The 144,179-nt window shown below is 51.0% G+C and overlaps 1 protein-coding gene, 1 long non-coding RNA gene and 2 pseudogenes across 2 annotated transcripts; all 4 read right to left on the reverse strand.

Moving 5' to 3' along the window:
* Positions 1-13,445: 13,445 nt before the first annotated feature.
* Positions 13,446-70,338, reverse strand: BIN1 (bridging integrator 1). Its single transcript, XM_014482491.2, is given in 17 exon segments — positions 13,446-14,082; positions 15,642-15,743; positions 15,965-16,075; positions 16,295-16,363; positions 17,122-17,229; positions 21,885-22,013; positions 23,234-23,259; positions 23,262-23,380; positions 26,390-26,472; positions 27,854-27,929; positions 28,104-28,189; positions 32,677-32,784; positions 33,672-33,767; positions 34,455-34,549; positions 34,766-34,820; positions 40,512-40,592; positions 69,955-70,338. Coding segments are annotated over 17 exon segments (1,536 nt in total). The 5' UTR covers positions 70,039-70,338; the 3' UTR covers positions 13,446-13,974.
* Positions 44,753-53,060, reverse strand: LOC138984698 (uncharacterized). Its single transcript, XR_011461967.1, has 2 exons — positions 50,625-53,060; positions 44,753-47,412 (listed from the first exon to the last, which is right to left on the reverse strand). It is a non-coding gene; the product is annotated as an uncharacterized lncRNA (long non-coding RNA).
* Positions 70,339-74,607: 4,269 nt separating the features above from the next.
* LOC138990433 (histone H2A type 1-B-like) lies at positions 74,608-76,578 on the reverse strand (annotated as a pseudogene).
* Positions 76,579-85,576: 8,998 nt separating this feature from the next.
* LOC102276700 (large ribosomal subunit protein eL6 pseudogene) lies at positions 85,577-86,461 on the reverse strand (annotated as a pseudogene).
* Positions 86,462-144,179: the final 57,718 nt, after the last annotated feature.

Raw genomic sequence — 144,179 nt, forward strand, 5'->3', positions numbered from 1 at the left:
AAATCTGCCTGCAATGTAGGAGACTCCGATTCGATTCCTGGGTCAGGAAGATCCCCTGGAGAAGGGGTAGGCTACCCGCCCCAGTACTCTTGGACTCCTCTGGTGGCTCAGTCAGTAAAGAATCTGCCTGCAATGCAGGAGCCCTGGGCTCGATCTCTGGGTTGGGAAGATCCCCTAGAGGAGGACACTGCACGGAGCACACTTATACCGAGGTCGTGGTCTCCAGACAGCATTTACTAGGGGTACTGACCAATTACAGGTCCAGGACTCAACATGTAAAAAGTGAGACTGAGTCATCTTGTAACGGAAAACAAGGGAAAAACTAAAAAATAGAACTACCGTATGATCCAGCAACCCCACTCCTGGGCCTATACCTGGAGAAAACTCTAATTTGAATAGATGCATGCACCCTAGTGTTCATAGCAGCAGTACTCACAATAGCCAAGACACAGAAGCAACTTAAATGGCCATCAATAGATGAATGGATAAAGAAGATGTGGTACATATATATAATGGAATATTACTCAGCCATAAAATAGAATGAAAAATGCCATTTGCAGCAATAAGGATGGGACTAGAGATGATCACACTAAGTGAAATAAATCAGAAAGAGAAGGACAAATATCATATGCTATCACTTACATGTGGAATCTTATAAATGATACAAATGAACTTATTAAGAAAACACAAATAGACTCACAGACATAGAAAAGAAACATGGCCATCAAAGGGGACAGGGGTTGGGGGAGATAAATTAGGCATTTGGGATTAGCAGATGCCAGCTACTATATATAAAACAAACAAGATCCTACTGTATACCACAGGAAACTATATTTAATATCTTTGTAATAAACTACTGTGCTGTTCAGTCGTTCAGTCGTGTCCAACTCTTTGCGATCCCATGGACTGCAGCACGCCAGGCTTCGCTGTCCTTCACTGTCTCCTGGAGCTTGCTCAAACTCATGCCCATTGAGTCGGTGATGCCATTCAACCATCTCATCCCTGTCGTCCCCTTCTCTGTCTGCCTTCAACCTTTCCCAGCATTAGAGTCTTTTCCAATGAATTGGCTCTTCGCATCAGGGGGCCAAAGTATCAGAGCTTCAGCTTCAGCATCAGTCCTTCTAAAATGAATATTCAGGGTTGATTTCTTAAGATTGATTGGTTTAATCTCCTTGCAGTCCAAGGGACTCTCAAGAGTCTTCTCCAACACCACAGTTCAAGAGCATCAGTTCTTCGGTGCTCAGCTTTATGGTCCAACTCTCACACTCATACATGACCACTGGAAAAAACATAGCTTGGACTATACTGACTGTTGCTGGCAAAGTAACATCTAGGCTTTTTAATATGCTGTCTAGGTTTTTATAGCTTTTCTTCCAAGGAGCAAGTGTCTTTTAATTTCATGGCTGTAGTCACCATCTGCAGTGATTTTGGAGCCCAAGATAATAAAGTCTGTCACTGTTTCCATTGTTTCTCCATCTATCTGCCAGGAAGTGATGGGACCAGAGGCCATAATCTTCATTTTCTGAATGTTGAGTTTTAAGCCAACTTTTTCACTCTCTTCTTTCACCTTCATCAAGAGGCTTTTTAGTTCCTCTTTGGTTTCTGCCATAAGGGTGGTGTCATCTGTGCATCTGAGGTTATTGATATTTCTCCCAGCAATCTTGATTCCAGCTTGTGCTTCATCCAGCCTGGCATTTCGCATGATGCACTCTGCATATAAGTTAAACAAGCAGGGTAACAACATACAGACTGATGTACTCCTTTCCCAATTTGGAACTAGTTCCTTGTTCCATGTCCAGTTCTAACTGTTGCTTCTTGACCTGCTTACAGGTTTCACAGGAGGCAGGTAAGATAGTTTGGTATTCCCATCTCTTTAAGAATTTTCCAGTTTGTTGTGATCCACATAGTTAAAATTTTTAGCATAGGCAGTGAGGCAGAAGTAGTTGTTTTTCTGGAATTCTCTTGCTTTTTCTATGATCCAGTGAATATTGGCAATTTGATCTCTGGTTCCTCTACCTTTTCTAAATCCAGCTTGAACATTTGGTAGTTCATGGTTCATATACTATTGAAACCTAGCTTGGAGAATTTTGAGCACTACTCTGCTAGTGTGTGAAATGAGTACAATTGTATGGTAGTTTGAACATTCTTTGGCATTGCCTTTCTTCGGGACTGGAATAAAAACTGACCTTTTCCAGTCCTGTGGCCATTGCTGAGTTTTCCAAATTTGCTGGTGTATTGAGTGCAGCACTTCCACAGCATCATCTTTCAGGATTTGAAAGAGCTCAACTGGAATTCCATCACCTCCACTAGCTTTGCTCTTAATGATGCTTTCAAGGCCTACTTGACTTCACACTCCAGGATGTCTGGCTCTAAGTGAGTGATCACACCATCGTGGTTATCTGGGTCATGAAGATCTTTTTTGTATAGTTCTTCTGTGTATTGTTGCCACTTCTTAATATCTTCTGCTTCTGTTAGGCCCATACCATTTCTGTCCTTTATTGTGCCCATCTTTGCATGAAATGTTCCCTTGGTATGTCTAATTTTCTTAAAGAGATGTCTAGGCTTTCCCATTCTACTGTTTTCCTCTATTTCTTTGCATTGTTCATTTAGAAAGGTTTTCTTATCTCTCCTTGCTATTCTTTGGAACTCTGCATTCAGATGGGTATATCTTTCCTTTTCTCCTTTGTCTTTTGCTTTTCTTTTCTCAGCTATTTGTAAGACCTCCTCAACAACCATTTTGCCTTTTTGCACTTTTTTTCCTTGGGGATGGTTTTGATCACCGCCTCCTGTACAATGTTGCAAACCTCTGTCCATAGAACTTCAAGGACTCTGTTTATCAGATCCAATCCCTTGAATCTATTTGGCACTTTCATTGTATAATTGTAAGGGATTTGATTTAGGTGATACCTGAATGGGCTAGTATATTTCCCTACTTTCTTCAATTTAAGTCTCAGTTTTGCAATAAGGAGTTCATGATCTGAGCCACAGTCAGCTTCCAGTGCTGACTGTATTCTCCATCTTCGGCTGCAAAGAACATAATCAATCTGATTTTGGTATTGACTGTCTGGTGATTTCCATGTGTAGAGTTGTCTCTTGTGTTGTTGGAAGAGGGTGTTTGCTATATCCAGTGTGTTCTCTAAACGAAACTCTTTAGCCTTTACCCTGCTTCATTTTGTACTCCAAGGCCAAACTTGTGCATTACTCCAGGTATCTCTTGACTTCCTACTTCTGCATTCAAGTCCCCTGTGATGAAAAGGACATCTTTCTTGGGTGTTAGTTCTAGACGGTCTTGTAGGTCATCACAGAACCATTCAGCTTCAGCTTCTTCAGCATTAGTGGTTGGGGCATAGGGTTGGATTTCTGTTATACTGAATGGCTTGCCTTGGAAACGAATCGAGATCATTCTGTCATTTTTGAGATTGCATCCAAGTACTTAATTTTGGATGCTTTTGTTGACTATGAGGGCTAGTCCATTTCCTCTAAGGGATTCTTGTCCACAGTAGTAGATATAATGGTCATCTGAATTAAATTCACCCAATCCAGTCTATTCTAGTTCACTGATTCCTAAAATGTCGATGTTCACTCTTGCCATCTGCTGTTCAACCACTTCCAATTTGCCTTGATTCATGGACGCAACATTCCAGGTTCCTATGCAATATTGTTCCTTACCGCATTGGACTTTACCTTCACCACCAGACACATCCACAACTGGGTGTTGTTTCTGCTTTGGCTCAGCCCCTTCATTCTTTCTGGAGCTATTTCTCTGCTCTTCTCGAATAACATATTGGGCACCTACTGACCTGGTGAGTTCATCTTTCAGTGTCCTAACTTTTTGCCTTTTCATACTGTTCATGGGGTTCTCAAGGCAAGAACACTGAAGTGGTTTGCCATTCCCTTCTCCAGTGGATCATGTTTTGTCAGAACTCTCCACCATGACCCATCCGACTTGTGTGGCCCTACACGGCATGGCTCATAGTTTCACTGAGTTAGACAAGGCTGTGGTCCATGTGACTAACCAAACTAACCACAGTTTGGTTAGTTTCCTGTGGTTTTAGAATACGACTCAGTCATAAAAAAGAATGAAATAATGCAACTTGTAGCAACAAGGATGGAGCTAGACAGGAAGTAAGTCAGGAGAAAGACAAATATGATATCCCTTATACATGGAATCTGAAATACAATGCAGTAAACTTATCTGTGAAACGGAAACAGACTCATAGACACAGAGAACAGACTGGTGGTTGCCAAGGGGGAGAGGTATGGGGAGGGATGAGTTAGAGGTTTGGGGTTAGCAGATGCAAACAGTTATACATAGAATGGACAAAGAACAAGGTCCTATGGTAGAGCACAGGGAACTATACTCAATATCCTGTGATAAACCACAGTGGCAAAATAATACAAAAAAGCATGGATGAACATATACCTGATCACTCTGCTGTACAACAGCAATTAGCACAACATTATAAATCAACTATACTTCAATGAAAAAAAAAATCCAGGCTGAGACTCATTGTGAAGACTTCCCACGGAAGCTAATTCCAGGGCCTTGGTGATGGCACAGGACAAACTTACGGAGGCCTGTAAATTAACAAACTTTCTTATTGCGCCTACATAAATAATCAGGTCAACCTGAATGAGGCCATAGTTTTGTGATCAAGGGGAGTTGGGGTTGATGATTATGGTCCTGGAGGAGAAGATAAGACTGTTTAAAAAATTGCCAGAAACTTTATTGCACAAATAAATACTTACTGATGGAATTATGGGTGTCACCCAGGGGGTTGTCTGATTATAAGGGGTGCATGCCCGTGACTAACCGTGGCTGCTGTTCTGGGGAGATTGAGTTAGCTTGTACAGGACAAACAGAGATACATGTGATTCCTGGTCCCAGGGCACGAGAATTTTGTCCAGGAGAGACTGAATCTCTGTGAATCTAGTGCCCACTGAAGCTACCTGGTAGCATCTCACCAGTTCCTTATTAACTGATTACATAAACTGTGTTGCTTTTTATTTGTCTGATATGCAAATATATATGTATATATGATTTTACCTCTTAAAAAATATTCTATAGAATATAGAAGTGTTATAACACTTCTTATTTCATGCAACAACCCTGCCAATTAAGGACTGTCATCGCTATTTCACAGGAAACAATCTGAGGCTCAAGGCAATGTCCTTCCATCAAGGCCACAGGCTTGGAGTCCGGAGCCAGGCTGGGAGCAGCCTGGCACCAGCTTGTGGGGGCCTGAAGGCCACCCAAACATCTGCCTTGTCAATGCCCTGGGCCCCTGCCCCTTCTGGAACCACCCTTTCCTTTGCTCCCAAGTGGAATGGCCCTCTGTTCCTTCCTACCTATTTTGAACATTTCAGACCCTGCCTCATCTTCACAGGGCTGAGGACTTGAGGGGAGACGGCCCTTTCCTCCAAGCTCTGTTCTCGGGACCTCCTGCTCCTGGATTTCCTCAAAGCAGACTTGACACACAAAAGGTTCAGAAGGAAAGGCAGGATTTTCAGCCCAGCGCACAGAACTAGAAGGGCTTCCAAGCTGGCTCAGTGCTAAAGAATCCGCCTGCCAATGCAGGAGACAAAGGAGATGTGGGTTTGATCCCTGGATCAGGAAGACCCCCTAAAGGAGGAAATGTCAACCCACTCCAGTATTCTTGCCTGGAAAATTCCATGGACCGAGGAGCCTGGCATGCTGCAGTCCGTTGGGGTGGCAAAGAGCAGACACGACTGAGCACACACACACAGAATTAGAAACTAATTGAATGCTAGTTTTCAGTGTATCACAGATGCAGGATTCGCTGCCAAGAATGTTCTTGCCGCTGGTTCTTGGGCCTGACTTCCCTCCGTCCTCGGGCCCCTCTCCCTGCAGACCCCTCCCCGCCTCTCTCCACCATCCCCTCCTGAAGGCTTGCCCCCCCATCCTCCTCCCCCACAGCAGAGGGAAAGCACTTCCTTGTGCAGAACAATTCACCTCTTTGTTTCTTTCCTTCAGCCTGTGAGTGAGGGGAGAAACCATGGTTAGACCCAAGCAAACCAAACATGATCTAAAGATGCTTTTTCCAACAAAGGACCTTTTTCCTCATTCAGAGGAATTTTTTGCTTTCTCTTAGTTTAATCATTTCCAACTGCTAACTGTAGACAAATTTTCTGATGGAAATTGTTTTCTTCCTATCACACAAAAACTGCAATTCCCCAAAAGAGGATAATCTTCCAACACAGAAAACTTCCACTCATGTTTCTGTGGTCTGAACATGCTCCCTGAGAGGAAATCCCAGAACATGCTGAACAAGTGTAGTCTTTTGTTGGAATAAGGACACATACACCAAATACACTCTTTTTTTTTCATTGCAGTATGGTTGATCCACAATGTGTGTTAGTTTCTACTGTATAGCAGTGGTTCATTATACATACATACATTCTTTTTTATATTATTTTCCTTCCTGTTTTATCTATATTTTTATATTTTATATCTATATTTTATATCTATATAGATATTTTATATCTATATTTTTATATCTATATTTTATCTATATTCAGAATACTGAATATAGTTCCCTGTGCTCCACAGTAGGACCTTGTTGTTGATCTTTTCTATATATCAGAGCTTGCATCTGCTAATCCCAAACTCCCAATCCATCCTTCCTCCCCCTCCCCCTTGGCAAAACCACAAATCTGTTCTCCGCATCCGTGAGTCTGATTCTGCAAAACACACTATTTTCAAAGATAAATGTTCACTTGGATGAACTGTTGGCTGAAAAAATTATGGACACACATCTTAAAATTCAATCTTTGCCTTAGGATCTCATGAGCTCTCAAGAAATCCTTGTGAACAAAATAGAGAAAGATTAGCAGATGAAGGGGGGTGTCAAAGAGGAGAAGCCAGCCTTTCGGAGGAGACCATCTGAGGAGCGTGGAGCTCTACAGGCAGCTGGCTTTGTTTTTGCTGTTGGTCATCTGCTAAGTTGGTCTGACTTTCTGTGACATCATGGACTGCAGCATACCAGACTTCCCTGTCCTTCACCAACTTCCGGAGCTCACTCAAACTCATGTCCATTGAGTAGGTGATGCCATCCAACCATCTCATCCTCTATCGTCCCCTTCTCCTCCTGCCTTCAATCTTTCCCAGCATTCAGGGTCTTTTCCAATGAGTCAGTTCTTTATATCAGGTGGCCAAAGTATTGGAGCTTCAGCTTCAGCATCAGTCCTTCCAATGAATATTCAGGGTTGATTTCCTTTAGGATTGACTGGTGGGGTTCAGAAATTTTATCACAACCTCCTGACTTAAATATGGAGGAGCTGGCTTCAAAGCCTCTAAGCAGAGGAGAGGAGGTCCCGTGAAGGTTCTGAGCAGATCGGAAGTTGCTTCCATCGCCCTGTCTGTCTATCGTCCTGGGTGCCAGGCATCACTCATGTTAGGACACAGGCTGACATGGACAGAAGTCAGCCACGGCAGGATCAGAGTCCACCAAGAGCTGAGACATCTCAGATGTGGTGACCAAGGCCACGAGGGAAATGTGGCCAAGAGAATCACCAGTCTGCTCTGGAGTTTTAAAAACCACAGATCAAAACAGGCAAAAATGAAACAGGTGGCCGGGCTAGGGGGGTGAGAGTATGACTCATTTATTCCAGGTTTACTAAACAATGAGCTGTGGCTTCTGCAATAGAAGATGTGGCAGTTGCTTGGCAGGCACTGAGCGGAGAGTGGGGAAGCCCAGCACTCTGAACGCCCCAGCCTAGACCTCGAGGCGAAGCCTCGGGCAGAGAAGCGGACAGTTCCACCCCCTACACATGGTGCAAGCGCCAAGGGCCCTGACGGACAGACGGGCAGGTGGGGTGGGGGCCGAAGCTCAGAGGAGGCAGTCAGCACCTAGGACTAGACACTCAGATGCTACAGGCTCAGCGTCGGTGGAGGGGGGTGGGAGAGCACATCTCTGCAGGGCACTGGGGCACAGCAGCGTGGAGCGGAGTTAACAGCCAGAGAGGCCAGGCACTTTGCCTGTGTTCCAGGGACAGCAAATTCAAAGCAGGGAGCTGAAGAAGATGGGGTGGAGAGATGGTCAGGAATCAGACCCTAAGGGACTGGGTGAGGGATTGGGTTTGTGGGAAAAATGGAGACCACCAGGGACTTTAAACAGGAGAGTGATTTGACCAGAAACGAACTCCTGAAAAATCGCACTGGCAGCCCTGGTCTGCTTCAGGCATCAACTAGAGACAGCAAGGTGGGCCAGGATGCTACCTGTCACGTTCCTGCAGGAGGAGGTGGCAGGCCTGAACTGGGGGCAGGGTAGGGAGGAAAGGGGTTTAGAGCTGTTTAAGAGGCCTGCAGGGGACCTGGTGACAGACACAGGAGCACCAAGCCACCAGAACCATCCTGGTAACAGAAGCCCCACCAACGCAATGGGCTTGCTTCATTACAAGCAAGGAGAGAGGCAAGGGTCCTTCTCTAATTTTTCTTTTTTTTTTTTCGGGTGTGCCTGTAGCCTGCAGGACCCTAGTTCCCTGACCAGGGATTGAGCCCGGTAAGATTGCCAAGTTCTAACCACTGGCCCACCAGGGAATTCCCAAGGGCCCTTCTCTTAAGAAGGCTTTGACTTTGGAGAGAAAAGATGCCCTCCCTCATCTCGTTGGCCAAAAGTATGTTGAAAGGCCACCCATAGCTGTAAGGCTGAGTGACTTCAGGGGAGTTAACTGGTACCCTGAACACAATCAGAGTTCAGTTGGGGAGGAAGAGCAGCTGAGTATCGGGTGAGGACCCTGCAATGTCTGGGATTGGACCGGCCCGGTTTAGAGATGCATAGCCATCGGGAAGGTGGGCAGTTAGACATCCGCACCTGAAGCTTGGGTACGGACACTGGCCTGAAGCCACAGAGTTGGGTTTGCCAGCTCACAGTGAAGGATGACCTGTAAGTTTCCCATCCCATTCTGCCCTGTAGACCCACTAGAGTAAGAATGGGGCATCCTATCAGGCTTCCAAAGGAGTAATTCCACTGCCTTGGCTCTCGGATGGTCTCTGTGTGTGAACCTTGACCCACCACGGGCTTATCACCTCCTCGTGGGAAGAGCTGGACCTTCTTCCTGGTCACCCCGGCAGTTCACACAAGGCAAGGCACAGGGATGTGAGTTGACAGAGCCTTTGCCCACCCTGAGATTCCAAGGCCTGGCATCCATATCTGCCCAGGGTGAGCTGACCTTGGCTGTCTGGGTACCAGAGAGGTCTCTTCCCCACTTCTCCCCACCAGCAGTCAGGATGCTCATCTGTAATCAGGGGTGTCCAGGAAGGCTCCTGTCCAGGAAGGGTGTCCTGGCTCACTGTTAGTTACCCTTGTCAGTTATACTGAGAAGGGCCTTCCTTCCCAGAGCCAGGCCTGGACAGGCAGCAGTGGCCCGCCTGTGCTCTCAGGCAGGCCCACAGCGGTGGCTCCCCAGACCCCCAGGGATGCAAGGGCAGGCCAGGCCAGGCCAGGCTCTCTTGCCTGCTCTTTCCATCGTCTCTGGCCTCACTGGCCACAAACGTTCTTTTTTTTTTTTTTAACTGGAGTAAAATTGTTTTACAATGTTGCATTAGTTTCTGCTGCACAAGGAAGTGAATTGGCCAGATGTATACACATACCGGCTCCCTCTAGCTCCTCCCTCCCCTTCATCCCCCTCATCTAGGTCATCCCAGAGCACCAAGCTGTGCTACACACCAGCTTCCCACTGTCTGTTTTACAGATAGCAGTGTATATATATGGAGAAGGCAATGGCACCCCACTCCAGTACTCTTGCCATGGACGGAGGAACCTGGTAGGCTGCAGTCCATGGGGTCGCTAAGAGTCAGACACGACTGAGCAACTTCACTTTCATTTTTCACTTTCATGCATTGGAGAAGGAAATGGCAACCCACTCCAGTGTTCTTGCCTGGAGAATCCCAGGGATGGGGGAGCCTGGTGGGCTGCCGTCTGTGGGGTCACACAGAGTGGGACACAACTGAAGTGACTTAGCAGCAGCAGCAGTGTATATACGTCAATCCTAATCCCTCAATCAGAGAAGGCAATGGCACCCCACTCCAGTGTTCTTGCCTGGAGAATCCCAGGGATGGGGGAGCCTGGTGGGCTGCCGTCTATGGGGTCACACAGAGTTGGACACGACTGAAGTGACTTAGCACAATCCCTCAATTCACCTCACCCCCTCTTCCCCCCACCACAAGTCCACAGGCCCACTCTCTACATCTGCGTCTCTATTTCTGCCCTGCTAATAGGGACCTAATTAAATTTAAGAGCTTCTGCACAGCAGAGGAAACCATAAACAAGACAAAAAGACAACCCTCAGAATGGGAGAAAATATTTGCAAATAAAGCAACTGACAAAGGATTAGTCTCTAAAATATACAAACAGCTCATGCAGCTCAATATCAAAACAATAAATATCCCCATCAAAAAAAAAAAAAATGGGCATAAGACCTAAACAGACATTTCTTCTTACAGGAAGGCATTTCCCAACTCCTCAGCATCCCATTCCCACAACACCTCCTCATCCCCCTCCACTGGATGCTATGGTTGGACCGCCCCGCCCAAGGGCTCTCCCCTCTCCCAAGTGCCCTCTTCTTGTCCCTGGCCCATCTCCACACCCCTGCCCCTCAGTCTGGCCTCTCTCCTGAGCTCCAGGCCCCTCCAATCCCACTGATCTGACCACCAGACTCACCCACGCTTCCGACTGCTTCCGTCTGAAGTGGGCCTCGGGTGCCTCAGCTCCCAGGGACCTCCAGCAAAGATGCCCCCTCCCATGTGAAGCCAGGTGGTGCAGACCCCCAGCCTCAAGTCTCCAAATGGCTGGCAAAGGTCACAGTATGCACTGTTTCCAGTGGCAGGACAGACAGGTCCTATCTCTGGGGCTGCAGGGGAGGGTCAGGTGAACATTACTCCTTGAATACGAACAGCCTTTCATGGGTTGTGTTTGCCAGTCACATGCTGACCTCATTGAGATCAGCCCGAGATAGACTGGATGGGGTGAATAAAAGCCAGGATCTCGCAAGTGTCAACTACTCTCTCTCTCTCTCTCTCACACACACACACACACATTCACACACACAGACACATTCACACAGTCACAGATTCACACACATATTCACAACACTCACACACACTTACACATTCATACACACACACACACACATTCACATTCACACACACATTCACACGCACACACCTGTGGTCTCCATCCAGGCACGTTTCCTGGGTCTCATGGGAAGCCACCACAGAGCGCACAGTCAGGGCTTTGAGCTCCCAAAATCCATCCCTCTTCTTGGAAGCTATATCCAGATTTTTTATTCGAGTGTCCTGTCTCCCCTAGCCCAGCCCCACTTCCATGTCCAGGCCATGGAAGTGGTCCACCCCAGAGGTCCCACCCCTGGTTCAGCACTGGGGACCTGACCCAGTTCAGGCCAATGAGACAAAGGAGATTTGCTGGGGGCTTCAGGGAAGGAAGTTCCCCCAAGAGCATCTCAGAGGGCCTGAGCTGCAGCCCAAGTGCCCAGCCACCTCGGACACTGAAGACAGCCAGTCGAGGCTTGCTGAGCCAACGAACCCGAAGTTCGGTCACAACATCCCTGCATAGTGAGAGCCTGGTGTTAGTGGTGGGGGAGGCTAGAGGTGTGAATACTTAAAAGTTCCAGAGGCAGGGCCAAGGCTCTGCAGGCCAGTGGAACCAAGGGGAGTAAGTCCAGCGTGGTTACCAAATCCAGCCAAGAATGAAGAGAAGGGGGCCAGCAGGCTGGACAGCGTCCAAGTCACTGTGGAAGGCCTGGGAGCTGGCTGGAGGGAAGTGTGGCTAGGAGGCCCTGAGATGGACCAGGGGCATCTGTGGCCTTGAGAATGGGGAGAGAACTCCAACAAGTGTGACCTGCCCACCTCTTAGCTCTCTTGGACTGACACACACCTGGAGATGTACCAGCTCCCACACTCGGTGCAGCTCAGACCTCTAGCCTGCTGGTTACTCAGTTGGGTAGGATCACCACACCAGGTCCTACCCCTGGAGCTCTCTCTGTAGAGCCGGCTCCCACCCCCCTCCCACAAGATGCTCCCTGCAAGCCCCACCTGTGACAGAGCAGGGCTCTCCCGGCGTAGTACCCCACCAGCTGATACATCTTTGAATCTCATCTTGTAAGAAACCTAATGTGAATATTTGCTACTGAATAAAAATTCCTCATCATGACATGAAAGTGAAGACTCTCATGTTGGCACCTTGGAGGCAGATCCCCCACATACCCTGGGGCACGGCGCCCCAGGTTTGGAAGCTCAGTGGAGATTGCTAGGTCTGGGCTTCAAGCTTGATTCCACCACCAATGAGCTGTGTGGCTTTGGGCAAGAAAATTAACCTGTCAACGTGGAAAGAAGGAAGGAAAGGAGGGAGGGAGGGAGGGAAGGAAAAGCTAAGTTTTCTAACAGGGACACCTAGAAATGAGCTCCCCACGCCCCCTTTCCTAACTGCTCTGCTCACAGGAATCCTGGCTGTCAGAGCCAACACTGTCAGCCACAGGACAAGGCAGAGCTCCAGCAGTAACAATGCTGCCACCTGAAACAAAGCTCAGGATAAATAAAACCAAGACTCTGACAGGCATCCCCCTTCACCTGCTTTTCCCACAGAACAGATTTATGCAGACATAAATCCCTGCCACTGGAAGCCCAGGCTGGCCCCCGGGCCCAAGAGCACAGCTCCATGACCCCCAGAAAGGACGCAGGCCGCTGCTGTGTGTGCAGCCCAGGCACCCCGATGGCGCTGGGGACCCGGGCTGCATGCTGGGAAGGGAGGCAGGTGGGGAGACAGGGAAGCTCGCCCATCATGCCCAGGCCTTCTTGCGCCTGGGGGCCAACTGTCCAGGTTTATCCCCGCCCCTCCTTGGGCCTGATGCCACATCTGTGAAATGCAGTCCTGGGACTGCCTCCTGAGTTCTCCCTGTTAAATAATGTTACTGAGGACAGCACCCAACAGCCTCCTTGGCACCCTTATCTGCCCTTCCTGTCACCTGGTCCCCATGCCCTGCACCCCAGCCAACCACCAGCGAAAACATCAGTGAATGGGGCTGAAGCCCAGGGGAACTCAAAAGGAAGTGGAGGTCACACGCCGGTGGGGGGTTGTCCAAGACATAGGGCCTGCCGGGTGGGCCGTCCCAGGACAAAAGCACAGATAACCACAGCTCCACTGCATGGCAGGCGGAAAGTGAAAGTTGCTCAGTCGTGTCCGACTCTTTGCGACCCCATGGACTATATAGTCCATGGAATTCTCTAGGCCAGAATACTGGAGTGGGCAGCCTTTCCCTTCTCCAGAGGATCTTCCCAACCCAGCGATCAAACCCAGGTCTCCTGCACTGCAGGCGGATTCTTTACCAGATGAGCCACAAGGTAAGCCCACGTGGCAGACGGAAATGGAGGGGAAAGAAAATAAACACACACGTTCTGAGCGCGTCTGTCAGCTTTTGTTGGTTTCGTTTTGTTTTGAACACTAAGATTTATTTTCAAACAGCACACAGACTCCTGCGGGGCTGGGCCAGGCCAGGCTAGGCTGGTGACTGGGCCCGAAGTCTCTGGAGACCCTGGACCCCACCCACGGCGGCTGCCAGGAAAGGAGAGCCTGGCCCAGGCGGCACGGCCCAAGCTTCAGGCAAGCGTGGTGGCTCGGTGGCCCCCAGGCCCCGTCCCGTGGCCGGCGGCGGTGACACCAGTGGGCGAGGGTGGGGGAGGCGGCCGGGAGCTCAACTAGGGAACACAGCAGCTTTAGGAACACTGGCGACTCTGTCGGACTCGCCGAAACCAGGCTCTTTGGAAAACAACCTCATCTTTGGGAGAACACCTCCTGGCTTAGGTCTCTCCTCTCAATTTCCCTTTTACTTCTCAAAAGTTTAAAAACAAAAACAAAAACAAAAAAGAAAGAAAGAAACACACATTTTTCGGGAGAAGGTGCTGTTCTTCACGCGCCCAGAGCTCCGCCAGCTGCACTCTCACTGTACTCGCTCGGTAAAGTTCTCAGGGAAGACGCCCCGGCATTTCTCCAGCTCCTTGTGCTGGTTCCAGTCACTCTCCTTCACGCCCATGAGCCAGCCTTCATCCTAAGGGGAAGTGAGCAAGGTTGCAGGGGGAGGAGGGCATTCACACCTACGGGCTGGGCCCTCCTTCTGCAGGCTGTTTCTCCTAGGCTGTCAGACTTAAAAGACTCAAACTGACACCTCCTACCCCAGGAGCCATCCCGGCCTTCAGCAGGCAGATTTAACTCTTTGTTGTTTGGTGAGTCCTCCTCACTGCAGAAAGACAGCTTGACTGCCGCACTGGTCCAAACGCCTCTAAACAACTCCCTCAGTCCCCACCACAGAGCTCCTCACTGGCTGGTGCCCACAGAGGACATCACCAAGGAGCATATCAGCTGTCCTTCCGGCCTTCTACAAACAATGCACTGACCACTTAAAAACTTCTAGAGTGACCTGAGGTGTTCCACCAAGCCCTCCAAGCTGAACCTGACCTTTGCTTTAATATTGACCCCTCACAGGGATCATCCATTCAAGCCCTGACAAGCCTTGACCCTGGGCCTGCGGTGACCACACACCCTGCCTGAAGCCAAGGCCATTGCTGCCCCTGCAGCTGGGCCATCCCTGGGACCTACCCACATGATTTCCTGCCTTGTCTGACACCCTATGTGGGTCCTACGTGAGCCGTGTCTACCATCACAGACGGCTCCCGCTGTGTGCTAGGGGACCAAGACTCTGCTCCTGAGAACCCCACCCAGCCCAGGGCTGGCCCATCAGGGAGATCAGCGGAGACCTGGGGCTTTAGGAGAAGTAACTAATTCAGCACCAGGCCCAGGAAAGCCTTCTTATTCAAACCTCCCAGCCCACGGTGGGCTCAAAAAGTACCTAGTAGCCTCAAGTTCCAGCCCAGGACGCCCCAGCCAGACTGGCCTCAATCCACACCCGGCCCTCCTCCCCGACTCAGTCACTCTGATAATTAGATCACACAGACGTGTTGACGACTAAAAGCTTAGGAATCCCGCCAGGTCTGCTCCGCACCATCGCTGCCACCTGGATATTCACATGGGCACCCGCACGGCACCATCAATGCCCCACAATCAAGGGCTCCTGCTGAGGGACCCACTCTGAGGACATTCACTAACAAAGCAAGGCCGCAGCAGAAGCGTCTGGGATGCTTCGGAGTGAGGACCAGCTGGGGACAGGGCTGGAGACTCAGGGGTCTCTCCCTGTGGGCAGGGACGTGTGCGGTCCTTGTAGACAGGGCAGGGCCAGCCTGGGGGGTGGCACCCAGGACCAGTGGGAGGCTGTAGAGCAGGCTGGGGGGTGGGGGAGGCCCATGGAGAGGCAGCCAGGGGTCCTGTCCTGGATGAGAGAGACCGCGGAGGGGCAGGGAAGGGAGAAGATGACGAAGGAACTGAGATGCAGAGAGCCCAGGGGAAGGCAGACCGAGCCTGAGGAGAGGAGGAAGCAGGAAGCAGGAAGTGAGAGACTGAGGTGGGAAGAAGAGTGAACAGCCAAGGGGAGCCCTGAGGGCCGCAGGGATGGAAGGGAAGGAAATGCTCGGTGGTGGGCAGAGGCCACGGATTGGCAGGCGGGGCTCTGCTGCCCCCTGCTGGCCGCCGTGCCTCCCACAGAGCCGGCCTCACCTGCTCCTCCGGGTTCTGGAAGGGGATCACCAGCACCACATCCCCAGCCTTGAGCTGCAGCTCATCCGTGTCAGTGGCCGTGTAGTCGTGCTGGGCCTGCACCTGCAGAGGGTGGGGGAGAGCTGACACCCCCTCCCTCAGCGACCTTTGCCCCCCCTGCAGTCCCATGGGCACCGGGAGCAAGTGAACGCAGCAGGAACTGGGCTGGGACACCACCTCACACCTGGGGAGCGGGGGGTCGGGGGGGAGAGGCGTGGGGTGGGCATGGGCCACCCCCATAGCCCAGGGCCCAAGGAGATCGTAGGTCAGCAGGCCAGACTCACCTTGAACATGAACCCCGGGGGCAGGTCCAGACGTCCTGCCCCACTGCCGCTCTCCACCGTGCCATTCACTGTTGCCGAGAAGGTCTCCACGACCACCGCGGGCAGAGAGCTCTGGCGGGGGAGGAGAGTAGGTCAGTGACGCGGGGAGGGGGTCCCGGAGGGCGGGCCGCGCCGGCAGAGGAGGGGGGGTGTCTGTGCCTGACGCCAGGCCAGCGGGCCTCCAGGTTCCTCGACAGGAACTGTGACCTGGACCAGCACAGAGCAAGACACGGGCTAGGGAGCCGCGAGTGGCGGGGAGGAATCACAGGGCCTGGGTCCCTGGCATCTTACGGAGGCTGCTTCACTTGCGGTCGTCTCCCCAGGCTCCTGGGCTCCAGCCGCCTCCGAGGCCTCCGCTGGCTGCAACATAAATGCCACGTGGGGTCAGACGCAAGACAGGGTGTGCCGGCCAGAACAAGGAGACGTTGCAGAGGGCCAGCGCCTCTGTCCAGTGCAGGGAGCCCCGGAAGGAAAGGCCCTGGGCGTGGGGAGCAGCTGGAGAAGGCGCTGGCAGGCACACAGACCCCGACCCCAAAGTGAGGAGCTGCTGAGAAGCCCAGCACAGGCCCCTGGGCCCCCCTCACAGGCTCTGCCTTCTAAGCCCAAACCCTGGTCGAGCCTCGGCTTCCTTCTTCCCACCTGCTCAGCCCCATTGGCCCCTCACAGGTGGCTCCCACGGTGAGGGCCCAGGCAGGGCACCGCGGACGCTGCTTGGCTGCAGTCGGGCCGAGCTGGGTCTGCCCTGAGACTCAGCCACGTCTGAGCTCTGGGAGCAATCACTCAACCCTCCTGGCCCCCAGGAGGCAATGTCTAGGTTAGGCTGAAGATTCAAGGAGAATTCTAGAAAGTGCCCACTGTAAACCAGGAGGTCATCTCAACACACCTCCCTCCCACCGCGGGGGCCCTGAGCTGGGAGGCTGGTGCTGGCCAGCAGACGAGGGCTGAGCGGATCTGGCCCCTCCGGCACGAGTGACAGACAAGCCCTGTGCAGGGGCCTCCTGGCTAAAGGCTCACCCTCAGTCCCACCGTGACCCCTCCTGTGCCCCTTCCTCCGGCCTCTTCCTCCATGCTACACCCCCAAGAGGCAGGGAGGGTGGGGGCGCTGACAGGGCACTTACTTGGGCAGGCCCCGGCTCGGCCGTCTGGCTGGGCCAGGCCACAGCAAAGGTGCCCTCGGCAGCGCTGGGCTCCCCGGAAGGCAAGCTGCCGGCTGGACTCTCTGTGGGCTAGTGACGGGCCAGCGCGGGGAACGGGGAGGGAGGGCCGGGGCGGCAGGGGGAGGTGTCGGGCGGGGCAGGAGACAAGAGAAGAAGGTGGTGAGCCGCCAGCATGGGCCAGCTGAGTGCCCAGAGGGCAGGGAGGTGTGGATGCCGCAGTAGCGCAGCTCCTGCCAGGGAAGCGGCGCTGCCCGCCGCGCCAGACTTCCTCGGGCCTCCTCCGGTGGAGCTTCGCAAGCCCCAGGCCTGGGCTGCCCGCCTTCACGCCAGCCCCTCCTGCTCCTGCAGGAGCTCCATCGCCGGCTGCGGGGCGTCCCCTGCCCCCCGAGTCTCCGTCCCTGAGCCCCCAGGTGACGGCGGCTCCCGGTCCAGCCTCAGGCCGCTTGTCCTGCTCCTCGAGTCGCCACCCCTCTCTCCTGTGTCCCACCAGCTCGCTAGTCCCACTGCCCTAAGGGGCCTCTGCTGACAGAAAACCCCTCCACCCCGAGGTCCCCCTGCTCCCCAGACCTGGGCCCAGTACAGGGACACCCCATCCACCCTGGGGACCAGCCGGTCACTGTCTAGGGCCATTCACAGCCCCTGAAAACTGGGCTGCACCCTGGGGAACTCTTCAGAGGCTGAACTGAGGAGCCCTGTCCCAAAGGGCCTGGCTGAAGGCGCAGGGTCCCTAACAGCGGGAGGCGCGGCCGTGCGTGCCCGTACACCTGTGAACGGTGCGGCACGCGGTGGGCGGGGCCGCACACACAGCACAGCGGCTCCCCTGCGGGGCGGGCACAGCGCCAGCACAGCTTACCTCCCAGAGGTCCCATGGAATCGACTGAGCGCAGAGAGGGGAGAAGGACAGTTAGCACGGAGGTTAGAGACAGGCAGGCAAACAGTCCCCAGGCCCACCCCAGGCCCACCCCAGGGCCCTCGAGCCCAATAGGTGTGGGACAGAGCAGAACTAGGCTCTGAGGCCTCCAGAGGACCGAGTCCTGGACACCTTCAGGAGACCGAGACCACAGGCCAGGGCACACCCACATCCAGGGCTGCCACCGGGAGAGGAACGGGGTGCTCAGATGGATGGACTATGTGAGCTGCCAGTCAGGTATGCAGCTGACCTCCTGAGGGGTCTCTCATTGACCTGTGGTCAGGACCAAGGGAAGTGACAAGAGTGGGGACCAGGGCTCCAGGGGAAGGCAGGTGAGTGGGAGGAGAGCCAGGGACCCCAAAACCCCCAAAGGAGGTTGGTGGGCAGACATGAACCCAGGCCCCGGTGCCCAGAGGCCAGTGGGCCCGTGGGCGGTGGTGGGCTCACACCAACCTGACCAGAGGGCGTGGGCGCCTTCACAGGGCTTGCCACAGGCGGGAGGGGGTCAAAGTCCAGGTCCAGCAGACTGGCCTGCTCCGAGAAAGGCCCCGGGGCCTCAAACTTGGCAGCAGTGGCAGAGAGGAAGGCGGTTAGTGACGGGCAGCAAGCGCTCAGCCAGGACGCGCACAGCAGGCTCCTCTCCCAGGCATACCCACTGACACAAGGGAGGCCCGTCCCACACACCTGGCACCGGCCCCACCCTCACAAGGACACACCTGGGGCCAGCTCAGCCCTCAGCCGGGCAGCCACCCCCAGACCAATGCCCAGCCTCCAACGCTCTCCGTCCCACGGGCCGAGAAGATGTCCCAGTGTGCGCGCCCAACAACTCCCCTGATCTCGTGTTCCTTCCAGCAGCGGCCCAGCCACGGTGCGGCCTGGACAAGACCACACAGCGACAAGACCACGCAGCCCCTCTGGCTCAGAGGAGCCCTGCACAGGCACGGGCTGTCCCAGATGGACAGGTGGTCCCTCAGTGACCCCCACCCCCAGCCAGTTCAGGGCCGACCGAGCCAGCACACCGTGCCCGGGAGCCCCATCGTAAACACAGGGGTCCCCAACATTGGAGCACCCGTGTTCACAGTGCAGGGCCCTCTCCAGTCACCCCACGGTCCCTTCAGCGGGGCTGAGCGCAGCCCAGGGATGTGCATGGAGCAGGCACGGCCCCCAGGAGACCGCAGCGCAGTGGCACTGCCACTGTGAGAAGCCAGCTGCTTAGTAAGCGGGGCCATACGACCACGGAAGACATCTTCCCAGAGCCGGCCCCGGTCCAGTGGACACACCGCCTCCCTACGAGGATGGCTTGCTCAACTGCATCCTCGTCTCATACCAGGGGCTTACCCCGGGACCAGGAGTACTCTGCCTGCCCTGCCTTGGCCCAGGGTGCGGTCCTTAAAGCAGAGCTGAAAGGGCCACAGCCCCACAAGCCCAGGGCAGCCAGCTCCCTCCCTACCCCCTTGATGGTGCCCAGAACTGATGGGACTTGCCCTCCAGCCCAAGGCACCAGAGATCCTCCATTCAGAAGGGCCCAAGACCTGGGAGAAGGCAATGGCACCCCACTCCAGTACTCTTGCCTGGAAAATCCCATGGACCGAGGAGCCTGGCAGGCTGCAGTCCATGGGGTCGCTAAGAGTCGGACACGACTGAGCGACTTCACTTTCACTTTTCTCTCTCACGCATTGAAGGAAATGGCAACCCACTCCAGTGTTCTTGCCTGGAGAATCCCAGGGGTGGGGGAGCCTGGTAGGCTGCCGTCTATGGGGTCGCACAGAGTCGGACACGACTGAAGCGACTTAGCAGCAGCAGCAAGACCATGGGCAGGGCACTCCTGGAGGGCCTTCCCAGCTGAGCTGTGGCCTGTCCAGGGAGGCCAAGACCAGGGTCCTGAGAAGGACTGGAGTTGCCAATCCACAGCTCAGGGGACAAGGGGCTGAGCTCAGAGACGTCACACCAAGCGGACTCACTCCCGCCCCACGGTCACCCCCAGCCACAAGGCTCTCCTTTAGGTCAAGCCCTGTCCAGTGAGCCCGGAAGGAAGGTCACCGCTGTCTCTCTAGCATCAGTCCAAGACACTGTGGAGGCTGAGCTCTGGGTGCCCTCCGGCCAGGGACAGGTAGCATTTCTCTCCCCAGGGTCGCCCCACAGCCCACCCTCGCTCAGAAGTCAGCCAAGCCCAGACAGAAGCCCCTCAGATTCCGAGTGGACAGGGTCACCAGGCTGAAGGCAGGCTGCATCTTCTCTGCCCCACCTCCCAGCATTTCAGCCTTCCCCACGCAGGCTGGGAGCCTTCCCCTGAGCATAGGGACACAGGCTACTCAGCCCTGGCCAGCAGAGCAGCCTAGTCAGCACAGCATCATGGATGGACCAGTCCACCCCACCCCAGGCAACAGAACCCATGGGGGCACTGCCCACCCCACCAGGCAGGGCCTCAGCTCCCAGGAGTGGGCAGAGAGACAGCAGGAGAGGCATGCAGGGACCGGGGGCAGGGCAGACCGCCTGGCTGCAGCTGAGGCCCACAGTTCCTAGCCGGTTCAGTGGGAACAACCCCTCCCAGAGAGGACTGAACACTGAGCCGGGCCAGTGGGTCAGCGGCTGGCTGCATTCTCTGTGTAGCATCTACCAGCCCTTACGTGCCCGAGGCGGAGGCAGGCTCCAGGCAGCGAGCACCCCAGCTGCAATCCGCCCGGAGGTCGTGGTTTCCCCAAGACCCCAGGAGCACCTTGAGCCAGTCTCAGCCGTACTCTGCAGAGGGGCTCCCGCCCTGGTCCCCAAGCCGAAGCACCACCCGCCTGCCCCCAGCCATCTGTATTGAAAGTTCCAAGCTTAATCCAAAGTCCTCCTGTGGGGGCTTGAAGCCCACTCGGCCACGGCCCCTTGTAGCAGGAAACGCTGTCCTGTGCTCCCAACTGCCTCTTCGGCCACATGCACACCCTCCAGTCCTCCCCTCCCCTCCAGGCCTCTGAGCTTGTGCAGAGGAAGACCCCTGGCAGGGCAAGCCCACAGGAGCACTGCGACTCGGGGCCCAGCGCAGGTTGGGACTGGCTGGCCTACACAAAAGGTGAGCCCGGCACAGACAGGGAGGCCTGGAAGCCAGGCTTGGAGAGGTCGGCATACTGTGGCCTCTGTGAGCTGATCTGACTGCGGGCAGCCCGCCTCTTCTGCCACCAAAGCGACCTTCCCTGCTCCGCCCTCCCTTCGTCCTTCTGGGAACGGGCGTTGCACGCCTCTGAGGGCGGGTACAGCAGCCTCTCTGCTCTGTGACCCGGCCACTGCCGCACCTCCGTGTGGTGACGGCAATTCTAGAAGCTGGAGTCTTGGTGCCTTGGAGGGCTCCCGAACCGGTCCGGTGGCCTCCTCACCTGACACTGAACTCCTGCCCCTCCTGAGCCTGCCTCCCGCCACTCCCAGCCTATATACAAGCTGCCGCCTCTGGCTACAGCTTGCGTCTGCTCACAGCCACTTGGCAAACTTCACCTGCTCCAGGAAGTCTTCCCTGATTGGCCCAATTCCTCTGAGCCGCCCAGCCCTCTGGGCCACAATGTCAACGGACTCTGGAGGCCACTGTTGAGTCAGCCATCTCTATGAGGACCATTTCCCCTTGTCCCTCCATTTGGCCACATGCTCAGAGAGAAATGAAGAATGATGGGCGGGGGAGTGGACGGATGTGCGAGAAGGAGGCTCAGAACCAATCCCTGCAGTCAGCCTCCTGGGTCCTGAGGCACAGGCACAGGGCATGGGATGGAGGGGAAGGCCATGCACGCCCCGAAAGAGCAAGAGAAGGCGGAGAGAGAGCTGGGCCGCGGTGGCCGCGGCTGACCTGGGAAGGGGTGGTCACGCTGATCTCAGGGACAAACGTGTCGTCAAACAAGCTGAGGATCTGCTCCTGCTTGACCTCCTTGGACGGGGTGTGTTTGGGAGGCGGAGGGACTGGTGGGCCTTTCCGAAGCTGGGGGTCGGCGGCAGGTGAGGGGGCCGCGTGGAAAGGCGCAGCAGAGCGCGGGGGTGGGGGGGACAGAGACAAAGCCATGGTTAGTCACCGCCCAGCCACGGCCCCACCAGCAACCAAGGAACACAGGCAGGGAAAGCCATCACCCCCAAGACACCGACCCGGAGACCACAAGGGCCCCTGGGAGCGGCCGAGGCCCGGCGGTCAGGAGCCCTGCAGAGAGAGGTGGGTCAGAGGGCAAGGGAGTGAGACAGGAGAAAGGGAGAGAGCAAGACAGAAAAGAAGGCAAGACGGGCCTGCCGGGCTGTCAGGGGCCACGTCGGAGGGTCCGGCTCCTGCTGCCCTTGGTGGGGAAGCTGAGGAGAGAAACAGGAGCTGAGAGAGAGCCAGCACCCAGGCCCCCTGCCCCTCTGCCCAGCCTCCTGCCCCCGCCCCCGGAGGAGCTGCAGTCCAGACTCTGGAGGCCACCATGCAGCCAGGGCCCCGCCGAGGGCCACACATCTGCCCACCAAGCCTGGGTTTCCTCACTTGTCAAGTTGAGGCGATAAGAGTATCCACCTCACAGGCTGGTGTGAGGACAATGAATGAAAATACAGAAAGGCTGGCGCAGGGTGCGGCCCAGAGTAAGTGTCCGAGTGTGGGCTCTCATCACCCTCTCAGCATCGCTCTCCTAATCAGCTGTGAAGCGGGCCTGCAACCGGCAGAGCTGCAGCCGGGAGCCCAGTGGCTGGTTGTGGGGGCGGGGGGGGGTCGGTCAGCCCATCAGGGTTCAGATGGGGCTGCACAGTGGACCCCACTCCTCCTTTCTCCCTTTCTGGCTCCTGGGGATGCTGCAGAAACCTGGAAGAAACTGGGTTGGGGGGAGGGCCCTCACCGAGCCCCTCCTCTTGCCGGCCCTTTCAGGGTCCTGGGTGCCCTCCACCCCCACAAGAAAGGAGGTGAGGCAGAGGGAGAGGCGGCCACCTTGGCAGACCCAGATGCTCTGGGGGCTGAGGGCCCTGGAGCCTGTGTCTCCGCAAGAAAGAAAGATGGAGAGAGTTCAGCAGCCCGGAGGCCAGGGAAAGGGAAGAAGGGGTGCCGCAGCAGGGTGGGGGCACCAGACTGTCACAGATGCCCTGGGAGGGGCCGAGCCCACAGGGACAGGGGACTGGAAGGAGCCGGGACGACGGCAGAGCAGGAAGAAGCAAGGGAGGGGACAGGCCACCAAGACAGGCACCTACCTGAGACGGGGACTTGGGGAGGGTGGCCCCGGGGTGGCGCCGCCAGCCGGCTCGGGCTCATGGTTGACTCTGATCTCGGGGGTGGCAGCAGGGGAGCCATCAGGCGGCGGTGAGGGGCTCTTGTTCCCTTTCGCAGGCACGTTGTCACTGCAGAGAGAGAGGAGGGAGAGAGAGCCCGATGGAGGGAGGCTGAGGTGTCCAAGAGGGAGAGAGGAAACGTGTGTGTGTGTGACAGGCTGTGTGCACGCACCAATGCCCTGGGGACCTGTGTATGGAAATGTGCATGCACATGTGTGTGTGTCCATGTAGATCCTGGGAGACTCAGGGTGCTTGTGTGTCCACAGACTCACTGTGAAAATATGACACCCATGTGTGCATGAGTGCATGTCCCCACACATTTATGTGTGAATGTGCATAAGAACAGGTGGAAATGAGGCCACACAGGCATGAGCACTGGGAACACGCAGGTATCTGCAGCAGGGCCTGCCCTGGACACAGTGACAACCCCACCCCAGCTGGAGGAGCAGGGAGGGTCCCTGGGAGGCATCACCAGGCGGGATCCCCAGCCTCGTGCAGGGGCGCTGAGCCCACAGCAGGAGAAAGCCAAACATCCTAGAAGCAAAGAGAGTATCATCCGACATGGCACGCAGCAGCCCCTGTGCTCAGGGCGAGCCTGCTCCTCAGCCTGACCCCAGGGGCCTCCGGGCAGGCCTGCCTGCCATCTGCCCTCACCCCAGCCAGCCCCACCTCCAGGGCCCGGCTCCCCACCACACCAGAGTGGCTGGCTCCAAGCTCTTGCTCCTGCGGGTCCTCCCAGGGAACCTGGGTGATCAGCAGAGGCCACAGGCAGAGGGGATAAATAAAGGGGGTGCTTCAGAGCCTGGATGAAGTGGGAGAAGCCGTCAAGTCTCAGTACCGACAAGGACAAACGGCATGCACAGCCCACCACTTGGGCACAAAGGGGCAGAAATAGACATCTATGTTGTACTTGCCTGGAGAGACTCTAGAACAGTGCTGACCGAGACCAGCCCCACCTACAGGGGGCTGCTTACACTTATGTTTGAAAAGTGAAAGTGAAAGTCGCTCAGCCATGTCTGACTCTTTGCAACCCCATGGACTATACAGTCCATGGAATTCTCCAGGCCAGAATACAGGAGTGGGTAGCCTTTCTCTTCTCTAGACAATCTTCCCAACTCAGGGATTGAACTCAGGTCTCCCGCATTGCGGGCAGATTCTTTACCAGCAGAGCCAAGGGAAGCCCAAGAATACTGGAGTCGGTAGCCTATCCCTTCTCCAGGGGATCTTCCCAACCCAGGAATCGAACCGGTGTCTCCTGCATTGCAGGCGGATTCTTTACCAACTGAGCTATCAGGGAAGCCCATATTTTATGTTTATATTAAATGAAAATGCAGCTCCTCGGTCACAAGGGCTACATTTTAAGTGTCCCCTGGCCACATGGGGTGGACAGACACCATGTTGGATAGGGCAAGTCCAGAAGGACAGACAGAAACTAGGAACCCTGTCACCTGCCCGGGGTGTCTTTGCCTCCTTAAAGACTGCATATACATCCAGTACATGAACACGCACACACGCACACAGAATTCCTACAATCTGGCATGCTGCAGCAACGCTCTCCCCGAGCCTCCCAGGCCTCCCTTCTGGCGGATCCTCCACTCCTGTTTGGGCTGCAGCCCGAGAGGAACGTGCTAAGGTGGTCTGCCCACCCTCCCCTCCGCCCGATTCCCACCGACACCTCTCTGCCCTCTGCCACCCCAAGACACACCACACACGGGAAGGCGGGTTAGGGGTTAGTGGCGCCCTCGGCTGGGCCAGGCGCATGCATGGGGGTCTGGGGGCTGTCCTCAGAGGCCCCCACAGCACAGCACTCCCTACTGGTACCTGTTCTTCTTTCTGCGCAGCCGGGAGAACAGTTTAGTTTTCTTTCTGTGGGGGCGGATGGGACGTGGAGGCCTTCATTTGGGGGAATGAGGATGTGGGACTGGCCTGACCCCTTCCCTCGCCGGCAGCCCCTCTGCTTGGAGGAAGACTAAGGGCTGAAGCACCCCCGACTCCCTGGGTGTGAAGAGGCCCCAGGCCTGCCCACGATCCCTGCTGTCCAGGGCCAAGGCCTTGGCATCCGGCCAAGCGCCCTGAGGCGGTGTTGGCAGAACGAGCAGCAGACGCCCCCTGAGACAGAGCTTGGTGGGCGGCTCTCGGCGGGACAATGCCAGCCGCCCTCCCTGCCTGGGGTCCAGCCACAGGAGCTCAGGACCCGGGAAGGAGCCGGGTCAGCGGACCAGCACGGGGCCCCGGGAGAAGGCCACTGGGCTGCCCTGGGGGCCACTCTGGAGTAAAGGAGACATACGAGCCTCCTTTGCAGCCCGTCCTCTCCTCTCAGACCAGCCTTTTCCCAAGGGCAGCCTGGCCCCACTGCCTGCACGGTCCCCCTCCTCAACCACCCTGCGAGTGCCGCCCTGACCTCCAGGCAGGAAGGTGACCTGTGAAACCGACGCCCCTGGCCTTCATTTCCTGCAGGGCAGCCTGTGGGCTGCTCCCACACTGTGTTTTCAGCGGGGAGTGGGGCAGTGACAGTCACGGAATACTGACTGCCTTCCTCCTCCCCAGGTACCCCAAGAACCTGATGCAACCACCCTGCGTGGTTGATAAGGAAAGCGAGGCGCACCGCAGCGCTCCACGCCATGCCGTGACGCACGGCACCTCAAGGACAGAGATGAAGGGAAGCCCCAGACTCGCTGTGGTTTCCTGGGGGCTGCGGGCCAGGCGCATCCCCTCCTCCCTTGAGGTTCCCCTCAGGAAGCAGGGCTCTCCTCCGTGCCGTGAGTGGTGGAAGGGGGCTCCCCGCTGCGAGGATCCCCTGAGTCCTTCAGCCCCAGCCCTGCCTGCAAAGCAGTGGACGCACCGCTTCTGGGCTCCACGGTGGAGGAAGCCAGGCACGCACTGGGGGAGCCACAGACTGCCCGGGGTCGCTCCTTCTCAGATGGGACACAGCCAAGGAGAACGGGCGCCTTCGCCTGCTCCCCTGAGCACAAGGGAGGCCAAGCCAGAAAGGCTGAACCCACAGGGGACCGCAGGAAGATGCCTTGCCCCAGCGGACACCTCCCGCAGCCCCCCAGCGCCCTCAGGGGACTCACACACCTAGGCTGGGCCTTGACTGTGAACGTGTTGCTCCCGTGCTGCTTCTCCAGACTGATGAGCACATCGTTGAGGTTCTGGTTGAGCTGCAGGAGGGACAGCAAGCATGTTGGGTGGGGGCCACCAACCAGCCCCACCTCCCAGCGAAATCCCTGCCTCTCTTCTACCCTGGTCCTGCCCTGTGCCTCTGCTTGGACCAGGAACAAGCTCTTGTCTCTCCATCAGTGGGAGCTGGGAGCCAGCACACCAACCCCAGAAAGAAAACCAAAGAGGAGGAAGTGGGCTGCGCTGCTTAGCATCACGGTTTCTGCGGACCATCTTTTTCTTCTTTCTACTTACAGGCACTTCCTAAAATGCCACACAAAGCTTGTACTGTTTTATTTTGCTTGTTCTTTTTTTTTTTTTTTTTCCAATTTTGCAAATGAACTGTTGATCCTAATTGCTGAAGTCATTTGCCAAGATGCTTTCAGGCCACGTTACAACTGACAGAGATTTCACCAAAAGCACCAGCAGGATGAGGGACTGACCCCATGCATCTTGTGGTTCTGCTTACTGAAAATATTTCCCTCTCCTTCAGCCACTAGGAAGCCCAGAGCTGAATCTTCCTCCTGACTTTACAAATATTTTCTCCCCAAAACACATCTCTGTTTTTTTCTTTTAATTTTTCACAAGTTGTCTCATACTGAAGGGAAGAAGGAAAAGAAGGAAGGAAAAGGGAAAAAAGGAAAAATCAGGCAGAAAACAATACTCAGGGTGGTCCCTCAGGACAGGCCCCAAGGTGGCCAAAGCCTTTTTCCTGTCCTGGGCTTGGAATCCCCCATGATCTATAGCTTCATTCTTCTGGGCCCTGGAGACAGTCAGGCCCACCCACGGCACAGGGAAGGAGGAAGTTGCCAACATGAGGTTTTTACAACTCAGCTTTGCAGTTTAACTGCCATTTTCATCAAAATGAAAATAATACAACATAGGAATTTAAGCTAATCAGACCCCATCTTACATCAGATTCCAGTAGGTAAGGCAAATCTGCTTTAATGTCTTCAGGAATATTAAAAATTTTTTTTAATTGGAAAAATTTTACTATTTATCATCAGCCTACAAATTGGGAAACCACCACCATTTTCTAACACTGAGCTCCCTGGGCCAAGGCTGCCTGAGAACATTTCTCCAGTTTGAGGGCCGCTGGCCCTGCCCAAGCAAGGAGGAAAGAACTGGGAGCAGGGCAGGGGCTAGGGCTAGACCCGTGGGGCTGGCTTGCAGCCTCCCAGTGCACCCAGCAGCTCCTACTGGGCCCTGACCCTGTTCCTCAAGGGCAGAGGCTCAGAGGGGGCGCTGCGGTAACCTGTGTCTCTAACCCCCGCAGGGAAGAGGGAGACGGGCCACCCTGTGCCGCTGACCCTGACCCTCGGCAGGTGGAGCATGGCCCTGGGTGAGGGGGTGAGGGGCCTGCGGGGGAGGAAAGGGACCTACCTTACTCATTTCCTTGTGGAAGTTTTCCTCCAGGCCCGCAATGCTCTGAAATGTGTTGACATAGAAACCCACACGGCTGCAGTACACAGGGAAGAAGGGCCAGGTGGATTACAGGTCAGGGTGGGCAGCCCGGGAGAGCCATACCTCCACCTCACCAACCCCAGCCCCGGGAGGCCATGGAGCAGAGCAGCACAGCCCTGCAGCCTCCGGAGGGTGGCCGAGGCTCTGCCCGCCCCCTCCCACCCCTCACCTGTTCCACAGGGATGGCAGCTCCTCCTGCAGATCCACATTCATCTCCTCAAACACCTTCTGGGCTTTGATGAGCTCCTCCTCAGCCTGGGGGGTGGGATGGGTCATTCCCCTCTGCAGGGCCTGTGTCCTAGCCAGCCCAGGCTAGGCCAGGCCCCCACCAAGACCTACTCTCTCCAGTGCACTGGAACCAGGGCTCCGGGCAAGACAGGCTGAACTAGCTGTGGACGCCTGGGCAGACCTCCCCGATCTCCTCCCCCGCAACCCCGGGGTGCGCCGGGCAGGGGGCAGTAGAGCAGCCATGGCCAATGAGAGAACCCCCATCTGGTCCAGGTGCCTCAGGGGGCCCCGAGGAAAGAATGGAGCACACGAGAAGGCGCCGGCCAAGGGGACAAGGGGGCTGAGGCCCAGGCAGGCCACGAGGCCCCAGATCCAGCCAGGTGGGACCCTGTCCTCTCACACTGGAGCCCCTCTCAGGCTCAGGGTCTGCCTGCTGCCCAGCACTCTGGCCCTGGCCCATGCTGGCCCCTCTGACTTCTCCTTCTCCTTTCCCAGGGCCGGCCCCTACTCAGCCTCCACCACCAGGCTGACTTCACTTCCATGGGAGAAGCTTTCCGACCCTCTCCTCTGACCCCTCTCTCCTGACACTTCCCCAACAGAGGCAGGAGCTCGGGGACATGCGGAGAGGCAGGTGAGAGGGCAGGCGAGGAGTGGGCTGGGCTGCTGGGCAAGGTGCCTGTGCCCCCTCCCAGGCCAGCCCGCGCCCTCCATGCCTGCACACACACACCAGTTGGTGGCACTAAGGCCCCATGGCAGAATCCTAGAAAGGCGGGAGCTGGGCGGAGGGCGGAGGTGAGTCACAGACCCCGGCCCCAGAAAGGGCTCTGCTGGCTCATTCTGGAGAGCGCTGCAGGAAATGGTGACTCAGGGGGGTGACTTGGATTCGGGGTCTGAGTCACAGCCCAGGAACGTGGTGGCCTCGCCCAGGAGAAAACTTCCCTCCAGCAGCCTCACGTTCTCAGGCCAGCTGGCCTGAACGCCACACTGCTGCAGAGCACACCAGAGCTGCCCGTCCCACTTAAGCCCACCCGGCTGTCCATGCAGCTACAGACACCGGGATCAGCCCAAGTCACATCCTATTCCTTCTGTGTCTGGCCCAGCCAGGATGACTAGGGAACCGGAGGAGAGAGGGGTCACCACGCTCCTGACTCCATCACCTTGAGGTTGTTGGAACTTGCTAGACTGAGCATGAGCGTCTCATCTAACTTTTTTAAAATCTCATTTAAAAATTAAAGGGAGTATAAGAAATCAAAGAAATGTCTCTAAATATGCATGCCTCTGGCCACACCTAGAATGGATTAGACCTGGGGTGCCCTCCAGGCCAGAAGCCAGATCATCCCTGTCTTAATTCTCTGAGAACCCCAGTGCCTGAAAGGGGCTACCACCCTCAAAACAGTGACTCCCACACTTCCAGACACCAGAGCCTCACACGTCACGTGTACTTCCCATTCAAGTGCCCACTGGCTGGTTCAAGTCCCACTTCCTCCAGGACACTGACCTCCCCGGCTTCCGTACCCACAGAGACCACCCCTCTGGTCCCCACGATGCTGGTCCTAACTCCTCGAGTGTACAAGCATGGCCAAGACGGTGTGGACGGCACAGCAGTTCACAGCTGGACACCAAGCTCTGTTCACAGAGCTCAGCAATGCTGCAAAGGGCAGGGTGGCTTTGTTTTAGAGTTCCTAGAAGTCAGGGCCTATCCTTTATTTCCTTTGAGTCACATTCTTCATATTCTGGCTCTTTCAGAAATACAAGGGGTGGCAGGAGGCGGGGGGAGAGCTGTCCCTTGCTGGGGAGACCTTGCAGCCCCCGTGGCTCCACTACACGCCTCCGCACACGGGGAACAGTGACAAAGTGACGCCCTTGCCATGCAGCCTGTCACCAGGGTCCTGCAGGCAGCTTTGGGGAGACCATGACACGTGTGGAGAGCAGCTTGGAACCAGACCAGGGAACACCCAGAGCTGGACAGCTCAGGAGAACACAGGCTCAGGAGCTGGTGCTGTCCCTCCAAAGTCAAGTCAGCCAGCAAAGGCGGCACAGGGCCCCAAGTACCCCAGCTCACTGCCAGCCAGTTGCCTGAAGGCTCCCCAGCCCCCGGCCAGGGGTGAGGCAGGGTGAGGAAGAAAGAAGAGAGGCTCAGATGAAAACTGGATCCAAATGGGAATGTAATTTGGCCAAAAGGCAAAACATCTGCCGTCCAACATCCAGAGACGAGATCCCGTGCCCTGGCTTCTCCTGCCAATCCTCCAGGGTGGGGGGTGAAGGTGGGGGATGGGACCCTACCAGCTGGATCCCCAACCACACCCATCCCAGGAGCCCCAAATCGGCCATGGCCACCACCCTGGCCCCACAGTCTCCCAGGAGCTTATCCCACTGGACTAAAATGTTCACCTGGCATCCTCCCAAACCCATTTCAGGGAAAATTATGCAGAAATCCTGGCCCTGGGTCAGTGGCCCCATTATTCCCCCTCCAGCCCGAAGTCCTGAACTCTACAGGCGGGACAGGCCAGTCCCTCAGCACTCCCGCAGGCTGACCTAACCCAGGCCATCTCCCCTAGACCAGAAAGAGGTGGGGCTGTCACTCAGAGCCTCTAAAGTCAGCCCACAGCTCTGGCCTAAGAGAAATCAGGCAGCAGGGTGAATAAGAAATTGGGCCACGAGCCCCTGCTAAACCCAGCCCTCTCCACATCACAGGTATCCAATACATGTGAGTTGAAGATGATGAAATCAGAAGTGGCCCAGAAAACATGGGGCAGCTGCCTGGAGAGAAACCCAACCTCCTCAGTGGGGCCTGTCTCCTGCCCCCTCCCAGGACCACAAAGTGCTGCTACAGTCATGTCAGTGTCACTGACTGAGAACCATGAGGCTACCTCTCCCAGGGCACTGCTTCATGGTCCTTACCAGGACCCAGCCCACTCCTATTGCCAGGATAGTAGTATCACTTTGTGCAAAGAGCCTCCTCCAGGAAGCCCTCTGGGACCACTGTGATATAGACTGTTTGCCCTCCGTGGAATTCCCAAAGAGCCAGTCCTTTCGGCCCAGGTCTCAGTATCCCAGCCAGACTGAAGAGCCTTCTCAGCGTCCCCTCAGGGGCACCCTGGGGCCTACAGGTCCAAGGGTCACCATGACTCTGGCCAGTTGTGGCAGGACCACCCACAGGGACCCCCAGTCTAGGGAGCTAGGAGAATGACCCAGGCCTTGAGGTGGGTGAGCCCCAACTCAGTCACTAAATGGCTCTGGGAACTGGGCAGGAGATCCGGCCTCTCTGGACGGGTTTGTCTCCTCAGCAAACCCAGGTTAACCGCACAGTTCTTATGAGGTTTGAAGGACAATGCACTAAAGACACCACATCTGTCCCTGCAAGAGCCCTCACAGAGGACAAAGAGTCTGAGGCTTTCCTGGGCTCCTGGAGGCTAGGATTTCAGAGTCGGAGCCGGGACGACCAGAGGTCCAGGCGCTAGGACAGAGATGGCCATCCCAGGTTAACCGGAGCCCCAGCCCCCATCCACATCCTCCCTTTGAAAGCAGGAGGTCTCCCAGCAGAGACATTTGAAAACAGCCCTGCCTCCCAACCGGGGAAAGAGTCGAGCCCTCCCCAACCCCCCAGTAGGGCTGGGCAGACGGGCACCCAGCACCACCCAGCACCAAGGACAGGACGACAGACCAGAAGGCGCCAGCACGTGCAAGGTTAGAAGCCAGTGTCACCTGATTTCGGAGCAGGTTAGTTTGAGCTACGAGATGAGCCTGCAGTTTGCCTTGGCACCACTGGGGGGCGGCTTTCTCAAGCAGCGAGACAGGCTAGGGGTGGGGAGGGGAGGTCAAGGCCAAGGAGAGTAGAGAGAGAGGAGGGAGACGGGGAGAGAGAAACGACACAGACATTAAACACCACATCCAAACGTCTCCAGGGCAGTGACGGAGCCCTGCCACCCTCCAGAGGGCCAGCCCCCACAGCAGGTAAAGGCCCCTGAGGCTGAGAGAATTAAGGGGAGCCCCGAGGAAGGCGGAGAATTGGGTGAACTCCAGCTGCAAAGCAGAATATGAGAATCGTTAGCAAGGGCAGACAGACTCAGCAAGCAGCTCCTGCCCTGGGGGCACTCACTGCGGGGCAAATGTGGGTGCACCCCCCCCGACCCGACCCGGCTTGTTCCAGCTGAGACAGGTTCACATTGGATCCGGTGATGGAATTCCACTCGGAGCACACCAGGCCAGGAGGGGCTGGGCCAGTGAAACCCAAGCCAGGCCTGCTCTCATCCTGGAAAGTGGCCTCAGGACAGGCGGAGGGGCCAGGCGGGGGCCCCACCCATTAGGCCCACGAGGCCTCCCACTCACTCGCCCTGGACCTGTGACCCGAACTAGTCACCGGAGGTGAACCCCTCTGCAAAGGGGGCCGAGGACCCCTGCCCGCCAGGGCGCAGTGACAAGCCTGCAGAGGGGGTGGTGGACCAGCCCAGGAGGAAGGCACCCTGTGGAGACTCCCGAGGACTCTCCCCCAGCAGCCACACGGCCAGCCTTACCTTAGCAATTTTGGCTTCATCCTTCTTTTTGGCGGTTTGAAGGGACTCGTAATGGTGCCGGGCACTGTCGTAGTCCACCAGCTTCCGCCCACGCTTGGCAATGCGTGACTGAAGTATAGGAAGGAGGAGGCAGCTGAACAGGGCCTGACGCCCATGCTGAGATGCTGACCCAGGCAAGGGGGACTGGATGAACCCGGAGGGCTTAGGGCCGCCGACCCCAGGCTCAGCAAGTCTGTCTCACAGATGCCCGAGACACTCGAGTGAACATTTCTGGCAGCAAAGAGCTCACCCCTTGAAGGCTTCTCTCCTCCTGAGCCACCCCACCAGCCTCCCTCCTGCACTCTCTGTAAAACTCCTTCAGGAGCCTTTGCACTGTGTGGCCGGGGGCCAGCATGGAGTGTGACCCCTCCAGAGGATCAGGCCCAGCACCACGGTCACTACCTGAGCTCTAGACAACTGTGCCTGTGTGTCGGGGGCACCTGGGCTCCCAGGTGCCTCCGTGGAGATCCTGACACACCGACCAGTCCTCAGTCCTAACTCACCTGGGCCCGGCAAGGGCAGCTGGCGTTTTGAACACACGCAGTCACACAGATACATCCAGATAAGAGGCGACGCACACAATGATACACACCTTCCCTTGCAAGCACAGAGTCTCATACAGGGCATACAACGCCAGGCCTTCCAGCCCCTTAATACACGTCGTCAGCCCTAGAGTCACTCCACAGTTACATGGCCCCACATGCACATGCTCCACGAGGTCTCTTTCCACAGCCCAGAGACCCACAGGTACAGGGTTTCCAGCTCAGAAAGGCCCAGGCCTGGGGACTGGAAGGCCAGCCTCAGAGGGAGCAGCCCCAGAGGATGAACTGGGAGGCGAAGGGGAGGCCTGCCTCCAGCCCTGGGCTGCCTGCATGCCCCCGCACCCCTCTCCCACTCCCGCCCCCCGACACAGGCTGCCAGGCCGCAGCAGGATGGAGGGCCAGAGCACCGCTCACCTTGATGTCAGGAAACTGGCCCAGGTACGTGTCCATGGTCAGCAGCGCCTGGTCCACCAGCTTCTGGTGGTAATCCATCCAGAGCAGGTCATTGTTCTGCAGAAGGCGAGAGCACAGGCGTGCACACTGGCGCGCTGGGCTGCAGCAGGGCCAGCTCCCCCTCCCGGGGACCCAGGGGCCAGCCCCGTCACCCCACAGCTGGGTGGCACCTCAGAACCTCAGACTGGTGGTGGTGGTGGTGGCTTAGTCACTAAGTCGTGTGCGACTCTTACAACCCCATGAACTATAGCCCACCAGGCTCCTCTGTCCATGGGATCCTCCAGGCAAAAATACTGGAGTGGGTAGCCATTCCCTTCTCCAGGGGGTCTTCCCGACCCAGGAATTGAACCCGGGTCTCCTGCATCACAGGCAGATTCTTTACCAACTGAGCGATGAGGGAAGCGCAACCTCATCTATAAAACAGGGTCACAAGTCCTGCCTTTTCACAAGGTGACCTTGAGGATGAGATACGCCCAGGGCTGGTGGGGTCCGGGAGGGAGGCTTCTGGAGCCAGGCGATGCGACTCAGAGAGGAGAGATGCCTCCAGACACCACAGGAAACGCATCTCAGCGTGACGTCTCAGAGGAGAAAATGACCCCCAGAGAGGGGCGGGGCCTTGCCCAAGAGCACCTGGCACGTGGGAACGGGAAGGGCTGTTCCCAGAGGGTGCAGGGTGCGATGGGCGGCCAGCTGAGGTCAGAGGCCCCTCAGGGCAAGGACCAAGGCCGCTGGGCCCACACTCACCTCAGCGATTTTGCTTGCTTCATCCCTGCCAGGCCAGTCGGGCTCGTACACCTCCTGCAGACACTCGTTCAGCTTCTTGGAGGCCTCATGCATGGCTGGTGGGAAGACAGGCCACACTGCAGGCAGGGCTGGTGGCGGGGGCAGGGGGCGCAGGGGCTACCCCTGCCCCCACCCCTGAAGGCCCAGGAGGTGTGTGGACATACCTGGCAGCCCTGCTCCCCTCCCAGCTTTGCATCCATCAGCTCCACCTGGGGAAGGCCCCGCTCGGTGTCCCAGGAAGCCCACCCGTCCAGGCTGGGCCTGCCCCTTACCTTTGACCGAGGCCAGGTAGGTCCGGAGGTCCTTCTGCAGGCGGGTGCCCTCGGTCTACAAAGAGAACGACAAGGAGAAGGGGAGGGCCTGGAGCACAGCCCACACCTGCCCCCTGCCTTCTGCATCCTGGGGACACCTGCCACGGATGGGCTGTCTACTGCAAAGCATCGGGTCTACGGGAGACCAGATAGGAAAACACCCTGGCTTTGGGGTATGGCGGCTACTGCCTCTCTGGCCACAGACACACACTGAGCTCCCACCTGGGGAGCCCTGTGCCTGAAGGGACATTCACCTTCTCTCCCAGGCACTGTTCTCAGCCCTGGAAGGAAGGCAGCAAGACAGGGACCCTCCACCCTGGACGAGACACTGGAGCACAGCCCGTGTGTAAGATGGGACCAGTGGGTGGCAAGCCTGCCCTCAGGCAACCATGAGCCAGGTGACCGACAAGCACAGGAAGATGATGGGGGTACAGGGACCACCCAGCACCTGGTCCTGAAAGCTTGGGTTCTGCCTGAGGCCAGCTGGCTCCCAGCGCATCCCACCGGAGATGGGGGGCCGGGGGCAGGCCTTTACAGGGTCAGGAGGGTTCTGATGGACAGAGGACGACCTGCTGGGGAGAGGAGAGACCCAGAAGGGGGGAGGCCTTTGAAAGGAATGCAGAGAAGGGTGGGGTCGTGTCCAGGCTTCTCAGGACACCGGCCCTGTTGAGAGGGAAGATGCAGGGGAAAGGGGAAAGGGGGGAGTGGCCCAGGGAATGAAACCCTCGGAGCTGGGAGGGCAGCCCCAGGGGCTTCCTGGAGCAGTAGGGCCAGCAGAGCGGTAAAACCACGGGCGCAGCCTCAACTCCCTCTGGCGTCAGCAGGAGGCAGGAGCAGGAAAGCTGAGCTCCAGGTGTGAGGACGGGTGAGCTGGCTGAGGCCAGCAAGGAAAGTCTGAGACTCCCGCCAGGGAGATGCTGAAGTTTCCAGAAGCCGTATGGAATGCAGGAGATTCCACACACAGGCTGTGGGGCTGTGGAGACCCAGCTCTGTCTCTACTAGACACATGTGTTCAGGCACTTCAGTCGTGTCCAACTCTGTGTGACCCCATGGACTGTAGCCCGCCAGGCTCCTCTGTCAATGGAATTCTCCAGGCAAGAATACTGGAGTGGGGGCCCATTTCCTTCTACATACTAGACACGTAACCCTAAGAAAGTTACTGAACCTCTCGGAGCCTCAGTCTCCTCATCTGTCAACCGGGTCAAATGACCCTGGCCTGGGAGACCACAAGCACATGGGCATGGAGCACCTGCAGGGTGCCCGGCACATCGCAGGCACCGGGAGTGGCTTCACTGCGGCCGTGAAGAGCAGCCTCAGGAGGCGGGCTCTACCCTGGGCACCACGATGGGTGTGGAGGGGGACACAAGGGAGCCCGGCTTCTGGAGGGCCGTGAGTGGCTGAGCCTGGGGCTGGCCTCCTGGGCCCCCGCCAGCCCATGCCTCAGGGACACCTTGTGTGGAAGTCTCGCTCTCTGAGGGAGACCTAAACAGACCACGGCAGCAAGCTGTAGTCCCGGAAGACCTGAGCCCCTACAGGGCTCCACCTGCCAGCCTGGAGCTCCTGCCTGAGACAGAAGTGGTCTCCACCCCTGCCAGTCAAACAACGCCCCTGCCGAGAGCAGGCCAGGACGCGGGCCCCAGGCATGGGCCCACCCCAGCACCCTCAAATCGCTCCTGTCCCCCTGCAAACCGGGCCCCTCCTCCTGGCCAGAGCCCTCTCCTCCTGCCCTGAAGTCCTCAGAGTTGGGGCACAGTTCCTCACTGGGGCCAGAACGTCCCACACATAGCCTCTCGACGCCACTGCGCCACCTGAGGAAAAGGAAGCTGAGAGGTTCCGAGACTTGCCCAGGATCACACTGGCACAGGGAGAGCTGGTGAGAACCTCCAAGTCCCGGGCACGTGGGCCCCAGTTTGCTGAATTGGTCTTGACAGGGCCAGGAACACAGGCAACTGCCTATTCGTTACGACAAATGCAGCAATGGGACAGCAGACACCACACAGAGAGGGTTCCAGGGCATCACGTTAAAAACGGAGACCCTCTCCCAGACTCCTTCAGTCCCCATGGAGTATACAACCCTGGCCACGTAGGAATCTCCCAAACATCCAAGTTCAAGGCGTGCTGATTAGAGTAGGAAACCAAGGCCAGCCCACAAGCACTCACACCTCCCTGGAAGCCCATCGGGGCCATGCGTGGTCCCGAGATGGGGGCAAGAGGAAGGGTCTACCCCACTCCCCATGTAGCCTCCCCAGTCTTAACAGTTAAGTGCTGTGGTGGTAGAGACGAGGATTTAAGTGTACCTATGATGCGATGCTCTTGTATTCATCCGATGTCAGAATCTTCCAGACCCAGCTTCTCTTCCCACCAAGCCTCATCAGCTTGCTCCCCTCCCCACTGTCCCCCAACATCTGTCTACAAGGCACCCAGGGAAAGGGGTCACCCACAGGGCAGGCTGCTGTGCTTGCCCAGGCTTCAGGCTGTACCAGGGCCCCTTGTGCTTCCCAAACAAGGCCATGCTGTGAGCAGGCACACTGGGCACAGATGTGCAAGGGCCGCCCGGGGCCCTGCCTCCCCTGTGCCAACTGCAGCTGGTCCCCAGTGTCGACGTCCCCCTCCCGGGGCTCCCAGCCAGCTGCTTCCTCAGGCGGCCCTGGCAGCAGGCTACCCTCCACCCTGGCTCTGAGAAACATCTCTCTGGAGGTCCCTGGGCTCTAACCATATGCCTTTCAGAGCAGCTGGGGGAAGGAGAAAGTTCTGGAGCCACTGCCCTCAGCCTGCTCTCCTGGCAGCCCAGGACTAACACCAGGTGTGGCCCCACAAGCCGGCCAGCAGGCACTCCACACCCCCCACACCTCCCTCCAAAGGCTATCCCCAACTCCCTGACGTCAGCCCCCATCTTCCCAGGGAAGTGCTCCCTCCACCGACCCCTCTGGCTCCAGCTGGACTCGTGAACCTCTGTGGTCAGTGCCAGAGGATCTCCACGTGATAGCCAGGGATGCCCACTTGGAGGAGAGCCCTGGGTGGGCCCTGAAGAATAAGAAGGAACCAAACCTGCCCTATCTCATTGACAAATAGCAACTCTGAGCCCTGGGGAGCCAGGTCCAGGCGGTCCCCTAGGAGGAAGAGGCTGAGCCATCTGGAGGACCCAAGAATGGCTCCAAGGATCTGAGCTGGATTTAAAACACTTGGGTGGGTGAGAGTGTGAGTGAGCCCTCCAGGGCTTCACAAAGAGGACAGGGCCAGGGATGCCAGACCTGAAGCTGAGTGGGCCCAGAGTGGCTATGTAAACTGGGTCCCTGTGAAAGCAGGCGACAGCAAGGCGACCCAGCCCCTCTCCTAGGGCCCACCCCCAGAGGAAGGCGTGGGGGACTCGTGTCCTTGAAGCCCAAACTCCCCGCCATCCCTGGCCCCAACTGGCGCTGGCGCACTAGGCTTGGCGTTCCCAGAGGAAGAGCAGGGCTCCCCATGCTCAAGCTTCACTTCGCCTTTCCCAGGGCTCCTCACACCCCGCAGCTTTCTGAATTCACTTCCCTGAGAAGAGTGATCCTCACTTAGTGACCCCACCCCCAGGCCCCAGTCACCCCCACACACCAATCAAATCCAGAACTGTCCAGCTGCCCTAACTCCTAAGGGAGGGTTACCCTGAACCTCAAACGAGACCTCATATTTGCCCACTCCTGCTTCTACCCTCGGCCCCTGAGAAGCTGACCACACCACCCAATCTGCGGGCAGACAGAGCACCAGCTCAAATGACCACCCATATCCACAGCCAGGGAGCCAAAAGCACTGGCTATCTTTAGCCCTAGCCTCACTCCCCAGCCGCTCTGGGCAAGGATCAGTGACTGCCTGCCAAAAGCCAGGGAGCCAGAGGGGACTTCAGTGTTCTTCTTCAAGCCTCCACTTTGAAGGTGAGAAAACCGAGGCCCAAGGGGCGAGCGGTCACCCAGAGCCAAACAAGCCGTCTCTGCTATGGGCTTTGAAACACCTCCCATTACTGGCCTCGGGGGACAAGCAGCCATGGGGGCTCCCAACCCTGCTCTGAGGAACCCCTCAGTTGAGCCTCTCTGGCAGGTGAGGGTGACTTGGCCCTGGGCCCTCTCCCAGCACGCACACTTGCCCTATCCCAGCATGCCCTCTGATCCTCTCCCAGCATGCTCCCCGGCCTTCTCCCAGCATGCTCCCTGGCCCTCCCCCAGCATGCTCCCAGCCTTCCTACCATCATGCTCCCCGGCCTTCTACCATCATGCTCCCTGGCCCTCTCCCAGCATGCTCCCCAGCCCTTTCCCAGTATGTTCCCCGGTCCTCTCCCAGCATGCTCCCTGGCCTTCTCCCAGCATGCTCCTCGTCCCTCTCCCAGCATGCTCCCCGTCCCTCTCCCAGCATGCTCCCCGGCCTTCTCCCAGCATGCTCCCTGGCCCTCTCCCAGCATGCTCCCCAGCCTTCTCCCAGCATGCTCCCTGGCCTTCTCCCATCATGCTCCCTGGCCCTCTCCCAACTGCTCCCAGCCACGGGCCAGTGAGCTGTCAGAGTTTTTCAAAGGAGGCCCCTTCTCCCAGAGGTTCCCTTCCAGCCACAGAAGCATTGGTGGGTATCTTCTGTGCTTTCTGAGGCCTCAGATGTGGACCAGGAGTAGGAAGAGGCCTGGTCCCTCCCAGCCCCCAGTCTAGGCCCACCAGCCCCTTTCCTAGCAAAGCTTAGATCTTGACCTCATTGCCAACACTCATGCCCACTCCTGTGGCCTCTTCTGGCCTCCATTCCTGTCTGTCACTCACTGGGACTGGTTTGCAGAAGCCACAGAGCCATGGCCCAGCTCTCTGTCCCTGCTTCCTTGGCCTTTCCCAGGGAGGAGAGAATCACCAGAGTCATTTCACTCCCAACTTCTACTATCTTCAGATACAGTCACCAAAGTGGCTTATTCTAGACTTAGCAGATCTGAGGGGGGAATGTCTCGAGCACAACCCAGTCAAGGTATTTAGGGCCCTTTGGGGTCAGGACATCCTCCCTTGGATAAAACCACTGCCCCCCAGGCTGTCCACATAATTAAGGCCCTTCTGTCACCAGCCCTTGGTCTATAAAAGAAAATGCTAAGGATGTCCTTTAATTCATTTGCAGTTTTTAGAACCAGAGAAGTATGGGTCTGAATCCACTCCCAAAGCTGGATGGCCTTGGGCAGATTACCCAACTTCTCTAAGCCTCAACTGCTTCATCTACGAAAGGGGAGCACTGATACCAGTTGCCTTACAGGGGTGTCGGAGGGATCCACAAGCCATCTACAAATGGCCCGGCCTGGAGCCCACCACTCAGCCAGGCACAGTCGACACTCAGCGGGTACCCAATCAAACCCAGCCTGCTCCGCTCCCGTATTAAACCTTGCAGATACCACTCTCCTCACAGGACACTTCTAGAGAGCCCACCTGCCTCGACACTGAAGGTTGCCCAGAATCTGGCCGTGATCTAACACTCACTCCCACTCCCACCCCGCCCCACCTTACATCTTACCTAAAGTAAACCCCCACACTCCCCCTCTTCCCCTAGTCCATAGCCAGTGCCAGTGCCCCCTCCTCCAAGAAGTCTTCCATGACATGCCAGCCCACACTAATCCCTTCTCAAGCTCTTCTACTCCACAAATTCAGCTCTTGACATTTTCCACCTGGCAGGCACAGTTCCATTTTTCACAAGCTCCGGAAGGCCAAGGGCCACCCATACTCACCAGCTGCTTGTTGAAATTCTGGACACACTGTTCAAACTGCTCATCCTTTGTCTCATCCGCCTTCCCCAGTTTCTGGAGGACCTTCCAAGGCAGAGGGAGAAGGGAAGAATGTTACACTGAGAAGGAAAGTAGCCAAACCAAGAGCACCAGATCATCAATACCACAGACTCCTCTTCACCCCAGCAGGGTTCTGGGAGGGCCATGGCCAGGATCACCCAGCCCAGGCCACCAGGACCACCAGAGGTCTTGTGGTTGCTGTGACCCCCAAGGGCCTGAGGGACTGAGATCTCTCCCTCCTCTTCTCAGGGCTCACCCATCTGTCAAGAGGAGGAGCTTAGGACAGGCTTGCTGTAGTGACAGAAACCAGGAGTACGAGGGGTTGGGTGCCCCTCCCAGCTGATATCACACCGCAGCCCTGGCTGCTACACCCCAACCTGGCAACTGAAAAGTGAGCCAAACACCAGGGGGCCGGCGGGGGTGGCCCCACCTCCCCACAGGACTCCATTTCTTGGGCCCACTGCTCACAAATCCTAGAGGGAGGGGCAGGGAGGTAATCACTCCAGGACCAGGAGGGAAGGGAGGGCTGGCGGAGGGTCAGGCTCTTGCTGTCACTAGGAGTCAGCTTCCAATCTGCCTAGATTTCCAGTTGAGACCCATTCTAGCCCGTATCTAGACGCCCTCCCACTCCTGTAACTGACACCAGCACACACACATTCATGCACACAGAGGCACCCAAAAGCACGTACACACGGGCTCACAGACACACACCCTATTCCTGACATCTCAGAGGCTGACTCTCCCCTCGATGAGTCACGGCTGTCCCTTCTTGGCGGTGTCAAAGAGAAGAAGTGGCAGGCACAGGTGGGGAGATGGATGGGTGAAGGCAGAGAGAGACCCAAAGTCTGGAGAGGGAGAAAGCTCTAGAAAAAGAAGAAAGTGGACCAGGAGCCTGAAAGCCCTGAGCAGAAGGGCTGGCCCACCAGGTTCTCCCAGACTCCCAGCTCCCGCTGCCTCCAACTCCGGAGTTCTCTTTGGTTAGAAAGAGAGGGAGTTCAAGAAGCAAGGATGGGTGAGGGCAACAGGGGAAGAGCAGAGAAAAATAAGAGATGGGGTACAGGTTAGGCAGAGAGGGGGTGAGGTGTGCAGGGAGAGACGGAGGCAGAGGCCCCCTCCACAGGCCTGGGCAGGCACCTCCACGGGAAGCAGAAGGAACAACATGGAGATGATGGTCAGCAGAGAGTGACCAAAACCCAACAAGAATAAGAAGGAAGCACATGGCTCCGGTTAGGGGTGGCAGGTGGAGGAGAAAAACAGGTGAGCTCCCAGCAGGGAGGAGCTCAGATGGGGTTGGAACACCAGGTCGGGGTCCTGGACCGAGGGATGCCCGGTCTCAGAACAGAGCCTAGACCCTCCCGAACCCCGACTGACCCTAGGGTGGCCTGCGCTGCCCTGCTCCCCCTCCCCCACCTGCCCAGGAGCCACAGCGAGGCCAGTCAGCTCTCTGACCCTCTCTCTCATCGTGTAATGAATTTGGCCATCTCTTGCCAGGCACTTGCTCTGTGCCCTTGGCATCTCTACTGGGGAAGCAGACCGATCAGACAAGGGTCCAGTCCCAAGACAGAGGGAAGTACATGAGACTGTGGGAGCCCAGGATGGAGATCCTATCCAGCCTGGGTAATCAAGGAAAACTTCCTGGGAGAAGTGGCAGCTCAGACTGAGAGGAGCGCTGGCAGCAGGAGGACCAGAAAGATGAGGTCCATTGTTAGGGAATTTTAAGACGCTCAAGGTGACTCGAGGTCGCACAGGAGGGAGAGGGAAGGCGGTGGGGAGCAGTGCACATTGGGGAGCGGCCCCCAGTAACCCTGTCAGGACACTGTCCATCAGGCAAGGGCAACCGGATGCCAAGTGTGGCAGTGAACTGAGGAGAAAAACCAAACCACCATGAGCAAGAAAACGGGCACTTCCCTCGATCTGGGCTCCCCCTTCCCTTGGCAGCCACATCCGGCCGGCCCCATGGGAACAGGGTGGAGCTTCGGGGGTGCCTGGCCCACCTGACACTGGGCACGGGCAGGTGACTCACCCCCGTCCACGCCAAGGAGAGAAGTGGACCACCAGGCGGGAAAGAACTTCCAAAAGCCAGCATGGCCCACCGGAGCAAACCAGAGGCTCCTAGGGAGCAGAGCCCGGCCGGCCCTCAGGCAGGGGGACTGGGAGTGACGCTATCTGCCCACTGCCTCTCCTTCTCCCTGCGGAGATGCTCACAATCAGCGGAGCTGCCAGTCCCCTCCCCGCCATCGGGGTCCCGAGGAGGCCCAGATATCCACACCTGGCTCCAGGCATCAAACACAGCCGCGTGGCTCACCAGCCAGCGGTAGCTACCAGTGAGACCTTCAGGCCTTGAGAAAGAGGCCAGCCATGGTGACATGCCAGGCAGTGAGAAGAACCCTGAGAAAAGGAACTCTTACTGTCTCTCTGAATCTCAAGCACCTTGTCAAGAAACAGAACATTAGCGTCCACCTTAAGGCTCACGTGAAACATGTCTCCACATCTAGCCCATAACAGGTACTCAAGTACAGGGCTTTCAGAGCTGTCTTTACACAGCTGAGGGCTGGGCCTGACATGAACCCACCCTCCTAGTCCATACGGATGGCATCCCAAGATGCCAGACAGAAGGCAAGTATGCACACTCTGTACTCGAATACATAGGCAGGCAGGTGCACACAGCCAACTCCTGTTTATCCTTTAAAACCTTGCTCAGGCGACATGTCCTCTGAAGCTGCCCTCTCCGTCCTCCCCCGACTCTACCACTTAGGGCCTGGGACCAGCTCTCCTCATTGCCTGGGGGTCTGCCTCTGGCCCCACCAAGCCTGCACAGCCTGAGGTCGAGGACAGTGTCCAGCCTTCCTGCGTCCCCAGCTCACTGACAGGGCTGAGCACAGGGTCAACACACAACACGTTCTCATCTGAGCTGTGAACTTTGAGGTCAGAGTCACAACCTAGAACAAAACAGCCCGTCTCTCAGTTTCCTGTTACGTAAAATGAGAGGGTCTGTATGGAGAACCGAGAAGGCAATGGCAACCCACTCCAGTACTCTTGCCTGGGGAATCCCATGGTTGGAGGAGCCTGGTGGGCTGCAGTCCATGGGGTCGCGAAGAGTTGGACATGACTGAGCAACCTCACTTTCACTTTTCACTTTCATGCACTGGAGAAAGAAATGGCAACCCACTCCAGTATGCTTGCCTGGAGAATCCCGGGGCGGGGAGCCTGGTGGGCGGCTGTCTATGGAGTGGCACAGAGTCGGACACGACTGACGTGACTTAGCAGCAGCAGCATATGGAGAATACTTAACCTGACACGCAGAGAGCTCACCATGAAGGTAGCCATTAGGATCAGGGGTTAGAACTGGCATTCACATGAATCTGAGGTCTGGTCTCAGAATCTGGGGAAGCAGTTGGCTCCAGTGGGTCCCACTGGGCCCTGCAGGATGCTGCAGAGGGGGATGACCAGCACGGCTCTGCGTGAGCTCCAGCCAGCTGCTCGCCTCGCCTCTGATAGCTCAGTGCCCGCCTGTGCCACAGCACGTGGAGGCTCAGGCCTTGTCTCCTCCTCACTGTACCTGCCTCGCTCCACAGAAAGGAGGACGAGGGCACACACCCTGGGGCCCTGTCCTTGGGGGAAGCCCCCAGTGCGGCTACAGGGGGGAACAAGCTGGGCACCACCCACCCCAGGACAGAGACCGGGACTAAACTTGGCGCAGTGAAACCCCACAGCCCTGACGGCTACCTGTTTCCCACCCTCCGGAGCACGGCTCCTGCTGCACCCCAGACACTGGGAAAGAGGCCCTTCCCACTGGCCCCTGGGGCACCTGGACCCCACCGTATCCTGCCCTGCCACCCAACAGCTGCTGAGCCCTGCCTGATCTGTCCCCACACTCAGAGACCCCAAGGCAGCTCTGTCCAGCCGCCACCAGTGCCCTCGCCTGGGACACACACACATGATCAGAGCCCTCTCCATGCCAAGAGGGGAGCCCTGGCCACAGGCCTGGGGGACACAGAGGTCACACTCAGTGCGTGGGGCCACCCTGCGTGGAGCTCAGCCAGCCACTGCGAGCAGCGGGCGGGCCACCGGGGTTCAGGGGATGCCTGATGGCTGAGCCAGGTATTGGAGAACGGGCAGGAGTCAGGTGAGGAGGGGGCCTGGAGGCAGTCAGGCTTCCCAATCCCTGCCTGAGGCTACAGAGATCTGTGGTGGGGGCGGGGGCGGGGGCAGCAGACACCCCTATGTCACACTAATCTCGCATGTCTCCCTTGTAATAAACAAAGGGACAATGTGACAATGTGACAGAGGACAGGTCACAGCCCCACCACACCAAGGTGGGAGTTGCTCAGCCCAAGCCCAGCGCAGTCCGGGAAGCTTTATCGGTGGCCCTGCTCCTCTCATCACATCCTCAGTGCAGCCACGGACAAGAGGGGCTGAAAATCTCGGTAGGACCAATCCCCAGCAGGGCCAAGTGAAGGAAGCTGTTGGCAGAATGAGCCTCCTCCTGACAGCATCTGCAGGTCGGCCTGTCAGAGCCTGGGCTGTGACTCAGGCGGGGCAGGAGGCCCGCAGGACACGGCTGAGCACCTCTGAGTACCAGGGCTCAGGGACAGCTTCCTGCCTGCCCCTCCCCAGCCTCTCACAGCCCAGAGGCCTCGGTTGAGGGGTCTTCCCAGGCCCGCTCCTCTGCTCCTGGCCAGCCAGTGAGCCAGGGGACAGGCCACCCATGGTGACAGCCTCCACACAGCTGGGCCGCACACCCGGCCACCAAACCCAGAAAGGGTGCCCAGGGCCAGTGTCCTTCGAAACAGGAGCAAGTTATCACTCACTGCTGACCCAGCATAGCACTTTACAGGCCCCACACACTCCTCCTCCCAGCTACGGTCTCTACCTTCGTGGGACAGACGGCAGGCAAATCAGGCCACCTAGGGCCTCACACTCAGAAGCAGGCAAAGGGCTTCTCCCAAGCTCCAGACTGGAAGAAGGGCACCCAAACTGGAGGTGGGGGGGCACCCAGCAGACCTGGCCCTCTCCACGCCACCCCAGCTGGGCCAGCAAGGGCAGGGGAGCACGCCCACAGGCCCTTACCCCTAGGCTGACCCCAGGAGCCCTCTGGGACCCCTCTTTCTCCCCAGAGCGTGGCCAGCCCTGTGTGGGAACACATGCCCACATCTGAGCATGTGGCACAAAGTAAGAATAAGCACTTTCTAGAAGCCAAGGTTGGGGAGAAGAGCGGAGCCCGGAGGCCCAGGAGGGAAACCCCGGACAGGAAAAGCTCTTCTAGCAACCAGCAGAGATGAAGGACCACCCCCATCCAGAGCATCCCCAGCACCCCCATCCACCCTCTCTCTCACACACGCACAGACAGGTCCCCGGCACCCACCACCCAGCGGCCGAGACCCCAGGGGGCCTTCACCTTCCTCATCATCTCCCAGCACCCCAAGGTCACGGCCTCAGTGGAGGTTGGTCGCAGAACGAGCTGCGCCGGGTGGCTGGGCGTCACTATCGTACTTCCTCCTCCCCTGCCGACACCAGAGCCTGCGGTCGGGACCACAGCAACAGGATGCACGCCCTCACAGAGGCTCCCAGGTGGGCAGGGGCACACAGACACACAGGCCGTCTGGGTGACGGGTGGGCAGGTGGAAGGCTCGCCTTTCCCACGGGTCACACAGCTGGGATCCCTGTGAAGGGAGACACCTCAAGAGGCAAGAGGGGCCATCCGAATTGGACCAAAGGCCACCTGGTGACCGGAGCTGTCCCCTCCTGGTAGACATGCCAGGGTAGGGCACTCCGCCCCTACTGCCCACAGCCTCAGGGTCTCTGGCTCACTCCCTGACATCTGAGGGGTCCCCCTGTCTCCTGCCCACCGGCTCAACCCTCCCGCCCACACACAGTATCAGCCATGCCCCAGAGCTATGCTCGCAGCTGGCCTCACAGTCCTCCTGCCCAGATGGTGCCCAAGGCACCTGGCCCCCATGATGGACACTCGGTCCCACACTCCTCCCAGCTTCCCAATAACCCAGGAGCCAAGTGGGCAGGGCCTCAGCAGAGCCAGGAGAGAGTGGGGAGGGGTAAGCCCCAGCCCACCAGGCACTGCCACATTGCATAGGCCCCCTCCCCAACTTCTAGTCTGAAATATAAACCCTATAAACCGCAAAAGAAGTTGAAAGAATAGTACGATAGACTGCCATCTGTCCTTCCCTCAACTCACCAATTGTCACCATGAGGCCACCTTTCCTTTCTCTCTTTCTCTCTATTTAAATAGTTTGGTTCGTTTGTTCATATGTTAGCCCAACCCCTGGAAAGGAGCTGCAGACATCACGACCCTTTAACCCAGTCCTTCACCCCTAACTACTTTGGCACATTTCCAAAGAATAAGAATATTCTCCTAAACCCCCGTAATACCAGAGAACAGCCAGTGTTCACTCTTAACTTATTACTATTATCCAGCACATGTCCATGTGCAAACATGCCTAGTTGTCCCCTGCATCTCCCTTATGTTTGGGTTATTTGCTTTTTGATCTGGGATCCAAATGTGGTTCACACACTGTTTTTTTAATTGAAATATAGTTGATTCAATCCTAAAGGAAATCAATCCTGAATTTTCATTTGAAAGACTGATGCTGAAGCTGTAGCTCCAATACTTTGGCCACCTGATGCGAAGAGCCGACTCATTAGAAAAGACTCTGATGATGGGAGAGATTGAGGGCAGGAGGAGAAGGAAACGACAGAGGACGAGATGGTTGGATGGCATCACTGATTCAATGCACATGAGTTGAGTAAGCTCCGGGAGATGGTGAAGGACAGGAGCCTGGCGTGCCGCAGTCCATGGGGTTGCAAAGAGTTGGACACGACTGAGCTACTGAACAACACAAATAGTTGATTTACAATGTTGAGTTAGTTTCTGCTGTACAGTAAAGTGATTCAGTTATACATATATATATGATTCAGTATATATATATATGGAGAAGGCAATGGCACCCCACTCCAGTACTCTTGCCTGGAAAATCCCATGGACGGAGGAGCCTGGTAGGCTGCAGTCCATGGGGTCGCTAGGAGTCGGACACGACTGTTTAACTTTCAAGTAGACAACCTGAGCGACTTCACTTTCACTTTTCACTTTCATGCATTGGAGAAGGAAATGGCAAGCCACTCCAGTGTTCTTGCCTGGAGAATCCCAGGGACAGGGGAGCCTGGTGGGCTGCCGTCTCTGGGGTCACACAGAGTCGGACACAACTGAAGCGACTTAGCAGTATATATATATATATGATTCGGTATATATATGTATATGATTCAGTATATATATATACACATATGTTTCGGTATATATATACATGATTCAGTATATATATATACACATACACGCACACACACACATTCCTTTTCATACTCTTTTCCATTCTGGTTTATCATGACATATTGTGTAGAGTTCCTTGTGCTATTCGTGCATGCATGCATGCTCAGTCTCTTCAGTCGCGTCTGCCTCTGTGAGACCCCATGGACTGTACCCCACCAGGCTCCTCCATCCCTGGGATTCTCCAGGCAAGAGTACTGGACTGAGTTGCCACGTCCTTCTCCAGGCAATCATCCCAACCCAGGGATAAACCTGCATCTTTTGTGGCTCCTCCATTCCAGGCAGATTCTTTACCCACTGAGGGATGGCCCTCCGCTATACAGTAGGATCTTATTGTTTACTTATTCTATATATAATAGCTGGCCTGCTAACCCCGAGCTCCCGGTGGATCGCCCCCTCATGCCCCTCAGCCTCGGAGCCACGAGTTCGTTCTCTGAGTCTGTTTCTGTCTCACAGGTGGGTTCGTTTGTGTCGTATTTCACATCCCATACGGGTGATGTCACGTGGTATCTAGCTTTCTCTTTCTGACTTACTTCACTTAGCATACACACTGCATTGGGTTGTGTGTCTCCCGTCTCCTCTAATCCAGAACATTTCCCCACACCTATTCACTGTGCATATTTGTTTCTCTTTCATGGTGTTGACACTTTTTTATTGGACCATAGTTGATTTACAATGTTGTGTTAGTTTCAGGTTGTAAGATATATATATATATATTCTTGCTCAGATTCTTTTCCCTTATAGGTTATTACAAAATATTGAGTATCGGACCCTGTGCCAAACAGACATTTTCTTTAAGCATGCAAACCAGTCCCGTGGAGCATGACCTACACTCTAGGTTCATCTGCTCACTTCCTCGTGATTGAGTCCAGATTAAACATTGTTTTGGCAAGCATACTTCAGAGGCAACGTGTCCTTCAACAGCAACACCTCGGGGCGTCTCCTGCTTCCGGTGCTGAGCTTGACCACATGCACAGGTTGGGCAGTGTTTGCCAGACCTCTGGTGTGACTAAGGTGACTTTTCTCTAGGTAACTAACCAGTCATCTGAGGGTCGATATATCATCCCTGCATAAATGTTTACAGCCCATAACTTTTTACCTGATGCCTTTATGTCCATTTAATACTCTACCACTCAAAGTGGGGTCCATGAACCAACAGCATCACAGCCCTTTGGTAATCTGGTAGAAATGCAGAATTTCAGGCTCTGCCCTGGAACTGCTGGATTTGACAATGCATTTTGACAAGACCCCTTATACCCTATGTGCAAATGAAAGTCTGAGAGGCTCTGCATCTCTCATCTTTGCCGGGACTAACTGTTACCGAGGGCTTCTACCCTCCTCCGTATTACCTGGTGTTCTATACAGGTCATGTCTTTACAGGGACATCATTACGGACTCTCGCCTCCATTTTGCATTCAATGTTTTATAGTCTATTACTATCATTATTCTTTTTGATGTTCAAACTGTCCTAAATTTGGCCAGTGGGAGCCTGAGGACGTGTCTCCACTAGTCTTTGGGCATGTCCTTGTTTCCTGACACTGCGAGATGCTCCAGGCTCAGGGGGGTGTGTAGGGGGTATTGTAGGCCCTGGGCCTACAATCAGCCATTTCTCAAAGAAGCCCGGGTTCCCTTTAAGGAGAGGTGTGTTCACTGCTTCTGGGTGTCCTATTCCTGGTCCTTTCTTGCCAATTTCATGCCTGGCCTCCTCTAAGTATTCTCACCCCTACTTTAGAGATGAGAAAAGGAAGGAATTTGGCCACAGCTCGACCCCAGGAGAGTCTGGTAGCTTTGTGGTTGCCGAGCAAGTGCAGCTCAGATCTCATCTGCTGTGGCAAGGGGGCTGGACTCAGGGCCCTAGCAGCTGCCCTCTGGGTCCGTCACTGTGTCATGGTTGAGGCCACACCGCCCGCTGACTGACCCCTGGGGATGCAGAGGTGCCTCTGGCCCAGGCGGCTGGCCTGGCTGACCCGTTCTGGGCACTAAGCTGCAGTCTGGGTCCCTGGGCCTCTTCCTCCAGCAGGCCTTGGCACCCCTATTTTGAGTGAAGAGACTGTGGACAGGCCAGGACTGGACCCAGGGCTCCTGACTCCAGGGTCCTTTTCACTGAATGCCACTCTTGGGGTACGGCTCTTGCCTGCAGCCTGGCTAGTGACTGCACCAGGGGGCAGCTTCATCTTGTCATCCAGCAAGGAAAACTCTGCCTCTCCCTCTGAGGGCCCGTGAGCTCACTCACACGGACATGTTGGACATCTCTGCCACCAGAGCCACAGTATTTAGGCCTGAGACTGGTTATCTGCTGGCCAGGGTGACACAGTTCACAGCTTGGGAGCTGTCGCTGTGCCCTGGCGTTGAGAGGGTATCAGGCAGAGAGGGGCTAGATTGAGGGGCCTGGCCTCCCTGGCCCAGTTGTGAACGACAGTGGGGAGAAGCAGCTCAGGCTTCTTCTGCCCGGGAGCAGAGCCCAGAACACACGACTTCCAGAAGGCACAGCAAGAGGCCTGGCCGATAAGACTCCTCAGCCCTCCTGCGGTGCCAGACTCAGCCTGTCGACTTCCCAAAAGGGCAATGACTTTTTAAGAAAGATAAATGTTAAAATGCTGGCCTTGGGCAAAAGGCAGGAACAGCATTCCACCCCCAGGAGGCAAGAATGTGCCCCCACGTAGGCCCCCCAAGTGGGCCTGTCTGCACCCTCACGTGTCCATACTCTGGTGCTCACCGACCTGTCTGCACAGACACACACATGCTCCCTGACACGGCTCCTGCCCACGACCCTTCGGTCGATTCCAGGCACAGTGGGAAGGTGGCAGGAACCATCCAGAAGCCACAGAGCCAGGCGAGAAGCTGAGTGGAGGCCAGGAGACAGTGTGGAAGAAGAATCCAGAATGCAGAAGGGAGCTGGAGAGAAAACCAGAGAAAGAGAAAGCAACAGGCTCCCAGGGGAACCAGCCGGGCTCCTGGCTCGGAAAGGGCCGGCTCTGGGCAAGAGCATCTCAGAGGAGACGGGGACCTTCTGACTCAGATCCCTCTTCCTAATCCAGTACACACACAAAGCTGTCCCCAAGAGAGAGACGCCTCCCCTGATTCCTCTGCACCCCCATCCTTGGACCTCCGTCTTCCCAGGCTGGTGGCTAGAAGGTGGTGACCATCATCCCGCCTTCCCCTTGGGGAAGTGCTCTGAGCTCAGCTCACACTCTTGAGGGGACCCCTCACCATGGGATGTCACCTCTCAGCCAGGGAAAGCTCCCCTTGGATTGCAGCTGCTCCTCCTTCAAAGCTCCACAAAAAAATCACATTGCAAGGCACAACCCCAGGGAGCTTGCACCAAGGATTCACCTTGAGGGGGCTCAGCACCCTTGACACTCCCTTACAGGTGGGCTCATACCACCAGGACATCCAAAGGTTTGACTTTGGGTGCTATTTTACAGATGAAAAAACAGGTTCAGAGGGATCGCTCAGCTAAAGAGCGGCAGAACAAGGACCCCAGGCGGGATGGATTTCTACGCCCAGACCCGACTGATGATTCTTTTTTTCTGCCAGGGGCTGCAGCTCGCAGTTTGTGCTTTCTTAGTTCCCTAACCGGGGATCAAACCCAGGCCCTCAGAGCAGTGACAGTCCTAACCACGGGAGTGCCAGGGAATTCCCTCAACTTTTGATTCTTAAACGGGGATGACAGGCAGCATGTCTGCCCACTCCAAAAATTCCTGCCCCACCTGCGTTCCAAAGATTTAACTGGTGAAGAAACCACTTTTGTGCCATAAGCAACAAAGACCGTGTATTAGAATGCAAAGTGTGCAAGGATTTTTGCAATGAAATATAAAACTAAAAACAATCTTTCCAAGTCTCATCCACCCTGAATCTCCAAGGCCTCACCCCACAGTAATCTTTTTTTTTTTTTTTTCACAAGTCCTCGTGTTCTGGAAGTCACTGTCCCCTGACACCAGTCCACAGAGATTCATCATCCTTTCCCGTGGGCCCCTGGTTAAGAACGGCTGACCTACTGAGGAAGCCAAAGGGCCTTTCTTGGGAGACTGTCACTCTAAAATTATCTCCTTCCTCTTTTAATGATTTTCCCTTTCCTTTTGAAATACTGGTGAGAGTAAACAGTGATGTTTGGTTTCCTTTTTTACGTCCTTAACTAGTACGTAAAGACCTGGCTGCCACGTACGTCTGTCCCGCAACAATGCCTTGAAATACAACTGCTTGGTCAAAAGCAGCCTCTCCCAGCCTCCCAGCCAGGCCCCTGGGAAAGGTAGGGACTGGGTTCAGGGGGTGCTGGGGGGTCTCCTCCTGCACACCCACTGCCAGGTGGAAGGGAAGGGCTCTGACCCCAGGTAAGAAGTTTCCAGATGATTCCAGCTGGGAAACCCTGCCCTCCTCTCCTTTCTCCCCTCTCCCCCTCCCAGGAAGCCTGACATTCCAGCCTGTTCAGCAGATAAGCTAGTGGGCAGCAGCCAGAGCAGGGCCACCCAGACCCCAGAGGAAGCTAGGGTGGGCTGCAGGGGGTGGGGGAGGCTGGAACGGCCGAGAACAGAGGCAGGGGAGCAGAGGGGCAGGGGCCAAAGTTGGGAAGGGATTGGGAGTTCCGGGAGGGGGCTGGGCTGGGCCAGTGAGGTGAGGTGGCACCCACAAAACAGAAGTAGTCGCTAATCCACAGGCATCCCAAGAGGCTGCCAAGCATTTTCTAAGAGAGGGAGGTGTTCAGATGAGGAAACTTGAGGCCTACCATCCCCGGTCCCAGGGTAAGTAAACAGGATCTAGAATCTGAACACGGCCATCGGTTCCCAAACCCAATGGCGCAAAAGGAGCCCCTTTCCATGCGTGGGAGCCTGGGGAGGGGGGATCAGGCCAAAAGGGGTGCCCTAGAGCCCCAAGGGGGTGCAGGAGAGGGCCCAGGCTTGGTTGTGACTGGCTTCCTCCCCTCAGGGACCACCCATCAGGCTGAGTTCATTCCTAGATGTCAACAGACCCAGAACCTCCAGGAGAGGCCTCCATGAGGATAGGAGGGCTTCTGGAAGGGCCAGGGCCACCCAGAGCAGAAAGCCACCTCCTTCAGCATTCAGGCACCACCCTGCCGTCCAGACCCCACCCTTCCAGCCGTCGCCCCACCTGACCCACACTCCAGGGGGACAAAGGAACTTTTCACCAACCTCTCGGGATGGGCCCAGGCTGCCCCCTCCTCACTGCCCCCTCACCCCCCACCATCCCCACAGTTTTGGCCTTCACAGGGAAGGGGAAGTGGAGTCCCCACCCCTGGGCTCTGGGACCTGCCCCTAGGCAGCGAGGGCTGGGACTGGAGCTGAGGCTTCGTGGTCTGCGACACCCTCCCCCAGCTGCCCGGCTGTGCTCTACAGTGAGCAGAGCAAGGTCTCTGCCCTGGAGGGGTCAGTGCTCCAACGGAGGCATGTCCAGTGGCAACCGAACAAAAACACCGCAGGGCACAGAAAGGGTGGGGCTCAGGAAAGTGGCCTCTGTGACCCGATGAAGGAGAGAGCATGCCAGGCAGGGGGCACAGCATGTGCAAAGGCCCTGGGGTGGGAAGAGCAAGGCTAGAACGTGAAAGAGGACAGGAGGGTGGGCGGAGGAGGAAGATGCCCAGGAACACAGGAGTTGAGGCCTTTGCACAATTCCTCAAGCAATCCCCTCTACAACCTCACAAAGGAAGTACTACCATTACCCCACTTTGCAGATGTGGAAACTGAGGCACTGCCTTAAAAACTCCACAGGGTCACACAGCCAGTGAGCCTGGCTCCAGAGGCTGTAACCACTGTATGAACTGCCTTGGCAGCCAGGGCAGGGCCATGGGGCTTTGAGACTCCAGCGGGGAGGAGGAAGTCTGGAGAGCTGTGCTCTGACTCACAGTTTTAAAGTCCCAGGCTGCCATGTGCAGACAGACTACAGAGCAGGTTGGAGCACGGAGCCCACTTAGGTGACTGTGATGACCCAGGTGAGGCAATAATGGCTTATGGCCGGGACAGGACATGGTGAGGAAGGGTCAAGGATAGGCTGACAGGGAGAAAAGTGAGGGGGACAGCGGGTGTGAGCAACAAGAGGAAAGGAACCTGAGCCACCCGAGTTGGGAACACCTGGGGGTCACTGTGAGCTGGATGTCCCCAGAGACGCTGGGAAGGGAGGTGGGGACAGGCAGCCAAGGCAGGCCCACCATGGGCTCCTGAGGATCCCCTCCTCACCCACTACCCCCTCAGTGGCTCCCACCCCTGGCAACCAGCTCCATATCTGGTCTGGACAGTGAGTAAGAGAAAGGAAGGAAAGGAGGGCCCTCTGGACCCTTTCTGATGGGGAGAGTCGAAGGGGGGCCGGGAGACATAAGGAGCAGGTCCAGGCTGTGTACACCTGGGCAAGGAGTTTCATCTTTCAGAGCCCTGAGTCCCATTAGTAAAACTGAGCCAAGACCTCTCCCTCAGGAAGTGTGAGGATGAACTCGGGCTGTGTAGGTTAGAGGGCCTAGCACAGAGCGGGGGCTAGCCTCCCCCCACCCCCCGCCCCCCGCCACCTCTTGACCCCTGATGACCTAGGACTGTGCCCACCCAAGCCAGTACGCTCTCCCTAACCCCCGTCCCTCCCCAGCCCAGCCCACACATGCCTTTCCGCGCTGGTGCCTGGTGCCCCGAGCTCCCCATGACTCATCCAGGCTTACATGGGAGACAACTCGCCCCACCGCGCCCCACCTCCCGCTTCTGGCCCCACCTCCCTCAGCAGACTCCCCCTCTGGCTCTGCAGGGCCCTGCCAGCAGCCCCACCACCATGACCCTGCTCCTGAGCCCAAACAGCTGCTGGAAGTTCTGGCCTCTGATGCCCTGCAGCAGCCACCACACGCGGCCCTAGGGCACCCTGATCCCTAACCTCCCACACTGAGCCCGGGACACAGCCCACACTACAGAAGGGCCAGGAGGGCTCCCAGCCAGGGCACCCCGGATAGGAGTTCCACAAGCCCACCCGCTGGCCGCTTGAGGAGGGGCTGGATGGGGCTGTTTGAGGACACCGCAGCCCTGCCCTCGGCCCAGCCCTCCAGGCCACCTGTTGAGAGATGTCAGCACCACGCCCCCCCCCAGAGCCACTGCCTGCCCACCTGTCCCCTCCATGCAAGTGTGGGTGCTATTCTCAGCCCCAGGCAGGCGCCAGGACGCCGGCCATCAGCAGAGGGGTGGAATCTGCCCCTCTAGCCCGGCCACCTCCCACCAGCCCCTCATCAGCTGCTTCCTGGGCTGGGTGAGGGGACAGCCCTTGTGGAGCAGCAGCAAAGCAGGAGCCCACCCCCAGCTCAACAGAGCATGGAGCCAGAGCCTGGGGAGGGGAGGTGAAGGTCCTGCCTCCACGCACCAGCCTGGGGCCAAGTCTGACCCAGGAGGGACCACGGGCACCCCCACAATAGTCATTAAGAAATTTCTTCCCCACTGATGCCAGGCCAAGTCACCTCCTTCCTGCCACCTCCTCCAGGCAGCCTTTCCTGATCTCACCTCAGGCACATGAACGCACTCAGGCCTCTAAATGTCCTCAGCCCTTTGCCTATGTCTGTTCAACCTAATGTGGAACCAGGCTATTCCTTCATTTTACCACTCGGAATCGTCCATAGCCACATCTGTGAACCTGGAATGTTCACAAGTACCTAAAGGACATAAGCCGTGGTGTTTTTTTCCCCAACACAGTATTGCTATTATTTTGCTTATTATTGTTATTTGTGTCATTCACAGGAGCTGATGCCCAGAGTCAGCTTTAAATAGTTCCACCCAGTCCTGCCAAGCAAAAGCGCAGTCACACACCCCACCCACGACACTGCAGTGGGGAGGGCCACCACCCCTCCCCACCCTCGGTCCCGTGGTCACTCCCAGGCCCTTGGCTGCCCAGGGGGTGGCCCCAGTGGCTCCCCTATCTCTGCCCCTGGGCTGATTCCAAGTCCCCAGCACCTGTGAGGACCCTCCACTTCGCAGATGTGGTGGATCAAAGGGTGGGGACTCACTGGTTCTCACTGGTTCCGAACAGGGTGGTCCTCTCCCAGTCCAGGGCCAATCCCACTGCTTTCCCCTGGTTGAGGGTGGGGGAGCTGGAGGAAGGCTGGGAGGGGGCTGGTAGGGAGCACAGACCAAGCAACGGTGATGAGCATGAGAAACAAGAGCGGCCAAGAAGGGACGGGAAGCTGGGCGGTGCCCCTGCCCCTGGCAGATGCAGTGACTGTTCAGGGCACCAGGAGGGCTTTTCCAGGCTCTCTCCTGCTAAGCCTGCACCACTGTTCTTGGGCTGGGGGGGAGCAGAGAAACATGGTGGGCAAAGCGAGGCCTGAGGGGAAGACCCTGGTCCTCCCAGCCCAGCAGACGCAGGAAATCAGCACACAGTGGACAGGAGCTGGGGTCTTCCCTCCTAGCCTAGAGACCACAAGGGATGATGAGGGGGCTGCCAGAAGCCTGGGCAGTCACCACTCAGGGTCCCATCTCTACCCTCAAAGTGGAGAGGTGAGGATCAGCTGGACGCAAAGGGCCCCTGCATCTCTGACTTATCAGGACACAGGCCGAGCATCAGCCCTGGAGTCTATCTTGCAGTCTAGAGAGGTCCTTGGGGTAAGACCACATCCCTCCCTAAGAGGAGGTGAGGCAGCGTGGACGGGGAGGGGTAGCAGAGGCCAGCCCCATGCCCCACACACACACCCACCAGAGAGCACTGGCCCCCAAAATCACAGCAAACACCAGCTCACCCCCTGGGCCCACTGCTGACCTGGCCCTTTCTTCCCCCAGGGCCCTGTTTCCCAAAAGAAACGCAGTTCAACAGTAAGGGGAAGCTAAGCTGCCAGAGTCACCAATTCTAAAAAAAAAGACAAAATCACAGGGAAGTGCCAAAGAACAGAAAAGAGTGGAGCAGGGCATGGCTTGGGGTGAACATCCAGGGCTAGATCCCTAGCCAGCCCATGGTATGACTCTGGACACTTGCGGAGCATCTGAAAGCTGGAAGGGACTCCTGCTACCTACAAGGAACTCGGGTCTGGTGCAGGGAGGTGCTGAGCATGAGGGGAAGGGGTCCAGGTGACACCTGGCCCCTGCCAGGCCCCCTCTGGCCCTCCCTCTCTCTTCTTCCCCCACGGCCTCACCATCTGGATCCCAAGCTGAGCCAGCACACCTCCGCCACTGCTGGGCCCAGGCTGGTCCAGACTCGGGTGAGAAGGTCCAGCAGGACCCGCAAGCAGAACGCCCCACGCCCGCTAAGGCGCCTTACACCCCCACCCCAAACTCCAGTGTTCTACGGCGTGAAATGGAGGCACGTGGCCCCCATTAAACCCTCACACACAAGAGCACCGAGGCTCAGAGCAGACACGTAACTTGCCCAAGGTCAAGGCCTCGGGAGGAGCAGACCTGGGACCTGAACGTGGGTTTTCCACTCGCCACACTATGCGAGGTACTCTGCTAAGGCTTTCCCAGCCCTGGGGCACAGAAGCCCCTCACCCCAACTGACTCTGCGCTAAGGGCCTACTATGCGCACTTAGGTGCAGGGTCACAGACTCCACCGTCCAAGGCTTGGGCCTAGCAGGGGGCACTGTCACCCCGTTTTATGGAGGAGCAAATCGAAACGAGGAGGTCAAGTAAGTGACCCAAGTCCCCAGCAGAGGGGAGGGGAGGGGATCAGAAGTGATGTGCGCTGAGAGCCGCCCCACACCCAGGCCCCCACCAACCACCAGGCTCCGAAGAGCCCTGCGCTGGCTGCAGGCTGTGGGGAGGCCTCCCCTGGTCTCTCAGCGCACGCAGCAGGACAGGGTGACCTGAGAGTGCAGTGACTCAAGTCAGGACGCAGGCACCGGCTTCTGGCCCGCTGCTGACCACGGGCTTCCCACGGAGCTGACTCAGCTCTCCCGCAGGCCAGGCAGCCCAGCACCCACACCTCGGGGCAGCGTCCCTGCTGTGGCACCAGGCTGGCCCCCAGCTGGCCCACCAGATCCAGGGCAGCACCACGCGCAGCCCACTGGAAGGGCCCTGACCCCTCTCAGCAGTGGCCCGCTCCAGGCCCACGGTCCACTCCATCAGGAGGCCTGGGCTGGTAAACTTGGGAAGACAGTGACATTCCAGCTCAGCCAGGCCCACTTCCAGAGCAGACTGCTGCACAGAGCCCACGGTGGAGATACACACACACACACACACACACACACACTCAAACACACTCACACACACTCACACACACACACACTCACATACACACCCTCACACACACACACACACACACACACACCCACACACACACACACACACTCACACACTCACACTCACACACACTCACACACACACACCTCACACACACACACACACACACACTCACACACACACACACTCACACACACACACTCACATACACACCCTCACACACACACACACACACACACCCTCCTGGCTTAAGCTGTATTTCAGGAGAACGTTTTCACCTTGTCCCAGGTTCAGCAAATGCAGCCAATTAATTGCGGATTCTGTTTCTCAGTTTAGATCAAGATTCAGCTTGTATTCCTGACCATTAATTCGTCCTCAAGTGTCCCTCCCCTCCCCGGCCCTGGGCCCCCCAACACCCCCCCTTGCCCTCGCGACTCCCGCACCCTCCCCAACTGTTTTCCCGCACAGCTTTGGCGTCTGTGCCTGGAACTCTTTCTACTGAGGCCCCCTAAGGAGTGCTATGTCAGCCCTGTCCACATCCGACATTGACCTTCTGGGGTCCCCGTGACTCCTCTGTGAAGCCACGTTCCCCCACCACCATGATGGAGTCATAGGGGAACCAGGGGCCATGTGAAAAGCTCCAAGGTGGCTTTTCTGCAGGGTCACCTTCTCCTCCAGTGTGTCAGCCTCCTCCCCAACCTCCTCCCCAAACACACACACACACACACACACACACACCCCTTCCCCCAGGTGTTTGCCCCACAAAGGCAGCCCCACACACTGGCTTTCATTTGAAAACACTTAGGCATTTATATTTGCACTACAATAATCTATTTCCGGCATCATCCAACCACCTTCTCCCCCATTCAGGGATGGGGGTGCTAGCTCCCAGGAAAGGCCAGCCTGGGGCCAAGTCGGAGAACAGAAGGGGGAAAAAAATCCCAGGGCTTGCTTGAGCTCCAGTGTTCTCACCTCCCCAGTGGGACCATAATCCAGTCCTGCCGACCGCACTGGTCACTGAGAAGAACAAACGAAAAATGGCAGGTGGGAAGGCTCTGAGTAAACCCACGAAATGCCGCAGAGATGCTCTCCTGTCCTCCCTTCCAGAATCATCCAGACCCAGCTGCATCCAGTAGAACTCTGTTCTGCCAGGGGAATCTCATGCTTCCCCGTTCCCAGATGAGCAACTGAGGCTCGGCGGCCAAGGCAGGCTTCCACCCAGGTCTCGAAGCTCCGGCTCTCCTTTAGCTGCGCCTCCGGCTCCTCAAATGAATGAGTGAATGAGGGACGGGAGACCCCTCAACCCAGCCCACCTGGAACCGATTGCCCTCCCCTGCCCCAACCCGCTCAATCAAGCTCTGGCTCAGGGGGCGCTTTGGCTTCCCTCCTGTAGGAGATGACACCACCCCTCCCAATTTAGCGTTTTCAGACTATACAGGGAAAAAGGGAACAGAAACCGCACTGCAGTTCAACTTCAAGAATCTGTTCATCAGCAAAGAGAAACAGCTCAAAACACAAAAGCCAGAACGGCCCCTACCTGTGGGTTCCCAGGGGTTCCCCAAGATGCTCCCTGGGACAGAACCTGCGTGTCCACCCCAGCAGGCCCTGATCATATCACATCCTCCTGGACTCTCGCCACAAGTCCATGGGCAGGAACCCCCGTTTCCACTTACAGAGGAGGAAACGCGGGCTCAGAGAAGGCATGAGTGCCCAGGACCCCAGAACAGGCGGGTAGTTCCTGGGATCAACCTCCTTCTTCCCCTTCCCTTGTTCAGTCTCTTTCCCTGACTCTTGCCCACCTGCCAGGGGCCCAACCCAGGTCACCATCTTCATCCACCTTATCACCCACATCTGGTCCCAAGGTAGTTGTTGATAGGCTGGAGGGCATGTCTTGAGAGAGGTGATGCTGCCTCAGAGCAGAAAAGTGGGGGGTGGAGGGCCACAGGGGCCGGAGAGGGAGCAACAGGGGTCCCCTAGAGGGGCCTCTCCGGCCCCGCCCCCCGGGGCCAGGTCTGACCTCAGCACCCAGTGCCGGGCCTTGGCCCGCCCAGGGCTCCAGTGTGCTGGCTGCAGTCCCGGGGAGAGGCTGAGCTGAGCACGGGTCCAAAGAAAGTAGCAGCAGCTGTTGGAAAAAGGGCTGGCTCTCCGCTCACTCCAGCCCCCTTCCGGCTGCACAGCCCCTGCAAAGCTCCTCAGGCACAGGCCTGGGTGGAAACCCGGACCCCTCACTGGCCAGCCGCTCGTCCTGAGCCTCATCCTCACGACGTGACGTTACTGTCGTCCACTCCTCACCCGGCCATCTGCGCTCAGAGCCAGGATCCCAACCAGCTGGCATGACCCCTCACCCCCTGAGGACCCAGCCCGGCTCTGATCCAGGACCAAGGGGGCCCCCACTTGGCCATCTGGTCTGGTCTCAAAAGGCGAGTGCAATGGAGTGCCTGGCCCTGGGGGTGAGCTGACCCACTGACCCCTCACAGCTGTCCAGCTCTGCCAGCTTAGCAGCGTCATCCCCTCCAGGGTGCCACCCTGGGGCCTTGAAACACAGAATGGCAGGTCTGCACGCAGTGGGAGGGAATGCAGGATGTAGAGCAGCCTTCTGGGAAGGCCCCGACCCCAGCCCTGACGTAGTGGACTCCAGGACGGCAGCCCTGCCTTCCTGGGCACAGCTGGATTCTGGCTGCCTAAGGAGGGCAGACCACTTCCTCCAAGCAGTCTTTCCTGACTGCCCAGGCCTTATGGAAGGCGCCGGTGCCCTTCCCCCAGCTCTTCCCAATGCTGCGGTGGGCACAGAGTGTGGGGCTGGGAGCTCCTTGAGGGCAGGGCCCGTTCCCCTCCTCTGAGTGGCCTCAGAACCAGAGAATGACAAGGGGGAGAGAGGCGACAGAACACCAGGAGTGAAGCAAGGAGCGGCAGCAATATCCCTAGGAAGGTGTCCTGGGGGCTCCAGGATGGGAGGGCAGGCCTTGCAGGGGCCCTGAGAGCCCCAGCCCAGCCCGGCTGTGACAGCAGTGGCGAGTCCCTGCCCCCAGCGCTGCGGCCGCTGGAGGCTGCTGCCTGCCGTTGGCTGCCACCCACTCACTCCCCAGCCGCTGGGGCTCAGTTCCCACCCTGCTGCAGCCTGCACACTGCACAGGCTGCGGTGTCTCCAACTTGCATCCACCCATCCACCAAGCCCCTCGTCCACCGAGCGGGGCCAGCAGCAGGGACCCAGCCCATCAGCACAGGCTTGGGCACAGCATATGGCAGTCACTCAGTCGTGTCCAACTCTTTGCAGCCCCATGGACTGTAGCCCACCAGGCTCCTCTGTCCATAGGATTCTCCAAGCAGAAATACTTGAGTGAGTCGCCACGCCCTTCTCCAGGGGATTGTCCCAACCCAGGGATCGAACCTGGGTCTCCCGCATTGCAGGCAGATTCACTGCTGTCTGAGCCACCAGGGAAGCCCCTGGGCACAGCACAGGGGGATACACATGACCCCGCCCAAGGGCACCGTGGGCAGCACCAAGGTCAAACCCCAGCACCAGGCTCCAACCCCCACTGTCCATCCAAGCTGTGGGCTCGCTCCTACCCTGTCTGTGGCGGCCCTGGGACCTGGGTCACAGCCTGGGCCCGAAGGTGAGGTCCAGGAGGCCGGGGGGTCTGAGCGAGGCCATGAGTCTTGGGGCCGGCAAATCACAGAGACCCTCAGGTCAGTGAGTCCCGGGACCCCGGTCACCCCAAAGCTTTCTCATATCGGAAGAGATGACTCAGGCCAACCTCTCTTTGGCAATTGGTCTAAAGCCAAGGAGGGCTCCCCAGCAGGGCCCCAGCCCACTCCTAAGAAGGCCAGCATCTAGGCCCAAGCCCTCAACCCGTGGCTCAGGTCAGCACCATCACAGCCCTGAGACTACTGTGGGAGGGAGTTCTGTGTTTGATGCCCAGGCCCCTGGGGATGGCCTGTGCCAGGGCCATCGTATGCCCCCCGAACCTGACCCCAAGACCTGGACTCTGACACCCCTTGTGCTCGCTGGAGGCGTGAAATCCTGCAGCCACATCGCCCCTACCCCTCCCACCCTACACCCTGAACCCACAGCCTCCAGGACCTCTGCCAGCCATCAACCTGTCTCCATCTCCCTGAAGAATCCGGGCATCCAGGCAACACGGATGCACTGAGCGCCCACTGTGCGCACAGCTGGGGGCACCGTAGTGACTGCAGCAGACAGCACCCAGCTGCACAGAGCAGATGTTCCAGGGGCTCAAGCCACTGCCGAGCTTTGAGCGCGGACCAGAACAGCCAACCCACCCCAACTCCTGGCGGCCAGTCCACAGGGTAGGCAGCAAACTGCCCCAGGGCAGGAGGCCCCAGACATTTAGATTCCACACCAGGAAAATCTTCTCAGCTTGGGGGGGCAGGGATCAACATCATGACTATTTCCTCCCCAAGAACATAGGGAACAGCCAGTAGTACCATCATTTCATGAGAGAAACACTACTGCAAAAATATCAACAAAGTAGGTACAATCTCAGGATAAAGTGTACTCCTTTATATTGAATAAAGTAGACACAGCCTACACATCTGGGAATACACACACACACACACACACACACACACACACACACACACCACCACCACCATTTGTCCCCCTTGCAGGAACTCCTGTCCCTAGACTTGCCTCACAAAACCCCAGGCTGTCCCCTCACCTCGTCCATCTGTCCTAAGTCGCTTTAGTCATGTCCGACTCTTTGTGACCCTATGGACCATAGCCCACCAGGCTCCTCTGTCCATGGGACTCTCCAGGCAGGAAAACTGGAGTGGGTTGCCATTTCCTTCTCCAGGGGATCTTCCTGAATCAGGGATCGAACCCGTGTCTCTTATGTCTGGCAGGCAGATTCTCCACCACTAGCACCCAAGGCTGGAGAAGGCAATGGCACCCCACTCCAGTACTCTTGCCTGGAAAATCCGTGGACGGAGGAGCCTGGTAGGCTACAGTCCATGGGGTCGCTAAGAGTCGGACACGACTGAGCAACTTCACTTGCACTTTTCACTTTTATGCAATGGAGAAGGAAATAGCAGCCCACTCCAGTGTTCTTGCCTGGAGAATCCCAGGGACGGCGGAGCCTGTTGGGCTGCCGTCTATGGGGTCACACAGAGTCGGACACGACTGAAGCGACTTAGCAGCAGCAGCAGCAGCACCCAAGGCCTACCAAATACGTCCAAACAGAAAGACCACATTCTGAAGTATAAACTTAGACGCCAGGTGGAGACCCAGGGACATACAAGCAGCCTCAGACCTCATTTAACGGGGGAGAAGGTCTTGGGACCCAAATCTATCAGCTGACACTCCTCATGACGCCTCCTGGGTGGAGACCTACGTCTTATTTGCAGTGCGTGTCTCCAGGCTTTCCCCCAGCCTGAGGGCCTAGTCACCAAGGGAGACGCAATCTCCTAGACAGTGGACCAAAACAGCCCATGGGCAAGTGACACCACTGCTCTGAGCCTCAGTTTCTTCATCTGCCAAGTGGGAATCATGATGACCTCCCAGGCTGCACTGGGGATGAGAATCCTCACCAAGCACCTGGCGCTCAGCAGGTCTGCAACAAAATCAGGTTGTTTTTAAGTTAATATTTGACAAAGGCTTCCCTCGGAGCAGGAAGAGCCTATCTTTCTCTTCTCAATTCCCCAGCCCTGACCCCTGCCAGCCCTTGGCACTAAGCCAGCTTCGCTGCCCGGGCCAGAACCATGCGGCCTCTCTGGGAGCTGGCAACCTCGCTGGGGAGGCCCCAGGAGCTCAGGGTGCCAGCCAGTTCCCGGCACAGGAACCACCAGCCCTGCCCCTCACTTGTGTCCATTTCATCTCACAGTATTCTCTGTGGCTCACACCACTGACTTCAGGTGAGGAAAGTGAGGCTCAGAGGTCAGCGCAACCTGCCCGAGGGAGGTAACCGGTGGAGAGGGATTCAAGCCCAGCTCTCTAGAAACCGAATGCTTGTCACTACCTTGCGTCACGACCCTGCGCTGCTACTTGATGCGGAAATTTTGCAAACGGTCCTCCACAGGCTGGGCTGTCTTTGGTGCCTCCCCCTTCCCTTTTATTGTTCCCTCCTGCCTCCCTTCTTACAACCCCCAAGCAGCCTGGCCTGCATTCTCAATGCCCTGCGGGGTGGTTTCAGCATGAGCGCCCTTTTCTTTGCACTTTTAATCCCAAAGGGAGACTTGCCAAAAAAGGAGCTTACGTATGGGTGACCTACCAGGGTGACATCCAACAGGAAGCCCCGGTCCCCCAAGTGCTCTCTCACCTGGAGACCAGAAGCTTTGGCTCAGCTTCTCCATGACCAGAGGCTTCCCTGGTGGCTCAGCGGTAAAGAATCTGCCTGCACTGCAGAAGCTGCAGGAGATGCAGGTTCAAATCCTGGGTCAGGAAGATGCCCTGGAGGAGGGTATGGCAACCCATTCCAGTATTCTTGTCTGGAGAAACCCATGAATAGAAAAGCCTAGCGCTACAGTCCATGGGGTCACACAGAGTCAGACGTGAGTGAAGCGGCTTAGCACACACCCACACCTGCACGCACACACACCCTCACCAATCCCTTACACCATGTGAGCACTGGCCCTGGGGTGCTCAGGAAAGACTGCCCTGAACCATCAAATCCCACTATGGAAAGGCTACCCTGCCCTGTATCTACCTGCCACCATACTTTTCGTTTCGTGTCTGCCTACACCCTGGGAGGAGGGGAGAGCATCCATGCTCCAGTGGTGGGGACTTGCCTTTGTTCAGCCCTCTCCACACAGCGCCTAGAGTACAGTGGGTGTTTAGTATTTGTTTTCCGAGTAAATGAAGAAGTAAACCCCGTGATCACTTTACTGATCGTCAGAGGGAAGCCTGGGGGTGGGGGGGTGGGGTGGGGGGTACACTTACCCAGGGCCACAGGATTTACACTTACATGAGTCCAGATCCCCACTCCCACCCCGACCCGGAAAACTGTGCGATTCCCTTCCCCATCACATGCTGCCCCTCTGCACACACACACACACACACAGGCACCCACACATGGACACACACCACCCTGGGCTGATCCATCCAGGGCTCAGCAGGGATTAGCTGTCTGCAGGGGCCTGTAATGGACACTGCAGGGAGAAGGGCAGGGAGGAGGGCTGGGGGAAGGCAGGCCTCTGGGCCACGGTTCGGCTCTGCCCACTGAGACTTGGTCTGTGACTGACTGTTGTCCAAGGTCCTCCTCTCCACAACAGGCGTGGGGAGGGGACCATTGTTATCCCCATCTCACACCGAAGAAACCGGCCTCAGGAGGGTCCTGAAACTTGCCCAAGGTCCCAGCTGGTTGGAGGAGCCAGGAGCCCTGCGTCACTGCTGCCTGCCTACCCAGCCCATGCCTGGGCTCTGTCTCTTACATACCCACCCCAAGATCCAGGGAGGAAGGACACAGGGGTTCTAGAACCTCAGGGAAAAAGTACAGGCAAGGCCAGGCTAAGGCAGGCAGGAGGATCAGAAGCACAATTTGTGTGGGCTGAGCTGAGCAGAGGGCCAGGAGCCTGGGCGATGCCAGAGAGGGGAGGTGAGAAGGGGACCCAGCGGGGTCATCTGAGAAGAAAGAAGTGAAGAGTCGAGGCCTCAGCCTCTCTGAGAAGCCATGGAATTCACAGATCCTACCGGCGTTCAAGATTCAAGCAAACCCAGCCCAAATTTATCCCCCAGCCACCTCCTGACACACCCCATACCTTCCATTAGTGACCAGCAGCTCACTCTCCCACTCCACACACACTCCCTGGCCCACAGCTGTCCCCCACCCCACCGCTACCCCAACACCGCCCCCAGGCCCCCGGCAGCCCCATGAGCCGACCTGGGCAAAACTGCCTCTGCCTGCTTTGGGCCCTGCATGAACCAACAGCTTCGACAGAGGAGGGCCTCAGCTCATGCCTGGGCTCAGCCCAACCCAGCCTGTTGGGGCCCAGGAAGTCTGGAGGCCATGCTTACAACTTCCCCACACCCACGGACCTCAGCCAAATGTCCACTGAGCCCCCAGAAACACCCCACCCAGAGATGACGCCTGGCTGGAGAGCCTTCCCTCAAGCACTGGCAAGATGAACCAACGACATAAATAACTCGGGTTCAGAGAGAAGCTGATCCGAGCCTGGAGAGGTGCAGAGAAGCATGTACAGGATCAGAGGAAAGAGACAAGAGCAGCGAGGCAGAGAGGTGGAGGCAAAGCCGACGTGGGGATGGACACGAGAGAGGACACTCGGGGGTGAGAGAGAGGCACCCCGATGGGGAAAGCAGTGGGAGTCACTGACTGCAGCCTGGGGCCTCAGACCTGGGCTCCCTGCCCCCCGCCCTTCCGTGTGGCCTGGCTGCTCTCAAGGCCACTCTGAGCATAAGAACTGGTCGCAAAGGCCTGGCTCCTACTGAGGAGGTCCATGGCTACAGCGTGGGAGACCTTGACCATCCAGATGAGAGTGGCACCATCATGGCCATGTGTCGGGGTCCTATAAATAACTGCCACTGCACCTTCCCTCTAGGGAGCATCAGCTGTGACCTGCCAGTGCTGTTCTGTCCACAGACAGCCCTGGGCCCTGAGCCTCCACGCCGGGCCTCCCCACTCCCAGCAGTTCAGGGCCGGCAGTGAGGGGTGGTGGGGTGCAGAGTCTCCTCTCCTGCGCCCTTCATGGTTCCGGCTCCTCCAGCATGGGCTGGCCTCCCTCGCACATGCCCCATGAGGACTTCTGAACAGTGGAACTCAGGGGCAATCAGGCCAGATTCTACCCCCACCCCAGCTGTCCCTTCTCCCCAACTGTCCCATCCCCCGCACCAAGGACCCAGCCCGCCAATCCCTAATCCTCTCTGTCATCTGACACACGCTCCACCCCAACTTGACTCTGCCCAGCCACCTACTGAGGCCCAAAAATGGAGAGAGTCATTTATAGAGGGTCCGACAAGCCAAATGAGCGATGGGAAGATGACCTCAGGGTACTGAGCACCCTGCGGGCAGCTGGGGGCTGGGAGGTGAGCTGTGACAGTGCCATGCTGGGCTGGCAGACCCCAGGGAGCCCCCCAGTGTGGTCTTGTGCACTCTTCACACCAGGGCCAGAGGCCACAGGCCCTTACAACAACAATTAGCTCCTTGATGGCCAGAGCCACAAGCACCCTGCTCCCCTCAGCACCCTGGGCCGAGCGAGGCCCAGGCGCTCCACACAAGCGGGATTTGCTGAATGAAGGAAGGCTGAGGAGCACTCTGGTCAAATCACCCACCCAGCATCAAGGCTCCCACACCAAGTCCCCAAACACCCCTGTTTGTTCCTAACCGTCCCTCAGCACTGGCTGGGGCCAGGTGAATGTGGGGTGCACACATAGATCTGCCCAACCCCCAGGGAGCACCCAGACCAGTGGTGGAGGCTGGCAGGTGGAGGAGCAATGGCAAGCCCCTGAGGGACTCACTGGACCGGGGAATAGGATAGCTGGTTCCAAAGGCACCAGCGAGCAAGCTTTCCTCCCCCACCCAGGCCCCCCTGAATCCTGGCGGACGGGGCTGAGAGGAGATGGGGGGAAATCAAGGCGAGGAAAAGGAGAGATGGGGCCCTTCTTCCTACGCAGATGTTGCCTAGGCCCTCCCAGCCAAGCTCCTGCTTGTCCCTGGTCAGGAAATACCTTGCCATGGCAACGGGACAACTGGAATTGCCCCATTACTCATAGATTTGACCAAGGCAAGGTGGGGGTGGGGTGCCCATGAGACCACTGACAATGCGAATTAGATGTGGCCCTGAAGGCCACCAGAAGATGCTGAGGAGGCGGCCAGGCCAGCAGCAGCCAGGCTTCGACACAGACTGAGCCTCCGAAGGGCAGAGGGGAGAGACTGGTGTGGGTCGAGGCACCCAGCTTCCTGGACCAACAGGGGAGGCTACTTTTCCAGACTCAGCCAGGAGGCCTGTGCTGCCGCTCTGGCTTCTGGAGGGGAGGGTCTCCCCAACCAGAGCCCATGGGGCAAAGAACAGCCACAGCGCTAAGCAACTCCAGTCCCATGAGGCCCAGGCTCGGGCAGGGCCAGCCCTTGGCCAAGGCCAGTATCTACAGCTGAGCAGCTGTCAGCCAACGACCCAAGGCCACACAACAGAGGCTAAAGAGGGAGGGGCGGCAGCTCAGGGGGGTTAGTGGAAACATGTCACCACATACCCGCAGGGGATATGGCCCAGGCCTGCCACCCCTGAAATCCCTGAAATATGCTGCTGCAGAAACAAGGCAAGTAGGGCAAAGGGGACACAGCAAGAGCAAAGGGAGGGCTAGGACATCACTGGAATGGGGGCAAGGAAATTGTCTCAGCCTCATTCAGCTTCCCATTCATCTTCCTCAGCCCCTTAGGTACAGGAAGCAGGCTTAGACCCAGGCACCTAAACGGATTAGCCAGTCATGGGGGGAGGGGGGTGTGAAGGAGGAGCAAGAGCAGCAGCATCTGCCCCCCACCCCCAATCTGGGCAACTGAAGCCGTCCCAGCCTCCAGCCAGCTATCTGTGGGGCTCTAATCCCTCCGCCCGCTCTGGGGAGGGGAGGAGGACAGCTGGGGCAGGCCAGATCTGGAGTCTGGTTGAGGGCCCTTCCCTCTACACGACCCACCACCTCCTTAGCCCGGGACCACGGGGATGAGAGGCAGACTCTGAGGGAAGCTCGGGGGAAGCTCCAGCGGCCGCCGCCGCCCCCCACCCACGACGATCACGTGGCTGCATCCTTAGGGAGCCCGCAGGTCTCAGCTGCAAAAGTCATTGTTTATAAACAGCCACAGCCAGGCGGGGGAAGGCCGGCCGGTCTCCCGGTTCCCACCCGGCCGTGTGTCGGGCGACAGAGGGGACAGACCCGGCCGGGAGGGGCGCTGAGGGGGGCCACCCTGGTAGGATCACAGATTCTGCGATCTCAGATTTCAGAGTCGGAGTCGGCAGGGGAAGTGGCGTCAGCAACTGGCGCGATCCAATTCAATAAACCCGAGGTGGCTGGGGATGGAAAGCCGGCGCGCGCGGACCCCCGCCCCCAAACCCTGCATTTCCTGCACAGTCAGGTTGCCACGGGAAGCCCCGGCTCCATCCCCCAGCCTACGACCAGGGGCTCTCCCGGCCGAGGGGTCGTGTTTCCTGCGGCGGCTTGCCGCGCCTTCTCCGCTCCAGCTGGCTCCCCACCCGGCCGCGGGCTCCCAAAGCCAGAGCCGCCACCCTCACCTCGGCCGCCGGAAATGCGAAGCCCCTTCTCTGGCGAGGGCACTTCCCGAGGGGCCCGCAGCCCTCCCCTCCCGCGGGAGCCGGACCGGAGCTTCCAGGCCGCGGGCACCCCTGGTGAAAGGAAACCTGACCGCTCCCTCAGCCCGCGAGGACAGAAGGTGGAGAGGCGGGTGGAGAGGAGGGCACGGCGGGCGCAGGAGACGCTCAGAGGCCTGGAGCTGACGCGCCGGCACTCGCGAGCGGAGGGACAGTCTCGGGAATCCCGGATCTAAGCGACCCTGGGGACAAGGGGCATACGCCCTCCCGGCTAGCGCCGGCCCCGCCCGCGGGGAGGGCTAGGAGCGCCACCTCGCCTCCCAGCCTCCCGGCCTCGGCCTCCAGGCGGGGTTAGCCTGGACCTCGCGCCCGGAGAGCCGGGGCCGCCTCTCCCCTGCAGACAAGCAGCGAAGATACAAAGCGGCTGGAGCTGCGGGTGGAGGAGAGGGGGGAGGGGGAAGAGACAGCTGCGCCCTCTCCTGCCCCCGCCGGGGGTGAAGAGACGGAGGACGCGGGCGCGGGGGGACACCCAGAGCGCCGCGGGGCGCAGCCTGTGGACCCCCGAAGGTCCTCGGCAGCCCTCGTCTGGAGGTGACAGCGCCCAGCCGCGGACGAGGACCGGCCCCCGGCGCGGGGGTAGGGGACAGGTGTCCAGACGGCGCGGGGGCAGGGGCTCGGGCTCGCTCACCTTCTCCTGCGCCCGAGTGAGCTTCTTCTGCACGTTGCTGGCGATCTTCCCCGCCGTCACCCCCTTGCTGCCCATCTCAGCCATTGCGGCTCAGGCTCGCCGGGTGGCGGGCACAGATCTCCCAGCCCCCGGCCCCGGCCCCGGGCTCCCGCTCCACGCCGCGCACTAGACCGCCGAGCCGACTGGTGGAGGCGGAGCGTGCGCCCGGCGAGCGAGCGAGCGACGCGGGGACCGAGGGAGGGACGGACGGATGGAGGGAGGGGGAGGGAGAGAGGAGGGGCCGGGCCTCGGGTGGCGGTCAGCGCCCCCCGCCCGCCCCCTCCGGACAAGACCCTGCCTTTTAAAGGGCCACCCCGGAGGCCAGACCCGGTCCGCCGGCGGGGAGGGAGCGGCGCCCACCGTCGCCGCGGCTGCAGCGGCTGGCCGGACTCCCAGGACACTTCGCTGACACCGCCCCGGGGCGGGAACTAGTACGACCGCCCCGGGTCCGACGCCGCCGCGAGCCCTTCTTTCAACCCAGTAGATACCTCCCGCAGCCCAGGAAAAGAGGCCAGATGGAGGAGAAAGGTCCTTTCACAAACCGAAGATAAAGTGGGTGGCGATTGCTGAGCGCCCCGGGAATCCGGGAGCCTGCGCAGGAGCGCGCTCACCGAGGGTCTCCTTCTTGACACTCAGCCTCTTGGCCTCTAGGTTCACCCTTCTCGACCGGGGTTCTTGGGACGCCACCGGGGAACTGTTCCTCTTGCTTAGTGCCTTGCTAACCAGACGCTGGGTCTTCTAATCTGCGGATAATTATTATGATAACAACAGCCTAATGGTACTGAGCGCTGAGGAGTGCCTGGCACTCTGTTAAGTGCCCCCTTGGCAACAGCCCTATGAAGTAGAGCTATTATTTTTCACCTTTTACAAGTGAGACACAGAGGCCTGGAACCAGACCTCTGACTCCACATCCCAGGCTTTCCAAACACTCTATCCTGGGTGGTTGGTCTCCTATTCCGTGCTAGAAGAAAAATGAATGGTCATTATTCAAAGGAAAGAAGGTTAATCTATCACTGACAACTGTGCCAACAGACCAATGACACTTATTCGAAATTAATAAATATGCATTGGGTTTACTGATCCCACCCCCACGGCTCCCCAGAATCACGTCAGAGCCTTGGAAGGATGCCACAGCATTTTGTTGCCCGGGAGGCCAGTGCCTGTCCCAGGGATGTAGGCTGAACTGAGTAGAGAGAGGAGTCCTGGAAGCCCTGCTGAGGAGGCCTGGACATGTCCAGCACCCCACAGGAGCCAGGGTAGAGGGCACTGGCAAGCTTCCAGGAAGAGTAGCAAAGGCTTTTGCAGACCATCCACCAAGCCCACCATACACAGAGAAACTGAGACCCAGCAATAGAAGGTTTCTCCTGGGCTCCCTGGAAACATGTTCCTCTCTAGAGCCTGGCTTCTCCTCCACTTTTTCCTGCAAGACTGCTCAGCACCTCAGTCGTTCCAGCCTATTCTTATTCCTATTTTGCAGGCAGACAGACTGAGGAACTGCAGCTGCTGAAGGTCAAAGAGATAAGCAGAGATTCAGACCTAGACCCTTGTGCACTAAAGCCCTCAGCTAGAACATGGACCTGCTTTCGAGGAAAAGCACCAAGCACACAGGAGCAGAAAGCATTTTGTCAAAATTATTATTATAAATTCATGCCTGATTCCTGAATTACAAAAACAAAACCAAAGTAGTGCAGTTTCTCAGGCAGCTTTCTCTTAAATGCTCATCAGCTTTCACCTCATAGGTGTTCTCCTCCTAACTTTATGCATGGCACTTTTCTAACCATTCTCTAAAGAGCAATTTCTTCCAGCCCTCCTCTGACGAAAGGAGAAAATGTGCAAAAGTCAAATCAGATTACAGTCAGCCCCAGGGAAAGTGGGAGATTCTGCTTCACTGGACTTGGGTCAGTTGACAGAAAAATTGGAAGCAACATGAATGGTTATCAATAGGATAGGGTCAGCTAGACAGCAAAGCAACCACAGAGACCATTAAGGGAATCATTTTAAACAATTAAGGAGACTGTGTAGCAACATGAAATAATGCTTAGGTACAATTATGAGTGAAAAGGAGAAGATAGGAAATTTCACATGTACTGCCTTCGCAACCACATAAAAATAAATATAAATGCTCATGATCAAAGACTGGAACAAACCATGCACAAGGAAATAGATATTTTAAGGTCAAGGCATTATGGCTGATTTTTTTCCCCTTTGTGGGCTAAGTCGCTTCAGTCATGTCTGACTCTCTGCAACCCCACTGACTGTAGCCCACCAGGCTCCTTTGTCCATGGGGTTTTCCAGGCAAAATTACTGGAGTGGATTGCCCTTGCCTTCTCCAGGGGATCTTCCCAACCCAGGAATTGAACCCATGTCTCTTTTGTCTCCTGCGTTGGCAGGCAGTTTCTTTACAACTAGCACCACCTGGGAAGCCTTTTCCCCCTTAACTTCCTAAATATTCTATAATAAGCTGTGTTGCCTTCATAAACACATATGACTTTTATCTTTAAAGAAGACAATTCTTTGATCTGATCTCTAGTTTGGAAAGACTTTTTTAAGCACAAAACCACTGGAAGAAGTTTTGAAATAAAAAATACTTGTTTGGGGGTACGTAAAAATTCAATTTTTTTAAACCTCAAAAAGTACCATCGACAAATAGGATGAAATTTGGAAGGAAATGCTCCCAAGATATCATAAGGCCAAAGGCTAGGAATGTAGGGGATTTTTACTTTATGGTTTCCTATAGTGTCTGATTTTTTTAGCAGGACAGTCCATTGTTTTTACTATCAGGAAAAAAGATTACTTACATTTTGAAAAGAAAGTTGACATAAAAAAGCGTAAGAATTTAGGGGAACATTTTTGAAAATAAAACTCTCACAATTCATAAGAAAAACACAAAGATTTTCACAAATAAATGGGCAAATGGTAAAAAAGGACAGTTCACAATGGAGATTCAAATGATCAATACATAGGTATTAAGAGTTCAGTCTTACCAGAAAAACAAAATTGCTTCTTAAATCAATGAGATACCATCCCTGATGTCATTTTCATCAAATCAGCAAGTCATTTTTTTAAATTATGTTATTTAAAACCAGAGAGACAGACACATACTGCTTCTGAGAATATAACAGATACAGGATTTCTGGAAAGCAATCTTGCAATATGTATTAAGAATTATCAAAATACTCTTCAATCCCAGAATCCCAAGTATAAGAAACATCTCAAAAGTTTAGCAAAGTTTAATTACACAGATGTCCATCCCATTATAATAGTACAAAATTGACAGTACATTGGCTATTATTATTGTTCTTGTTACTACGATACTAATATACATATTCCCCAACTCCTCCAGTCTCTTGACTTGCATTGCATATTCTATAATAAGCTGTGTTGCCTTCATAAACACATATGACTTTTATCTTTAAAGAAGACAATTCTTTGATCTGATCTCTAGTTTGGAAAGACTTTTTTAAGCACAAAACCACTGGAAGAAGTTTTGAAATAAAAAATACTTGTTTGGGGGTACGTAAAAATTCAATTTTTTTAAACCTCAAAAAGTACCATCGACAAATAGGATGAAATTTGGAAGGAAATGCTCCCAAGATATCATAAGGCCAAAGGCTAGGAATGTAGGGGATTTTTACTTTATGGTTTCCTATAGTGTCTGATTTTTTTAGCAGGACAGTCCATTGTTTTTACTATCAGGAAAAAAGATTACTTACATTTTGAAAAGAAAGTTGACATAAAAAAGCGTAAGAATTTAGGGGAACATTTTTGAAAATAAAACTCTCACAATTCATAAGAAAAACACAAAGATTTTCACAAATAAATGGGCAAATGGTAAAAAAGGACAGTTCACAATGGAGATTCAAATGATCAATACATAGGTATTAAGAGTTCAGTCTTACCAGAAAAACAAAATTGCTTCTTAAATCAATGAGATACCATCCTGATGTCATTTTCATCAAATCAGCAAGTCATTTTTTTAAATTATGTTATTTAAAACCAGAGAGACAGACACATACTGCTTCTGAGAATATAACAGATACAGGATTTCTGGAAAGCAATCTTGCAATATGTATTAAGAATTATCAAAATACTCTTCAATCCCAGAATCCCAAGTATAAGAAACATCTCAAAAGTTTAGCAAAGTTTAATTACACAGATGTCCATCCCATTATAATAGTACAAAATTGACAGTACATTGGCTATTATTATTGTTCTTGTTACTACGATACTAATATACATATTCCCCAACTCCTCCAGTCTCTTGACTTGCATTTCAGTCGTATCTGACTCTTTGTGACCCTATGAGCTATAACCCACCAGGTTCCTCTGTCCATAGGATTCTCCAGGCAAGAATATTGGAGTGGATTGCCATGCCCTCCTCCAGGGGATCTTCCCAACCCAGGGATCGAACCAGCGTCTCTCATATCTCCTGCATTGGCAGGCAGGTTCTTTACCAGTAATGCCACCTGGGAAGCCCCTACCTACTGAGCACCAGCCCTGGGCTTAGCTCTGCCAGTGGTGCATGCAGCGAATCCCCTCCCTCAGGAATTCACTATGTGGGGGCCGGGTGGGGGCTGGGAGGGCTGGGAGGCTCTTTGAGGGAGTGATGTTGACCACCGGAAGCACTTTCAAGAGAACAGGGAGGGAAGCCTGCTGCCCGGCAAAGCCCTCAAATACGGAGGCAGGAATAAAGGAACAGACAGACAGGCGTCTGGCATGTCACAGGTCTGCCTTTCCTTCTGTTCTTTCGGCATCCAGGTCTCCCAGTCCCTGCTCCGCACCAACTCGCCACAACCCAACCCCAGGCCTCTGCACAAAGTCCTTTAACCAGATGTGATTAAGCTATAGAATAGCCAAACATGAAATGTTTACCAAAACAATAACACTCTTGCATTTTTGTGATGGGGAAATGCTATAATGTGTTGTTAATAGAATAATGCAGGATATTAATGCGTACAATGGTATAGTGTCAATGGATATTCAAATGTGGCTGGTATCTCTGGGTGGAGTGGTAAAGGGGTGGGTTTGGTCTTTTTATCTCTCTCTCTTCTTCCTTTTTTATTTTGCAAATTTTGTTCATGTACTATTTCTGTAATCATCAAAATCATCAGGGGTAGCTGATAACTCAGTTGGTAAATGAGCTGCTGCTGCTGCGTCGCCTCAGTCGTGTCCGACTCTGTGCGACCCCATAGACAGCAGCCAACCAGGCTCCCCCGTCCCTGGGATTCTCCAGGCAAGAACACTGGAGTGGGTTGCCATTTCCTTCTCCAATGCATGAAAGTGAAAAGTGAAAGTGAAGTTGCTCAGTCGTGTCCAACTCTAGCGACCCCATGAACTGCAGCCTACCAGGTTCCTCCGTCCATGGGATTTTCTAGGCAAAAGTACTGGAGTGGGGTGCCATTGCCTTCTCCGGTAAATGAGTTACCTCCCTGCAATGCAGGAGACCCTGGTTAGATTCCTAGGTCAGGAAAATCCGCTGGAGAAAGGATAGGCTACCCACTCCAGTATTCCTGGCTTCCCTAGTGGCTCAGACAGTAAAGAATCTGCCTGCAATGTGGTAGACCTGAGTTCAATCCCTGGGTTGGGAAAATCCCCTGAAGAAGGGAAAGGCTAGCCATTCCAGTATTCTGGCATGGAGAATTCAAGGGTTGCAAAGAATCGGACATGAATGAGCAACTTTCACAATCATGAAGAAATGCTATTAAAAACACAAATTGAAATGAGGACAGTGTTCCCTGGTTGGGAAACCACAATGTTGTGGCGTGTGTTCCATGCCTGCTGGTCTGCATGTCTGAATGGTGATACCTGGGGAAATTATTTTTTAAACCATGAAAGACTCAGGCTGGGGCAAAGGTCAGTCCTCCTGTCCCTTGGAGAAAAAGAGCACCACGAGATATTTTCCTTCCATCCTTCAAAAATCAAGTAAGACCCAATATCAACTTTTCCTGGGTAACTGAAAGTAAAAGTGCCGTGGGAACGTGAACACTTTACTTGCCCTTGGCCTTGTGGTGGCTCTCAGTCTTGGGCAGCAGCACAGCCTGGATGTTGGGCAGCACACCACCCTGAGCGATGGTCACACGGCCCAGCAGCTTGTTGAGCTCTTCATCGTTGCGGATGGCCAGCTCCAAGTGGCGCGGGATGATGCGGGTCTTCTTGTTGTCCCGGGCCGCATTTCCCGCCAGCTCCAGGATCTCGGCTGTCAGGTACTCCAACACCGCTGCCAGATACACCGGTGCGCCGGCCCCGACACGCTCGGACTAGTTGCCCTTCCGGAGCAGGCGGTGCACGCGGCCCACGGGAAACTGGAGCCCAGCACGCGAAGAGCGAGTCTTGGCTTTAGCGCGAGCCTTGCCACCCTGTTTACCACGGCATGACATACCTGCTAGATCACGAAGCAAAATATTTCACAAGGAAAACCAAACAGAAAATGACCCAATAAAAATAAATGACCCAATCAAAAAATGGGCCAAAGAACTAAATAGACATTTCTCCAAAGAAGACATACAGATGGCTAACAAACACATGAAAAGATGCTCAACATCACTCATTATCAGAGAAATGCAAATCAAAACCACTATGAGGTACCATTTCACGCCAGTCAGAATGGCTGCGATCCAAGAGTCTACAAGCAATAAATGCTGGAGAGGTGTGGAGAAAAGGAACCCTCTTACACTGTTGGTGGGAATGCAAACTAGTACAGCCACTATGGAGAACAGTGTGGAGATTCCTTAAAAACTGGAAATAGAACTGCCTTATGATCCAGCAATCCCACTGCTGGGCATACACACTGAGAAACCAGAAGGGAAAGAGACACGTGTACCCCAATGTTCATCGCAGCACTGTTTATAATAGCCAGGACATGGAAGCAACCTAGATGCCCATCAGCAGATGAATGGATAAGAAAGCTGTGGTACATATACACAATGGAGTATTACTCAGCCATTAAAAAGAATACATTTGAATCAGTTCTAATGAGATGGATGAAACTGGAACCTATTATGCAGAGTGAAGTAAGCCAGAAAGAAAAACACCAATACAGTATACTAACATATATATGAATTTAGAAAGATGGTAACAATAACCCTGTGTACGAGACAGCAAAAGAGACACCCATGTATAGATCAGTCTTATGGACTCTGTGGGAGAGGGAGAGGGTGGGGAGATTTGGGAGAATAGCATTGAAACATGTATAGTATCATGTATGAAATGAGTCGCCAGTCCAGGTTCGATGCACGGTACTGGATGCTTGGGGCTGGTGCACTGGGACGACCCAGAGGGAGGGTAGGGGAGGGAGGAGGGAGGAGGGTTCAGGATGGGGAACGCGGGTATACCTGTGGCGGATTCATTTCGATATTTGGCAAAACTAATACAATATTGTAAAGTTTAAAAATAAAATAAAAAAAATTTAAAAAAAAATCAAGTAAGAGGCTCTGAGCTGGCACCGTGTCTGCCGTCATCACCAGCATCGTTCTGTCTTACAAAGCAAGACTTGTTGCTTACACTCATTTGACCGTCACAGTAATGCTGTGTTCAACAGCAGTAGGACTTTTTGCTGTTCTCTTTCAGGTGGAGACCTGGAGAAGACAGCTTCGCCTGAAGGCACAGGGTTGCTGGGTCCTGTGCTGGGGTCACCTGGCACCTGGCCTTCTTCAGAACTGGGAACAAAACATCTTCCTTCTTCCTGGAACAGCAAGCTTCATCTTTTAGAGAGACAGGGAGCATGCAGAAGAGTCTACCGGCAGAACCAGAGGGGATATGTATTTCCAGAAGCATTATTTCTGGACAGCATATATGTGACATGGTGTCCAAGAAGGGCCCCCTGACTCAAATTATCCTCAGTCCTTCTCATATATAAAATGTGACCAAGATGTGGTGGGAGGGCTAGTCAGACCTGGAGTCAGAGGTCAGCTCCTCGGTTCACCACTTGGGTGTGTCATATACACTGTTCCAGCGTCATCTGCATTATGGGGGTATATAACACTCTTTAGATTATTGTAGAAGTAGAGAACAATAGATATAAAGCCCCTGGAGTGTGAGAAGTGACTCTGTAAGTGGTGATTCTATGTAGTGACTAGCAGATGCTGTAAATTTACTCTGCCTGGCTACTGCCCTTTGTCCTTAGGACGTCCTTCCTCCTTTGGTGTGGCTTGATGCTGCCGTTTTTTGGGCTAGAAAATCACTGCAGATGGTGACTGCAGCCATGAAATTAAAAGACGCTTACTCCTTGGAAGGAAAGTTATGACCAACTTAGATAGCAAATTGAAAAGCAGAGACATTACTTTGCCAACAAAGGTCCATCTAGTCAAGGCTATGGTTTTTCCAGTGGTCATGTATGGATGTGAGAGTTGGACTATGAAGAAGGCTGAGTGCCAAAGAATTGATGCTTTTGAACTGTGGTGTTGGAGAAGACTCTTGAGAGTCCCTTGGACTGCAAGGAGATCCAACCAGTCCATTCTGAAGAAGATCAGCCCTGGGATTTCTTTGGAAGGAATGATGCTAAAGCTGAGACTCCAGTACTTTGGCCACCTCATGCGAAGAGTTGACTCATTGGAAAAGACTCTGATGCTGGGTGGGATTGAGGGCAGGAGGAAAAGGGGACAACAGAGGACGAGATGGCTGGGTGGCATCACTGACTCGATGGACGTGAGTCTGAGTGAACTCCGGGAGATGGTGATGGACAGGGAGGCCTGGCGTGCTGTGATTCATGGGGTCGAAGACAGTCGGACACGATTGAGCGACTGAACTGATCTGATGCTGTCTTGTCCCTTGTACCAGGATGAGTACATACTCCAGGTGGGCCATTCACCCAGGCCACACGATTGGCTCAGACACGAGCACATGAGCCCAGCAGAGCCAGTAGGAGTCTTCCCTGGCCTCAGAGGTGTGTATCCCTGTAAGACACAGAAGTTCCTCTTTCTGCTGGTGTTGCTAAGAAGACACGAGGTATGAGCATGGAGCTTCCAGAAGCCAGCTTGCTCACCGTGGGAAAGAGCCAGACTAGAAAATAAAGTCAAGAGTTGAGAGCTGGAGAGATGGAGACAGAGAAGCAGAGACAGAGAGGCAGATATACCAATATTGCTGGAGTGCCTGGCTCAATCCTGCCCACTCCCAACCTCCCACTGTCCAGCTGAACAAACCAATGCACTTTTTTCCTGCTAAAGCCAACGTGAAGGCACCTGGAACTGTCATGACTGATATATTGTTATCAAAATGATATCCTTCTGAGAGACAACCCGATGAGTCCCTAATGCTATAAGTATCCTCGATGTAGAGTTTCCCTTGAGCAACTCTACCTGGTTCATCTGACTTAAGATGAAATGTCCAAACTCGTATAGTTTTGAGTGAAAGTGGGGGAAAAAAATAATGACACCAGCCTAAATAACATTAGGCCTAAACCAGGACTGTCCTGGGCAAATTGGGACATCCAAGTTCCTTGTTACAGGGTGAAAGTGAAAGTGAAAGTCGCTCAGTCATGTCCAACTCTTTGCGACCCCATGGACTATACAATCCACAGAACTCTCCAGACCAGAGTACTGGAGTGGGTAGCCTTTCCCTTCTCCAGGGGATCTTCCCAACCCAGGCAGCAAACCCAGGTCTCCCACTCCACAGGCGGATTCTTTACCAGCTGAGCCACAAGGGAAGCCCAAGTTACAGGGTAGACACTCAGAATACAGGTGGCAAGAGGCTAAGGACATGCCATTCACATGCTGGTCCTCAGTGCTGATGCCCTTTCATTCCTCCCTTCTCTACAAATGTCCCTTCCGGGATGGTGGACAGGCGTAGGAGAATGGATGGATCTTGCAGGGGACTTTTACACAGATGGGAGGGCAGCCCTCCAGGGGACCTTCTGAAAGGAGAGCTGTCTTCAGGCTCCACATCCTGACTTCCAAACCTACTGACCCAGATGGTCAGCTCCAGTCTTCATCCGGTCCGACCAGGGCCTGCAGGAGGGGTTGGGGAGCAGGCCAGTCACCAAGCCACCCACCAACCTCAGGATCTCTTCAAGACTTCCAGCAAAAATGCTCACTACCCACCAACCCCAGGATCTCTTCAAGACTTCCAGCAAAAATGCTCACTCCCTTTGGCCATAGGCAAATGAAGTCTTCAAGAGAAAAAAAATGTTAAGATAACTGACTTCCTTGTGTTCCTCCCCAGTATCTTGACACTTTCATTGACCGCCTGTGGCCTTTGGTGTGGCTGAAGGTAATAAAGAGCCCAAGAAGATGATGGCAAACAGCATAGGCTTCAGGGCCAGAAGACCCAGCTCTGTTCCTTTTAGTGGTGTGACTGACCTTGAGCTTGCTCCTTTGAAACGAAGCAATAGGGACTTCCCTGGTGGTCCAGAGCTAAGACCCCATGCTCCCGATGCAGGAGGCCCAGGTCCAATTAAATAGGTCCCACACGCCACAACTAAAGATCTTGCATGCTGCAACTAAGACCCAGCACAGCCAAATAAATAATAAAAAAATTTTTAATGAATAAATGAAACAAACATAGCAAGAGGCAAGGTTGCTGCTGAGGATTAGAGGTAACCTAGCTGTCCCTGGCCAAGACCTAGCGGCCTCGGCCAGTGGTTACAGTCATGACATACTGTCCTGAGGGTCAGGAACAGGGGCTCTGGTTTGGGGCCCTCTTTGCTAGTGACACGCAGTAGGCTGACTTTTGCCAGCTTTACAGATGGGTAAGCGAGGTGCAGAAAAGCAAACAGCCCTTGGCCCAGCAATACTTCAGTGAATCATGGCTGAGTTCCTTTAGAAGTAAGATACTGGGCTTTGGAAATATTTATTGGAAATTTTTTATAATTGTCTTTAGTGGGAAAATGTTTTACTAGACAAAGTGTTATGACGAGATTGCACATGTATGTTTTCAAGCATTTCTAAAGATTCATTTATCGATAAACAAACTAGCATGCTATGGGAAAGAATACTAAGAAGACTGGACAGTTCCTTGAAACTGGGCTTCACTGACAGCATACTAGGAACCCTTCAGTAGTGTGTAACAAAACCCTTACAGAAGCTGGCGCTGTAAAATGCATCCGCACTACCCTTGGAACAGTTATACATATAATGACATTCCTTATAAGAAAAACAGTGAAAAGTTAGAACCAGCCTAAATGTCCAAATGTGGGTTGATTAAATAAGTTAATTTCTAAAATTGTGGTATATTTTGAATATTAAGCTACCATTAAAAACTGATAAATAGAATTTCTTCAAAATTTAAAAAGTCTTTCCTTCTAAAGATACCATTATGAAAATGAAGAAGTAATCTTCTCAATAAAGCTACTCATGATACATATATCTAACAAAGGACTTGGATCCAGAATATATAAATAATTATTGTAACTCAATGACAAGAAGGCAAACAATCCATTTTACATTAAAAAAAAAAAAAACATAGAAAAAAGGGCAAATGATTTGAAGAAATCTTTGGCCAAAGAAGGTGGCAGTGGGCACAAGAGAAGATGCTAAACCTCATTAGTCTTTACTGTGGGCCATGCTTCGTTGCTCAGTCATGTCTGACTCTTTGCAACCCCACGGACTATAGCCCACTAGGCTCCTCTGTCCATGGGGATTCTCCAGGCAACAATGCTGGAGTGGGTTGCCATGCCCTCCTCCAGGGGGTCTTCCCAACCCAGGGATCGAACCCAGGTCTCCTGCATTGCAGGTGGATTCTTTACTGTTCGAGCCACCAGGGAAGCCTGCATTAGTCTTTCAGTTCAGTTCAGTTCAGTCCTCAGTCGTGTCCGACTCTTTGGACCCCATGAATCACAGCGTGCCAGGCCTCCCTGTCCATCACCAACTCCCGGAGTTCACTCAGACTCACATCCATTGAGTCAGTGATGCCATCCAGCCATCTCATCCTCTGTCGTCCCCTTCTCCTCCTGCCCCCAATCCCTCCCAGCATCAGAGTCTTTTCCAATGAGTCAACTCTTCGCATGAGGTGGCCAAAGTACTGGAGTCTCAGCTTTAGCATCATTCCTTCCAAAGAAATCCCAGGGCTGATCTCCTTCCGAATGGACTGGTTGGATCTCCTTGCAGTCCAAGGGACTCTCAAGAGTCTTCTCCAACACCACAGTTCAAAAGCATCAATTCTTCGGCGCTCAGCTTTCTTCACAGACCAACTCTCACATCCATACACGACCACTGGAAAAACCATAACCTTGACTAGACTAACCTTTGTTGGCAAAGTAACATCTCTGCTTTTGAATATGCTATGTAGGTTGGTCATAACTTTCCTTCCAAGGAGTAAGCGTCTTTTAATTTCATGGCTGCCATCACCATCTGCAGTGATTTTGGAGCCCCCAAAAATAAAGTCTGACACTGTTTCCACTGTTTCCCCATCTATTTCCCATGAAATGATGGGACCAGATGCCAAGAAATGATTCTTCGTTTTCTGAATGTTGAGCTTTAAGCCAACTTTTTCACTCTCCACTTTCACTTTCATCAAGAGGCTTTTTAGTTCCTCTTCACTTTCTGCCAAAAGGGTGGTGTCATCTGCATATCTGAGGTTATTGATATTTCTCCCAGCAATCTTGATTCCAGCTTGTGCTTTTTCCAGCCCAGTGTTTCTCATGATGTACTCTGCATAGAAGTTAAATGAGCAGGGTGACAATATACAGCCTTGACGTACTCCTTTCACAATTTGGAACCAGTCTGTTTTTCCATGTCCAGTTCCAACTGTTGCTTCCTGACCTGCATGTACGTTTCTCAAGAGGCAGCTCAGGTAGTCTGGTACTCCCATCTCTTTCAGAATTTTCCACAGTTTACTGTGATCCACACAGTCAAAGGCTTTGGCATTGTCAATAAAGCAGAAATAGATGTTTTTCTGGAACTCTCTTGCTTTTTCCATGATCCAGCAGATGTTGGCAATTTGATCTCTGGTTCCTCTGGGAAATGCAAATTAACACCATAATAAGGTAACACTACACACTCCCCAAAATGGCTAAAACTAAAACGACTGACAACACCAAACGTTCGTGAGGGCGTGAAGCATCTGGAACTCTCCCCAGAACCATTTCTTCCCTTGTGTCAGATTTCTCCTCCATTTCTCACAGCAAATTCTTCTTTTTCTTCCTTTCTTTTCCTCCTACCTCTTCTTCTACTCAGGTTCATCGTTTATGCCTGAAAGCTAATTGTGGGCACAGCTGCGTGGTTCACCCTGTGAGTCCTGGATGCAAACACCTGCGTGGAGAGCAGTTGCCCAGCTCATCCCAACTACACCCATGCAGGCTCCAACATGCACTGGGTCTCTGAATGTGTCCTTCCTGAGGACTGGTACCCACAGACCCAACACTGCTGCCCTCGTTTCCTCACCTGGCTACCTGACAACCCCTCTTCACCCTTCAGTACCAGCTCATATGTCACACCTCCTCCAGGGAGCCTTCTTCCACCCATTGAACCCAGGCAAGTTTAAGTGACTCGCCTCCAAACTCCCCAGAATCCTGTGCTTGCCTTCCCCACACACCTAGCATGCATGCGTGCTAAGTCACTTAAGTCATGTCTGATTCTTTGCAACCCCATGGACTGTAGCCTGCCAGGCTCCTCTGTCCATGGGATTCTCCAGGCAAGAATACTGGAGTGGGTTGCCATGCCCTCCTGCAAATAATTTTCCCAGCCCAGGGATCCAACCTGTGTCTCTTATGTTTCCTGCGCTGGCAGGCAGGTTCTATACCACTAGTGCCACCTGGGCACCCACCCCTAAAAATGTCTTTCTGTGATAGTGAATGAAAGGCTCTCTGGGACCCAGCTCTTCACTAACACAGTTAGCATCCAGTGTGCTCCTCCTGGTCCTGGTGCCGACCAGAGCCAGAAGAGGTTATGTTCTTTGGAGGGAAGAATCATTTCTTGTTCAGACACCAAATTGAGAAGTGACAACACCTGAATGAAATTGTGGTTGCCTTTGAGTGGACCTGATGCCCAGGCTGAGAACCATGGCCTCCAACTGAGGTTCCTGAGACTAGATTTAAGGAGCTCTGACCTCCAATGCCCTCCATCAGCAGAGTACAGATCAGTCACTTAGCATAGATAACCGGGATGTGGCCACTGCAGTTGGCCCTGGGCACCGTCCCCCTATCCCCAAGTTCAGGAAAGGTGCTTAGCACCGAAGGGCAGAGACCTACCTGGAGCTGATGGCTCATCGGTGGACAGGCAGCATTTATTCAAAGTCCTCTACCTTTTTGACTTTCAACATATGCCCCGCCCTTGTCACCTCCTCTTTTTCTCTTATTGACATTTGCTTCATTAAGTACGTTGCATTTGCTTATGGTTATACGTCTTTGACTGTGTGTAATTGATTTATTTCCTCCTGATCTGTATTGCTTCTAAAGCCAGCTTCTGCCACTGCAGCCTGGTTCCTGGCCCCCGGGAGCTGGTGGAAGCAGCAGGGACAGGGCCGAGCTCTCACTGGTGGGCCTCTGGGGATACGGGTGTGGTGGACAGACAGTGATGCACATTCAGAGGGTGCAGGTGGCCAGCGTCACTCTTGCAATGAAATCATGTTTCTCGCATTTTATATTTTACAGAATAGGACACAGAACATAATAATAGTTTTTGTTCATTCTAAGTAAACATCTGACAATGTCCAATTCAATGGGTTCTGCCCCCCAAACACAACAATGCTTTCTTAAATAAAAAAATGGCAGAAAAGATGTGCATTCAAAGGTAGTAGGGACAGATTTTAATCCACAGTCCTGCACGTGCAAGAAAGAACCAACATCCTTTAGACTTCTCTCCCAACCCTTCTTTCCCTGGCACATTCCCTGGCAAGTCTCCAGATATGCAAAGCTCTGGTCCTCACATGTGTCCTCTGGCTGCTTCCACACCCTAGCATCGCATTCCTTCCCTTCTCTCCAGCCTAGGGTCCTTATGGTGCCCACCTAACTGCATCATGTGTCTGTTCCAGGGCATAAGAGAAGCAGCCCCCTTCTCTGGTGACTGGATTTTAGGATACCTGGCTTTGGCAACCTCTTGGGACAGACCTAAGGATTTGCTTTGCCTCTCCCTCCACGATGGGGCCATGGAGAACCTTCCCTGGGGCCCACTGCCCAGACAGGACAGGCAGGTTTCTCCTGCCTTATGCATGACAGCTGAGGGACTCTGGGCAAGGTGTATTCTGCTCTTGGATTCTCCCAAACATGGCTTTCTGTCAGTCTCACTGTCTGCGCAGATGGGTCCTGGCAGCAGGGTCAGGGCCTCTTTCAGAACCTAGATGTAGCCATGTTCCCTTCTGATTCTCCACAACCTCACCTTCAGATTAGCTTTCTGATCTGACAGGAGCAACGCTTGCTCTAGACTAATTCGTCCGGTACCATTCCAAGCCTACTGGCTTATGAACAGGTCCAGGGGCTTCCCTGGTGGCTCAGAGGTTGAAGTGTCTGCCTGCAATGTGGGAGACCCTGGTTCGATCCCTGGGTCGGAAAGATCCCCTGGAGAAGGAAATGGCAACCCACTCCAGTATTCTTGCCTGGAGAATCCCATGGACGGAGGAGTCTGGTAGGCTACAGTCCACAGGGTCATAAAAGTCGGACACAACTGAGCAACTTAACTACAGACTTTTTTTTTTTTTTTAATGACAAGTTATTTAATTAGGTTCTTTGCAAGAAGTTCAGAATACTACTTTGTGAGGATAAATCCCATTTGTGAGAGCAAACACAGAGGGGAGGTAGCCCTGGAGCTGAGGGACAGCTTTGATTCTTCACAGAATTTGTGAGTCCACAGCTTTCTGATCAACCTTGCGCTGCTCTGTGATCTCGTCTTTCTCTCTCTCTGTGTCGAAGATCTCGCCCTCCTGGTGTCTGGGTTTACGCAGCTTCTTCTTCTTGAAGTAAGCGTCAGTGAGATGTTCTGGGATTTTCACACCACTGATATCGATTTTGGTGGAGGTGGCAATGACAAATTTCTGGTGTGTTCTACGCAGAGGAACTCGATTGAGGGACAGAGGCCCGTCACAGGCAGCAAGCCACGGCCCAGCTGCTTCAGAAAAATGACCCTCTTGCCTCTGTGGCGCCCAGTGAGGATGATCAGAATGGTCCCAGGAGTGAAGCTGGCACGCAGCTTCCTCATATGCTTACTGAAGGGTTTTTTGCCATGACTCAACAGTTTCCGAGGCACGTCTTCAGTAGGGTAACACCTAGGCATTTTGCGAAGTTTGACCACTCAGGTACCACCATTCTTGTCTCCACCAACTGGTTTTGTGACAGTAGCAAGAACACGAACCTTCTTTTTCTTTTCGACCTTGGATTTAGCTGCTGAATACTTTCTCTTGTACAAGGCCTTTCAGGAGTACATGGCTGATGGGGAATATCTGCCAATTCCTCTGACCAGGACAGGATTTCGGCTGCAGTGGGGCTTCCCCTTCTTAACTTTCTTCACCTTTTCCACCTTTTTAGCCTTGTTGCCAGCATCAGCCTTCTTGGCTTCAGGTTTCTTCTCCTTAGTATCTGGCTTCTCAGCCTTTTCACCCGCCACCTTGCAAGATGGGAAAAGCAACTACAGACTTTTAAAAGTCAAAAGTCAACAGCCTAAGTGTTCATCAACAGATGAATGGGTAAAGAAGATACGCAATGGAATACTAGCCAGCCATAAAAAAGAATGAAATAATGCCATTTGTAGCAATATCAGCGGACCTGGAGATTATCATACTAAGTGAAACAAGAGAACAAAAGAGACAAATACCATACATCACTCAGACCATATGGAATCTAAGATGTGACACAAATGAATTTATCCATGACACAGAAACAGACTCACAGACAGAGAGAACAGGCTTGTGGTTGTCAAGGGGTGGAAGGATGGGCTGGGAGTTTGGAATCAGCAGATGGAAGCTATTATATAGAGAATACTAAACAGCAAGGTCCTGCCGCATTGCACGGCGAACTGTATTCAGTATCCTGTGATAAACCATAATGGAAAAGAACGTGAAAAAGAATCTATATGTATAACTGAATCACTTCGTGCCATTAATACGACAGAAATTAACATGATATTTGTAAATCAACTACACTTCAACAAAATAAAAAAATTTTTTAGTAAAAGTCAAAAGCCAAAAATTTGATCCATTCCTTAAGGCGATGAAAACTCACCCATTTGAACCAGGGAAGGTAATGGGTAACAGAAATTGTTGATGAAAGAAGCAATGGTTGGCGTTCCAAATAGTATCCTGTGTGCACACACACACACACACACACATATAATACAGTTTACATGAGCCCCATTGTAAACATGAAGCGGGGAGGTGTTTTTTATAGCCTAATACGGCCCCAGTACAGCCTACCTCTAAGTGCAGAGACAAAGGCTGCTGAGAGCGAGTTCAGCCTCCCAAGCAGTGAAATCTCCAGTCAGTGCTCAGCCAACATGGAGCCAGCAGGCCCTGGTTGCTGGGGGTTCACACAGAATCCTGCCCACACGTCCCTGCCCACAAGGAGTCTTCAGTCTGGAAGGAGACGAACAACACCCTATAAAGTACCCACAGGAGATGGTCATCTGTGACATTATAAAGCACTGTTGCCAAAATTGCTACAGGTGGGAAAGAAACCCTCACAAGGGTACACACACCCTTGAAAGCACTGCAGTTCATGGAGGTGGGGGAGTGCGAGTCCCAGCAGCAAGCATCTTGCTGGATCCACTCTAAAAGCCTGACCCCGTGCAAGTCATCTGCAGAGACTAAGACATTCCCAAGCAGTGAGCAGCCTCCTGGCCCAGCAGCTCAGAGGAGGCTATGAGGTAGCCCAGGGCTGGGTCCACCCTGCCCCAGGGTCCAGGCGGGGACAATTTGGCAGACCTGAGGAAGCTGAGTTCCAGACATTCTTGGAGGGGGCCTGGCCTGGGCTCTGGAACCACGGTATCTACGTTGCATCTACGCAGCCCCCCAGGTCTGTCTCCCTTTGACCCCTCCACCTGGTGCCCATAGCCTGCCCTCCTCCAGGGTCCCCATGTTTCACCTGCACTGTCCTCTGGCTTGGCCTTTCTGCCCTCCAAGCTGCCCTCTCCACTGCCCAGGGAGATTGTTTCTGAATTATTCATAAGATGGTGCCATTCTCCTGTTCTTTACTGCCTCCCCAGAGACTGCAGAATAAATTGCAAATCCCTTAGATTAATACACAGCTCCCCAGAGGCTCAGCCGACACCTGCCTCCACACCTTCTTTTCCTGCATGCCCAGCCCTTTCCACCAACTCTCACCCCCAGGGCTCCGCCCCAGCCGTCCTTTCTAACCAGCAATCCTTTCTTTGCCTCACTGGTTCCAGCTCATCGTTCTAGAGCCAATTCAAGACTCCTGCCTCTCAGGACACCTCCCCAGGTCTGCCAGCTGGGCCAGTATCTGCATTCTGATGCTCCATAGCTCTTCTTCCACGCTGTAGTCGGCCCCTCTGAGGAGGAGGCCTCCGTCTTATTCATCACCGTGTCCAACAGCTCTGGTGTACTCAGTGCTTGGGAGAAGCAGAGGAGAGTGGGAGGCAGAAGACAGGGTGTGATATTACCCAGACTCTTCTATCAAGACGGCACTCTCCCCTGGGGCGAGCACGCTTGACTGCATCAGTGCGCCCACCAGGCAACCACACTGCCCCTGTGCCCAGTGAGACTCCATCCCAGCCCCGCCACTCCCTCTCCATGACCCTCCCCTGGAGGTCGTGGGCCCTAATACGTTCCATCCTAACAACTTTTTTCCGAAGTTTTTATTTTGCCATCATTTTTTCTTTACTTTTATTTTTTTTCCTTAATTAAAAAAATTTTTTTATCAGAGTATACTTTTGCTTTACAGTATGTGTTAGTTTCAGGTTTATACAGCAGAGTGAATCAGTAATATGCATACATGTATATATACACACACACACATATATATATATATACGTCAGCTGTGTTTGAGATTTGTTTTCCATATAGGTCACTACCCTTTTTCAAAAAAACATTTCTTAAATTTACCTATTTATTTTTGGCTGTGCTGGGTCTTCGTTGCTGCGTGTTCTTTTCTCTAGTTGTGGTGAAGGGGGATTACTCTCTAGCTGTGGTCCTCGGGCTTCTCTTGTTGCGGAGCAGGAGATCCAGGATGTGCAGGCTTCAGAAGTTGCAGCACGTGGGCTCAGGACTTGCAGCCCCCAGTCCCTAGAGCACAGGCTCGGTAGTTGTGGCCCATGGCTTTAGCTGTTCCACAGCTGTGGGATCTTCCCAGACCAGGGATTAAACCCCTGTTTTCCTCCATTGACAAGCAGATTCTTCACCACTGAACCATCAGGGAAGCCCCTAGGCCGTTACTCTTTAATTTTAATTTTGAAATAAGAACAACTTCACAGAAAGTGACAAAGTAGCTGAGATCCCATGTACCCTTCACCCCATTTCCCCCCAGTGATATCTAACTGTGATCCACTATAAAACCAGGAATGTGCCTTTGGTCCAATATATGTGTATCAGTTCAGTTCAGTTGAGTCGCTCAGTTGTGTCCAACTCTTTGCGACCCCATGGACTGCAGCACACCAGGCTTCCCTGTCCATCACCAACTCTCAGAGCTTGTTCAAGCTCATGCCCATCAAGTCAGTGATGCCATCCAACCATCTCATCCTCTGTCATCCCCTTCTCCTCCTGCCTTCAATCTTTCCCAGCATCGGGGTCTTTTACAACGAGTCAGTTCTTCACATCAGGTGGCCAAAGTATTGGAGCTTCAGCTTCACCATCAGTACTTCCAATGAATATTCAGGCCTGATTTCCTTTAGAATTGACTGGTTTGATCTCCAAGAGACTCTCAAGAGTCTGCATATACGGGTACAGCTCTCTGCCATTGCATCACACACGCAGATTCACAGTGACTATCACCAGGGGCAAGATGCAGGACGATTCCAGCCCTCAGAGCCCTCCCTGATTCTGTCCCATCCTGATCACGCCCTCCCATCACATTCCTCCGCTCTGGCAACCACTAACCGTTCTCCAGTTTCATGATATTGTCATTTCAAGAATGTTATATAAATGGAATTGCAGAGGACGTGATGTGTTGAGATGGGCTTATTACCTCCATCATTCTGTGGTGTTACCAAGGAGTATTCCATGACATGGATGGACATACCACACCTCTCTTGGCCTTTCTCTTATTAAGGGATATCTGGGTTTGTGGATATCCCTCCAGTCCAAACTGGAGTTTGGACTCCAGTTTGTGATGACTCCAAATAAAGCTGCTATGAACAATTGTGTACATGTTTTTGCATGAACATAAATTTTATTTCTCTGGTATTTATCCCAAAGTGTTGATACCTAGGGATGTAATTGACAGGTCATATGATAAGAATATTTGTGTTTTTTTAAAAACCACCAAACCATTTTCCAGAGTGGCTGTTCCATTGTACCTGCCCACCAACAAAGTATGCAAGATCAAGGCTTTCTGTACCTTTGCCAGCATTTGGTGTTATCATTATTTTTCTTTTTTAAAAGTTAATTAATTATTTTATTTTTAGCTGCACTGGGTCTTCCCTGTTGTGTGCAGGCTTTTTCAGTTGTGGAGAGTGGGCGCTACTCTCTAATTCCGGTGCATGGGCTTCTCGCTGCGGTGGCCTGTCTCGTGGCAGAGCGTGGACTCGAGGTTGGCAGACTCAGTAGTTGTGGCACATGAGCTTAGTTGCTCTGCCATATGTGGGATCTTTCCAGACCAGGGATCAAACTCGTGTCCCCTGTATTGGCAGATGGATTCTTCTCTACTGTACCACCAGGAAAGTCCTATTTTTTCATTTTAGACATTCTGATTGGAGTATACTAAAAGCTCCAGTACTTTGGCCAACTGATGGGAAGAACTGACTCTTTGGAAAAGACCCTGATGCTGAGAAAGACTGAAGGCAGGAAGACAAGGGGATGACAGAGGATGAGATGGTTGGATGGCATCACCGACTCTATGAACATGACTTTGAACAAGCTTCGGAAGTTGGTGATGGACAGGGAAGTCTGCAGTCCATGGAGGTTGCAAAGAGTCAGACATGACTGAGCAACTGAACTAACTAACTAAATAGCTCATCATAGTCTTCATTTGCATCTGCCTGATGGCTAAACGTGTTAACATCTTTGCAGTGCTTCTCAACCATCTGTATATCCTCTTCAGTGAAACATCTCTTAACATCTTCTACCTGTTTTCTAATCAGATTGCTTATTTTTATACTGTTGAATTTTGACAGCTTTTTATATATTCTAGATAACTGTCCGTTGTCGGACATGTGGTCAGTAAATACTTTCCCACAGTCCATAGTTTGTCTTTTCATCCATTTAACAGGTTTTTTTAAGTCTTCCATATTTATTTATCTGGCTGTGTCAGGTCTTAGTTGCAGCTCTCAGGATTTTCGCTGTGGTGCACAGGCCTCTGTAGTGCGTGGGCTTCCCTCTAGTTGTAGCGCTCAGGCTCTAGATGCACCAGTCCAGTAGCTGTAGTGCACAAGCCTAGCTGTGCGTGCGAGATCTTAGGGCTTCCCAGGTGGCACTCGTGGTAGAGAACCCGCCTGCAATGCAGGAGGCATAAGAGATGCAGGTTCGATCCCTGGGTCAGGAAGATCCTCTGCAGAAGGGCATGGCAGCCCACTCCAGGATTTTTGGAGAATTCCACGGACAGAGGAGCCTGGTGGGCTACCATCCACAGGGTTGCAAAGAGTCACCTGACTAAAGCGACTTAGCACACACGCACGTGTGATCTTAGTTCCCTGACCAGGGATTGAACTCCAGCCCCCTGAATTCAAAGGCAGATTCTAAACCACAGGATCACCAAGAAAGTCCCTTAACAAAGACTTTCAATTTTGAAGTTAAATTTATCCTTTTTTTCTTTCAGAAATCACGTTTTTGGTGTTATATTTAAGTACTCTTCACCAAACCCTTAGTCTCAAAGATACCCCCCTATATCATCTTCTAAAAAGTGATAGCTTTATGTTGAAATCTACAATCCATTTTAAGTTACTTTTTGCAAAAACTGTGAACTGTTGGATTGCTATTGATATCCCATTACTCCAGCACAGTGAATGCCTTGGTCTTTTTTTTTTTTTTTGAAATGTTGCCTTGGCTACATCTTCCGGTACTATGCTGAGCAACAGTGGTGAAGGTGGACATCCTTGACTTGTTCCTTATATCCTAAGGCTAGGAGGAAAGCTTTAGTCTTTCACCATTAAGGAGAGATAAGAACGCCTTCCTCGGCGATCAATGCAAAGAAATAGAGGAAAATAACAGACTGGGAAAGACTAGAGATCTCTTCAAGAAAATTAGAGATACCAAGGGGACATTTCATGCAAAGATAGACTCAAAAAAGGGCAGAAATGATATGGACCTAATAGAAACAGAAGATATTAAGAAGAGGTGGCAAGAATACACAGAAAAACTATACAAAAAAGATCTTCATGACCAAGATAACCATGATGGTGTGATCACTCACCTAGAGCCAGACATTCTGGAATGTGAAGTCAAGTGGGCCTTAGGAAGCATCACTATGAACAAAGCTAGGGGAGGTGATGGCATTCCAGTTGAGCTAGTTCAAATCCTGAAAGATGATGCTGTGAAAGTGCTGCACTCAATATGCCAGCAAATCTGGAAAACTCAGCAGTGGCCACAGGACTGGAAAGGGTCAGTTTTCATTCCAGTCCCAAAGAAAGGCAATGCCAAAGAATGCTCAAACTACTGCACAATTCACACGCTAGTAAAATAATGCTCAAAATTCTCCAAGCCAGGCTTCAGCAGTACGTGAACCGTGAACTTCCAGATGTTCAAGCTGGTTTTAGAAAAGGCAAAGGAACCAGAGATCAAATTGCTGACATCTGCTGGATCACGGAAAAACCAAGAGAGTTCCAGAAAGACATCTATTTCTGCTTTATTGACTATGCCAAAGCCTTTGACTGTGTGGATCACAATAAACTGGAAAATTCTGAAAGAGATGGGAATAGCAGACCACCTGACCTGCCTCTTGAGAAACCTATATGCAGGTCAGGAAGCAACAGTTAGAACTGGACATGGAACAACAGACTGGTTCCAAATAGGAAAAGGAGTATGTCAAGCCTGTATATTGTCACCCTGCTTATGTAACTTTGGTTACATCATGAGAAACGCTGGGCTAGAGGAAGCACAAGCTGGAATCAAGATTGCCGGGAGAAATATCAATAACCTCAGATATGCAGATGACACCACCCTTATGGCAGAAAGTGAAGAAGAACTAAAGAGCCTCTTGATGAAAGTGAAAGTGGAGAGTGAAAAAGTTGGCTTAAAGCTCAACATTCAGAAAACTAAGAATCATTTCTTGGTATCTGGTCCCATCACTTCATGGGAAATAGATGGGGAAACAGTGGAAACAGGATCAGACTTTATTTTTTAGGCTCCAAAATCACTGCAGATGGTGATTGCAGCCATAAAATTAAAAGACGCTTACTCCTTGGAAGGAAAGTTATGACCAACCTAGACAGCATATTCAAAAGCAGAGATGTTACTTTGCCAACAAAGGTCTAGTCAAGGCTATGGTTTTTTCAGTGGTCATGTATGGATGTGAGAGTTGGACTATAAAGAAAGCTGAGTGCTGAAGAACTGATGCTTTTGACCAGAAATACAACTGCCTTATGACCCAGCAATCCCACTGCTGGGCATATACACTGAGGAAACCAGAATTGAAAGAGACACATGTACCCCAATGTTCATCACAGCACTGTTTATAATAGCCAGGACATGGAAGCAACCTAGATGCCCATCAGCAGATGAATGGATAAGAAAGCTGTGGTACATATACACAATGGAGTATTACTCAGCCATTAAAAAGAATACATTTGAATCAGTTCTAATGAGGTGGATGAAACTGGAGCCGATTACAGAGTGAAGTAAGCCAGAAAGAAAAACACCAAAAAAAAAACCAAAAAGAAAAACACCAATACAGTATACTAATGCATATATATGGAATTTAGAAAGATGGTAACAATAACCCTGTATGCAAGACAGCAAAAGAGACACAGATGTATAGAACAGTCTTTTGGACTCTGTGGGAGAGGGAGAGGGTGGGATGATTTGGGAGAAAGGCATTGAAACATGTATAATATCATATATGAAATGAATCGCCAGTCCAGGTTCGATGCAGGATCCAGGATGCTTGGGGCTGGTGCACTGGGATGACCCAGAGGGATGGTACGTGGAGGGAGGAGGGAAGGGGGTTCAGGATGGGGAACACGTGTACACCCGTGGTGGATTCACGCTGATGTATGACAAAACCAATACAATATTGTAAAGTAAAAAAAAAAAGAAGAAGAAGAATTGATGCTTTTGAACTGTGGTGTTGGAGAAGACTCTTGAGAGTCCCTGGGACTGCAAGGAGATCCAACCAGACCATCCTAAAGGAGATCAGTCCTGGGTGTTCACCTGAAGGACTGATGTTGAAGATGAAACTCCAATACTTTCGCCACTTAATGCGAAGAGCTGACTCATTTGAAAAGACCCTGATGCTGGGAAAGATTGAGGGCAGGAGGAGAAGGGGACGACAGACAGAGGATGAGATGGTTGGATGACATCACTGACTCAGTGGACATGGGTTTGGGTGGCCTCCAGGAGTTGGTGATGGACCGGGAGGCCTGGTATGCTGTGGTTCATGGGGTTGCAAAGAGTTGGACTCGACTGAGCAACTGAACTGAACGAAACTGATTAAGTATGATGGTAGTTGTAGGTTTCTTTTAGATGTTCTTTATCAAATTAAGGAAGTTTCCTCTATTCCTAGTTTTCTTAAAGGGTTTTTTTTTTAAATTGTGAATGGATGTTGAATTTTGTCAAATGGCTTTTTCTACTTTAATTGATACAATCATGTACTTTCTCTCCTTTAGGTTATTAATGTGATTAAGACTGTTAATTGACTTTTTTTTTTTATATTGAGCCAGTTTTGCACCCTTGGAACAAATTACAGTTGATCATGGTGTATAATTCTTTGTATATATTGCTGAGTTCTATTTGCTAATATTTTGTTAAAAACCTTTGCGTCTACATCATGGCACATGTGATAATCTATACATTGAGCATCAGTATATCCTGGCTGTTACAGCTCCAGTTTTAGCTGGGGACAATGGGAAGAGCAAACAGTAAAGGCCTCATGCTCCCCCACCCCCCCCCCCCGTATATCCCTTGTGCAAATGTTATCCAGAATCCCCACCCAGTGAATCATTTTACTTTCATCCCATTGGCCAGAACTGAGTCACATGTCGTGCTCACCAACAGGGAATTGGGGAAAGTGAGTATTCAAACTGACCCCGTGCTGTAATGAGTATGTTGATGGAATGAGGCCCATTGGGCAAGTCACCTGTGTTGGTGCCAGTATTACCTGCATGCCACCTGGTCACACTTTCAGCCACAGCAGGCTGGAAGCTGTGTTCCCATTTAGGGTCATCCTGTCACCAAGGACTGTATCTCATGGTAAATGGAAAAGATTTTATACATCACTGTGAGCATCAGGTCAAGAGAAAGCCAAACAACTGCTGCTGCTGCTGCTAAGTCGCTTCAGTCGTGTCCGACTCTGTGCAACCCCATAGACGGAAGCCCACCAGGCTCCCCCGTCCCAGGGATTCTCCAGGCAAGAACACTGGAGTGGGTTGCCATTTCCTTCTCCAATGCATGAAAGTGAAAAGTGAAAGTGAAGTCGCTCAGTCGTGTCTGACTCTTAGCAACCCCATGGACTGCAGCCTACCAGGCTCCTCCGTCCATGGGATTTTCCAGGCAAGAGTACTGGACTGGGGTGCCATTGCCTTCTCCCAACAACTGCATAATGCCCTGTAAAATGGTTTAACAATTGTTTGAGTAGGGAAAGTACTTGGACAATTGAGCCTTCTCATGACACTGAGTTCCATGGGCATGCAGCACCCAATATTAATATAGCAGCAAGAGTGCTACCAAGTACTACCCTGCAAGGTACGAACATCCCTCATCACATTGTCCGTTTACATTGTTACTTTGCTTTTACAGTTTTTCCAACTTTTCTTAATGGAAAATTTCAAAAACAAAAATGGGAAGAATAATACTACAGATCCTCATATACCCATCACCTCAGTGAAAGAATTGTGAATACTTTGCCACATATATATGTAGTAAAAAAAATTATATATGCATTGTATGCATATAATGTATACCTCATATATGAATTTTACATATAAACCATGTACATAATATTATACACATTATATATTATATTATATATTCAGTTCAGTTGCTCAGTTCAGTTCAGTTCAGTTCAGTCACTCAGTCGTGTCCGACTCTTTGGACCCCATGAATCGCAGCATGCCAGGCCTCCCTGTCCATCACCAACTCCTGGAGTTCACTCAGACTCACAGCCATTGAGTCAGTGATGCCATCCAGCCATCTCATCCTCTGTCGTCCCCTTCTCCTCCTGCCCCCAATCCCTCCCAGCATCAGAGTCTTTTCCAGTGAGTCAACTCTTCGTATCAGGTGGCCAAAGTACTGGAGTTTCAGCTTTAGCATCATTCCTTCCAAAGAAATCCCAGGGCTGATCTCCTTCAGAATGGACTGGTTGGATCTCCTTGCAGTCCAAGGGACTCTCAAGAGTCTTCTCCAACACCACAGTTCAAAAGCATCAATTCTTCGGCCCTCAGCTTTCTTCACAGTCCAACTCTCACATCCATACATGATCACTGGAAAAACCATAGCCTTGACTAAACAGACCTTTGTTGACAAAGTAATGTCTCTGCTTTTTAATATGATGTATAGGTTATATATTGGTATATATTATATATATATAATTATATATATGATATATTATTTTAATATATACATGATATATATGAACTATTCTAAATTTAGCTGAAGATACCATAGCACATCACTCCAAGAGACATCAGTGCTTCTCCAAAGGAAAAGCAATTCTCATAAATTACACTACCGTTGTCACACGGAAAAAAATTAACAATAATACGTCTATTTTCAGGCTTCCCTGGTGGCTCAGATGGTAAAGAATCTGCCTACAATGTAGGAGACACACGAGATGCAGGTTCAATCCCTGGGTCAGAAGATCTCCTGGAGAAGAGTATGGCAACGGACTCCAGTATTCTTGCCTGGAGAATTCCATGTACAGAGGAGCCTGGCAGGCTACAGTCCGTGGGTTCGCAGGGTCAGACACAACTGAGCGACTAACACTTTTACTTTTTTACATGTCTATTATCATTTAATATCTAATTCATATTAAACTGTTTAATTTTACCAATTGTCACAGAGCCATATATGTACATATAAAGACCTAGGGGGGTGGTTGTTAACAGGATTCAAATAACATTCACACTTTGAATTTGTTGCTGGGTCATTTTAGTCCACTTTGAAAAGGACCCCACCTTTGGATGGGGATGTCATGTGCTATTGTCTGTCTGAAGAAACCAGGTCAGTTGTCTTATGGAATGTCTCATATTCTGAATTGTGTTTCCTCAGGGTTTGGTTTGACTTGCCTTCTTGAGCTTCTTATAAACTGGAAGCTAAGTCTTATAAACTTCCAGTCTCATAAGCCAGAAGCTAAGCACTCTTGGACAGGCTCACCTGACCTGTGCTGCTGTGCACTTCACAGCACACCACTACAGGAGATGCCTAAAATATCAGCTGACCCCACTGGTTTGGCTAAGGTAAAGACAGCCTGCTCTTCCCAGTGTGAAGTTATGTTTTTGTCTTGCAATTAGCAGATGAGAGGCAAGATGGTACTTTGGCCCCATGCAAGTCAATTAACGGAGATTTAGCATCTATTGATGACCCATTCCCAAATCAATTCTTTCACTGGGGACTGCAAAATAATTGTTTTTTAACATTCTTTTTACATTTCCTGCTAAATAGATAGTATAAATGTTTAATTCTTTCCCTGTATTTCCAGAATAAGGTATTGGTAGAATAGTCATAAATGGTAGCAAAAGAGGTGCGTTTTTTCCTCTGTCTTTTTAAAAGTTGCTATGGATTTAAATGCATGCTCAGTCACTCAGCCGTGTCCTACGCTTCACAATCCTATGGAACGTAACCCACCAAGACCCTCTGTCTCTGGAGTTTTCCAGGCAAGAAGATTCAAGTGGGTTGCCATTTCCTACCACAGGGGATCTTCCCTCCCCAGAGATGGAACGCACATCTCCTGCACCTCCTGCATTGACAGGTAGATTCTTTACCAATAAGTCATCCTGGAAGCCTGTGGACTCATGAGTTTTTATTTATTTGATGTTTTTAACCAATTCATTTTATATTCTTTTTGACACTCAAATTGTCCCAAATTTGGCCAGTGGGAGTCCTTTTAGCCTTTAGTCCTTTAGTCCTTTTGTCCTTTCGATATCCTCTATTAGTCTTTCAAGGTGTATCAGTAAGGGTTATCCTGAGAAACAGAATTAATTATGTATATGTCTGATTTATTTTAAGGAATTAGTTCACATAGTTGTGGGGACAAACAAGTTTGCAATCTGTAGGGTGGGCGAGCAGGCTGAAAACTCGGGCAGAATTTTTATGCTACAGTCAAGCAGGTGGGATGCCGTCTGATCCATGTTTTGTTCTTATGGCCTTCAACTGGTAGGATGAGGTTACCCACCTAATCGAGGGTAAGCTCCTTAGGTTAAAGTGAATTGACTGTAGATGTAATTATTAATACATCTACAAGACAACTTCACAGTAACATCTAGATTAACATTTGACCAAACAAATGGGCGCCAGAGTCTAGCCAAGCTGACATATAAAATATACCATCACAAAGAAAGAGTTTCTTCCTCACGTAAGAAATTCCAAGCTCACCTCGTATTTTCTGACTCCACAGTCTAGCCAAGTTGACATATAAAATATACCATCACAAAGAAAGAATTTCTTCCTCACATAAGAAATTCCAAGCTCACCTTGTATTTTCTCACTCCATTCCTAGAGTCAGTCATTTCTCTGAAAGTTCTAATTTCTTTCCATGGGAAATGGTATTAGAATCCAAAATCTGAGTGCTGGGTGTGTTCATTGCTACTGAGATATGATTGCTCCTGGGCCCTCTCAGTGGGCAGAGCTAGAAAATTCACATTTTTTAAAAAGCATATGTTCTTATTGATATTTTCAATTCAAATTTAATTTTAGAGGGTTTTTCCTCCCTCTTTGTTTTTACTTTGTATCTTTTCCCCTTAAACTGAAATTTTTTAATTTTATTTAGTGTATTTACTTACTTTCTCCTACAACATGCATCAGATAATTTCAAAATTACATTATTAATAGTACTTGGATGACTAAAACTATTAAACAGAGTTTAAGATTTGTTTTCAATTCCTTTGTCCTTGGAAGTGTAGGCATGCTGAATGAGACAAAAACAAAAGAAAAAACAAAATAAAGCCAAATGTCCCCCAGTCCAAGTGATATTTTTATTAATTTTCAGGAAAACATTATCATCCCTCATGGTAAATTAATGGTATTTTTAATTTTATTGGTTTTGTGATTTTTATATGTGATGTCCACATTTGTTTTGGTTTCATAATAGTATAAGAGTTATCAGTGTAGGAAGTTTATGCTTAATTTTATATTTGTGTATATTTAAGAAACACTATTCTCAAAACAATCTAGTCCTTAGTTTTAACTAAAGATCTTATAATGAAGTCAGTTGTAGGTTCTTCTTTTTTGAATTGCAAACAATGCTGATTTGATCCCACGATCAGGAAGATCCCGGAGGAAGAAATGGCAACCCACCCCAGTATTGCTGCCTGGGGAAAATCCCATGGACAGAGGAGTCTGGTGGGCTACAGTCCATGGGGTTGCAAAGAGTCGGACATGCCTAAGCGACTGGGAATAAACACGCACAAAGTCACTGAAGAATAGCCAAAATCCAGTTTTTATACTTTTCCATAATGAGTCACTTTTTTATAAGCCTATGTCATTCTCACAAGCTAAGAAAATAATACATAAAAAAACAAAGTTATTTTTTAAATATAATTTAGGCTCATGCCTGAGGTAAGGGAGAATTCCTTCCTTTGAAAGATGGCAAATCCTGCTGTAGGCCCCATTTGGCTTTTAGAAAAGGCAGAAAATGCAAATGAGCTCCATAAAGAGTAGATGTCCTTATTGCTTTAGAGCTAATGATAAGTGAGTGCCTGCCTAGCTTGAAGGGGCTGGAGGGGGAGTCCAGAGCCCCTGACTCATTCCTTGGGACAGAAAATGAAGGGCTGACCCATGCCACCTTCTCTGCCCTACACTTCGGTCCAGCTAGGGAGCTGGAACCATCTCTGAGGCCCAGGTACCACCTGCCTTGGGGTACTGCCCACCAGGAGGTACTGCTCACCTGTGGGTATTGCCCACCCGAGGGCACTGCCACCTCAGGGTACTGCCCATGGAGAAAGTACTGCTCACCTGGAGAGCACTGCCTGTCTGGGCCTACTGCCCACCCGGGGGTACTGTCGCCCACAACAGCCCACTTTCTCACGTCTCCTTGGCTGGCCCAGGGCAGGGGATGCTTCAGTCCAGCATTTCGGTCCCTGTGTCTACAGTTCTGCACACCTATACACACATATTTGTTTCTAACTTTGATTTCCCCCGAGTGCTTCCTTCCCCTCTGACCTTCACACGATGACCTCACAAAGATAGATCATGAGAGCTGTAAGGCCCTCAGACACAACCTTGTCCAGCCACCTCACCGAGGAGCCTGGAAGCCCAAGTCCAGAGAGGGCCATGGGCTAGGCAACAGCCACTCCTCCGGTCACACAAACCTCCTGTCCTTAGGCCTGGATCCTGCTGCCGACTTTCCCTCTTTTGTACTCCAGACACAGTCCTCACAAAAGGCCTCTGTCTCACAATCCCGTCAGAAGGAGGAGAGCGGGAGGAACAGGACTGCGGTGGATCGCCATTGACTCTCCCATTAGGGGTTTTCCCCTTGCTTCTTGCTGCCTCCTTCACAGAGCCTGGGAGAGTTAAATACTTACTTTACCCCTCCAAATGAGTGGACAGTTGACATAGAAATGGGACATAAGTGAAAATTTTCTAAGATTGATAAGTTTTCTGCTTTTCTTGATTAAAGGGAAATATGCAGGGCTTCCCTCATAGCTCAGTTGGTAAAGAGTCTGACTGCAATGCAGGAGACCTGGGTTCGATTCCTGGGTCAGGAAGATGCCCTGGAGAAGGAAATGGCAACCCACTCCAGTATTCTTGCCTGGAGAATCCCACGGACAGTGGAGCCTGGCAGGCTACAGTCTATGAGTCACAAGAGTCGGACACGACTGAGCTACTAAGCACACACAGGCAGGGCTTCCCTGGTGGTCCCGTGGTTAAGAATCCACCTTGCAATGCAAGGGACACCAGTTCGATCCCTGATCCGGGAAGATCCCACATTCCTCGGGAAAACCTGGCCTGTGTGCCACAAGTACTAGCCCACTCAGCACAACTACTGAAGCCCGTATGCAGGCCCTAGAACCTGTGCTCCACTCGAGAAGTCACCATGAGAAGCCCTCACACTGCAACTAGAGAGAGCCCCCACACAACAGTGAAGACTCAGCACAGCCAAAACCAAAAATAAATGAAAAATGTTTAGTGTTTTTTTGAAATGGAAATATGCAGCTTTTCCTCCTTCATGCTGCCTTGAACACAAGATGTCTGGAGCCACAGCAGCTCTCTTGTAGTCATTAGACAATAAGCAAGAGACTTGCTGATAAGCTTGCACAGACATCAGGAGTTGCTAAACCAATATAAGCAGTTACCTGATCTGATGAATCTTGCTATATGACTAGGCCTCTGTAAAGAGAATTGTCTGTTATTTATAGCAAAAAGCATGCTTAATTCACAGATAAATAAACCACTTACAAACAGTTTAATCCAACAGATATTTACTGAGCACTTATCATGGATCTGAATCTAAGGATCTAGATGAGGATAAGACACTGCTCCTGACCTCAGAGGATTCACAGCACTGAGATTATACTTCTGCTCTTCACATAATTCTGTAAGATAAACACTAATGTCCGCTTTTGGCAGGAGGGATGAATAGAGGTTCAGAGAGGTTGCAGGAATTTGCTCAAGGTCACAAAGCACTTGGAGTGAACACCTGGCCCCTGTGGCACTTAATCCACCAGCAGGCCAGCAAGCAAAGACCTGATGGACAATGACAGTCAACGCATACCGCGAGAAGTGTTCCAGACCCCTCCCTGGACAACGATGCAGCGAGAAGTGTTCTCAGACCCCTCCCTGGACAACGCGTGCAGCGAGAAGTGTTCCAGACCCCTCCCTGGACAACGCGTGCAGCGAGAAGTGTTCTCAGACCCCTCCCTCCAGGGTTCTTTTCCCTTTGAATTGGGAAACCCAGACAAGATCAGCTGGTCAGCAAGGAATGCTGAAGTGAAAAGTGTGAGGTGGAGAACCTCCAGGAATGAGTTAACATATGAGAGGCAGAGAGAGATAGAGACAGATACTGAGACACTGAGAAAAAGATTAAAGGAAAGGAGGTGAGTGGGGAGGGAAGGCACTTATGCAAGAATGGGGCCAGCCCCAAGGACCCAAGCCCCACTCCTGCCCACTGGCCCTGGCAGGGAGCAGCTGGACAGACAACAGTCACAGGAGAGGCAGGAGCTGTAGTGACAGGGTAGGAGGCAAAAAGAGACCTGGGGCTTAGCCCCAGAGCAGGGTCACCAGGAACCCACAGTGGGCCCCTTTTCAGTCTGTAGGAACATGGACCGGGCACTGCTCCCTGAAACCCAAGCAACTCCATCCAAGATTCAAATAACAGAAATGAGCTGAGGGCAACTCAAGCAAACCAGGAGAGTCCATGATGCCTTCAACTGGGAATCAAGAGGCCCTCCTGCCCCTGCGCTCACCACCCCAACCCCTGACTCCTCACCGCAGCCCCTCACCTGCTAGAACTCATTGAGCAGGGACCTGGAGGAGGAAAGTTCTGAGAATAAGGGTCCCCAGGACCTAGTACCCCAGGCTCCGATCCCCATGAAGACAACCTTTAGTCCCTGCACTTACTTCATGACCTACATTGACTCTTTTGAAAACTGGGACTTCAAATAGGCTGGAAAAGCAACAAACACAAAATATAACCAAGACCTCTGTTCTGCTTTTTAAAAATCCCCTTTCCCTCTTTCGATTTCAACAGAAGAGGACTAGGGAAGAATGCAAGAGGAAGGAGAAAGGAGAGGGGAAGGGAAGAAGAAGTCTGTGTTCTGGCTGGGAGCCCCTCATCCTCCTCACGGTCCTTGGGGCCTGAGGGAGCCACCCCCACGGAGCTGGCACCAGCGAGGCTGCAGAGGCTGCTCCTGGCGGGGCGGTCCTCACCGCCGCGCTGCCCCCAGCCCAGGCCCAGAGCAGACATCCAGCACTGTGATGAGACAAAGCATCATTCTGAGCAGGGGCTGCAAGGAGCCGCTGTGCATGATCCTTGCCATGAGCTATCTGTTTAAGCCTCATACCATCCCTGCGAGGTAAGTAGATCTCACCCCGGTTTGTAAAGAGGGAGGCTGAGGTTCAGAGTGGTTGAGTGCCTTGCCCCACATCTCAGCCAGTGGAAGACCAGGCTCTACATCTGACTCCAAAGTCTGTGTTTTGGACCCCATGTCAAAGGCTGCATACTGGTGGCCCCCTGGGCAGATTCCAGCCTGTATACATCTTGTTTGACTCACACAACTGGGGCCTGCACAGTGCTTTAAGTGTGATTAGTTGTCAACATTTAATAATCAGGAAAGTTTACTTTAAAACTCACATTTCTGGGTTCTCGGAAAAATTAGGATATCTCACCCACCCCAGGGCCACATTTCCTCTTGGCAATAATTAGCTGAGCTGACCCCTTCTGTATTAGATCCTGCTGCCTATATTCGCTCAATCCTCATCAAAGCCCATGGTCCTCCTCCTGATCTGTTCCACTACATGTCCTGTGGACAGCTACAACAAGCTACATGGGTGGATGGATAGAAGGAAGGAGGGATTGATGGATGGAGAGAGTGATTGATGGATGGAGGGATGATGGATGGAGGGAGGGACGGATGGATGGAGGGATGGATGGATGGTTAGAGGGAAGGAGGGACAGATGATGGAGGGAGGGAGTGACTGATGGATGGACGGATGATGGAGGGAGGGAGTGATTGATGGATGGAAGGATGATGGATGGTTAGAGGGAAGGAGGGATTGATGATGGAGGGAGGGGTGATTGATGGATGGAGGGATGATGGATGGAGGGAGGGAGGGATGGAGGGATGGATGGCTAGAGGGATGGAAGGATTGATGGATGGAGGGATGGATGGATGGAGGGATGGATGGTTAGAGGGAAGGAGGGACGGATGATGGAGGGAGGGGGTGATTGATGGATGGAGGGATGATGGATGGAGGGAGGGAGGGGGAAGGGAAGGTCTCAGTGCCTCTGAGCTGCCTGCCCAGGAAGTATCCATGGACAATGGCCCAGCATCCTGTCAACCACTTCCTCCATCCAGAATGTTTGTCATAACAAGTCAGCCTGTGTTTTCATCCCCTCCTCCCTGAAACCCAGGCATTAATCGTCCCCACTACCATGGAATGATCTGCCCCTCTTTCAGGCATTCTTGTGGCAGCCTCACTGTGTGTCAGAGCCTGGGCAGAAGCCCTGGAGAAGCCCACAGCCACAGGAAGGCAGATGTTCATTCACTCATGCAGTTGTGCCAGCTCACAAAAAACACCTACTCATGAGTCTGTTGTGACGATACAGTGAGATAAGGCAGGCCGGTGCCCGGCCCTGCCCATTGCCCAGTTACAAGTCAGCCCCAGAAGGTCCAGAAGGAGTCCAGAAATGGTGAGGTGAGTAGATCCCTGACGTGCCCCCAGGATTGGCACAGGTTTAAACAGAGGGACCAAGGTGTCAGTGAACAGAGAAGGGCTTGAGTTTGGAGAACGGGGGAGACAGAGAGAGGAAGGGACCTCGGGAGAAGAGGAGCAACGGAGGAGGAGAGGTGAGGGGAATGGATCAGGAAGGAGGAGAAAGGGCCTGAAAGGGGATCTGATGGGCTCTGTGCGGGGGAGGTGGGGGAGCGGTCGAGCAGGGCTGGGAGGTGGAGCCTTGAGATCCATCCGCTGTGGGGAGGAAGGGACGGAAGTTAACCCAAGGTTAATGATGTAGGCACGGCACTTCTTAGCAACAGAACAGGAACTGAGAGGAGGGGGCGTGTTAGCACCCCCAGGGGAGGGAGAAGGCCTGGTGGGGGAGATAGGTAGAGAGGAGCCCTGCAGGGTCTGGACACCACTCACCCAGAGTGGATGGGAGTGAGAGGCACAAGGTTGAAAGAGGTCACCTGCCAGGGGATGGGCATAACTAACTGCCAGGATGAGCCGGTAGCTCCCCTGGTCTGGACGCTGTGACGGTGTTGGCAGTGCCCAGAAGCCTCCTTCTTGCACCTTCCTGAATGCCTGGCTCACTCACGAGGCTCAGTTTGAGTGGAAGTTAGTCTTGAGGCAATTTTCCCTTTGGTCTTGGATGTATCACCTCCTCCTGCAGAATCAGACTGACGCTCTCTCCTTCCAGAAAAACAAGAGGCAGTTTGAGAAGGCACCTGCTCCTCCGTTCAAGAGCCAAAAATGAATGATCCTTTTGTACAGCTCTTGTAGAACAGAGACCTGAGCCTTGGGGAGCTGGAAGGGCTGGAGTGGCCCTGGGAGCTGGTGAATGCACCATGTGGATGTGGTCTCAGCCAGGTGCCCAGAGGCCACCCAGTGCCACCCAGTCCCAAGTGCAAGGAGAAAATGTTGCCAGCCATTCCAGTTCTACAGGGATCAGGTCATCAGCCACTGCAGTTGCCCACCTACAGCATGCCTCGAGGGGGATTCAGGATGGAGAAAAACAGAAACTTTTTCTGCTTTGGTTATATCGACTCCTCGATAGTTAAGATGTATGTGTGCGTGCTCAGTCGCTCAGTCATGTCCAACTCTGTGATCCCAGGGACTGCAGCCTGCCAGTCTCCTCTGTCCAACGTGAGGATCACAGCCACATCTCCTGCGTTTCCTGCATTGGCAGGCGGATTCTTTACCACTGAGCCACTTTCTATGTCTGGGAAGCCTTTTCCATACAAAGAAAAGGGCTCAAATCATCACCTTAAGATGTCTGTTCTTGGTGATGAGTAGTAATCGTTTGTTGACTACATGTCTTCCCAGCAGGAAAAGTTCATCCATATCCTGGCTCCTCCCTTGCCTCTTGGGAGGAGGTCCTCAGAGATGCTGAGAGCTGTCTCCCAGGCTGTAGTCCTCAGTAAGTTCCCCAAATTAAACTCAGAACTCATCATTTTTACATGTGTGTTTTTCTGTCAGTCAACACTGGGGACAGGCCCAGTGGAGCCCTCACAGATGCCAGTGCTAGAACTGACAGTGAAAACCTCAGCTGCCAAGAGCCGCGGCACCCCTCCCTGAGGCTGGCACGTCCCCGCCTGACAGGGGCATTGCTGTGGGAAGCCCAAGGTCTTCCCAGAAGTTCTGGGTGACGCTGGCTCAGTGCAAAGGGAAATGGCTGGCCAAACTCAGCGGGCCTCATCCTTGAGCCATATCACTGGGTCCGCCTCTCAAGTGTGGCCCTGCCACGAGGACCGGGAGGGCAGGCTTGTAGGCCAAGGCTCCCCGTGACCCCAGCCAGAGCCTGATGGCTGATCTCCCCTTTCTGACCATGCCTCTGGCGACACACACTTTCTCCAGCTGGTCCCACAGCGCTGGCCACCTTTGGGCAGGGTCTGGAGTACAGGGGTCCCTCTCAAAGGATCAGACTGCTCACAGGATCTGGGGATTCACCTGGGCTTCCCCTGACATGGAGAGGTGCCATCTCTCCCAGGAATTCTCTCAGAGGAGAGCTATACTTTGTATCTCTATGGTAGAAGACACACAATGATTATCCTCAGTGGCATCTCACACACAACATTATGCAACCACCAGCAGGCCCCAGTTTCACATCAGTGTCATCAGCCCAGGAGACCCCGTAACCACCAAGCAGTCACTCCCCCACCCTCTTCCTCTCCCAGGCTTAGGTAACCACGCATCTGCTTTCTGTTCCTATAGGTTTGCCACTTCTGGACATTTCACGTGTGTAGAATAATACAGAATGTTCTTTTTGACCAGCTTTTTAAACTCTGAATCATATTTTTTGGGTGCATCCGTGTTGTATCATGGATCAGTTGGGACTTAAGAATCCTCCAGAACTGACAGAATTTCAAAAGCCTCACCCCCAGGACTTCTTGCATCTCACTGGGCAGAACTGGGTCATGTGCCCATCTCTGAACCAATCACTGGCAAGGCCATTGGGTCACCCTTAGGTGGTGGCCATCTGGGCTGCACATTGGGCCACCTGGGAGCCTCAGGAAACCCTGAGCCCAGGGTCATGCCCCAGATATTTTTATTTAATTGGCCTGGGCTGCTGGTGTGGGCAATTGAAAATTGATTGTTATCATCATTAATGGTGGAAATGAGAAGATGATGAAAAAGCAAGTCGGGAGATGGGTGGAGGAGGCAGATGATAGGTGCCAGGAGTGGGGAGATGGTGTCACACATTTCCTAGTCTGTAGCTCAAGCAGCGGGACCCTGCCATGGTCAGGGCAGCCCTTTCCTGAGCGCAGCAGGAGGCGCTCAGGCCCTGCTTGTGCATGACTCTGGGGCAGTGTTTCCCTGCTTTGCTGTACAGTGAGCCCCCCTGGGAGCTCCCTGAGGTGGGCTCCAGAAAGCAGGGTGCTCTGGCACCTGCATTTGGTTCTGGGAGTACCAAAGGTTGAGAATCACTCACTGGCTTAGGCATTAACCCTTCTGTTCCTCAGACTTTGCCCTATGCTGGGCTGTGACTCCTAGGAACGTGAGCTCTGGAAGCAGAGGCCCAGAGGAGAGGTGCTTCCTGCCATGGAGACCTGGTCCAAGGGGCCTGGTCTCTGGCTGCACCTCCGCTGGTCACTATTTAATCTCATCACTCTCTCTCTCGGCTTCCCAGCCCTCTTACTGCTGGCCAAGTGCTCTCTTGTTCTGCCAGTTCCGGTCTTGCCTGAAACAGCAGTTCTTCCAGAAAAAGGAAGATTCCAGGCGGCCTCAAGTTTGCCTCTTTGCCGTTTGCGCCCTCCTTCCCATCTGCTACCTCTACTCTGCAGAAAAGACATTCAGCTTGAGAGGTTAGGGATTAAAGACAGCTATCCCGGAGGCTTTCCTTTTAAAAGGGCAGCGTGTGAAGAGCATAAAATCACTAACGATGTTCTGCGATGGTGGCAGTGGTGGTGGCATTTTCAACCTGACTATTGATGGCACGCAGGGAAGGTCCATGTTACTTAAAGATATTATAATCTGACCAGCTTGCTGGATTTTAATCATTTGCCAAACAACTCTCTTGGGTTACCTAGGTAGAAGGTTGTACTATCTGCCAACAACAGTTTTGTCTTGAACTTTAATTCAAAAAGATACATGCTCCCCAATATTCATAGCAGCACTGTTTACAATAGTCAAGATATGTTTTTGTTCATGTCCAACTCTTTTGCCACACCACGGACTGTAGCCCGCCAGACTCCTCCGTCCATGAGATTTCCCGGTAATACTGGAGTGGGTTGCTATTTCCTTCTCCAGGGGATCTTCCCAACCCAAGGATCAAACTCACGTCTTCTGCATTGGCAAGTGGATTCTTTACCACTGAACCATCAGAGAAACCCCAGTCAGGACGTGGAAACACCCTAAATGTCCATCAAAAGAGGAATGAATAAAGAGGATATGGAACGTATATACAATGGAATACTATTCAGTCATAAAAAAAAGAAATAACACATTTACAGCAATATGGATAAACCTAAAGGCTATCACGCTAAGACAGAAAGAGAAAGAGAAATATGATATGATATCACTTATAAATGGAATCTAAAGTACGAAATAAATGAGCTTATCTATTAAACAGAAACAGACTTACAGAGAACAGACGAGTTAATTTTTGCATATGCTTCTTAAATCCTGTAGCTTTCTCTTGGAATTATTTTTGTATTGGAACATATCATCTCACAGGTAAAATTAAAGGTGATTTATCATCCTTGGCTGCCTGAAATTGTCTTCATATATTTGCCCCACTCTGGAACGAAAGCTTGACTGGTTCAAGTAAACGTCCCTCGGCCTTCTAAAGCTAAGCCAGCATGCAGTGTTGCAGCTGAATCCGATATTAATCTGCTTTCCTCCTTTCTCTCCTTCATGTTCTAAATGTCATCATGACATATCTATTTGTTATCTTATTTTCTGTTCTGTTGTCATGTGATGGGCCCTTTCCTTATGAGAACCTTTGTGTTCATTAATTTGGGAAATTTCCTCCTGTATTTATTCCAGCATTCTTCATTTCCACTTTCTTTATTCCCTCTTACTGAAACTTCTGCATAATGGACATTGACTTTCTAAATCGTTCTTATGTCCTAACTTGTTTTTCTCTTTTTCTCTCCACTGTATCCTAGAAGTTCTCAACTTGATTTTCCAGCTCATTTATATGCTGTTACTCATATGTATCCAACCTCTTTGCAGCCCACTTATTGACTATGTTTTTAAGTCATTTGTTATTTCTGGGTTCTCAGACTGTTTCTTCTAATAGCTTTCTGAGGAGGTTCATGCTTATTCTAAATGTTACTCTGTCTGCTCTGTTCGCTCTGTTTCTTCGAGTGTCAGTTCTTCTGTTCATTCTGCTCTGTGCCTCTTTCATGGTTGTGTTCTTCCTCCGTGTTTAATGACCCTTGGTTGTGTGCTTATCTTGGATTTGAGGTACCTTTTACCCATTCTATGGATAATGTTTCCCAGCATGGTGTGAGAGGCATGACAGTGGGTAAGGAAAAAGCTGATGGGAAGCGTGCCCTTACCCAATGCCCATTTTTCCTGTTGCCTTGTCTCTCTAGCCCAAGTGCCCACGTCTGCATGATGGAGGCAGATATTTCTGTTGCTGTTTGGCTAAGGGGAAGATGGGCTGGGAGGAGGAGGTTGCTGGTTGTCTTGGTTTTCCCTACTGCAACATCTTAAGCCATTACCCTACCAGTTACCACCAGCCCCACCCACTGTCTTCAAGCTTGAAACACCTTCAAAGCCATCACACTTTGTTAGTAGGTCCCTCCTACCCACATTTTAGGCAATAGTTTCTTTCTTCCAACTCCACCATTGCTCTTCTTTCAGGAATTCCTTACAATTTCAAATCCTCTGAAGTTACTGCTTCTTGTTTGCCAGAACACTTATGGATTATATGTATTTATCTTTTCTGATGTTTCTAAATATTTGGGATAGGGAAAAGTGGCTGGAATTCAGTCTACCATTTTGAACTAATTTCTAAACTGATTATTCAAATGTTATTCTCATTTTACAGGTGAGAAAACAAGCTTCAGTTCAGTTCAGTCACTCAGTCATGTCTGACTCTTTTCATCCCATGGACTGCAGCATGCCAGACTTCCCTGTCCATCACCAACTCCCAGAGCCTATTCAAACCCATATCCATTGCATTGGTGATGCCATCCAACCATCTCATCCTCTGTCATCCCCCTCTTCTCTCACCTTCACTCTTTCCCAGCATCAGGGTCTTTTCAAATGAGTCAGTTCTTCACATCAATCAGGTAGCCAAAGTACTGGAGTTTCAGCTTCAGCATAGGTCCTTCCAATGAATATTCAGGACTGATTTCCTTTAGGATGGACTGGTTGGATCTCCTTGCAGTCCAAGGGACTCTCAAGAATCTTCTCCAACACCACAGTTCAAAAGCATCAATTCTTCGGTGCTCAGCTTTCTTCACAGTCCAACTCTCATATTCATACACGACTACTGGAAAAACCATAGCCTTGACTAGATGGACCTTTGTTGGCAAAGTAATGTCACTGCTTTTTAATATGCTGTCTAGCTTGGGCATAGCTTTTCTTCCAAGGAGCAAGTGTCTTTTAATTTCATGGCTGCAATCACCATCTGCAGTGATTTTGGAGCCCCCCAAAATAGTCTGTCCCTGTTCCACTGTCTCCCCATCAATTTGCCGTGAAGTGATGGGAACAGATGACATGATCTTAGTTTTCTGAATGTTGAGTTTTAAGCCAACTTTTTCACTCTCCTCTTTCACTTTCATCAAGAGGCTCTTTAGTTCCTCTTCACTTTCTGCCATAAGGGTGGTGTCATCTGCATATCTGAGGTTATTAATATTTCTCTAGGCAATCTTGATTCCAGCTTGTGCTTCATCCAGCCCGGCATTTCACATGATGTACTCTGCATATTAAGTTAAATAAGGAGGGTGACAATATACAGCCTTGACGTACTCCTTTCCCAATTTGGAACCAGTCTGTTGTTCCATGTCCAGTTCTAACTGTTGCTTCCTGACCTGCATACAGATTTTTCAGGAGGCAGGTCAGATGGTCTGGTATTCCCATCTCTTTCAGTATTTTCCAGTTTATTGTGATCCACACAGTCAAAGGTTTTGGCATAGTCAATGAAGCAGAAGTAGATTTGGCATAGTCAATGAAGCAGAAGTAGATGTTTTTCTGAAATGCTCTTGCTTTTTCGATGATCCAGCAGATGTTGGCAATTTGATCTCTGGTTCCTCTGCCTTTTCTAAATCCAGTTTGAACATCTGGAAGTTCACAGTTCACATACAGTTGAAGCCTGGCTTGGAAAATTTTGAGCATTACTTTACTAGTGTGTGAAATGAGTGCAATTGTGGGGTAGTTTGAACATTCTTTTGCATTACCTTTGTTTGGGATTGGAATGAAAACGGACCTTTTCCAGTCCTGTGGCCACTGCTGAGTTTTCCAAATTTGCTGGCATATTGAGTGTAGCACTTTCACAGCATCATCTTTTAGGATTTGAAATAGCTCAACTGGAATTCCATCACCTCCACTAGCTTTGTTCGTAGTGATGCTTCCTAAGGCATTCCAGGATGTGTGGCTCTAGGTGAGTGATCACACCATCATGGTTATCTGGGTCATGAAGATCTTTTCTGTATAGTTCTTCTGTGTATTCTTGCCACCTCTTCTTAACATCTTCTGCTTCTGTTAGGTCCATACCATTTCTGTCCTTTATTGTGCCCATCTTTGCATGAGATCCAGTCTACCATTTTGAACTAATTCCTAAACAGATTGTTCAAATGTTAGTCTCATTTTACAGGTGAGAAAACAAGCTTAGAAAAAACATATATAATTTGCTCAAGATTTCACAACTGGCAAAGAGCAACATTGTGACTGTAATCCAAGTCTGTTCAATGCTAAGCCCAGGGTTCTAAACCGGCTTCCAGTGCTGGTGAGCTGAAGAGAACAAGAGACCAGTCTCATGATCAGTCATAGTATCCATAAAAGGTCCACAGCCTCCAGGTTTTCTGGTTCTGGACCACATTTGAAGACCACTGCTATAGGTCATGTCTCTGAAACTCTCCCACCCACCACGAGTCTTAATCTTGAATCTTCACTCCTCATTTATTTATTCACTAATTCACTATTTACTGAGTACAGACACTTCTGAAACAAGCTAGGCATGGTCTCAACCTTCACGGGCCTTCCTGTGTACCAGGCAAATGGCTCATGTGTCAGATGAAGATGTCAAAACCTAGAAGGAAAAGGATTTGCCCAAGGTCACAAATCAGAGGCAGGGCTGGCATTAGAGGATTTCCTTACTCCCACGCCAGCACCCCCTTTCCTCTATATTTTTAAAGTAAGTAATACATGAGCATTGTGGAAAATTCAAGTTGGCAATCAAGAAGGGAGTAAAAATCACCCATAATCCCACCTTGCAAAAGCCCAAGACATTGGCTGGCATCATTCTAGACATACATCTATGTATACATAATTTTTTCTTAACAATATTTATAAGGTCCTACAACTTTTGCTTTATCTTAAAAGAGTTAACACATTATATAGACTATCCCTTTTTAAGAATATACATATATGCAAATACTCCCAAGTCAACAAATACTGCAACATCAATCTTAATCATTTTTATAGATGTGGTACATCTATAAATTGCTGTCTTCTTGCTGGAAACCAAGGCTGATTTCCAGTTTTTCACAATCATACACCAGCCCTCCAATTAATATTCTCATATCTCATAATACTAATCCCCAAGCCAGACAGACTGTGCTCAATATTAGTTTTGCCACCTTGGACAAATGTTAACTTCTTTAAGTCTCAGTTTCTTCATTTGCAGAGTGAATTACATGACATATGTTGCACTCGGTATTTTTAGTTATTAATGAGGTAAGGGACAGAAAAAGCCAGGTACGGTTCTTCGTTCACTGTAGGTGCTAAATTCACAGCGGCTGCGTGATGTTTATCATTCACTGCTTCCTCTCCTAGGAGTCCTGCGTAGTATAAAGGGAACCCCTGGTCCACTTCAAGCATTCCCTAAAGGAACTAGTCTGTCCGACCCTAGTGTCCAGAGGATGTCCCAACATAGAGCCAGCTCCACGCTCGGTGGAATCCACAGTCGCTAGCTTTCCCCTGTTACCATCCCTGAGGTCCTCCAAAAGCCCTCCCACCACTAGAGGACACCTGGACAGGTGAGATTTCCAGGAACGAGCAGAGTCGGGTGTTGGAGGGAGAGGGAGAGTCAGACTCCTCCACGCCAGGATGAACACAGCTGGCAGGGACCAGAATCTTGCAAGAATTAGTTTAAGCCTCATCATCCCCAGAATTCTACATGGAACTCAGAAAGGCCTGGTGGCTGCCCTCAAAGAGCCCAAATTCGAGATTAGGACTGAGGAACCCCAGAGCGGGAGGAAACATCCGTAATTTACAGGAAAAGGTCCTTTTCTTTTTCTACTTTTATTGCTTTCACTTCCTGTTCCTCTTTGGTATGGAAAGTAGGAGGGTTGGGAGAGAAAGTAAAAAGGGAGATAGGGAAGGGACGAGAAGGAGCAAAAGGGGAACACACCAAGGCGCCCACAACGGACTGGTGTGCAGGTACACGCTTGCTCTGCCAGGGGGACAACAGTGAGCCCGGAGCCTGCCCTTCCCCCGGTGTCTAGTCCTCGCTATCAGCTAGATGATAATTCCATGTTAGAGTCGAAAAAGCGGTTCTAAGAGAGTAACCACTGATGTTAACAGCTATTATTTATGGAGGGTTAATCATATTTCACAATGCTACTGAATTCATTTAATTCTGATTATGAAAATAACTATTAATAATCTTGTTTTGCAGAGGACTTAACTGAGCCAGTGAGGGAGGCTCTGACACCGGGTCTTTTGGTCTCTTGTGTCTATGGAATCATGCTGTGCTGTTCTGTGCTTAGTTTCTCAGTCGTGTCCAACTCTGCAATCCCAAGGACTATAGCCCACCAGGCTCCTCTGTCCAAGGGTATTCTCCAGGCAAGAATACTGAAATGGGTTGCCATGCCCTCCTCCAGGGGATCTTCCCAATCCAGGGATTGAACCCAGGTCTCCCGCATTGCAGGCAGATTCTTTATCGTCTGAGCTATCAGGGAAGCCCAAGAATACCAGAGTGTGTAGCCTATCCCTTCTCCAGGGGATCTTCCAGACCTAGGAATCGAACCTGGGGGCCTCCTGCATTGCAGGCAGATTCCTTACCAGCTGACCTACCAGGGAAGCCCCTACTGAATCATGCTCTCTTCTAAATCAGGCTTTGAAAGCAAAGAGCAGCTGGTTTCCTATACCTGTGCCATTGGCCCCCTCCTTCCCCTCGCCCCCTCTCCTAGGGTCATAGGGCACATCCTGGGCTGTCTGCATATCTTCTCCCCTACATCCCCTCCACCTGGCCTCTAATGTCCACCCACCTTTCTAAGGCTTGGACTTCAGTGATAGATTCCTTTATCTCCAAGGACTTTGAAGAAAACTTGGAAACTGGCAGGGCCTATAAATTCATTCATTCATTTCCTCATTCATTCATTTATTCAGTATAGACTCAGTGAGAATCTAATAGGGATGAACCAGACATGCACAGAATTCCAGATTGCAAATTATTTTCCCCCAGAATTTTGAAGACATTGTCCCTTTGGTGTCTTCTAGTTACCAATGTTGCTGTCTGATGTTACTTCCATCTGAAATTTATTTATTTATTTTTTTTCAAATCATGTGTCAATTGTTAAGAAGAAAGTACTCAAGTTATTTGGACCTAACTATCAGGTGCTTCTTTTGGCCCAGAAGGAGCTGTGAAAGAATTTCTGAGACACTAAAAGGACCAAGAAGTGAGAAAGTTTGGGAAGCTCTACTCTAAAATAAATTCCCATAACTGCATTTGCTATGTCAAAAGGTAGGCGAGGGGGGAAAAAAATAGGCAAGTTTGGTTTGTTGTGTGTGCATGCTAAGTCGAGTCAATCATGTCCGACTCTTTGTGACCCTGTGGACGCTGAGCCCTGCCAGGCTCCTCTGTCCATGGGATTCTCCAGGCAAGAAAACTGGAGCGGGTTGCCATGCCCTTTTCCAGGGGATCTTCCCAACCCAGGGATCGAATTCACATCTCTCTTGTCTTCTGCATTGACAGGCGGGTTCTTTACCACTAGCGCCACCTGGGAAGCCTTTGGTTTGTCATCCATAAATCCAAATTGCCTTCCAGAAGTGTTTCATTTGTAATCTAACCAACAGATTATGAGAGTGAAAGACAATTTAAAGGTAACAGTAGTGTAAAAGACTCCAAATATCTAATTTCTTTCCTCCAGGAGACTGCCTTGCACAAAGAATCCAAAGTCTTTCTTGGACTTAATATTTATTTCCATATATGCAGATTATGCATTTCAGTTTGTTTTACTCCATGGGATTTAGAGATTCGTTTAAAAAACACATTAGTAGTAAAAGCAACAAGTGTTTCTCTGTGGATGAGGGATTTCCAGTAGTTATTGCTTTCTTCTTCAGAACTTTGTGTATTAGCTGTAATTTTTACAATGATTATATTCAATCCTTTTAATCAGAAAAAAATTTTTCTAAAAATGAAGAGCTCTGAATATTTTGGATTAAATTTGCCCCTAAATTGCATTAGTATGAACTAAGGACATGTACTAAAAGATTTGCCGACTGTCATCCTCCTTTCATTTCTCAAATGAAACCTCTGGTCATAAAAATAGTCTTTGCTTGCAGTTAGGGGAGAGAGAATTTAAAAAGAAAAGCAGAAGGAAAGCTGTCTGTTAGCAAGTCTAAATTCAGACAAATGTCTGAAGGACAGAAAAATGTCTGGGTCCAGGCCCAGCTCCCCCCGAGTCACAAACCCTCAGTGAGGCAAGGAGGAGCCGGTGACTCTAAGTGAGGTGCTGATTTTAGATGTGGACACAGATTAATTTTAGAAGGCCTGACATTCTGAGTCATCCTGAGGTGGCCTGATTGGAACTGGTCGGAGGAGCCCGTTTCAAGCTGTCTTCTCAGCTGTCCCAGACCCCCGGAGCTCTGCCAGCTCCTGGAACGGCAGGCCTTGTTCCCATTAGCAAGGGCCATCGCGCCGAACAGGGAGGACGAGGATCACCGTCTGAAAGCGGCAGACCACCTCCGCACACACAGTCCTGGCTGCTCCACTTCCAGCGGCAGCTCAAAGCCAGCCAGTATGATCACAACCGGAAAATGGACTCCCACCTTTTCCATGACACCAGCGGCTCTAAAGCACCTACCGTACACAGACACAGTGGGGCAGTGATTCCTAAACCTAATCATCCACATTCCCTAGGGAACTTATTAAAAATATAGACGGTCCAGACCAGCCCCAGATCTGCAGGTTCAGTATATCTAGGGAGGGGCCTGTAGGTGTTCTGCATATCAGCTAAGTTTGGAAACTGCTGCCGTCGGGGCCCCGAGACCATCAGGGTGGCTGCAGGCAATGGACTATGTGACTGACCAGTATAGCTCTTGTGTCCCTGTCCTGGCTAGCATTCAGTTTCATCCCAGCACATGGGCTGAGAGCAGGAGTGGGGTGATTCCACAAAGGAACCTGGAGTCTTGCATGGAAAAGGGGAGTGAGTGCTGGGCAGGCAGAATAGCAAATGTCCCCTCTGTTGTCTATCCCAGCCACTTATCATCAGCATCAAAGAACCCAGTTAGCATCGTGTAACGGACATTGTCTGCCCAGTACTGCTTCCTCTATAAAAGGCACTTCCTTCATTAGAGGATTGCCCCTCCCCCAGGAGCGCTGTTTCTGGTTCCATCACCCCAGCTATTACCCAAGTTTGGGTTGGGTTTCTGTCACTTACAATCAAAGAGTTATAACTGGGAATTCCCTGATGGTCCGGTGGCTGGGACTCTGCACTTTCACCTGTGCCCCTGAGGCAAGCCCTGGTGGGGAAACTTAAATTCTGCAGACTTTGCTACACAGTCCCTCTCCTAAAAAAGAGTTATAACTAATGTTCATGCTGTATATCAATTTATCCAAAAAGAAGATAAATAGGCCCCAAAGAAAATGCCAGGGCCAGAGTCCTCCCTCAAAGCCCTACAGATGTCACCTACTCATGATCCATCCCTCAGCCAAATTCAAGTTTAGTCATTTGAGAAATTCAACCCGTAAAGTTTGGTAAGATATGCTTTCTGAAGGAGGGAAATCTAAGGCTGGATTTTGACTGAGAGACCACAGGACACTCTCAAAGCAGCTCTGCAGGCTGAAGATCTCCTATTCCAGGAAGGGCTGTACATACTGCCCACGCCAGAAGCACACATGCCCCACTATCACTATTCTTAGCAGCCTGCCGTGGTTCAGAAAGGGCTCAGGAGCCCTGCGGCTGCACGTCCTGGGGGAAGATGAGCTGGCACTCAGCTGTGCTGCCCCACACGGCGTCTGAGCTCAGCAGAGGGAACTTGATTCACGCTGAAGGGAGTTATCGCCAAGGGCTCTGGGATACCTCTCTTGGGAGCGCCTGTGTGGGAAGTGTGTCCAGCTGACAAGCCTTGTAAAGCCCAAGGGATCCTGCTTCCTGACAGCTAGGAGGGACCCCTGATCCCATGGGCTGATCAACACTAGCATCGCACTAACCTTGCCTGGGATCCTGGACGCGCCTCTCTTCCAGCGAGGGTTACAGGACTCACAGAGTCTCTGCTGAAAGGTCTAGGAAATGTAGATTGACAGAGCACTCCACAAGGGCATGATTTCTTGGAGTCTCAAGTTTTCTCCTAAAACATGCATATGCATTTTTAACAGCCTTATTAAGATGCAATTCCTATAGCACACTATTTACCCAGTAGTTTTTATATAGTCACATAATTGTGCAACCATCCCCACAAACAATTTTAGAACATTTTCATCGTCCCCTAAAGCAACACTGCACCTTTTAAGCTGTTACCCTCACCAGCTGCCCCATCCCTGGCAGCCCTGATTTATTCTCTGTCTCTACAGGTTTGACTATGCTGGGCATTCTATTCCTACAAATGGAATTGTACAATATGTTCCCTTTTGTGACTGTCTTCTTTCACTGAGAATGTTTTCAAGACTCATCCATCTTATAGCGTAAATCAGTACATTTTTATGGCTGACAATATTCCATTGTATGAATATACCACATTTTCTTTATCTCATTCAACCATTGACAGATGTTTGGGTTGTTTCTACTTTTCAGATACTATACATCCTGTTGCTCTGAACATTTATGTACAAGTCTTATCTGGACATATGTTTTCATTTCTCTTGGATATATGCCTATTGTTGGGTAAAATTGTAATCCAGTCAACTATCCCAGGATTTATAATCAGGAGCAGCTTCAGCATCAAAGAATCCAATAAGGTCCATGGAATGGACATCATTTGTGTTTCTACTCAATGTTGCTTCCATTCCTCCAAGAAAGGCACCTTTTTCTTTGAAGGATTTGCTCCTTCCCTGACCTCTCTCAGCCCCGTGATTAGTTCAGAGGGGTCACCTGAATCCCCTGAGCTGCCAGAGTCTCTCACAGAGGCTGCCCGTCTACGTTCTCCCCAGCAGTGTGTAAGGATCCCAGTTTCTCCACATCCTCGCCAACACTTGGTGTTATCTGCCTTTCTTATTATAATGATGATGAATATCTTTTCTTATGCTTCTTGGCTATTTGGCTATCTGGAAAATGTCTGTTCAGATTCTTTGCCCATTTCTAGTTGGATTATGTCTTTTTATTATTGAGTTGTTAAGTCTTTATATAATCTAGATGCAAGTCTCTTGCTACATATATGACTTGCAAATATTTTCTCTCATTTTGTGAGTTGGACTTTGCCTTCAAAGTGCCCTTTGAAGCACAAAATCATTCAACTGTGATGAAGTTCACTTTACTTACTTTTTATTTTGTTTCTTGTGCTTTTGATGTCATACTTAAGAAACCATCACCAAATCCAAAGTTATAAAGGTCACTCCTTTATTTTCTCCTAAAATTTGTATAGCATTATTTTTTTTTTTGCTGTTGCTAAGTCGATTCAGTCGTGTCCAACTCTGTGCGACCCCATAGGCGGCAGCCCACCAGGCTCCCCCGTCCCTGGGATTCTCCAGGCAAGAACACTGGAGTGGGTTGCCATTTCCTTCTCCATGCATGAAAGTGAAAAGTGAAAGCGAAGTCGCTTAGTCGTGTCCGACTCTGTGCGACCCCATGGACTGCAACCTACCAGGCTCTTCTGTCCATGGGATTTTCCAGGCAAGAGTACTGGAGTGGGGTGCCGTTGCCTTCTCCATGTATAGCATTAACTCTTCCTTTAATCTTTAATGCATTTTGAGTTAAATTTTATATATAGTGTGAGGTAGGGATCTAAATTCTTTTTTTTTTTTTTTTTGCCTGTGGCAATCCAATTTTCCCGGCATCGTTTGATGAAAGGACTGTATTTTGCCCACTGAATTGGTTTGACACCTTTGTCAACAATCAATTGACTATAAATGAGACAGTTTATTTCCAAATTTTCATCCAGTCCATTCATCCACATTTCTGTCCTTATGCCAGTAACACACTGTCTTGATTACCATAGCTTTGTAGTAAGTTTTGAAATTGGGAAGTGTCAGTAGTCTGACATTATTTTCTTGAAGATTATTTTGGCTATTCTGGGTCTTGTGGGTCTCCATATGAATTTTATGATCAGCTTGTTAATTTTTACAAAGAAGTCAGCTCAGATTCCTATAGGGATTATATTGAATTTGTAGATCTGTTTTGGGAGTATTGCCATCTTAACAACACTAAGTCTTCTAATCCAGAAACAAGGCATGTTTTCTTATTTATTTAAGTTTAATTTTTCTCAATTTTGTAGTTTTCTAAGTGTAAGGATTATACATCTTTTGCTAAATTTATTCTACAGTGTTTTATTGCCTCATGCTGTTATAAGTGGAATTGTTTTATTAATTCATTTTTTAATTTTTCACTCCTAAGGTATAGAAATGCAACTGATTCTTTTGTATTGAGTTTGTACCCTGCAACTTTGCTGAACTTGTTCATTAGTTCTAATAATTTCTTGTGGATTCCTTAGGATTTTTCTACCCAAAAGGCCATGTCATCTGTGAACTCAGCAAGTTTTACTCCTTTCTCTCCAATTTGGGTTTCAATTATTTCCTTTTCTTGCCCAGTTGCCCTGGCTACCACCTCCAGGACAATATTGAATAGGAACAGTGAAAGCAGAGCGAGGAAGGAGAGGATGGAATGTGTGGAGCGGGTACCAAGGAAACACACATTACCATCCCCTGGAGAAGGACATGGCAACCCACTCCAGTGCTCTTGCCTTGAGAATCCCATGGACAGAGGAGCCTGACAGGCTACAGTCCATGGGGTCACAAAGAGTTGGAACGACTGAGCAACTAACACTGCTGCTGCTGCTGCTGCTGCTAAGTTGCTTCAGTCGTGTCCGACTCTGTGCGACCCCATGGACTGCAGCCTACCAGGCTCTTCCGTCCATGGGATTTTCCAGGCAAGAGTACTGGAGTGGGGTGCCATTGCCTTCTCTGATGTACATTATTATATGTAAAATAGATAGTCACTGGGAATTTGCTGTATGACTCGGAACTCAAACCACCGGTGCTCTGTAACAACCTAGAGGGGTGGGATGGGGAGGGAGGTGGGAGGGAGGGGACATATGTATACCTGTGACAGATTCATGTTGATGTTTGGCGGAAACAAACACAATACTGTAAAGCAATTATCCTTCAATTAAAGTAAATAAATTTAATTAAAAAATAAATAGTGAAAACACACATCTGTATCTTGTTCCTGGTCTTAAGAGAAATGTACATTCTTTAACCATTAAGCATGATGTTAGCTGTGGATTTAGGGGTTTTGTTTCTGGTGTTGCTTTTGTCGTGTTCTTGTAGATGTTCTTTATTAGACTGAGGACGTTCCCTTCTACTCCTACTTTTTTGAGTGTCTTATCATGAAAGGGTGCTGGATTTTGTTAAATGATTTTTCTTATTGTCTTTTCTACTGAGATAACCATGTGGCTTTTGTTTTTAATATATTGATATGGTGTATTACATTAATTATTTTGGAATAATAAAGCAATCTTGCGTTCGTGGAATAAATTTCACTTGGTTGTAGTGTATAAGTCTATTCATGTGTTGCTGGACTTGATTTGTTAGTATTTTGTGAACAATTTTTGCATTCACATTCATAAGAGACATTGCGGTTTTCTCTTTCTAGTGATGTCCTCGTCTTATTTTGGTACAGTAAGGCCACAGTTAATAGCGGCCTTACAGAAAATTGAGAAGTCCTTCCTCTTCCATGTTTTGGAAAGGTTTGTGAAGAATTGGCTTTATTTTTCCCTTAGATATTTGGTGAAATTTACCAATAAAGCCATCTGGGCCTGGGTTTTTCTTTGTGGATAGTTTTTTAACGGCTAATTCAATCTCTTCTTATTTTAAGTATATTCAGATTCTCTATTTATTTTTGAGTCGGTTTTGATGGTTTATGTCTTCCTAAAAATGTGTCCATTTCATCTGTTATCTAATCTATCATCACTCATTGTTCATAGTCTTTTATAGTTTATAAAGGACTTTATAAAGTCCTTTATAGTTCATAGTCCCTCATAGTTTATAACTCCTTTATAATCCTTTTTATTTCTATAAAATCAGTAGTAATATCCTCTATTTAATTTATGGTTTTAGTTATTGGAGTTTCTTCTTTGTCAAAGTAGTTTGATCTGTCAATCTTTATGGTCTTTTTAAAGGACCAACTTTTGGTTTTATTCAGAAGGAAATGGCAACCCACTCCAGTACTCTTGCCTGGAAAGTTCCATGGATGGAGGAGCCTGGTGGACTACAGTCCATGGGGTCGCAAGGAGTCGGACACGACTGAGTGACTTCCCTTTTCCCTTTGGTTTAATTGATTTTTCTCTAATATTTTTTCCATTCTCTATTTCATTTATACCTTTTTAACATTTATTATTCCCTTCCTTTTGTTTACCTTAGGTTTAGTTTATTTTTCTAGTGCCTTAGAGTGGAAGTTTAGGCCTCTGATTTTAGATCTTTCTTGTTTTTTAACATAGGTATTGACAACTATCAATTTCTCCTAAACTCTGCTTTGCTCACATCCTATAAGTTTGATATATTGTATCTTCACTTCATTTATCCCGAAGTATTTTCTAATTTCCTTTGCAATTTCTTTTTTTATCTATTGGGTAATTAGAAATATGATGTTAATTTCCACATTTGTGAGTTTTTCACATTGCTATCAGCTCTTGATTTGCAATTTCGACTATTGTGGTCAGAAGATATACTTTGCATTATTTCTGTCTTTTATTAATAAAATTTGTTTAGGTTTGTTTTATGGCCTAGTTCATGGTCTGTCTTCTGAATGCTACAGGTGCACTTGAGAAGAATGTATATTCTACCATTTTTGGGTGGAAAGCTCTATAGATGTCTATTAATTCTAGTTGATTTATAGTGATATTCAAGTCTTCTGTTTGTTGATTTTTTTAGTCTGGTTCTATCCATTATTGAATATGGCATATGAAGTACCCAACTATTACTGTTGCATTGTCTATTTCTCCCTCTAAGTATGTCATGCTTCATGTATTTTGAGGCTCTACTGTTAGGTACATATATGTTTATAAGTGTTGCATCTTGCTGATGAATTGACACTTTCATCATTATAAAAATATCTCTCTAATATCATTTTTTAACTTATTTTGTTCCATGTACAGTCACTCTGTCTTTTCTTTATTATTTGTATTATTTTCTTTTCATTTTTTTACTTTTAGTCAGTTTGTATCTTTGAATCTAAAGCATATCTCCTGTAGACAGCATGTAGTTGGGTTTCGTTTTTTTTTCAATCCAGTCTGATAATTCTGCCTTTTGACTGGATTACTTGATCTATTTACATTTAATGTTATCATTGATATGGTTGAAATTACATCTGCCCTTTTATTTTTTGTTTTCTATATTTCATATATTTTTTTCTCTGTTCCTCTGCTACTGCCTTCTTTTGTATTAAATAAGTATTTCCTAAGTGTAACATTTTTATTTACTTAGTGTTATCTTCACTTTCACTTTTCACTTTCCTGCATTGGAGAAGGAAATGGCAACCCACTCCAGTGTTCTTGCCTGGAGAATCCCAGGGATGGGGGAGCCTGGTGGGCTGCCGTCTATGGGGTCACACAGAGTTGGACATGACTGAAGCGACGTAGCAGCAGCAGTAGCAGTATTTTACTATGTATTTTCAAAGAGTTTTTTCTTAATGGTTACTTTGGGATTAGAATTAACATCTTAATTTATATCAGTCTAGTTCAGATTAATACCAATGTAGTTTTAATCATGGGGCTTCCCAGGTGGCTCTAGTGGAAATGAACCCCGCCTGCCAATGCAGGAGACGTAAGAGACACAGGTTCAATCCCTGGGTCAGGAAGATCCCCTGGAGAAGGGCATGACAACCCACTCCAGTATTCTTGCCTGGATACACCCATGAACAAAGGAGTCTGGCCGCTACAGTCCATGGGGTCACAAAGAGTTGAACATGACTAAAGTGACTTTGGAGAAGGCAATGGCACCCCACTCCAGTACTGTTGCCTGGAAAATCCCATGGACAGAGGAGCCTGGTGGGCTGCAGTCCATGGGGTCGCTAAGAGTCGGACACGACTGAGCGACTTCACTTCCACTTTTCCCCTTCATGCACGGGAGAAGGAAATGGCAACCCGCTCCAGTGTTCTTGCCTGGAGAATCCCAGGGACAGGGGAGCCTCATGGGCTGCCGTCTCTGGGGTCGCACAGAGTCGGACACGACTGAAGTGACTTAGCAGCAGCAGCAGCAAAGTGACTTAGCATGCACATAGTTTCAATCTTACACAAAACCTTCTTCCAATAAAACTCCATTCCCTCCCCTCTAATTTGTGGTGATATATTCATACAAATTACATCTTAATATACTTTGTAACCATTAACAGAGATTTCTGATTATTGCTTTATGCAATTGTCTTTTATTTCAGATGGGGAGAAAAGAGTTACTAACAATATACATTTATACTGTTTTTTTAATATCTAACTATGTAGTTACTTTTGTTGTTTAGTCGCTAAGTCATGTCTGGCTTTTTTACAACCCCACGGACTATAGCCCGCCAGGCTCCTCTGACCATAGGATTTCCCAACTGGAATGGGTTGCCATTTCCTTCCCCAGGGGATCTTCCCAACCCAGAGATCAAACCCGCGTCTCCTGCTTTGGCAGGCAGATTCTTCACCACTGAACCACCAGGGAAGCCCTGTAGTTATTTCATCAGTGCTTTTAATTCTTTACTTGCTTCAAGTTACTTACAGAGTTTCTTTTCTTTTAGCCTGAAGGACTTAATGTTAAATTTCTTTTAAGACAGGTCTCCTAGTGACGAATTCTCTCAGTGTTTGATTATATGGGAATATCTTAATCTATTCTTCATTTTTGAAGGACAATCTTGATGAATATAGAATTATTTGAGGGGTTTTCCCACCACTTTGAATATATCATCCACTGTTTCATGGCTTCCATTGTTTCTAATTGGAAATCAGCTTTTAATCTTATTGAGGATCATTTGTACATACTGAATCATTTCTCTCACTGTTTTCAAGATTCTTTGTCTTTTGAGAGTTTGATTATGATGGGTCTAGGTGTAACTTCCTGATGTTCAAGCTGGTTTTAGAAAAGGCAGAGGAACCAGAGATCAAATTGCCAACATCCGCTGGATCATAGAAAAAGCAAGAGAGTTCCAGAAAAACATCTATTTCTGCTTTATTGACTATGCCAAAGCCTTTGACTGTGTGGATCACAATCAACTGTGGAAAATTCTGAAAGAGATGGGAATACCAGACCACCTGACCTGCCTCTTGAGAAACCTATATGCAGGTCAGGAAGCAACAGTTAGAAATGGACATGGAGCAACAGACTGGTTCCAAATAGGAAAAGGAGTTCATCAAGGCTGTATATTGTCACCCTGCTTATTTAACTTACATGCAGAGTACATCATGAGAAACGCTGGACTGGAAGAAACACAGCTGGAATCAAGATTGCCGGCAGAAATATCAATAACCTCAGATATGCAGATGACACCACCCTTATGGCAGAAAGTGAAGAGGAACTAAAACGGCTCTTGATGAAAGTGAAAGTGGAGAGTGAAAAAGTTGGCTTAAAGCTCAACATTCAGAAAACTAAGATCATGGCATCTGGTCCCATCACTTCATGGGAAATAGATGGGGAAAGAGTGGAAACAGTGTCAGACTTTATTTTTCTGGGCTCCAAAATCACTACAGATGGTGACTGCAGCCATGAAATTAAAAGACGCTTACTCCTTGGAGGGTAAGTTACGACCAACCTAGATAGCATATTAAAAAGCAGAGACATTACTTTGCCAACAAAGGTCCATCTAGTCAAGGCTATGGTTTTTCCTGTGGCCAAGTATGGATGTGAGAGTTGGACTGTGAAGAAGGCTGAGCGCCAAAAAATTGATGCTTTTGAACTGTGGTGTTGGAGAAGACTCTTGAGAGTCCCTTGGACTGCAAGGAGATTCAACCAGTCCATTCTGAAGGAGATCAGCCCTGGGATTTCTTTGGAAGGAATGATGCTAAGGCTGAAACTCCAGTACTTTGGCCACCTCATGTGAAGAGTTGACTCATTGGAAAAGACTCTGATGCTGGGAGGGATTGGGGGCAGGAGGAGAAGGGGACGACAGAGGATGAGATGGCTGGATGGCATCACTGACTCGATGGACGTGAGTCTGAGTGAACTCCAGGAGTTGGTGATGGACAGGGAGGCCTGGCGTGCTGTGATTCATGGGGTCGCAAAGAGTCGGACACAACTGAGCGACTGATCTGATCTAATCTGAGGTGTGGCTATCTTTGAATTTACCCTATTTGAAGTTTTTGAACACTTGGAAGTTAGTTAGGCATATATATGATTTTTTTTCATCAAATGTGGGACATTTTCATCTAATACATATACTGGTATATGTGATCGTGCCCATAGTCTCTGAGGCTCTGTTCATTTTCTTCTTCATTTTTTTTTCTTTCTGCTTAATTCACTTCTCAGACTGGATAATCTCAATTGATCTACTTCAAATTTATTGACGTTTTTCTTCTTTCTGCTCAAATACACTGTTGAGCCCTTCTGGTGAAGTTTTCATGATAGTTATTGTGTATATATATGTATATATACACACACACACACACACATGCACACATATATAGGTCCACAGTTATCTACAAGTCATACTAAAGGAAAGTATGAGAATATTTCATAATATGCATAGTACATTGATAAAAAGATAAAAATTATATATAAATTAATCATATGTTTTCTTTTAGTATGATATGGTTTTCTTTAGTTCTTTGAGCATATTTAAAATAGCCAATTTAAAGTCTTTATCTAGCAAGTCCATCACCTACATTTCCTCAGGGACAGTTTTTATTGATTGCTTTTTTTCCTATGAATGGGTTATACTTTGTGTCTTTTCATGTTTCATAATTTTTTGATGAAAATGACATTTCAAATACTATACTATGGCAATTCTGAAAAACAGGTCCTCCCTCTCTCCAGGATTTGTTGTTTCTGCTGTTTGTTACAGTTGAGTTTTTGTTTTGTTGTTTAGTGCCTCTTATGGAACTAAAACTTCTGCATAGTAAGTACCCTTTGTTGTGTGTGGTTCTGAAGTTTATGCTTAGTTAACCCTGTGATTCTTATTGATCGGACAGAGATTTTCTTGAACACCTGGAACCAATACCTCTGCCAGTCTGTGATGAGGGGCTGTGTGTGTGTGTGTGTGTGTCTGTGTGTGTTGGATATGTCTTCACACTCAGCCAGGCAGCTTACAACTCTTACAGCCTTCACTTTCTGCTTTAACAGAGCCTCAAGGTCAGCCAGAGTTGAGAGCTTAGAACCTTCGCAGGTCTTTCTTGAGTCTGCATACAGCTCTGGCCATGCTCACAGTCCAGTGCATGAAGGCAGCCTTCTAGACTTCTAGGAATATTTTAGAGCATTTGAATACTCCTATGGACATTTCATTCCCAGCTCTTCCTATTAGGATTTTTTTACTAGTCTATTATTTAACCCAACTGTTATCAGTTGCCTGTAGTTGTTTTCAATGAAAGTTCCCTGGGGAAAGGCTCTTCACGCTGTATGTGCTCAAAGTCTGGTCAAAAACAGATAGTTATATAAAGAGGGGTCTCCAGGGTACCACCAGCAAGTCAAATGATGACAGTTCTCTGATAATGGGGTTTTGAAAGAGCTCCAGGTCAATTCTGCTCCCTTAGGTGGCTGCCAGGCTGCTGATATTCACTGCAAATGGGGCAGCTAATTTTCAAGGCTACCATAAGGGATAGGACTAGGACAGAATAAAATGCCACAAAATCCACCATCCTTCCAAGATTCAGCCATTTTTTAAAATAAGTATTTCCCAGATTTCTGCAAACCTGCGGTTAATTTCTAGAGTTCTGCAAAGGTTGATTCTGGCTTTGGGGGGTCAATTTTCTCATTGCTCTTACAGACAGAAATTTCAGAATTGTGCCAATATCTGTCAGTTTCCACTTCATATTTTACATTCTACTCCGTGATATATCCAAGTGGGTTTTCTCCCCAACTGTTTTTATTATAACCTTATTTGATTTTAAATGATTTCCTGTAGAATGAAATCAACTCTCAAGAAAGATACCCTGAGTGTATTCTGGGACTTCACACCTACCAACACACTCCTAAGAAGTACAGCTCATTAAAACATTCTAATTCTGTGTTGTCTCCTCCACCAACTGTAACCTCCCTGGGTACAGGACCAAGTTAGCATTCATTTCTGTCAGCTGTGCCTGGCACGGACCTTAAAATAGGTGATTGCAAATATGGGGCTGAAATGAATGGTCTGCATTCTTATTTATCAGACTATCCCAACGGTGGGCCGGATAGCTCAGTCGTAACCCCACTAGAGTGAGTTCAGTTCAGTTCAGTCACTCAGTCGTGTCTGACTCTTTGTGACCCCATGGACTGAAGCACACCAGGCCTCCCTGTCCATCCTAAGGCTTGCTCAAACTTCTGTCCATCGAGTCGCTGATACCATCCAACCATCTCATCCTCTGTTGTCCCCTTCTCCTGAAAGACTGAGTTCAATAAATGTATTATAGGACTTCCCTGGAAGTCCGGTGGTCAGGACTCCACACTTCCAAAGCAAGTGATGCAGGTTTGATCCCTGGTCAGGGAACTAAGATCCCACATGCCCTGCGGAGGGGCCAAAACAAAACCAAATCAAAATAAAGACACTGTATATGATATATATATATATATATATATATATATATATATCAATGCTGCTGCTGCTAAGTTACTTCAGTCATGTCTGACTCTGTGCGACCCCAGAGACGGCAGCCCACCAGGCTCCCCCATCCCTGGGATTCTCCAGGCAAGAACACTGGAGTGGGTTGCCATTTCCTTCTCCAGTGCATGAAAGTGAAATGTGAAAGTGAAGTCACTCAGTCGTGTCCGACTCCTAGTGACCCCATGGACTGCAGCCTACCAGGCTCCTCTGCCCATGGGATTTTCCAGGCAAGCGTACTGGAGTGGGCTGCCATTGCCTTCTCTGATATATATTAATAAGAATATATATATATATAAATCAACAAGAATATATATATATATATATAAAATACAGAGTTCTTTTACCATTTCAAATACATGGATAAAATACCACAGCTTCTTGGCCACTATAATGACACCTAATATTTGATGCTACCCAAGCAGGAGAGCTCTTTTCCCATCTCTCTGGTGGGAGCCAGGCTTTGCCTCCCAATGTGTGCCAGGAGGGAGCCAAGCCCTCTCCTTTCCTACTCCTGGTGGCCAAGGGAGGTTACAAGACTCAGCTTGGATGATTAGGTGTTTCTGCCAGAGTCACCATGCTGGTGGGGTCATCCTTTCAGCAGAGGACCCGAGGACACAGAGACAGTGGCTGTGGACATCCAGTTGGCCTCTGGGACAGGGCCTGGGTGGTGATCAGACCATCTGCGGTTCCTGCCCGGCTCTGCTCATAGCCTCCCAGTGCACCCCACAGTCTGTGATGCTCTCCAAACACACCAAGGCTCTGCTTCAGTAGCCCTGGGCATCTGCACTACAACCCCTTCTCAGACCTTCAGCCAGTCCCCATTTTTATTATAAACTGCTTATAATAATAATAATTTTTGTATTGATTGGGATTGAAGAATCCACTGACGTAGAATTTGTGGCGCAAAGTTTAAGCGGTAACTTTTTGAGACTTTGGAGAAAAGGTGGGCTCCAATGACACATATCCTCTAGTCCTGAAAGCTTTCTTCAGGACCCCCATGTGCTGGTGAGACCAGTCTCAGCTTGTCCTTGTTCCTAGAACCCTCCTTCATGCCTCAGGCCTGAAGTCCTACCCTAGGAAGCCTCACAAACATCACCTCATTCATCCACTCGGCGAGCCTTGCACTGTTAAGGGACTGGGACCCCGGCAGGGGCAGGGGGGTCCTCTGGGGGAGGCGTGGAGGAGGGCTGGTTTCCTGGGGCAGGAGGAGGCTGCTCTCTGAGGTCCTGACGGCTGGTCATGGGATTCCCCAGAGAGGAAAGGAGCTGATCATTGGAGAAGTGAGCTCCCAGTGGCCCTGCTCAGCCTTCCCACCAGGGTCCAGTCCAGGGGCAGGTCAGCCAAGCCAGGACTGGGCAGCGGGGACAGGAGTCATAAATTCCTGGCAGTCTTGCTCAGAACCTGGAGGACCCCTTAGTGGCTGCTCCTGTGGGTAAAGATCAGAAGGCTGTGGTCCCAGAAAGAGAGGTGACCAGTAAAGCCCAGGAGAGCCCAGCTATCTCCAAGATGAGGGTGCACATCCCTGCATGGTTAGCTTTGGCTTTTGTGTTTCCAAATAATGGGTCTTCTATTTCATTCTCATCTTACTCTGAAGTCCAAGCCATGGTCCCCCCACCAATCCCATGGCATCCTGCTTGATGGTGCATTTCCCTAAGGAAGACTCTTACTGCCAAGAAATCCTGCAACCTCTTCTCCATCCACTGCGGGAACTGATTCCAAACACACTGTAAATGCTGCCAAGAAGACCAAGGCCCATGATGCAAACCCCCAGGGTTTGTGAGGTCTGGATTCACGCAAGCACAGGAAGAGCGTGGTCATAATGAGAAACTTTAGAAATTGTGTATGAAACCCTAAACCGAAAACCAGAAAGAGAAACAAGACCCTCAAACATACTTCACGAGTTTAGTATAACCCGTAAATTCAGTCCATTTACTCCTGAGACCGTGGGCTCTTGGTGGGAGGCCTGGCCCAGTGCTGCTGGGGGACCGGCTCAGCCAGGCCTGGACTCCTGACTGCAGAAACCAAGAGATAACAAGGGGTGCTCTTTGAGGCTGCTGTGTTTTAGCTTAACCTATAACACAGCAACAAATGGCTAACACAGAGAGATTCTCTGCTGTTGAGGTGGGGGACAGACAAGCCCCGGGCTGAGCAGCTGTAACCAGCCTCCTGCTGACATTTCCAGCTGGTTGGCCAGAGACAGCCCAGAAAACTGCCCCCAGGTAAGCAGCCCAAGTTGCCCCCATTGCACACACTTCACTCCAAGTTCACCCATGTGCTTTTCCACATGTAATTTGCTTCTAATAAACACTATTTCTATTTCACAATCTTGGTCTCTTTGCTAAATTCTTTCCTCAAAGAAGACAAGGACCGAGATCCTTCTTCCAGTTACTCTGCCATCAGAATCATTGTGACCTTCAGGTAAGATCTATTCTTTTTTGAGCTTCCCTGGTAGCTCAGTGGTAAAGAATCCATCTACCAGTGCAGGAGACATGGGTTCGATCCCTGGTCCTGGAAGATCCCACATACCCCAGAGCGTGTGCCGCAACTACTGAGCCTGTACTGGAGAGCCCAGGAGTCACCACCACTGAGCCCACGTGTCTTAACTACTGAACCTGTGCGCTCTAGAGCCTGTCCTCTGCAACAAGAAGCCACCACAGTGAGAAGCCCGCACACCATGACTAGGGAGTAACCTCTGCTCACTGCAACTGGAGACGAGCCTGAGCATCATGAAGACGCAGCCCAGCCAAAAATAAATAAATATTTTAGAAGACATTTTCTTTTTACTGTTTTCCATTGTCCTATTAATATACACACTTTAAAAAAACTTAGGGAGGAAAAACAAGTTAAAAGCACCAAATTTGTCCCCTTGCAACTGCTATCATATTAATCATTTCAGCCATTCTTATATATTTTCTTCTATTTAGAGGGTATTTTGTCTAGTTATAATCATTCAGCACATATAACTTTTTACCTGTTTTTTTAAAAATTTCTATCAGAGTATAGTTGACTTACAGTATTGTATTAGTTTCAGGTATACAGCAAAGAGAATTACGTATACATTTATGTATATCCACCATTTTTAAGATTTTTTTTTCCCCATAGGTCATTACAGAGTATTGAGTAGGGTTCCCTGTGTTATGGGCTTTCCTGGTGGCTCAGCTGGTAAAGAATCCGCCTACAATGCACGAACCTTGGGTTCAATCCTTGGGCTGGGAAGATCCCCTGGAGAAGGGAAAGGCTACCCACTCCACTATTCTGGCCTAGAGAACTCCATGGACTGTATAGTCCATGGGGTCGCAAAGAGTCAGACACGACTGAGTGACTCTCACTCTCCCTGTGCTGCACAGTAGGTTCTTATTAGCTATCTCTTTTCCATATAGCAGTATGTATATGTCAATCCCAATCTCTTAATTTATCCCTCCCTTTTCTTGCCTGGTAACCATAAGTTTTTTTTCTATATATGTAACACTATTTGTTTTGTAAATAAGTTCATTTGTACCATTTTTTACATTCCATATATAAGCAATATCATATAATATTTGTCTTTTTCTGTCTGACGTACTTGACTTAGTATGACAATCTCTAGGTCCATCCATGTTGCTACAAATGGCTTTATTTCATTCTTTTTTATAGCTGAGTAATATTCCATTGTATGTAAGTACCTCGGTGTGTTTTTTTTTTTTTGACTTAACATTTTTGGATTTTGATAATCTTTATTAATTTTACCCCAAATGTATGTATGATGTGTTGGATCTGAGACAGACTTCTCACTAGTGGTCCTGTGGTAAATAGTACGCCGGTGGCCCTCTTTGCTCAGGTCTTTACCCAGGTGACGTGACGAGAGCAAATGGAAAATCTGCCACAAGTGGACACTCCTGAGCCGGGAATGGAGACGCTCCTGAGAGGGGGCCGACACATTTGCTCCTTGGATCTTGGTTCTCATGCTTACTGTCTGCGGTGTAAATATAGCCCTCCAAGGGCCAGGTGACCTAGAGTTGGTTGTCTCCAAGCTCCCAGGCCTTACTCCCCATGACTTATGGAACTACACACGTGAGAGTTAAGTAAACTGTAGAGTTCTCTTACTATGTTTACCATAAATTAACTTTTAAGTCTTCCTTTTAGCCCAGTTTTATGGAATGAATATTTGTGTCCTCCCCAAACTCATAAGTTAAAGCCCTAACCCCCAATATGAAGGGATGATTGGGGTTAGATGAGGAAATGTGAGGGGCAACCTCCTGATGGGATTGAAAGAAAGTGTTAGTCACTCAGTCATGTCCCATTCTTTGCAATCCTGTGGACTGTAGCCCGCCAGGCTCCTCTGTCCATGGAATTCTCCATGAAAGATACTGGAGTGGTTAGCTGTTCCCTTCTCCAGGGGATCTTCCCACTCAGGGATCGTACATGGGTCTCCTGCACTGCACGTGGATACTTTACCATCTGAGCCACCTTAGTGCCTTATAATAAGAGACACCCAAAGGACTTGCTCCCTCTCTCTGCCATACGAAGACTCAGCAAGAAGGAGGCCATCTCAAGCCAGAAGAGAGCTCTTACCAGGAGCTAAATCAGCCAGCACCTGATATTGGACTTCAGCCTCCAGAACTGTGAGATATAAATTTCTGTTGTTTAAACCACCTAGCCTATGGTATTTTGCTATGGCAACCTGAGCAGACTAAGACACCAGGATTCCAAGTTTCAGGAAAATTTGATCAGTGAGCCTGCGGATCCCTGTACAGGAGACAGGGATCAAGACCATCCCCATGGAAAAGAAATACAAAAGAGCAAAATGGCTGCCTGGGGAGGCCTTACAAATAGCTGTGAAAAGAAGAGAAGCTAAAAGCAAAGGAGAAAAGGAAAGATATAAGCATCTGAATGCAGAGTTCCAAAGAATAGCAAGAAGAGATCAGAAAGCCTTCCTCAGCAATCAATGCAAAGAAATAGAGGAAAACAACAGAATGGGAAAGACTAGAGATCTCTTCAAGAAAATTAGAGATACCAAGGGAATATTTCATGCAAAGATGGGCTCGATAAAGGACAGAAATGGTATGGACATAACAGAAGCAGAAGATATTAAGAAGAGGTGGCAAGAATACACAGAAGAACTATACAAAAAAGATCTTCACAACCCAGATAATCACGATGGTGTGATCACTGACCTAGAGCCAGGCATCCTGGAATGTGAAGTCAGGTGGGCCTTAGAAAGCATCACTACGAACAAAGCTAGTGGAGGTGATGGAATTCCAGTTGAGCTATTTCAAATCCTGAAAGATGATGCTGTGAAAGTGCTACACTCAATATGCCAGCAAATTTGGAAAACTCAGCAGTGGCCACAGGACTGGAAAGGGTCAGTTTTCATTCCAATCCCAAAGAAAGGCAATGTCAAAGAATGCTCAAACTACCACACAATTGCACTCATCTCACACGCTAGTAAAGTAATGCTCAACATTCTCCAAGCCAGGCTTCAGCAATACGTGAACTGTGAACTTCCTGATGTTCAAGCTGGTTTTAGAAAAGGCAGAGGAACCAGAGGTCAAATTGCCAACATCCGCTGGATCATCGAAAAAGCAAGAGAGTTCCAGAAAAGCATCTATTTCTGCTTTATTGACTATGCTAAAGCCTTTGACTGTGTGGATCACAATAAACTGTGGAAAATTCTGAAAGAGATAGGAATACCAGACCACCTGACCTGCCTCTTGAGAAACCTATATGCAGGTCAAGAAACAACAGTTAGAAATGGACATGGAGCAACAGACTGGTTCCAAATAGGAAAAGGAGTTCGTCAAGGCTGTATATTGTCACCCTGCTTATTTAACTTATATGCAGAGTACATCATGAGAAACGCTGGGCTGGAAGAAGCACAACCTGGAATCAAGATTGCTGGGAGAAATACCAATAACCTCAGATATGCAGATGACACCACCCTTATGGCAGAAAGTGAAGAGGAACTCAAAAGCCTCTTGATGAAAGTGAAAGTGGAGAGTGAAAAAGTTGGCTTAAAGCTCAACATTCAGAAAACGAAGATCATGGCATCTGGTCCCATCACTTCATGGGAAATAGATGGGGAAACAGTGGAAACAGTGTCAGACTTTATTTTTGGGGCCTCCAAAATCACGGCAGATGGTGACTGCAGCCATGAAATTAAAAGCCGCTTGCTCCTTGGAAGAAAAGTTATGACCAACCTAGATAGCATATTGAAAAGCAGAGACATTACTTTGCCAACAAAGGTCCATCTAGCCAAGGCTATGGTTTTTCCTGTGGTCATGTATGGATGTGAGAGTTGGACTGTGAAGAAAGCTGAGCGCCGAAGAATTGATGCTTTTGAACTGTGGTGTTGGAGAAGACTCTTGAGAGTCCCTTGGACTGCAAGGAGATCCAACCAGTCCATTCTGAAGGAGATCAGCCCTGGGATTTCTTTGGAAGGAATGATGCTAAAGCTGAAACTCCAGTACTTTGGCCACCTCATGTGAAGAGTTGACTCACTGGAAAAGATTCTGATGCTGGGAGGGATTGAGGGCAGGAAGAGAAGGGGACGACAGAGGATGAGATGGCTAGATGGCATCACCAATTCAATGGACGTGAGTTTGAGTGAACTCTGGGAGTTGGTGATGGACAGGGAGGCCTGGCGTGCTGCGATTCATGGGGTCGCAAAGAGTCAAACACGACTGAGTAACTGAACTGAACTGAACTGAACTGAAGCCTGCATAAACACAAAACTAGTTTCTTTACCCTCCATGACATTACAAAATAATACTACTTCTCATAAGCTCATAGTGCTGTTGAGAAACTTAGTCTTCAAGATTTCAAATATCACTTTGGAACTGATTATAGGAATATAAACATAATCAATGAAGGTGTTAACCAAATTTCAAATGCAGTTCTGGATGAATAATCTGTGCATGTAAGCTATGTAGGAACATATTGCTGTTTTTTTTTTCATTGCATAACCTCAAGTAGGGTACATATCTCTGCTTTCTACCTAGACCTCAAAAATATCTTTTCCAATTTCCCTGCTGAATAGTCAATGTTAAGGGATAAACAAAAAAGCAAATAATTAGAACCAAGTTCTCCCGAGGCCACGCATTAGAATCACCTGGGAAGCTTTTCAGACAAATAGCCCAGGGGTTCCTCTCTGGAGGTCAGAGGCCACTTGGAAAAAAGAAATCAAAAGTATTTTCCAGAACCAGAAGAGCCTTGTTCTCACGACACCTGTCACCTCCTCAAAGCCACAAATACATCTCTAGGAAGGAGGACCACGGGTGGAAGGTGGGGCCCATGGGGCTCTAGACTTGACTCCATGCCTGGACAGAGGACCCAGGACTGGTGGGCATGAAGGTTGGAGCCGGTCAGCCTGTCCCAGGGTGGGACGTGGGCTCAGAATTATAATCACAGTCACTCACAGAAACAGTAGTGACTTACTAAGGGGAGAAGCAGGGCCAAAGAGGGCTCTGGAAGGCTGGGGTGGGAGCAGGAAGACCCCCGATGGAGGCCACTAGGGCAGGGCTGCACTCACAGCTCCCTGGCCTTCTATCCTTGTGTGGGGCTCCAAAGTTCTGTGGCCACATCCTGTCCCAGGTCAGGCCCCATTCCCCTGTGATTCCAAAGGCACCCAGTGGCTCCAGTGCCCCCAGCACCACCACCACGCGAGCCTGAGGCCCTGAATGCATGTGCTGCAGAACGGGCCTACAAGCCACCCAGCAACGCAGCCCAGAGCCTGTGACCCAAGGGCAAGTTGGCCCGTCTACACAGTTCTAAAGAGCAGCAGGGAAGGGGAGAGGAGCCTGTGGCTTCGCCCTTGCAGCCGGGCTGCCTCTCTGCTCTTGGCCTCAAGGCCCTGCAGTCCATTTTCTTGTGGTAGAATTTTTAAATCATTTAAATACTTAAAAAATACCAGTGCCTGAACATTGCCCCAAACCTATCAGTCTCCATGGAGCAGCCCTCCGGCTCTGCGCATTAACTTCCCTTTTATCGAGACTCTGTGCCCTAAACCTGCCTGACAGAGATGCCAAGGCTTCAGCCAGCAGCCATCAACAGAGCTTCTGCCAGCTGTTCAGCCCATGAGGCTTTGGGAGCTGTGCTAAGAGGACAGTGAGGGGGACGTGCCGGCTGCTCCTGCCCACAGGGCTTCAAAGCACAGAGCAGGCGAGTTGGAAACCACGAGACCCTTGAGGGAGTCTATGGACGTGGAACAACAGACTGGTTCCAAATAGAAAAAGGAGTTCGTCAAGGCTGTATATTGTCACCCTGCTTATTTAACTTATATGCAGAGTACATCATGAGAAACGCTGGACTGGAAGAAACACAACCTGGAATCAAGACTGCCGGGAGAAATACCAATAACCTCAGATATGCAGATGACACCACCCTTATGGCAGAAAGTGAAGAGGAACTAAAATGGCTCTTGATGAAAGTGAAAGTGGAGAGTGAAAAAGTTGGCTTGAAGCTCAACATTCAGAAAACGAAGATCATGGCATCTGGTCCCATCACTTCATGGGAAATAGACGGGGAAACAGTGGAAACAGTGTCAGACTTTATTTTTCTGGGCTCCAAAATCACTGCAGATGGTGACTGCAGCCATGAAATTAAAAGACACTTACTCCTTGGAAGAAAAGTTATGACCAACCTAGATAGCATGTTCAAAAGCAGAGACATTACTTTGCCAACAAAGGTTCGTCTAGTCAAGGCTATGGTTTTTCCTGTGGTCATGTATGGATGTGAGAGTTGGACTGTGAAGAAAGCTGAGCGCCGAAGAATTGATGCTTTTGAACTGTGGTGTTGGAGAAGACTCTTGAGAGTCCCTTGGACTGCAAGGAGATCCAACTAGTCCATTCTGAAGGGGATAAGTCCTGGGATTTCTTTGGAAGGAATGATGCTAAAGCTGAAACTCCAATACTTTGGCCACCTCATGCGAAGAGTTGACTCATTGGAAAAGACTCTGATGCTGGGAGGGATTGGAGGCAGGAGGAGAAGGGGCGACAGAGGATGAGATGGCTGGATGGCATCACTGACCCGATGGACGTGAGTCTCAGTGAACTCCGGGAGTTGGTGATGGTCAGGGAGGCCTGGCGTGCTGCGATTCATGGGGTCGCAAAGAGTCAGACACGACTGAGCGACTGATCTGATCTGATCTGATCTGATGATGAAAAAGACATTTTCACAGTCCCACTGAAATGCCACTTGAGTTTTGTTGGTGTTCGTGCTGCTGGAGCACAGACAGTGGTGGGTAACCTGAGGGCCTTTGCACGGCTCCAGCAGCAGTAATCACGTGATTCTCCATCACATATGCTAAGTCTTCTTACAATTCTCCCTGATGGAGCCCTCCTACTGTTGGTGGGAATGTAGATTGGCGCAGCCAGTAAGGAAAACATTATGGATGTTCCTCAAAAAACTAAAAATAGAGTTGCCATATGATCTAGCAATTCCACTCCTGGGCATAAATCCAGAGAAAAACTATAATTCAAAAAGACATATGCACCCCAATGTTCATGGCAGCACTGTTTATGGTAGCCAGACATGGAAGCAACCTAGATGTCCATTAACAAATGGATAGATAAAGAAGATGTGGTACATATAGGCACAGTGGAATACTGCTCAGCCAAAAAAAAGACTGAAATAATGCCATTGGTAGCAACATGGGCAGACTTAGAGATTAGTCATATAAAGCGAAGTAAGTCAGACAGAGAAAGATACCATACGATATTGCTTAGATGTGGAATCTTTTAAAGTGGTACAAATGAACTCATCTACAAAGCAGAAATAGAGTCACAGATGTAGACAACAAACTTGTGGTTACCAGGCAAGGTGGGGAGGGATAAGTTGAGAGACTGGGATTGACAAAGACACATGACTATGTATAAAATATGGAGAAGGCAATGACACCCCACTCCAGTACTCTTGCCTGGAAAATCCCATGGACGGAGGAGCCTGCTAGGCTGCAGTCCATGGGGTCGCTAAGAGTCGGACATGACTGAGCGACTTCACTTTCACTTTTCACTTTTATGCATTGGAGAAGGAAATGGCAACCCACTCCAGTATTCTTGCCTGGAGAGTCCCAGGGATGGGCAAGCCTGGTGGGCTGCTGTCTACGGGGTCGCACAGAGTCGGACACAACTGAAGCGACTTAGCAGCAGCAGCAGCGGCACGTATAAAATAGATAACTAATAAGGATGTACTATATAGCACAGAAAACTCTGCTATACACTCTGTAATGACCTATATGGGAAAGAATCTGAAAAAGAGTGAATATATGTGTACATATAACTGATTCACTTTGTTATAGAGCAGAAATTGACACAATAGTGCAAATCAACTATACTCCAATAAAAAAATTTTTAGACAAGAAGAAAGAAAAGAAAAAGAGACCACTACCTATGACATTCTGGTGCAGTTAACAAAGAAGCAGATGCAGAGCTACCTGAAAGGCTATGAAGGAACATATACCTCCTTATTCCAGCTACACATTTCTTCAAACACTTCAACCAAAACAACCTACAGCAGCATATTGATGGCAGGGGCAGTCAGAGAATGCATCAAGCCAGATACTGAAGAGGCTGCAGAAATGTAAAACAATGCCACTCTCCTCACTAAACTGATTTTTGAAACATGGAGTTTTTTTTCCCAGAAAAATGTCTTATTCGTGTTTACATGGAATGGCTTTATGTTTTAATAAATTAATCAATATTTTAAATTTTCTCACTTTAAACATGGAAAAAAATATGGATAGATGTTTGTGCACATAAACAAAAGCCCCTTGGGGTCTTCAATAATTTTGAAGACTGAAAAGGAATCTTAAGACCAAAACATTGGAGACCTGCAGCATCAGCACAAACCTAGATCCATCATGGGGCAGTGATGCCTGCTGAGTCTTCGCAGACAGTGGGCACCTGACTTCTTTGTTCTGGGTCAGTGTGTCTGGTGCCAAGTATGGTGCCAGTTCTGCACATTGATTCACAGTGAGACCCATCAGGAACTTGAGGCCCAGGTGAGGGCACAACCCCCCCCACAGGAAACAGTGGACCTAAAATCTGAGGTTCTGGAGACCGTCCTTAAGCCCCACTTCTTGGGCCCCCACACACACTGTTGCAGACCCCACTGAGCTCTCCATACAGAGCTGAAAAAGTGGTATTAAAGGCCTAGAAGTGGAAGAGGAGAAGCAGCTGTGTGGGGCAGAAAGAATCCAGGAAACTGAAGAACAAGGACTCCACAGTCACTCCCACAGGTGGGTAGAATGTTCTTTCTATTGTCACAGGGCTAGAAAATTCAGGGAGGGAGAGAATTATTTGTATAAGCATGACTCCTCTTCCAATCAGGTTTTTCTGGGTGGCTATGGGGCTGGCAGTCATTCATACCTTAGTGAGAAACACTTTGGTGACCTCATCATGGCCTTTTCTCACTGAGACCAGCTACACCAGAGTAGCAAGCCTTTTACTGCATGTGCAACACTCATCTGCAGGGTGGAGGGTCCTAAAGCCTGCCGCTTCCGGGAGGAGAGCAGAAATGATCAATGACAGTGGATACACTTAAAAGCAGCCAAAGATTCTGAGGGTCAGAGAATAACAGCCCTTAGTGCAAGGTCTGAAGTGGGTCTCTTACAGATAGCATATATATGGGTCTTGTTTTTGATCCATTTAGCCAGTCTATGCCTTTTGGTCTGAGTATTTAATTCATTTACATGTAAGGTAATTATCGATACGCATGTTCTTATTGCCATTTTGTTAATTGTTTTGGATTTGTTTTGCAGGTCTTTTTTTTTTTCCTTTCCTCTTTTGTTCTCCTGTGATTTGATGACTGTAGTGTTGCTTTTGGATTGCTTTTTTCTCTTTTTTGTGTGTTTATCTATTACATGTTTTCAGTTTGTGGTTACCATGAGGTTTTGGTATAGCAGTCTCTGTATACACAAGATTGTCGTAAGTTGCTAAGTACTCAGTGAAAAGAATTAATGTTTAAAATTTTCTGTTTTCATATCCAAGAAGAAAATATCTACAATTATAATCCATACCCGCTAAAGCTCTTCTGGGTCTATTATAATTTTTAAGAGTTTAATAAGCTCCTGAGACCCAAAAAGTACAGACTCAGCCCTCCGTGGCAGTAGCCAGGTACCCTTAGGTTATCTCTTTGGCACCAGATTACTCATCAGCTTCACCTCAAGTGTGTAAGGAAGGGACGACTGACCTTCCCTGTTCCCACAGGTAGTCGCCCATCTGCCCCCATCTCGGCCAGGCCAAACATGGGACAGACCAAGACATGGATGCAAGAAAGATTGTTACTGAATTCTTTCCTGGTTACAGGACTGGAAAAGGTCAGTGTTCATTCCAATCCCAAAGAATTGGGATGGCAATCCCAAAGAATGCTCAAATTACTGCACAATTGCACTCATCTCACATGCTAGTGAAGAAATGCTCAAAATTCTCCAAGCCAAGGTTCAACTGTACATGAACTGTGAACTTCCAGATGTTTGAGCTGGTTTTAGATAAGGCAGAGGAACCAGAGATCAAATTGCCAGTATCCACTGGATCACCGAAAAAGCAAGAGAGTTCCAGAAAAACGTCTATTTGTGCTTTATTGACTATGTCAAAGCCTTTGATTGTGTGGATCACAATAAACTGTGGAAAATTCTTAAAGAGATGGGAATACCAGACCACCTGACCTGGCTACTGAGAAATCTGTATGCAGGTCAAGAAGCAACAGTTACAACTGGACATGGAACAACAGACTGGTTCCAAATAGGAAAAGGAGTACATCAAGGCTGTATATTGTCACCCTGCTTATTTAACTTATATGCAGAGTACATCATGTGAAATGCCAGGCTGGATGAAACACAAGCTGGAATCAAGATTGCCAGGAGAAATATCAATAACCTCAGATATGCAGATGACACCACCCTTAAGGCAGAAAGTGAAGGACTAAAGAGCCTCTTGATGAAAGTGAAAGTGGAGAGTGAAAAAGTTGGCTTAAATCTCAACATTCAGAAAACTAATATCATGACATCTGGTCTCATCACATCATGGCAAATTGATGGGGAAACAGTGGAAACAGTGACAGACTATTTTCAGGGGCTCCAAAATCACTGCAGATGGTGATTGCAGCCATGAAATTAAAAGATGCTTGCTCCTTGGAAGAAAAGCTATGACCAACCTAGATAGCATATTCAAAAGCAGAGACATTACTTTGCCAACAAAGGTTCGTCTAGTCAAGGCTATGGTTTTTCCAGTAGTCATGTATGGATGTGAGAGTTGGACTATAAAAAAAGCTGAGCACTGAAGAACTGATGCTTTTGAACTGTGGTGTTGGAGAAGACTCTTGAGAGTCCCTTGGACTGCAAGGAGATCCAACCAGTCCATTCTGAAGGAAATCAGTCCTGAATACTCATTGGAATGACTGATGCTGAGGCTGAAACTCCAATACTTTGGCCACCCGATGCAAAGAACTGACTCATTTGAAAAGACTCTGATGCTGGAAAAGATTGAAGTGGGGAGGAGAAGGGGACGACAGAGGACGAGATGGTTGGATGGCATCGTCGACTCAATGGACACGAGTTTGAGTAAACTCCGGGAGTTGGTGATGGACAGGGAGGCCTGACATACTGCAGTCCATGGGGTCGCAAAGAGTTGGACATGACTGAGTGACTGGACTGAACTGAACTGAACTGGCCTCACGTGTGGTGGACAGAAGTGGATGGAGGGGTGTTTGTGAAGAAGTTAGGACTGGGCTGCAAAGGAAGGGAAGGCAATCAACTGCTCCATGTCCCCAGCTATTTGTTAAAGGACCCCAGAAATAACCCTGCCTCTGAGCACCAAGCTGAGAAAAGGGGAGGAGGCCTGGCCCTAACAGCCCCACCTAGGAGAAGGCAGGGTGGCCCCTTTTCCCCTCACTCTAGAGAAGAGACCATCAGGGAAAGGTCAGTTGGGGCACCCAAAAGGCTCTGGGATGAAGCACGTGGACCAGGTGCCCCTCTGGCTCCTGCATTCTGGGTGGGACCAGACACCACCAAGGTCCCTTCCCAATCAGTGCCAGAGCAATGCCCAATTCATTTGAATGAATTCCTAGAAGTTTTACAATGCGGGGGAACATGCCTGGATGTATCTGTGTGTTCTTTTCTTCTTTTTCCTAGAACAGTGTGAGACAGAGAGAAAGAGAGAGAGAGAGTGTGTGTGAGGTCGGGGTGTGTGTGTGTTCTCTGCTAGGTGAGGCCAGACTCAGCCCAGGCTGCACTCAGATTTCATAAGGGCAGAAAACCGAGGTTGGTCTGGTTGTGACTGGAGGGACTGACCAGGACAGGTTGGAGGGACAGAAACTCAGAAGATTCCTTTCAGAAGTCACTGAATATGTGATCATCCACGCAGAGAGGGTCCCTGACTTCTCAAGGCCCTGCCTGCATGAAGGCTCCAGCTTTTGTACCAGACAGGCCAGTGGCCAGGGAAATGCTTAGGGTTGCTGCCTCTAGAAGATTCCACCCAAACTGGGATCCGTATGTATTAAATGGAAATTTTTCTTGCCAGCAAATAGCAGCTCCTCATCACCCGTCATATGCAGCCATTCGAGCCTGGGGTCTAAACAGCGGGCCTCAGCCCAGCTCTATGCCCTCCCCTGTGCTTCATCTTTTCCAAAAGGAAACAGGGTCCAAACACCCTCTCTGCTTCCACTAAGCAGGAGCAGTGCTTCATTGCCCCCACCCCTCAGTCCAGCTCTCCCATATGGAAAAGGACAGTTTCTCAATGCTGTGCGCCAACCGCAATTTATTCTGAGAATCACCCTCCCAGGCCCTTTGCAGGAATCCTGGGGGAGCTGAGCCTCTTCCTCCTCCTGGAAGCAGCTGTGGGCAGGGCTTGCATTCAAAATGTCCCGGGTACTGGGTTGGCACTGGGCCAGCACAGAGCTCCCACCCAGCCTATGCCCCTGGGGTTGCGTTGTCCTTGAATTTACCCTCTGACAATGGGTCAGACACATCTGTCTTAGGAACACCAAGCCTCGTCCACCATCAAGCTGAAAATTTCTCTCAAAGCAAATGAAGGAGGATTGAATCTTTTTTTATTGATATATAGCTGATTTACAATGTTGTATTAACTTCTGCTGTACAGAATATATCCAATGGAATGCTGCTGCTGCTACTGCTAAGTCGCTTCAGTCATGTCCGACTCTGTGCGACCCCATGGACAGCAGCCCACCAGGCTTCTCCGTCCCTGGGATTCTCCAGGCAAGAACACTGGAGTGGGTTGCCATTTCCTTCTCCAATGCATGAAAGTGGAAAGTGAAAGTGAAGTCCCTCAGTCGTGTCCGACTCTTAGTGACCCCATGGACTGAAGCCCACCAGGCTCCTCCATCCATGGGATTTTCCAGGCAACAGTACTGGAGTGGGGTGCCATTGCCTTCTCCCACAATGGAATACTACTTAGCCATAAAAAAGAATTAAAGAATGCTATGATTATCGTACTAAGTCAGACAGAGAAAGACAAATGCATTATAATGTCACTTGTTTGTGGAATCTAAAATATGGCACAAATGAGCCTAGTTAGGAAACAGAAACCAACTCACAGACGTAGAGAACAGACTTGGTTGCCAAGGTGGGGGAGGGGAGAGGAAGGTACTGGGAGTTCGGGGTTAGCAGATGCAAACTCTTACCTCTAGAATGGATAAACAACATTTATCCTGTGCTATAGAGCACAGGAGACTATATTCAATGTCCTGAGGTAGGCCATAATGGGGAGAAGGCAATGGCACCCCACTCCA

This window comes from Bos mutus, chromosome 2, assembly GCF_027580195.1.
Source record: "Bos mutus isolate GX-2022 chromosome 2, NWIPB_WYAK_1.1, whole genome shotgun sequence".
In the NCBI taxonomy this organism is placed as follows: Eukaryota; Metazoa; Chordata; class Mammalia; order Artiodactyla; family Bovidae; genus Bos; species Bos mutus.